This window comes from Sphaeramia orbicularis, chromosome 12, assembly GCF_902148855.1.
Source record: "Sphaeramia orbicularis chromosome 12, fSphaOr1.1, whole genome shotgun sequence".
NCBI classification, from domain to species: Eukaryota; Metazoa; Chordata; class Actinopteri; order Kurtiformes; family Apogonidae; genus Sphaeramia; species Sphaeramia orbicularis.
In genome coordinates, this window is record NC_043968.1 from 51,851,614 (window position 1) to 51,995,792 (window position 144,179).

The window sequence follows — 144,179 nt, forward strand, 5'->3', positions numbered from 1 at the left end:
TGCATGCTGTTCTAAGTGGAAAGGTTCTACAGTGTAATTAAGTGTCAGATTTAAAGAGGGGACTTGATTATCCTTTATATTCTCAGACTAATAATGTGCATGCAATCACATTCAGTGGCCTGGATCAATGAAACCCTTTGTTTTTGACAGGAAGGACAATCTGTACTGAACCACATGAAAAGGTTTTGGAGTACTTCTTCTCTTAAGTGTTCGACTCACAGGAGTAAAATAGTGTTTCCGCTTCAGTGTCGGCTAACAATATTCAGCCCCTTTCATGTGAAAACAAATGTTCCTTGAGAACAGTGCACGATATATAGCCTATTATTTGATACAGTGGCCAAGATGGTAGGTTGTGGGCAAAATGACAGACTGACATGATGGAAACACAAAGGCACCTTTTTTGAGTTTAGGCAGATTGTGACAAATTCTAGAAGTATAATCTCAGTGCAGATAGTGAACATGCTGTGTACATGAAGACATGGTACAACATGAATTATTCACAACAAACCTGAATGAAACCTGAGAACGTGGCATTGGCAGAAAACCTGAGAATGCAAAAAGACACCGGAGCCTATGGTAAAACTTTATGTTCAGGAATGATTATGATGCTAAATTAACCCATAAAGACCCAAACCACTGATCTACTGATCTAAAATGTTTAATAACTGTTGATCCCTTAATCCTATCAGTACATTTAAATAACTGGTGTAAAATGCAGTTTGTCATCTTTTCATGGTCATCAGGTATGACCCATTTGGATGTTCAAAGGCTCCGAAGTGAACGTGGAAACACCGTCATCTTCTACAACATTGATTCACCAGTAAAACCTATGGCCTTTCACACATTACAGTGGATGGAGACATTTGTTTTATGTTCAGTTATTGATATATTTTACTGAAAAAGTCACCTTTTCTTCAGTTTTCTCTGTTTCTGATATAATAACCTTCAACTTTAATCTGAGTTTTAATGAACATCTACATGATCAGTAAATTAAATATAGGAAAATACCTGATATAAACTTAAAAAATGCCAAATACTCAAGATAATATTTTAATAAATGGTGATAAATCACTTTAGAAAGGTTGGATAGAGAGAAAACTTCATTTGGGAACTGCCACAAAGGTTGTACTGGGTCATTATGGGTAACAGAAATATAATTGCACATCCAGTGTGCAATATTCTCATTTTAATCCCCTTGAAGCAGAATCCCAGAGCGTAACATTTAGGGGTATTTAGCGGAATCTAATTGCTGAAATGGAAGGCAATATTCATGATTATATTTTCATTAGTGTATAATCACCCATTAAGGAGAATTGTTTTCTTTTTGTTACCGTTTTTTGTACACTTTTTCTTTTTTCTATTTTTTAGCAGGCAGCTTCCAGTGTTATTGTCAAGTCAGACATAGGAACCATGATGGCACCCATTGGCTGTTTAGTGGTTCTGAACCATGGAGGTTGCATTTTAGCTGTTGCCACATTGTTTTTTTGGAATCAGAAGTGTCCATATTTGGGCAAAGGGATGGACCTATGGGATCAGAGTCATTTGCAAGGGGTGATGGGTGTGCTAATGTTAAAAGTTAGCTTTGTAACATGGTGAAATGATAAATATCTTCTAGCAATAGTATAAGTCTTTTTTTTTTTAAATTTATTTATTAATTAATTAATTTTTTTTTTTTTTTACACTTTTTAAATTTTAAACATTTTGGTTTTTCAAAACAAGACCATGAAAGTGAGGTCCAAGGATGACTATTATAACATTTTCATGCATACAACATCAAACCTTTATTTTTTAAGAAAAATTAGTAGTCACCATTTGTAAAGTCTGTCCATTTTCTCCAGCGCCTTTTCCCCAGATAACTAAGTCATTTAATAGGTTTGTTAGTAATGTATTAACCACAACCACAGCTGTGATGTAGTTTCATCACAGCTGTGGTTCACATCACAGCCTTACACAGCCTTCTATTTGCTGTGAAATATTATGATTAGAGCAGTAGTTTAAAAAAGGGTCTTCAGAATGCTAATTTTTGTGTCCAAGTAAAATAAATGAGACCAAATAGAAAGAAAAAAGTATTACTTTGAATTCTGTCGACATGCACCTAGTGATATTAGTCTTAAAGATACTTCCACATTGACTACACTTTGGAGCCAATGTGACTATTTTTGTGGCACTTTCTACATGAAATTCCCTCTACATTTAATTGTCTCTATTCATTTACGATAATATTATCCACTGCATTTTGCATTATTAATCAAAAAGCAGGTATTTTCCTAAATTTAATATGCCAACCATGTAGATGTTCACAAAAGTTCATTCAAAGTGTATATATCAAAGCAGAGAGAACTGGAGAAAAAGTAGCTCTTTCGACAAAATACATCTTTAACTGAACATCAAAACAAGTATCTACAGCCACTCTCTGAAATCCTAAAAATTCAGTATGAAAGATACGCACATGCTTGTACCCACCTGATATTTGTGATGAATCTGCTTTGTGCCCAGAGCTGATTTTTTACCAACACAAGTCTCCATTACTGAACTAGCACTTGTGTCCATCGCCTAGATTCATTATTATTCAGTTCAGTTTTATTTATGGAGCCCTATATCACAACAAGGTTGCCTCACAGGGCTTTATAGAACTAGTTGAATATAAAAATAAACAACAGTCAAACAAACAGTAGATGAAGGAAATGGATTAATGTCCTGGGCATCCCCCGTCCTTAGACCCTCCTTCTCGGCAAGGAAAAACTCCACAAACCCAGAGGGATAAGAGAAACCTGAGGGAGAGCCGCAGTGAAGGAGAGGTCCACTCCCATGGACGGACAGGACATCCATCAGTCCTGGTCCATCCATTATAACAGTCGCAATACATTGATTAGAGGACTCAGGTCATTTTTTTAATGCTAACAACGCTCCTTCCTGAGTTCTTCTTTGCCTCAGTCTGCAACATTAGATTGAAGTAGCTTAGAAAATTAGCTAATGTCAAAATATGACTGACTTCCAACTTAACATAAATCTCAACACAAACTTGGACTAACACACTAGCACACAGGTGTCAAACATGCGGCCTGGGGGCCAAAACCGGCCCGACGAAGGTTCCAATCCGGCCCCTGGGATGAATTTGTGAAATGCAAAAATTACACTGAAGATATTAACAATCAAGGATGTTAAAATCATTGTAGGTCAATTCAATCTAAAAATGATCAGACCAGTAAAATACTCTCATAACTAACCTATAGATAATGAAAACTGCAAATTTTTCTCTTTGTTTTACTGTAAAAAAACAAAACAAAAAAACAAACGTTTAGATTACACAAAAATGTTTACATTTAAAGACTAGCCTTTTACAAAAAAAGTAAATTACCTGAACAAACACGAACAACCTTAAATGTCTTAATAGAAGTATGTGGAATTTTGATAATATTCTGTCTGTTATTAAATGTTTTGTGTATTTATAGATCCATTGTGATCTGTAAGTTGTAATGTACATGTATAAATGATAATCTATGGTGCAATGTAGTAAAAATTGCACTTATTTTTCTCAAGAATTTTCAGGGTGTTTATATTAGTTCATGTTATGTTCAGGTACAGTTCGTAGATGTAAACATTTTCATTAAAAAATCTTACTTTTTTCACTCAAAAACACAGAGAAAACTTTGGAGTCGACATTATTCATAAGTTCTTATCCTGTATTTATATTATTTTACTGGTCCGGCTCCCTTTAGATCATATTAGGCTGAATATGGCCCCTGAACTAACATGAGTTTGACACACCTGCACTAGCATATTTGATTCTTCCATATTTGCCTATTGTACATTCTTCAACTAAGGATATGTATGGTCTCAACATCTCAAAGTGTATTTTTCATATAAATGTTTCTCATTGTGCACATATCAGCATTTTAGTGTTTAACTGCCAGAATATTTTGCTTTTCCTCCTTAAAATGGAAGTGGTTTATATGGTTTGGTTAGATATTAATAAATGATTTGTGCCATTTTTCATTATATCTTTGCAGACCTTTTCTGCATTAAACTCAGTTGCGGTATCTATATCTCTAACAGTACTGTCAATATATAAAACTTAGCAGTCCATAGTGTGATTTCTGAGAAACACAGTTTAAAAGTGCCATGAGGGGTTAAAATACTGAAACACTGATATGCACATATGCAGAAGAGTTTACATAAAATGCTAAAATCATGCGTATCTGTGATTTCCTTTCATTCTGGTGTCTGTAAACAAAGAACATTCACTTCATTTAAAGTAAGCCCAAAACTAAAACAAAAGAATATCTTAAAACTATAATTCAATACAAGTAGCCTCCTCCAAGCAGGGCTGCAGGATTACTAAATAATGCAGGATCTCTTTTTAATGGCCTTTAGCTGATATAGTGGTGTATATTCATGTGTATGTTTTCAGGAAAATTTGCCAAGAATGAAGGACGCATATTAAACTGTCAGCTTTTAGGGCCCATTTCACTCAGTGGATAGTCTTCTTTTTCTTTTTCTAAATGAATCCATTCTCTTATACATAAGCCATTACAAGCTGCCAACATGTCTTTTCTTTAACTTTAACCAAGTACTCTAAAATGTAAAATCATTTGAAATCATACATTGACTTTATAAGTATGCATTAGCCTCCTACATATTCTTACCTGTCTATAGCATAGAGATGTGATTAGTGGTTAAATTTATAACATGACAGCCACTGAATAAAGAGAGTCTTCTGTGTTTTATGCTCCTGCAGTGGAATCACCAAAGAAACAGAGCAAGTGTCATGAAATATAAAGAGAAAGATACAATTAGAGCTTATTGAACAGACTAATCAGGTGCCTTCAGAGCTGCAGATAAAAGGGAAAGTAATCCAGTGCTGAAAAAGCAGTGATTGCAGCACACAAAAATCCAACTCCAAAATCCATGGGAATCCTGTTTTCGAATTCAACCGGACTGTGAGTGGACTGTTAAGAGTGACAGACTGCTCTACTGAGACCATTACTACAATGAAAGAGGGGCTGATGCCATTGGTATTTGGTTTCCCAGCCTGTTTCTTCTTTGAGAAGCGTTCCAAGCTTGGCTTTGCTCCCTTTCACTGTTTGTCTTCATTTAAATCCCATTTCAGTCGAAAATGTTTTCAAGTATCGTTAAGCGGAAGTGAGAGGTGAGAGGAAGTGCGGATGTTGAAGTTCATTATTATTCTACGGTCTTTTCTTTTATTGTTTTAACCCATAAAGACCCAGCGCTGATTTTGTGGCAGTTCCCTAATGAATTTTTCTCTCCATTTAACCTTTCTTAAGTTATTTATTACTATTTATTATTATATTGTCCTCTATTTTTTGTTTTTTTTCAATGAAAATCAAATATTTTCCCATATTTAATTTCCTGATCATGTAGATGTTCTTAAAAGCTCAGATTAAAGTTGATTGTCATACTGTCAGAAACCGAGAAAAATGAAGAAAACGTGACTTTTTTAAAATTAAAATGTATCATTAACTGAAAATAAACCAAGCATCTCCATCCAATGTCATTTATCAAACTCCATGGGTTTTACTGCTGAATCAATGTTACGCTCTGGGATTCTGCTTCAAGGGGGTAAAATGAGAATATTGCACACTAGATGTGCAATTATATTTCTTTAACCCTTAAAGACCCAGTGCTACTTTTGTGGCAGATCCCAAATGTAGTTTTCTCTCTATTTAACCTTTCTTAAGTGATTCATTGCCATTTATTATAATTATATTATCCTCTGTAATTTGGATTTTTTTTAAGTGTATATCAGGTATTTTCCTTTATTTAATTCACTGATCAAGTAGATGTTCATAAAAACTCAGAGTAAAGTTGAAGGCTATCATATCAGAAACAGAAAACCAAGAAAAGTGATTTTTTTCAGCAAAGATGTTAATATCTGAATGTATATATGTATATACACGCATCATCATTTAATTTACTGATCACGCAGATGTTTATGAAAGCTCAGATTAATGTTGATTGTCATTTTATCAGAAACAGAAAAAAATGAAGAAAATTTGAGTTAAAAAAAAATCATACTTTTCTTTTTTTCTTTTGTTCAGACAAGGTATAGTTTTTAGATGAAAAAAAGAAAATTGTAATTACATTAAGAGAAGACAAAATGAACGTCATTAGCCTTAGCAATATATATCATTAACTGAGCAGAAAACTAGTGTCTCCATCCACTGTCATTAATCATACTCTATGGTTTTACAGATAAACCCAGTGGAAAAAAGGACTTTTTCAGGAAAATATAGCAATAACTGAACATAAAAAATGTCTCCATGTACAGTCATGTGTCAAACTATAATAGTTTCACCAGTGAATCAATGTTGTAGAGGATTTCCATGTTTCCATGTTCACTGCAGAGCCTCTGAACATTCAAATGGGTCATATCTGATGACCATGAAACTGCATTTTACACCAATTATTTACATGTATTGATAGGATTAATGGATCAACAGGTATTTAACATTTTAGATCAGTAGATGGTTTTGGTTGCTGGCTGTTTGGGTCTCTATGGGTTAATATAATTATAAAGGGAAATGCATAGAATGGTGTTAAAAAAAAAAAAAAGCACTGACCTACTTTTCTTTTTAAATGGTGTTATCTGTTAACAATCCAAGGCTACACATGATCAATTCAGTGAGGAATTCATCCCATTCGTCTTGTAATGTGCAGAGGTGACTACAGAAAGCGTCTCGCCAGCAGGCAGGTGAGAGGTCAGGTTTCCATGTGACATAACCTCACTGTCTGTTTCTTTTTCTATACCCTCCCACTGAGAAAAGAGGCCAGGCACCCCGAGACCCATGGGTCAGTATGCACTTACGTCTTCATTAATAATGCATGGCCTTCCATTTCAACCAGCTGGCTTTGGAACAACACAGTGGGATATGGTGCATACAGCCGTTCATACATTAACCATATACCCCGCCTTTCAGACAACACTGATGAGACTGACTCAGCTTTATGCCTTTCTCAGCTGTCACATCACATACATACAAATAATTTAATCTTGTTTTGGCTGATTTTTTTTTTTACCCAGTATATGCCACCACAAGGAGATCCATATAAGGACATTCTGACATACTGCATGAGTGCCTGCTTTTACCGTTCTCTTTGCATAGGAATATCAATGTGTTCTGCTCTGACACATCGCTGTAAAATCAACTTGTGATGCCAACCTGGAAGGAACCATGTATTAGATAATTTTTTTTCCCACATTTTGTTTCATTTTGTTACTGGTTCTGCTACTGTGAAAGCCTTTAATGCCAGGGATTAAATTTGCCAAGGATTCCCCATATGTCTAATAATAATTTTGGAGTTGACACACTTTAATGTAAAATTCTTGCCTGGAAACATTACAGTATTCCAAAATGATACTGGCATCGATGTAAAGTCCTGAATAAGTTTACGCAATATTATTCTTTACGGCTAAAATTTGCTGAGAGGTCTTATTTATGTCTTTGTGCATAAGAAATCAATCTAAGTGAATCCCCAAAGGAACTTTGTGTTGGTAAATGCAAGTTATGCAAATTTACAGGATTTCAGTTCTGTTGCAACATGTTGGTGGTCATATGAACTATGTTTTCAGCTCAAAAATGTCCAGTTTCATCACAATTAATGCTATATTTTCATGTCACAAATGGCCAAGTTATATTTTAACTGAATTTACCTGAAAAACAAATATTTTATTCTTTTAGATTCCCCAATTTTTCTTACAAGATTCTATCCTACATATCACATGTTTTATTTTTACAGGTTGCAATATGGAGTATGGTGCTGATCCATCCTGCTTATGTTACGCCAATACATACATTAAGAATGTCACACGTCACTTTTTAAATCAACAGTTTTCTAATAATAAGCATTTTTATAAAGAACTAACAATTCTATATTGTTATTTACTCTTTAGTATGATGATAAACTATACAATAAATAATTATGATACTAGTTTTTGCACAGGGATCATTTGTGGAAACGGTGACATGGCTGCTGAGCATCAGTATGATGGGATCTGTAACAACCATGTCACATCCGTCCACTGCCACATTTTGTGTTTTTGTTCAGCTGTTATTGTTTTAGATCCACAATACTAACATTTATGAATAACAGGAGAATTAGCAATAGTTAGTATATAAGTTTATTACTAATAAAGTACTGGTACTGACCAGGTCATCATGGGTAATGTCATGTCCGTCCACCAGCAAAAGTTTTCACATACACGTGCTATTCAAAATCCAATATTTCTGAAAATATAGCTTCCACTGTCTAATAATATCAGTAGTCTGTGCACAAATGTATTAGCATTATTTCAACACAGTTCTATGTATTTCTTACAACTTTTTTTTTTTTTTTTTTTTACAAAAATGGCCACTCATTTGACCCCCTAAGTAAATTTTAGCCATTTAGAAAAATAGATTCTGTATCATCCAGCACTGATTGTCCTCTCTTGTCCTCCTCTTCCTCACCTATACTTTATTAATTTAACTTTAAAGAATTTGATTTGACACCTTCCTTCAGTTTCTCTCTTATCTATATCAAAAGCTTAAATATAAATATATATGAACCTGACACCGAGCTTCTGTGTGGAGCTACAAAGCAGAGCAGTAGCATCACATCTGACAGAACCTCCTCAGTGATCGGTAATCACAGCCGTCACTCACATTTTTCAGTTTATTCAGATCAAATCCTTCACATCCCACCATTTCCCCATCACTTCAGGTGTGCCCCAGGGATCTGTACTGGGGCCCCTCCTCTTTATCATCTACCTCCTTCCCCTCGGCAATATTTTCCGTAAATACAATATCAACTTTCACTATTACACGGATGACACCCAGCTCTACCTCACCAGCAGTTCCGGATTGAATTTAAAATACTTCTATTGACATTCAAGGCCATCCATAACCTCGTCCCTCCATATCTGTCTGATCTCCTTCATGTTGCCACTCCCTCTCGTACCCTTAGATCTTCTTCCTCCATCCACCTCACTGTTCCCTCTGCCTGTCTCACCACAATGGGGAGCAGAGCATTCAGCCGCTCTGCTCCCCACCTCTGGAACTCCTTGCCACCGGATCTCAGAAACATCACTTCTCTCCCTCTTTTCAAACCCAAACTCAAAACCCATCTGTTTAGAACCGCTTTCTCTTTGTGAACGCAATTGCATTGTCCAATTTTTTAACCTGCCTTTTATTCTTTACTCTGTTTTATTGCTTGTTTTATACTCTCCTGTTTTACTGTACGGTGTCCTTGAGTGCTAAGAAAGGTGCCTATAAATAAAATGTATTATTATTATTATTATTATTATTATTATTATTTTTTAAGGCCTAATTTGCAAGAAAACTTACATCACAGTGTAGATTTTCTACATCCTCAAACACATAGAAAGAATAAATACAGGAGTTTTGCATCCCCCTCAGACCACTTGAATTACAATATGCTGAAAGGTAATTATGGATTTTTTTTGTCCAGCGAGGATAAAAACTCTGAATGACTACAATTTTAACATTAGCTACAGTTGGCATCAAGCAAATATGCTCTGATGTTGTTTCCTCTGCTTTAACTTGTCCCTCAGTTCACATTCCCTATAATGGTTTTGTCCTTCTACCTTATGATGGACAATAGAAACACATTCAGGATGTGACTAGTAATGAGGTGGTGACGTCTGCTTCCTACTTGAGTGGGTATTTTCTTTGTTCACTGGGTGAAAGCTAAGAAAAAGCAAGGTCATTCTAAAATAATGTGCATGTTGCATTTCAGAACATAGCAACCTATACAGTGATAATGGGATGTGAATTTACCCTCTAAGACCTAGACCTATTTTTGTGATAACTTGTTATTTAATTTCGTACCACATTTAACCTTTCCTAAGTGATTCTGCATTTTGTATTTTTCAGTGAAAAGAAAATATTTTCCTAAATGTAATATGCCAACCATGCTGATGGTCATTAAAAGTCAGACTAAATTCAAGGTGGTTACATCAAAACAGAAAAAAACCTGTGGAAAAATTTGCTCTTTCTGGAAAATATAGTGATGACTGAACATAAAAAGTGTCTCCATCCTGTCATTTTTCAAACTCCAATGATTTTACTGGTAAATCAATGATGCAGAAGATGACGGTGTTTCCACATTCACTACAGAGCCTCTAAACGTCATATCTGATGACAATGAAAGGCTGAAAAACTGCATTTTACCTGAATTATTCACATGTATTGATAGGATTAGTGGATCAGAAGTTATTAAATATTTTAGATTAGTAGATTCTTTTGGTTGCCCATGACTGTTTGGGTCTTAGAGGGTTTTAATGAGATTAAAAACAAAACAAAACAAAAAATCCCTGCATGGAGTGAAATTGATGAGATTACAAAACCATTTCAGGGGAAAGCTGAAAATGAAACCATTAAAACACATAATTTAGACAGATTTTAATTTATAGAGTGGATCGCCAGTAGCTTATAATAGTTCATCTTGACTACATGTATTGAATTTAATTGAAATTCATTAAAAAAAACACTCCACACCACACCATCTTTTCTATGTATGAGTCTGTGTGCCAATTCATCTGCAATATGCTGACATAAAGTCTGATTGGTTTAAATGTTGACAAGCTGGAACTGGAGGAAAAGTTGATTTACGGTTTAGAATAACTGGCCAAAAATAAAAAGTAGTCTTGGCCTCTGTGTAGCTGTGCTTGGCATTTTTTAATATTTGAGTCTTTCGCATTCCTTTGTGACTCCTCACTGCCAAACAAATAGTATAAAGAGCAGTTGAGTTAACTTACTCAAATTGCTTAAAGGTGCAGGGTGTAGGAGTTCAGGGAGTTTAGTGGGATGCAATTGCAGAAATGGAATATTTCATTCATAATTGTGTTTTCTTTTGCGTATAATCCTATGGAAATGGCAATCATGTTTTAGTTGTGTTAGAATGAACAGTTTGCTGACCGTGATGTACTTCCTCCTATTACTGCTACACTGATTGAATCAGAACCAGAGTCAATATTCTCATAAATAAATAACTAAATCACAAAATAATAAATAAAAATCCCAGAATGAATTAAATAATTACAGATTAAAGGCAAACTTTTCTGTTATTTAGAATATCACTGAATATCACACTCTGTACCTTAAATTTTTCTATACCATGAGGCTGTAAATGTAATGTAATTTTACTGTCATTTAACTTTTTAACCATTTTAACCTTTAACGTGACCCATTTAAGAATTACAATTACATTTGAGCGATGTTAAAGACAGAAAGTAATGATTCCTTTGAAATGAAGCCTAATATCTGCATTGTGGCCTTACACTCCTGTTATAAACCCCACCCAAAACCTCCACATAAAGGGCGGATGTTTAAAGGTTAAAGTCTAATTAAAGTCTTGAGACGCCAGGAGCTAAAAGTCAAAAGAATCCTCATAATACTTGAACAAATTATTTTCTTCCACATTACTTTTTTTTTTTTTTAAGTAATTCAATAACAGCTGTGTCCTTTCTAAGTGTGAGAGTGATGAACATATCTAGATTGTGACATTCTGTCCTTTGTTCCCTGAAAAAACGTGGGCGGTTTCTGATGAAAGTCACTCTGATGGTAATTGTCAAATCAAAACTAATTCAATAGTTTTCTGCATTCATCTGCCTTCAAAATGCTGAATGAAAGCGCTGGCACATTCAAACCTAAATATGGTCCATTAGGGATAGCAGCCATTAACATAAATATTGATTGCAGCAGGGCATGGTCCAAAAACAACAAATCATATAATAGGAGGATGATTGTCTATTAAGAATATTTTCTGTTTGGAATTTGAAGCTATTACTGTTGTATATGAAGTTAATAAATAAACATAAATGAAATATTTGAGAAAATCAGACCATGGTCATTCTTAACCCTCAAAGACCTAAACAGCACCTGCAATGAAAACCATCTACTGATCTGAAATGTTTAATAACATTTGTATCACTAATCCTATCAATGCATTTCAATATATCAGATAAAATGCGGTTTCTCAGCTTTTCATCATCATCATCACCATCATCATCATCATCATCATCATCATCACCATCATCATCATCATCATCATCATCATCATCATCATTAGGGCTGTGTATCGGCAAGAATCTGGTGATACAATACAAATCACAATACTAGGATCACAATACGATATATCACAATATATCATGATACTGTTAAAAAGGCAATTTTTTTGTTTGTTTCTTTTCTTTAAATGATTATTTTGTTGAAGAATTGAATTACAGCAGAAATCTGCACAAATACTAAACACATTTTTATTTGATCCCAACAGGATCTAATGCTATATTGTGATATTGAAATGTTCCTGTGTTCAAACTGAAATTCTGTTTTACAGACATTACAGTTTAAGATCCTGTTCAAATGTTAATATTCTATTAGCTCAGAACTAACATCAGTACAGTATTTTAGTTCAATCCCAACAAAGGAACAAAAATTGTTGAATAAAACAGTGTTAAATAATAATAAATAAAATGTAAACAAAAAAGAAAGACAAAAAACAAAAATGAACCTCCACAATATTTGCATTTGAATAAATACCTAAAAATATTGATACGGTACTTTTTAATATCGATACAGTATTGTGAAATGAAATATCGCGATATATTGCAGAACCGATATTTTCTTACCGCCCGAATCATCATCATCTTTCATCATCATCACATATGACCCATTTGGACGTTCACAAGCTCCATAGTCAACATGGAAACACTGTCATCTCCTGCAACATGGATTCACCACTAAAACCCACAGAGACAGTGTTTGTAAATGCTAGTTTTTACATTCAGTTAATATATTTTCCCCCAAAAGTCACTTTTTCTTCAGTTTTCATTGAATTTACTGAGCTTTTAGAAACATCTACAGGGTCAGCATATTAGCTTTAGGTAAAATACCTGCTTTTTACTGAAAAAAAAAAAAAAAAAATCAAGGATGTCCAAATAAATTTAGTTCAGCTCCATCTAAAGTGGGTCAGACTTGTAAAATACTATCATAATAAAGTATAAATAACAAAAATCACATATTTTTCTCTTTGTTTTAGTGTAAAAGAAGTAAAATTACACAAAAATGTTATCATTTACAGACTAGCTTTTTACAAAACAATGTGAAAAACCTGAGCAAATATGAACAACCTGTAGTGTCTTAAGAGATTTAAGAGTAATTATACCAATATTCTGTCTGTTATTAAATGTTTTGTGCATTTGTAGATCCACTGTGATCTGTACGTTGCAACGAACATGTAAAAATGAGAAGCTTAGGCCAAATAATGGCATAAGTTGTTAAAACTGCACTTTTTTTCTTAATAAATTTCATTTTGGTCATGGGTCATGTTTTTCCATATTTTTTTAAAAGATAGTTTGTAGATGTAGAAATTTTGATAATATAATCTTACTTTTTTCACTCTAAAACAAAGAAATTAGACATAAATTTTGGAATTGATATTATTTATGTATTATTATGTTGTTATTTTAATGATCCGGCCCACTGCAGGTCATATTGGGCTTTATGTGGCCCCTGAACTAACATGAGTTTGACACGCCTGGTATCAGTCTTCCTATTCCTTTTCGACCATGCAAAATTCAGACTTGCATGTACTTGAACATAGATTCTGTTCATTTAAATGTTATTTTGTTTTTGTCTTATTTTACTTTGTGTTGTGTTTACTTTGTGTTTTATTTTGTTTCTTTGCATGTTTGAAATAAATAAAATAAAATAAAATAAAACAAAACAAAATAAAAATAAAATAAAATAAAATAAAAACACTCTGGAAAAATATCTTGGCTAAGGTTCTCATAATTCATGCATGAAAGGGTTAAATGTTGTCTCTCCTTTACATGGTCAGTAAAGTAAATATAGGAAGATAGCAGAAAGCAGATGAGAAGAGGTTAAATGTAGAGGAAAAAGTCATCCTAAAAATTTTATTTTTTATTATTTTTTTTAAAATTTATTTTTATTTTATTTCGAACATGCAAAGAAAATAAGACAAAACAAAGCAAATTAAGACATAAACAAAATAACATTTAAATGGACAGAATCTATCTTCAAGCACATACAAGTCTGAATTTTGCATGGTCGAAAAGGAGTAGGAAGAAGTATAAACTACAAAGTATAAAAATATTCTAGTTCCTTAAGGGTTAACATCAGGATTATATGTATGTTCTTCTAACATCCCATCATTATATCCACTCTGTGCAGATGCAGATCCTCAATCACAAACTGCCTCTGCTGTCAACATATGTTATGACTGCAGGCTTCCCATGCGGTGAAATATACCCCCCAACCCCCCCAACACCCCCCAGTCAGAGTAAATCCACATACGATTCAGTCCTAAAGGCTGCACACACCCCTTCTCCCAAAAAAACAGAGCCCTGCTACGCTCTAAACTGTGTGAAATAACTGGCTGCTGAGGAAGCATCTTTCCTAACGTCATTATCTGGGAGCTGCGGGGACCTGCTGGATCTGACCAATCAACGCACTCCGGGTTCAAGACTGAGGAGCCCACAAGTTATTAACCTGAATGATCACAACTGGACTCACAGGAACCTGAGCAGTAAAAGGGGAAAGGGGAGGAGGTTTTTTTTTTTTTTTTCCTTCTTCATCATTTGCAATGCTGCTCGTAAATCTATGATTTAACTTCAGTGGCCGTCTGTGGGTCTACGCACACACACATACACACACATCCACACACACACACACACACACACACACATACACACACACACACACACACACACACACACACACACACACACACACACACACAAAACATCTCCTCTTGCTCCAACTGCAGGCTGCGTGTCTCCACAGATGCTGAGGGAGTAGGTCAGGAAGGAAGGAGGGTAGAAAAATAACAGGGAGAAAGGAAAAGACAGATTTCAGCACCGGAGCTGTCCACGGCTGTTGCATGAGAAGTGCGTGTTGTGCGTGACAGGGATAAGCGGTTTCCGACTGTCAAATATCAGCGTGGGACTGAGAGGAGAAGGAATACCAAACTGCTGCTGTGCCATTCATCTGCTGGAACGGCGGGGCTACGGACTGGAGAGTCAAAGGTACTTCATTTGTGCGAAGTGTTGCCATGCTGGACGGACGGCTTTGAACCACAAAAGGATAAAGTCCCAATAAGTGTCGGTGCGCATCAGTCTTTCACCCTTTAACGGTGAGTCTCCATCCTCCTGCTTAGATCAGCTCTTCCTAATCTTACATAACATTAGGAAAACTGCCGTGTGGGACGCTGCCCCCCCCCCCCCCATACACACACACATCCGTAGTTTGTTTTGTTGATGGTGCAAACATGTCGGACGGGACGCGTAAAGGTTGGATTTGCGGGGACGCCTCATTACAGATGCGTGGAGGAGAAGCGGATTTAGGTCAGCATCCACATGGGTGTGGATGCGCGCCGCTGTTCTATCAAACTACACGAGTACCTCTTGTGACTCTGAAGTATCTCCTTCAGAGCCAAAAAATTACGCACCACTCACTTCATGTGCGTCATAAAAATAATGTTTGTCAATCAGTTGTGGGAATGGGAGATTCTGTGTCTCTGCTGCAGACATAATGTAGTTATCTCTGTCTCCACCATCACTGTCCCATCAGGGGAGGGCTACTGTCCATTAACCTCTCCCATCAGTTTGTTTACAACCCTATTGTTGTTATCTTGTAGCCCCTATACCCTCCCAAATGAGCCTGTTGGTGTGTAACCTTGGAGTGAGTCCTATCCCTCAGTGTGTGACAGTGCTGACAGATTCCCTCAAGCCTGGGCTGCTTCACTGTTCCCTGCTATGTAGTTATATTGTCAGGGTCTTTCCGAGCGTTTGGCTGGCACAGACTCCCTGCCTGGCAGCGCCTGAATGCCAACGTGATGTCTCTAGTCTAACGATGCATTGAGATTTAAATTCCTCCTCCATTCAGGCTGATTTCCAACCCCTCATATATATGTGTCTGTGGAGCTTTGAGCATGTGCTTTTTATTTGAGCCATGATGTTGTTGAGCTCAGGTACAAGTGAGGATGAGGAGAAAAGGTGAAGTGGGAGAGTTGTTGTCTCATGCACATGCTGTAGCAGATATCCAGATGCAATGAACCGGATCAGTGCAAACCAGGGGGAGTAAGATAACCATCCCCATGCTGTAATTTGATTTATCCAGCACTGTGTGTCCAAGTGCACGTACATCTGCCTGTTTTAAATGGTTGTTAATGATTCCACTCACTAGATATTACAGAGCTCTGGGTGAACTCGTTAGTGTAATTAGTTCCAGGTCTTTGCCTCCCTGGTCCGTGGGTGAGATCTTCAGCTAAAGGGGGATTCATTCCCATGAAAAGGCTTGCTTTGTGGGGCTCCCATTTAAACCAACTCCCCCTCCTCTCTGAAGCAAGGATTGAAAAGGAGGGCTGGTTGGGATTCTAATCAGCACATACCAGTGACATCCAACAGCTTTGGGAAGAAAACCATACAGTTGGAGCGACACATGCATGAAAATATACAAGTAAAGTCAGTGCAACATTTTTCCTCTAATACATAAGAGAGTTTTAAGCATGTTGAATGGGTTTGGTTTGTTGACCGGGTTTTATAAAAAACAAAAAAAAAACAAAAACAAAAAACAAGGTGGAGCAATTAATATTGTTACTTTGCTGCATTGTCTGTCATTCTAGTTAAGGTCTGGGGAAAAGGAACATTTATTCTCAGAGATTTTTAAATCTGTTGTGACACTGAAACATTGGAATTAAATGGCTGATTAAGATCTATTTTTATACTGCATTAATTATACTGTTATCACAGAGTATAATTTGTCTCTGGGGTTTGTTTTTCCTAGTATTGGCAAATTATACAGAAAATGTTAACATTGTAGCTGTTTTGGATGTATTGCATCTATACATCTGAAATATGTGTAAGTATCTTTAATTTTCTGAACTCAAAGAAGAGTTTTAAAGCACATTAAATCATCTGGTTTCTTCACCTTTCCCTCAGGACCAATATGAGCCCTCAAAGAAACAATGATTTGATGGTGATCATTGACAGCTTTTATCCTGCTGACATATTTAGTCATAACAGCCAGCTTTACGGAAGCATTATAAAGACAGTATCACATCATGTCATGGCTAATTGCACAGTACGAGAACAGATTTTTCTTTGGGCACATCTGCTTTTAAGGTCATACATTGATTACAATTACCAAATATACACTAACTAAACTGCAATATTATTTGCATATATATATATATATATATATATATATATATATATATATATATATATATATATATATATATATATACACATACATATACAGCGTGGGGAAGCAAAAATTACAATATTTTGAGGCAGGGATTGAAAGACAGTGTATGACCAGTTAGTTTATTGAAAGTCATGAGAATTTATTTGCAACAAGAAAATTGACATAATAGAAAATGTTTTTATTCTATGTGTCCTCCTTCTTTCTCAATAACTGCCTTCACACGCTTCCTGAAACTTGCACAAGTGTTCCTCAAATATTCGGGTGACAACTTCTCCCATTCTTCTTTAATAGTATCTTCCAGACTTTCTCGAAATAGTTTTGCTCATAGTCATTCTCTTCTTTACATTATAAACAGTCTTTATGGACACTTCAACTATTTTTGAAATCTTCTTTGGTGTGACGAGTGCATTCAGCAAATCACACACTCTTTGACGTTTGCTTTCCTGATTACTCATATGGGCAAAAGTTTCTGAAAAAGTATGGATAATAGTGTTAGGTATGATTATGACATCAATATATGTTTGGTTTCCAAACAATTGACGTAGTGCCTGCTGAGAAAAAACAACTAAATGTTCATTGTAAATTTTGCTTCCCCACCCTGTGTGTGTGTGTGTGTGTGTGTGTGTATATATCTATATATATATATATGTATATATATATATATATATATATATATATATATATATATATATATATATATATATATATATATATATATATATGTATGTATGTAAAACACCTAATTGGCTGTTTGTGTGTCATAAGAACAAGAACAGATGTAAGGTTTTGATATTTTTTTATTATGACAATTCTATTCCTGTTTATCTTGTTTTTATTGGATGAGAGTTTTCAATCCCCAGCTCTGCTGTAGTTACTTTTTCATAAGGGTCACACCCACAAATGTCTCAGAAACACTGAAGAAAAAGGCTGAACTGTGACTTTCTTTCTCATGTTGGGCAACATTAAGAAAGTATTACACTCAGTTGCAAATGCTGACAATTTCTTTTCACTGTTTTCCTCCTTATAAGCACTTCTCATATGAATCTTGAGATATATGCAAACGCCAACTCCACTTGTAGAAAGAGCGATAATAAAAAGTCCCCATTGATTATCTGGCTTCCTTAAAGGGATTATTGAATAAATCAATTTACATACTGTATGTCTTCATCTGGGATTGTGGCTTAAGCGTTATCTGTTACAGTTGTAGAATTGATGTTTCTGTGGCTGAATTCTCTGTGCATTGTAGACTATGTTCACTAAAGTAATAAATGGCTGTTATGTCTGCTCTTCTAGATTTCAATAACTTCCCTCTGGTGACACTCAGACAGTAAAGGACTGAATATTAATACAGACCTTTAGGTGTCCTGGTTGGCCTCTAATATACTGCTGCTTACAGGAGAAAATGGATTCCAATTCACAGTTAAGATTAATTTCCTGCTTAAACGTAATGCACTTAGTTTGTGCCAACAGTATGAGTGGCAAAAATAAATCACACAGGACTGCTGTTTATCTAAGGGACTTACTCACAAAATGCCATGTGTGTCTAAGAATTTGGTAAATTTATCTGAACACCACACAAAGGTCTGTATTTTTATTTTATTTTGCTTGAGATGATTTGTGAATGTTGCATTGATGAGCGAATTGTGCACAGACTCCAAAAAGGATTAAAGAGAAAAGCAGAAGAATCACATAGATATGAAAAGCACTTTGTTGCCACCACCCCTCCAAAATTATCAATATTTAATTTACACCAAGATGTTCCTGAGAGCTTCATCACAGTCTGTTGCTGACGTGAATCAAAAGCTTGAATGCATATTGAACTTATAATGTTTGGACGCTCAAGCAAAAGCTACAGAAAGTGTCAACAGACAATAGGGAAACAATATGGATGATTCACTGCTCACCGTGCTCCTAAAACTGCCTCTTAGTTTGGAATAATAGAACTATATAAGAAAACATAAAAAATGAATGAAATGCTTATATACTTTATCGTCCTTGGAATGTATTTTCTCGTAGAGCTTTGAAGAATAGGAAGTGTAAGAGCTTCCTCAGCCTTATATGTCAAGTTCTACCCTTAGGAGCGGCCTTGTTTCTCTTCCTTTCGTCCACTGCTTTTTTTATCCAGGGGCATTTAAATCATTCAGAGGGGTCTGAGAAGCAGAGCAGAGCTTTGGAGGCAGCTGCTCCAGCAGGAGGAGAGTCAACATAATGCCTGTGGGATTCTTACCCTTTTTTCCTCAGCTTATTGCCCCTACATGTAATGTGAACAGCCGACTTTTCAGTGTATTCAGCATACTAAGGAAAATGTGCCATCCAGAGCATTTTATTTTCACAGCTACTTGTAAGAAATTGATTGCAACGATGTAAATGGTGTGTTGAGAACATGACTGCTAAAATAATGAAGACTTTGCTGAGTTCAGTGCTGCACATAAAGATTTAAAAAATGCTTTTACTGAAAAAATTTCCACCAATTAGGAATAACTTTTTTTTTTTTATTAAATTATTCCAGGATTCTGCAAAATGTTATATTTGATGGCATATAATGACAAATCAACTTAAATATGGTTGTGCCAATAATGTAGTGTCGAATTTTATCTAGAGTTTAAACTAAAACCAACTAAAACCTCATTTAAACAAAGTATATTATTTCTGCCACTAGGGGGAGAAGTGGTCAGATGAAATCTCACAGACTAGACAAGTCACATCTGAATCTTTGGTAACCACGTTAAAAGCTAACAATGTCAAGGGTGTAGTAACAAACCTAGTTGGTTAGGGTTATTTTAATCAAGGCTACTCTAAAAGGCATTGTATGATAACAAGATGAAGTAGCATGGGATCATGGGAGATGTAGTGTTGGCCACCAATGTTGTCATGTGTTAGGAAGTTATTTATTTAATTAAATAGTCAAGGATAACTCAGTTAATTATCTTTGTAGGGAAGTTCAGTCTCTGCATTTTACCAATCCAGATACACATGGCACATAGCATTAGCATTAGCGTTATCACTTAACACATTTGGAGCAATGAGCTGCTATTGTTGGCACTCAAGGAAAAGTGAAGTTAATGTCAACAGAAGTATAATTGTTACATAACATTACAAATTTCTCTGAATTTGACGGTTGTTAGAAAAAGTTATAATTCCAAGGCAAAATATGCAACATTTCTCAATTGGGTTTATAATGTGGCCTGTAGTCTTCGCTTAGCAAATGAGGAGGTGAGAGAAAAGGGAGAGCAAGCAATCAACTGAATGATGAGAGTGAGTCATTAAAGCCATGAAATAGAAAAACTGAACATCATTTTCTGATTCTGCCCAAGCTGTTTTAATAAAAAAACAAACAAACAAAAAAACAAATACAAACTAGAAAAGCACTCGGAGAGCGCAGACCTCCGCCAAGGCAGATCAGTGCCCCCCCCATCGCCACCAAAATTTTATCATTTTGTTCCTTGTGCCAGTATCAACATTTCCTGAAATTTTCATCCAAATCTGTCCATAACTTTTTGAGTTATCTTGCACACGGACAGACAGACAGACAAACCAATGCCGGCAAAAACATATCCTCCTTGGTCGGAGGTAAATATTCAAATCTGAATATATGGCTGAAACAAAACATTCCTCATTTTTATCTCACCAGCCAATAGGCCATGAGCTGTTGTGAAGGCATTATATCTGGCATCGTCTTCTTTGTCTTTGTCGTCATCTTCATTGTTGTCATCTTTGCTGTTGTCGTCTTCACCATTGTCGTCTTTGTCGTCGTCCTCTTTGTCGTCATTGTTAGCAATTTCTTCAAACATCTTCTCTGACTAAACTACCAGTCGGACTCATTTCATATTTTATACTTAGCTTCCTTGGGACAATGTCTACAAAGCTTGTCCATAGTTTTGGGAAATTTAGATTGAGTTTTTAACAAATTTCTAAAATAAAAAAAAATTGCCTTTACTTATTATGGACCATATTTTGATGAGTTATTACATGGAAATGGTTAGAGATATCCATATGGTTCCTATTGAGCACTGATAGGAAGTCATATATGGACTTTGATTTAATTAGTTGAGTTCTCCTCCAATGAAAGTACCACCCACCTCTATTAGGAAATTGATCTCCTGCATCCAGACCACTAGATCCTAACATAGCGGCAGAACCTGACAACCTCACAAACTCAACTACTTTTTGATTCCTGATAGACAAGCCCGGATTAACCATATGGGCAACTGGGCAATTGCCCAGGGGCCCACGACCTCTGAAGGGCCCTGGGTAGCTCGGGCATAACGACAATATCTGGTTATCTTTTGCTTATAAATGAAACTGTCCGCTGCCCGGAGCCATTGCACTGCACAGAAACCCTGCTCCTGCTGTCTGTGACCGTGAGTTGAGACCCTCTCCTCATTAGCCAGTCCAAAAAGCGAATCAGCAGTGACGCAAATCAACGTGCGTGCACTGAGTGGGATGTGAGACGTCAAGAACTACGCGACATACACGACGTACGCAAATCAAAACATTGCAAACATGGAGAAGCAGCTAAGTGGGAGCGCCAAACGAAAATTAAAAAAGGAGAGGGACATTAAAAAAGCTGAAAATTTAAAGAACATACCTAAAATAGGTAATTTCTTTACTGTGGCTAACATTGTTTATAGTATTTAGTATATGTAGTATTTAGTATTAAAATGTTTAACCCTTTCCTTGACATGCCTTGAATTGTGATGTGTTTTCTGTTTAAAAGTTAAACTGGGACCAAAATGTTTATTTTAGCAGATTATACTGCATTATATTTATTTTTTCCTTGTGGTGGCTCCATGAAAATGTTGAGATATGTTTATTGTTGAGAGAAAGCAGATTTCAAGATGTTTACATTGCACTTACTTTAACTCTCTTGTTGAATTCTGAGGTGACAAGGGGATTTCTGTTTAAAATTCATATCTGATTCTATCAGATTATGTTTGTGTTTTGTCTGTGGGCTTTTTCTGATGATTCAATACATTTGTGTCAGCAAAAAGTGTTCTTAAATAAATACTGGATACTTTGGAAATGGTTTCTTATTTATTTTTTGTGAAAATGGAGGACACTTCCCTCTCTTTCTAATGTAGTGGATCAATTTTAGATTATACTGATGCTAATGTGTTTTGTTTTCATATCATCATATGCAAGTGAGTTGCCTTGACAAGAGGCTATAGTGGTGCACTTGTAGTTCTACGAGCATTTACACATTTGTACATCAAAATGCATTTGATGATAGTTAGATATTGAAGTATGGGGTATATTTACATATATTCCTGGAACTTATTCTGTATTTTGCCAGATTATAGGGATCCTGGGGTTGTGATGATGGGGCCCTTGAATAGTGTTGCCCAGGGTACAATGAAGTGTTAATCTGGCCCTGCTGATAGAACATGCTGGTGAGATACAGGGCCAATGGTCCTATTTTTGTTATATGTTGCTGACACAATAGGCTAAAGGTTTGGGCATGTGTGCGTGCTTTGCTCAGAGTTTTGTTGTTTTTATGTTGTTCTGCCTACACATGCTGCATGATGTTTGATTGGCCGGAAATACAAACTCACTGCCTGAAGGTCGACGCCCAGAAATGTCATGAACACAGCAGAAGTAGAGATAAATAGAAAATACAGACAGAGGGCAGGGTTTCTGCTGTTAAATACACTAAGACTGACTGACAGAGGGTCAAAAGTGATGAAGGAGAAGGATTATCAGTATAAGAACCTGGAGTGTTTGTGATTAGGAAACTGTTATATATGTTACACTGTAAAAAATAATTAGGTGGCTCAACGTAAAAAACTGATGTAACAATTTCCATTAATCTTTTTAAGTTATTTGAACTTGGCCATAATAATTGCTTAAATGCCACAAGACTTCTCTAGTAAGGTAAACTCTATTACTTTAGTACAAACAACATGATTTGCTTTTTACTCAACAAGCTTAATTAAGTCGGACCATCATAATTTTAATTGTGTAAAAATTACTCCATTTGAAATGACTGACTTATTGTGTTACATTTATTCTACTCAAAAATGTCCATACAAATAGTTACTTTAATTTTTTGAATTGGCCTAACTTCAATTCTGTATATCAGAACAAATTCCACATAGAAATTCCAGTAGTATGATTGTACTGCTTATCATTTCTATTTGCATCTTATTTACTAGATCTGTCTACTTGTTATTATCTCAATTGAACGCATTACAATCTCCCCTTATCTATTGAGAATAGTACATAATATTTGTCTGAGTTTAAACTATTACATTGGACAAATTACGTAGAGATGTCACTAAACAGGAACCCCATCATTTGGGCTATGGCTCTTACTCATGGTGCAGTTCTTTAAAAATACAAAATTAACACAAAACACAAAAAGGCCAATAAACATTAGCATGCACACATTTACTCAAAATTAACACCAACACCACAACCCTGCTGAACTTCTGCACATAAAATAATGCATTTTCAACAATATACCCAATACCCACGATGCAATGCGGCAAACACACCACAGTATATACTACAATTTTAAATTAGAAAGGAGCAAAATGTGTATTATTCAGTCCTTGAATAATTAAAACTACTGTTGCAGAAACAAAGCTAAATTCTATCAAGCCTTAAAGTTTGGTAAAGTTCTGTGCAAAATCGTGTTTCTAACTTTTTTTTTTTCTGTGCTTCCCTCCATTTCTTGTGGTAGGCGTGGTCTGTCAGCAAAACATATCCAGGCGCGTCAGATTTGTACTCAGCTTTTAAAGGAAGCTTACAAGATTTTATAGCTGTACTAACTTAACCCTTTCATGCATAGTGGTCACTACAGTGGACAGTTACTCTACAGCTTTAATCATGTATATTCATGGGTTTTGTTGTTTTAGTTCCATATCAACCAACACAGTGGACACTTATGCATCATCTCATAAACTGCAATTCATACCATTATTGTAACTTTGCTGTTCTTGGTTGGTTCTTGAGTGGAAATCAATTGTTAATATTTATTTTTTGCATATTATCTCCATGAAGTGAGTAATAACTAGTATTAGAATATAAAAAATGTGAGAAAACATCAGATTAGCAGCATTAAACATGGTTTCATTTCACTGTTTTCATATCACTTTATGATATTGGGTTTTAAATACATGTTTCTTTGCTTCAAGAATAAAATTCATGGTGTAGCTGAGTGGACATTTTTGTAATTCCATGAAAAACAGGTTGATTTAAAGAAAAATTCAATCACATTGTGTTTTTTTTTTTTATGCCTAAAGAGGAGTAAAACACTCAGGAAAAAAAATCTTGATTAAGGTTCTAATAATTCATGCATGAAAGGGTTAATATACTAATATGTTAAGTTAAGGCAGAAATGTCTGTCCAAAATCAATATGTTATTAAGTTAAGACTGTTTTCCGTGTTTTTCATTTAGACCAACTTATTAAAATAACTTATCAACTGATTTAAATGTATACATGTAACAAACTTCATTTTTTAAGCAGAAAAAGCTCTTGATTTTAAGCTTAACTTACTAACCCCATGAATCATTTTTTAGAGTGTACCTTTAAGTACAAAAGCCAACAATGTATAAAACAGGCCTAGTCAGACATGAATATTAAAGCTTTTACATCTATGAGAGGATACATTCTCATTGTCAGATACACCATGGTCCGTACATCTACTCAGTTATTCCATTTACACATCATTCACTGCTCCCCACCTCAGCACTAAAATCTAATACTAAGTGTAAAATATGAACTACAGATATAATTCCAAGTGATACGTCTGCGCTAATTCTTTTGAATACACCCCAATACATGTCATGCCTGTCTTTGTTGTAGATAATGCTGTCACGGATAGAAAACTAATATATCACTAGTCTTTCTTCTAAGCATAAAGAGCTCCCAGGTGTCAAGCTGTGCGGATGTGCTGTCAGTTGAGCAGTTTGACAGGTTTGTGGTCAGAAGCTTTTGAATCTCAGACTTGCGAGGCAACCGACTGGCAGGTTATTCAGCGCAATCTAATAAAGTAAAGTATCAAAGCAAGACACTGACCCATTTGTGTCAGAATCAACTTGTATAAAGAGGGAAAAAAAAAACATAAGGCCCTTATTTAAAATTCATAAGTTAACCTGGAAATGACAAGGTCTTCTGTGTGCTCAGACGTTTCCTCTTTAACGGTGGCTTCACCTCCATCTCTGTTTGGAAAATGCAAATTGCAAAGCAGAGAAGTACATGTTTCCAACACATCCTGTCTTTATTTTCCCTTTAGCGTTCTATCATTTCCCAGCACATGTGTTACTGTACATGAGTGTAGATTGCCTTTACAATCTATAACTCACTTGTTTTGAGAAATGATTTGTGGCATGGAATTTATTAATAATGCAAGAAAGCAAGTGCTGTTGTTCCCTCTTTAATTTGTTCTTTGCAATACCCAGTTGTTTTGTGAGGAAGTAATTATTGTCCATTGAAACTGCCAACTTGCAAGTGCAAATTCAAGTTTCAACTCAGTTTGTACTTTCATATTCAAAGGTAGTGGTGCATTTTCCACTGAGTAAAGGCTTAATATCTTTGTCATTTATCTGACTTATAAAGAATATGCATATTATATTTGTGCAACTTACTGCTTGCATAGATTTGATGGAGTACACAGAAACCTTGAGGCTTGTTACAGCACTTAGCTTATTGTTATTTTTTTTCTTTCCCCTAGTGCTTATGAAGCCTATTCACTTTGCTGGCCATTAAAGAACAATTTGTTTATTGTTTATTATCTCATTTAAAAAGGCACGGTCCATTATCTGCACTGCATAGTAATTGAGGATCCAGCTGTGGTGGAGGCATTTAGACAATGTATCAAGCGTAGCATTATTTTAAGCCTTGCCTTCAAGCATGCAGAGGCTTTCATACTTGTTTTTTTGATGGTTACATATGAGGTGGAAGACTGTTTACAAGCTGTACTTGCAGGCATTCGTGGCATCTGAGGGCTGCTACTGTCTAATGTTTGAGCCAGAGCTGCTCTGAGCTCCAAGAGGAAGGTCATTTCAGTGGATAATTAAGTCCCCATAATAATCACTGTGCCAGCCTGTATTGTGATCACTGAGTTCTGTATTTACAGAACCATGTTTGAGCCATTTGGGAGGTGGTTTATCTGAGCTTTATCTGTGGGGAAGATGTTTTAATGATGTGCAGCATTCCAGTTCCTTTTATCAACTTCAAACATGAAAAATACTAACATGCCAATAAATCATGTTAGTATTTATTTATCATTGGAAATGTATACAGCTGAGAGACAAAAGTCAGAGTTTTAGCTTTGATTACGGGACACATTTGCCATGACATCGTCGATGGTGTTTATGCAGTGTAAATAATTGTCATATATATATATATATTTTTTTTTTTTTCCAGCATCATAACAGCAGAATGGTAGTCTGGCTGCCTTTTGGTGCTGAACAAATTTGCTTTGCCAAGGGAAACTTCATAAAGTATATGAGGCTCCCCTTGATATTCTACTGTCTTTTTTATGAGCTTTGTTGAACCACATTTTGATGACCTAACATGGGGGGGCGGACAAGGAAGAAGAAGGTGGCAAAGACCCTCACAAGAAATATCAACAATACAAACAATAACCATGGTGATGATTAGAATGGTACCAATAACTAAATGTCATATACTTTTATTTCTTTACATTCATTTTTTTTTGCCAAGATCTTGTATTGATGATGGGGAGTCGGACCACTGTGCAAAGTCTTCTCCATCACATCCCAAAGATTCTCAATGGGGTCTGGATTCAATGAAGAAAAAAAAATCATTTATTTATTAACTGGTTTATTTAACAGGGATATTGTGCATTATTTCACATTGCTGTAAATGCACCAGAGTTAGCCTCATGTATATTTTTCATATGCAGTCCCTGGACAGATGTTGAATTGTCACCCAAAAAAGTAGCACAAAGTTATAAACATACAATTTTTAAAACATTTTACTTAAATACCTAAACACAGACAAGCACAATACAAGTTTTGCAATAAAAAAATTAAAATTAATAACACATCAGACAAAGTAAGTAAAAATTATTAAAATACACTTGGCACTTATTAAAATATTATCCTATTAAAAGATACATCAGAGACAGGACTAAAACCACTGATGCTCAGACCTGGTCATTCAGTATATCCTCCTGAGACCCAGTAATGCATTTTTGTCCCTGTAGGGGACAAGAGTTTTACAGCTTTATTTATTAAAAAAAAAAAAAAAAAAAAAAGCTCTCCACTGCAAAGGACATTCCATAAAAAAAAAAAAAAAAATCTATCTGAAAAAACTGTTGCATCATGTTGTTTCCTATCAAAACAATTATTCAATGCAATAAATAAATAAATAAATAAAAAAAATAATAAAAGCCAAAACTTTTCTTTTCCTGGGTCTCAGGAGGATATTCAGGTTCAGCTGACCTCATTTATGTATGTGTCCCAAACATATACCATTGCTGAACCCCCACAGGCACAGGCTTGTACTGTTGGCACTAGGCATGATGGGTAATCACTTCATCCATCTCTGTTATGCTAAAGATGCTCCTTAGGTTTGAGCATCTTGAATAAAATCTATAACCACATGTGTAATCATTCGAGGAAGCAGTGACTATGATAAGTCAAACTGGCAGTGAATCCCATCCAGAAACTGCATGTTTTAACTAAAAAAGTAATATTTAGTGACTGTACAATAAATCATACAATATATTCCTTTATATTTGCTCCCACTGCTCCACTCATCATGTCCCTCATCACAAAACCAATTCAACCACATTAAAGAACCTTTCAGACTGAGTTCATGTGTGGTAATAGACAACCCACTGAGCTGATTGTTACTCCTGCAGTTAGGATAACAGTCAATCCAGTATCCTGCCAGCCTATTCCTATGGATTGTATTTAAATCATCCTGTAGTCTCAACATGCTGCTAACATCCATTACACCGCAGGAAGACATTATACCTACAAAGTTCAACCTTTGAAATGAGTTGCATGTCCTTAAAGAAGAAAATAAATGTACCTTGCCCTGGCTGTTGTGCAGGACTTTTCCAATATTATAATGCAGTAACAGGTTGTACCGAGCAGAAATGAGTTTTATTAATCGATGAAACTGCAATTTACCCAGAAACCAAGGGCAAACAATATTTCATGGACAAGGGAAAGGCTTTCAAAATGTCTGAAGAGAAAATGTGATCCTTCATCTTAGCCGTCTGCCATGTTTCATTTTAGATGTGAGCAGTCCTTTTATTACTACTGGCAAAAATAAGTGAATTTAGAATGATTAGTGTGATAGACTATGCTGTGTTGGTCTGCGCCAGACTAAAGGTGATCAGTGTGAAGGAAACAACATCATCTGAATGTGGTTAAAAAACGAAGTCACAGTCATGACAGAACAATTAATTCATTGAAAGATTAGATTACTGATTATTGTTAAATTGAGTTAAAATAATAGTATTAGTTCTGTACAAGGGAAATGTATGGTGCCATAGTGGCAAAGAGCAGCATTTAGGAAGCATGTTTTCCTACTTTGATGACATTTCATCGACCAAACCTTTTAGGTCATAGTATTTCAGCTTTAATATGAGATGAAAGCTCAAATATAGGGCTTCTGAAGTTCTGCCAAAGATGAAAAAGGGTTGGATTATAGCGATATGAACTGAATTTTTTTTTTTTACGCCTATGGGTCAGTTGATTTATGTGGCCACTGTCTCTCATGGCGAGTAAAACTAACGCCACGGGGCCTTTGACCGAAACATCTTGAAGTGACCTGATGGGATGAGAAATATTAAGAAAGTGAAAGTCAAAGAAAGTGGCAAAGTGATAAAAGCATGGAGTTCAATGCTGAAATTGCAGTGTTGTTTCCACATGGGTGTCTGTGTAAGTTCTCATTTGTCCAGGTCATTACTCATCCTTAGTACTTTTTGAAGTTCAGCTGGTCTGGTTTTATTCTTGAAAACATGTTATGTCCCATCAGACTTCATCAGCTCTATTTGCTGGTGGGGGAAAGCAGACTTATAAACATGTAGGAGGAGCGGTCCATGTTGTTTTTCACATATGTTAATAACTTGAAGTGTCAGCGTTGTAGAGGAGTGATCCTGAATTTCAGACTTGTTAATGGGTATAGTGTCAGATATTGTTTCAGATTCGCTGACATTCTTCATGGGTGAGTCATGATTATGAGCATTTAAGTTATTCTTTGATGTTATTATCTTTGCTAACTTTCACAGATTAGACTAAACCAGTGGTTCCCAACCTTTTTTGGCTCGTGACCCGATTTTAACATCACAAATTTCTGGCAACCCCAGACATTCAGAAGAGAGACTTTTTTTTGGCTAAAATTAATTTGTTTTTGATCATGTAATAGTTTGCTATACTATGTTGCAAATAAACATTAATTTTAGACAACATTTAGACTACATAATGTAAATTTTTATTAGTAAGTTTTAATTTTTATTTATTTATTTATTTTTTTATAAATTATTAGAAATTTCAGGCAACCCCAGACATTCAAAATGGAGACATTTTATTTGCTAAAGTTAATTTGTTTTTGATCGAGTAATAGTTTGCTATAATATGTTGCAAATAAACGTTAATTTTAAGCAACATTAAGGCTATATAATGTAAATTTTTATTAGTATGTTTTAATTTTTTATCAATTACTAGAAATTTAAGGCGACCCCCATCTGAATTCCAGGCGACCCCATATGGGGTCCCGACCCCAAGGTTGAAAATCACTGTTATATAGCCTAAATGTTGCCTAAAATTAACATTTATTTGCAACATATAGCAAACTATTACACGATCAAAAACAAATTAATTTTAGCAAATAAAATGTCTCCATTTTGAATGTCTGGAGTCGCCTGAAATTTCTAATAATTTATAAAAAAAACATTAAAAAAATAAAACTTACTAATAAAAATGTACATTTTATAGTCTAAATGTTGTCTAAAATTAACGTTTATTTGCCACATAGTGTATCAAACATGATTAAAAACAAATTAATTTAGCCAAAAAAAATGTCTCAGTTTTGAATGTCTGGGGTTGCCAGAAATTTGTGATGTTAAAATGGGGTCACGAGCCAAAAAAGGTTGGGAACCATTGCTATATAATGTAACTTTTTATTAGTAAGTTTTAATTTTTTATCAATTACTAGAAATTTCAGGCAACCCCATTTGAATTCCAGGTGACCCCACGTGGGGTCCGGACCCCAAGGTTGAAAAACACTGGACTAAACTGTAACAGTTCTGACCTTGTTTGCTCGATTCCAAACAAATCCTTAGTGCAGCTACAGAGAGCACAAACCCTACAGGAAATGGAGGTGATTTGTGGTTCTACTGTGGCTGTTTTCTGTCTAAAAACAGAGCTAAACTAACAGCGCTATAGTGTAAACTATCAGCTGAGTCAGCACGTGAACATTGTAAGACACAGAACGACTGTCAAAATAAGTAGCTATGAGTTTTAGTTTGAAGAAGAAACTTGATGATCTCATAATACAGATTTGTGTAAACAATGAGATTTATTCTTTATTCAGTGAGTGACACAGTCTGTGGATACATGCAGTTTATTTTGTTCCAGCCCTAGATTGCTGCTCGGACATATGTCTCCAATCCACCTGCAGCTGGAAATGACCCAGAGATCAACATGGTGTATTTATATATTCACCTACGTCATAGCCTAGGATTTAGTAGGTGCTTCCACTGCACAGCCTATCCATCAGACTTAATGTTGTACCCAAGGTTATTAGATCCATTTCACATGGCTTGCAATAAACATAAAAGAATGCTGAAATCTCACTGTCTGTTGGTACTTTAACACACTATATGTATTGAATCAGCCCCTACAGACCCCTACCTGCTCATGACGTGCTGTTTCATTTGACCTGACCTTTGACCTTCCTTTTGAAAGATGACCAAAACAGATATATTTAGCACAGGAATCAATTAATATTGCTTCGATTTTGTCTCAGCATGCATGGCACAATAAAACCGCAACTATGAAAATCTCGACTAGCTTTTGCGTCTGATTTGTTATGTCTGTACTGACATAATTTTACCATTCGTGGGTGTTTTTTGGGGTCGTTTAAATGTATGAAACCAGAGAAAGTGCTGGCTGCGTCAACGTCTGTGCGACATGAGCTCGGAGTCTTGTACAGTCTATAAAGCAGGAGTTTACCGTCGGCAACCCTAAGAACATAAGGTCTGGCAGGCTATTAGAGAGGAAGAGAGAGGGAATGACTCCCATTTCACTTCAAATAAATGCGATTAAATTTCACACAAGCACTTATGTGGAGCGTGGATGGATGGGATTGCGTTTCAGAGCAAAGACACATGTCCCATAAGTACCATGTAATCAACTTGAATCCGCATCAGGGTGTTTTTTTTTCAATAATGTTATTCACGGTTGCACCTCGCTTATATGAAAACGAATGTTTCAGATTGTACAGTGCAGGAGTGTTTTGACTTCACATGCTTAAGGAAAAAATAGAGCAATAGCCAAGAAAACAAATAACTTATTCCATTTGCATGCAATTTATCACAGTGTTATTATCGAAATCAAATTCTAACAAAAGCATTAGTGAATCTAAATAGCCAGTCAAAAGGGTATTATCTTCAATAGCTGCACAAAACCTATTTAAAATCAGCAGGTATGAGGGAAGTTAATTTTCCTCTCTTATCTTATCCGGAGTCATTTCATCTGGGATTGAAGAGAGGTAGCATCACATATGCACAGCTGATTGAACTCAGCAAGTAGAAGGGACGGATGTTGTTTATGAGTGTCCCAAAGTGACTTTTATAACCAAGAACACACACAGAAAGCTACTCTCTCACCACTGAGGCAGCTGAGTGTTTCCTTTTGCCTGCAGACAGAAAATTGTAATGCCAGCTTGTGACCGTCTGAGTTGAGGGACCCTCTGTATTAGTGCATATTTGCCACTTGAGTCGTGCAAACAAAAAGAAGGTACTGCATCCTCGCACAGACTGAGCTGAAAATAGAATGATGGAAGATGCACAAATGTTGAACCGGAGCAGACATGTCAGCAGGAAGTAAAGGGGTTAAGGGATATCATTGCTCGAGGAGATTTGCAGGGGACTCAGCAGAAACGCAGCAAAATCCAACGCGTAAAGAGAGTAAATATTTTGATAGGCTGCTGCTGTTTCTGGGAACTTCTCATGTTGTCTGTCATGGAGTTTTCAATTATTTCATAAAAATAGAAGTGTATTCTTACTAAATATTCAGATGTATGTGTATTTTAATTGTGCATGAAGCTGCAATCCATTTAGATTAGGCCTGTCACAGTTATTACATAATTACCTCCGCCAAGGAGGTTATGTTTTTGCTAGGGTTTGTTTGTTTGTCTGTCTGTCTGTCTGTTTGTCTGTCCGTTAGTGTGCAACATAACTCAAAAAGTTATGGACAGATTTGGATGAAATTTTCAGGGTTTGTTGGAAATGGGATAAGGAAGAAATGATTAAATTTTGGTGGTGATCGGGGGTGGGGGGGCCCATGGGGGGGCCCATTTCCAACAAACCCTGAAAATTTCATCAAAATCTGTCCATAACTTTTTGAGTTATGTTGCACACTAACGGACAGACTAACAGACAGACAGACAGACAGACAAACAAACCCTGGCAAAAACATAACCTCCTTGGCGTGGGGGGGCCCACGGGGGGGGGGGGGGGGGGGGGGGCACTGATCAGCCTTGGCGGAGGTCTGTGCTCTCCGAGTGCTTCTAGTTTCCTTTTTGCAATTATTTGAGCTGGCCGATATTCGTCTCCTTTGACCCGTGTTAAAACTCGAGGATGAAACTAACAAAAGAGTCGTATTTCAGTGCTGTTTCCACAGTTTGAGGTTTGACTGGTACTGTTTTAATGACGTCATTTTGTCTCATCTCATCTGGATGTCCTTAAATCTGATTGGTACTTATCATGATCTGTAATTGAATTTCAGTAACATCCTTTTTATATTTGAGCAATTGTTTGTGTCAGATCAGCCCTGTGCATTTTTTTCTAAAACCTAATAAGCAAAACAAAAATGTAAAATCGATGTATATATTCCAATGTTTATTGCCAAGACATAGTTCTTTTTCTTTGTCAGTATAGTTTATATTTGCATTAAATAACTGTTATGCTTATGCTAGGGTCATAAAATGAACAAAAACACATTTATAAGGTAAATTTCAATTTTTTGTTTGAGGTTAAATCTATAAGTAAAATCTAATTGTCATGACAGACGTATTTGGATTTGTTTTAACGTAAACTAATGATTTGATGCATATTTTTCAATCTTTTCAAACCCAGTTAGAAGCTGATTTATGTAAAAATTGGATTTATTGAGTATAAATGTATAAGACTGTTTACATCTATGTGAATATGTCTTATTCTTATTTGCCATCACATGCATCACATTGAACCTATTAGTTTGTTTTTATATGCAATGAAATAACCTATAAATCTTAATTTTAGGCTTTTTTCTTTTTTTTTTTTTTTTAATTGTATTTTTTGTGCTTATTTATTTAGTTACAGGACGGTGTGCATTGGCATTAGTTACAAGAACAAGATACATGCACCACATTTAGCAGAGAAGCTAATTTCCATCTGTTGTCCTGGACAAACGACTAACATAAACAAACATCACTTAGATTACGAAGTCATAATACACTGGAAGAAAACCGTTAAACATGACAGATACAGGAAAGTCTACTCAGATTGAATGGCCTCAGCCAAACACATAAAATGGGGCTTACATTCTAGAAATACACTAACTTCCTAGAACACGGGTGTCAAACTCATTTTGGTTCAGAGGCCATATTTAGCCCAATTTGATCTCAAGCGGGCCAGACCAGTAAAATAAGGACTTAATAACCTATAAATAATGACAAATCCAAGTTTTTCTTTTGGTTTTAGTACCAAAAAACCCCAATTAAATTATGAAAATATTTACATTTTACAAAAAAAGATGTGACTAACCTGAAAAAACAGAAATTTCATTTGAAAAATTAGTGCAATTTTAACAAAATTATACCTCGACTTATTATTTATACATGTACATTTACACACAATGTTACATAAACATTTGGTAACAGGCAGAATATTGTTAAAATTTTGAACAATTTCTACAATATTCCATCTCTTATTATTAACACAACTACAGATCACAGTGGATCCATAAATGCACAAAACATTTAGGAACAGGCAGAATATTGTTAAGTTGGGAGTATTTATAGGTTATTATGACCCACCTGAGATTGAATTGGTCTGAATGTGGAACCTGAACTAAAAGGATTGTTAATATCTTAGTGTAATTTTTGCATTTCACAAATTCATCCCAAGGGCCGGACTGGACCCTTTGGTGGGCTGGATTTGGCCCCCGGGCCGCATGTTTGACACCTGTGTCTTAGAGCAAGAATAAAATATAAAAGATAGAATGAGAAGGAGAGAAGAAGAGAAAGAGAAAGAAAGGATAAAAAGGGGAGCAAAAAGAATAAATAAATAAATAAATAAATAAATAAATAAATAGGCTAATTGTGCAATTGCAAACCAGACATAGAAAAGACAACACTGAAAACATTGTGCAGCTATCGCTATATACTGTTTTCAGCTGCTGCTTCAGTCATTTCAATAATGAGTTGTGCTTCAATTTAAGGATCTGGTTTGTTAAATGTGCTTGTTTCCTTTTCTCCATCTTTCCATAGCCATGGGAGTGCTTATGTCAAAGAAGCAGCAGGTGGAGAAGGTGCAAAAATGCAGCGCTGTCGTCTCTGCCTTCCAGGCGGGCATTAAGGATCGTGCCCCCACCACTGCCAAACCAACAGAAGTAGCTGAAGAAGACGACAAACCCGCAAAAACCTCAGCTGATACTGATGAGAAGAACACAGAGGAGACAGAACAGGGCGAAAAAGACAGTAGTGCAGGTCCTTCAACCTCCCAGCAGTCCTCAGCGCCGGCGAGGGACGACTGCAAGGTCAACCAAGAAGCATGGTCAAGGTTACGGGACGGAAAGGGGGTGGAACCTGAGGATCTGGACAAGAGCCATCAGCTCACACCGCCTGCTTTTGTGCGACCCAAGAGGGAGGCAGATGATGACCAGCCTGTGGAGGTGGAACTGGGGAAAAAAGAGCAGGTATGTGGTAGATCTTAAAAAGTCTTATTCAAAATTCATAGCAAGGGTGTTATTTGAATCAGAAACACATGAAATGCCTTTTACTTTGACAAAACATGCCCTATAAAACCAAGTCACAGGAGTAAAGAGATGTCTGTGAGATGTCAAAAATCTCCATGGCAACAGCAGGGAATTATCTCATTTCTTTATGAAAAGCTATTCATCTGGGCTCTAAAGGGACTTCTAAGCTTCATCTAAACCCCCCTGTTAAAGGTGAGAAAGTACATGTTTGGAGTCGTTCTCTGTAAGGCCATTTATTTCCACACTCGCTGTGCAATGTGTTGTTTGAGCACGAGGGCTCTTCACACATCATCTTGTGGGCGGACGGCTTTGGCTGACTCTGAGAGGTGACCATATCCAAGGCGACGCTGGCTAACAGGGGATGAAGTTCACAGGAGCACTGACAGCATCAGGTTTTCTGTTTCGCAAAGAGTAAACACTGCAGGGCAAACTTGTTGAGCTGTCAATGTCACATTTCAATGAGAGGCACAGAAATAAAGGTGTCTACCTGAAATAATAGCAATAGATATCCACTTGGAACATTTCAAAAGTTGGAACAGACTGAGGATGGCCAGAATCTCTAAGAGTGTAGTGAAACTGACAGCATGGCAAACCCACAATTATTATTTTCCACCTTGGTGGTGGACTGCACAATTAGCAGACACAGTATCACTTCTAAATGTCATGATGCTGATGCTTGGTTTTTTTCTTACCCTTAAGCCCAGTAGACAGAAATGACTCAATATATTTTACAAGACAGGCCACTGCGCTATTGGGTTTCAGATGAGGCTGCAGATGTACATTCATTAGAATACAAGTGAATTATTGAATAATAAAATATCAAATGTGTAATCTAGAATTACTTTAAATGCAACTAATGACACCATCTCCCTAAGATTTAGGTACTGTTGTAACTGTAGCATGAGTACCATCAAGCTCACAGACCGACTGGCCATGAGCTACTGTGAAGGCACTGTGTCCATGGTCGTCTTCGTTGTTGTCTTCGTTAGCAATTTCTTCAAACATCTTCTCTGATGAACCTATAGATTAGATTCATTTCAAATTTTATGTGTAGTTTCCTTGGGACACTGCAAAATTAATTAGCAGTTTTGAGAAATTTTGATTTTTGAATTTGTGACAAATTTCTAAAATTAGAAAAATTACCTTTACTTATAATGGGCCATATTTTGATAGCTTATATCATGGAAATTGTTAGAGATATCAATACAGTTCCTGTTGAGCACTGATAGGAACCCAGATAGCAAAGAGATACTGGGACAGATCTGGAACAGAATCGCACCCTGACTCGGCCCGAAACCGTTTGGCAGATCCGTCCCGGTGTCCAAATGCACATCGGGCCAAAACAGGTACTGCTCCACGAAACGGATCTTCTACAGAAACAGTCCAGCTCCGGCCCAGCTCCGTTCAATCACATCTAGAATATACACAAGAATCATGTTGGCCCAGATTCATATTACGATTCTGGTCCAGATCAGCATTACAACTTTGAAAGTCAGTCTTGGTTGTGTGATGGGAGACTGTTCTGGGCCGAATCCGTAAGCCAGCACAATTCCAGAACTGCTAGAGAGAGCTGAAAGACAAATCAGATGCAGATTTGGTCCAAAGTCAGAAAAGGGATGTGAGCTATAAACGGATGTAAAGGCTTTAATGCGGATCCGGCCCAAAGGTAATTGCTATCTGGGAAGTCATATATGGACTTTGATTTAATTAGTTGAGTTATCCTCCAGTGAAAGTACCACCCACTTCTATTGGGACATTGACCACAGGAGTCTAACATAGAAGCAGAATCTGACAACCTCACAAATTCAACTTGTTATTGATTCTTGATAGAACATGCTGGTGAGATACAGGAATATTGGGCCTATTTTTCCAATTTCACAAGGGAATGCATTTATGTTGTGTGTTCAAAGAGTCCTGAGATAGTAACTGCCCATATATTTTTGCAGACCTAAAATAGACTTAAAAGCAAAAACAAACAAGCAGTAAAGTCTGTGGGTGGGTGGATAATATTGATCATTCAATCTGATTGTACAACGAGCAGTGATGAGTAAAGTCCAAAAAGCTCAAAATCTTCTTGGTCGTCATCATGGATGCAATGAAGAGGATCAGAGCAAGGTTCTAATAGTTTTGGATTTTTCATTATAGTTTAGTTTTATTTAGTTTTGACTTTTTTTCTCCTCTAATTCATTTAGTTTTAGTTAGTTTTTAGAGCAGGTTGGCTAGTTTTTATAAGTTTTCATTTTGGTCTAAATGCTTAGTTTTAGTTTAGTTTTTTCATATCTTTTATCTTCTTCGCCGTCATATTCAAATAAATCCCAGACAGGACTCTGCTGCTTTTTCCCAACTTTAGTCTCCATGTTGCCAGGTAAAGTGGGGATGAGAAGACGACTCTAAATGACAAGTGACAGGAAGTGACGGACCGTGAAGTGCCGTATGGTGCCGCTAGCCAAAATTGCTTGAGGGAAATAAATCCATTTCGTATCAATCCTACATTGACAAAGATGAAAACGAAGGGGATTTTATCCATAATTTTTATATGTTTTAGTTAGTTTTGTAAACACACAATACAGTTTCAGTTAGTTATTGTTTTTTTCTTTAATTATAGTTTTTAGTTATTTCAGTTAAAGAAAATGTTTTTACGATTCTAGTTTTCATCATTTCGTTAGTTTTTGTTAATAATAACCTTGGATCAGAGTGAACGGGTCTAATGGAGAAAGTCTTTCTGGATGGAAAGTTCTATGGACAGATGTTAGCAAGGCAAGATGCAACACCAAGACCTGAAAATGAGCTCAGCAAAAAGCCCTCCTATAATTAACGTCATGCACTCATATAGTAAAGTCTTGTCAGCAACGCTACCACAGGATGAGTGTATCTCATGTCTAAGGGGAATATGTGACAATACCAAAGCTATAGTAGAGGCAGGGGGTTAAAAACAGAGCATATTCAACATCCATAATGATTAAAGATCATTCTGAGGTTGGATATGGGTTACACACATACAGGATCATCTGTTATTTGTAATAATTGCACAGGTCATCTATAAAGCTAAAATCACAAAATTACCTAGTCTCAGAGGTCCTGTGATACTGTCAATCAACATCACTGTAATTTGGTGGGATTTGTAACATTTATTTAGCCCACTGCACTGGTGGTGATAAATCAAAGTTTTAAAAGTGTTTTGCATAGAAATTAATGAGGCTCATGTCACAGTACAGCAGGGATGTTCACAGAGAGAGCAAACATTCAGAGAAGCGATATCTGAGGAGATGGATGAATGACATGCATAACAGCTACACTGAGGAACATTTTCCATCTTTCAACAGTTATTTGTCAGTGATGAACTTACCCTTGAATGATATTAGTAAATTTGAGTAAAAACAGACTGCTTAATCCTATATGAATGCAACACAACTCAAGTTCATTCTATTTTCTCATCATTTGCTTCGTCTAATCTCAACTCAACTCGGCTTTATTTTGACTTGGCCATAAATACAAATAAACAAATGAAACACATAAAAGAATGAATAAAAATGTTAGTTATTAAGTAAGTTATTATACATTGAAACAATAAAAGCCAACCTCTCAAACTGCGTTAAAAGCCAAAGAGAAGAAATATGTTTTAAGGGAGGATTTTAAAGCATATACTGCACTATAAGACCGGATAAGTAGAGTTCACTTAAAAAATTTGAGTAAACTGGTTGCCTTAAAAAATTTAAGTAATGAATAATGAAATCTGGAGTGTATAAAACTTACATGCTTGATTTGACTGGAATTGCTAGTTTGAGTACATCACACTAAATGCCAAGTTAACCCTCCGGTATCTGGGTGCGCCTTTTAGGCACACTTTGCACTTCGTGTTAAAAACGTCATATTATTTTTCACAATTTAAATAAGGTTAGAATTCAAAAGTTGTTCATTTTTGCATGATCTTTAAAATTCTGGCCACCAACTAAAATGTGCACATTGTAAACAAAAGAAAATTACAAGACTAGCATCTGTCTCCCAAGTGTGCCTAAAACGCACTATTTCTTCCATTTGATATGTATGATTAGGGCTGACCTTGATTCACAAACATAAAATCAAATTAGGGCAGAAAAATAAATCAATATATAATATTTAATAGTTTGATTTATAGGTGTGCCATTTTGGCACACTTGGTGACAGATGCTAGTATTTTTGAACATTTGACCTAGCGCCAAAAATAATCATGCAAATTAACCAATGTTGGAGTTAATCATTAACATATGCCAGGCTGCAAAAATCAAATAATATGTGATCCACTTTTTATGTAGTATATTGAAAAAAAATATTTTTTTGTGCTTTTTGCATCCAAAAAATTGGTTTGTTTACATTACAAACATGGCATTTAAAGGGTTAAAAAATGAGACAGTTATTGAGTATTTGGTATTTTTATTTTAAAAAATTTGAAAAAAGTGTAAAAGAATTAAAAACAAACTATGAAAATTTTTTTGACATTATTCCACAAGTGTGCTAAAAATGCACACTTGGTGCTTAGTAAGGGCCTTGTTGAGCGGGATACTGGAGGGTCAATTTATTTTAGAATTTGTTGAAATGTTGATGGCTTTGCTTTGTAGCATTTAAGTATGGAATTTAAGCATTTGTGAAACTCTATTAACAGTGTATTTTATAACCATTACAGAATGTCCTGAAACAAAGGAGCGACTTAGCTCATGGTGCAAGAAAATGAAATCAATAGAATTAATCATTCCACAAGAAAACAACTAACTAAAGGGTAAAACACACCATAACTCCGTTATCAAACAAGAACAACACTTCTTTTAAACTTAGAACACTGTAAATACATAAAACTATCCCAAATTACTTTGTCCCAATGCATGCTGGGAAACTTCCCCCAGATGCTCCTTCAACATGCCACCGCATAATCATTGTACTTGATACCATCAGTTCATCAGACTCAATTCCAAGTTGATTTAAATTAAAATCTTTTGCAATACACATTGTTTTGTATAATTATTCAACCTAATATATTGCAGTATGGATGGAGGTTAAGCAGGAAACTAGTTTAACATAATTTGCCAGGATAGGAAATGCTCCTAATTTTGGCAAAGCATTGAGACTATCATAATTCAAAATTAATGCTAGATGAACAGTAAAACCATTGTTCTTCGTATAGCTCTCACTCATGGTGCAGCTCTATAAAAATACAAAAACAAACACAAAAAGGTCAATAAACATTGCCATACACACATTAAGTCCGAATTAACACAAACACCACAACCCAGCTGAACCCCTGCACATAAAAATAACACATTTTCAACAACATGCCCAATACCCACAATGCAATGCGGAGATAAAAAGGTGTGGTCATGACTGAAACTTAGTGATTTAAATCCATTCAACTTAAACTTTTCGTACTTTCGACTATGTCTACAAATTGGTAGAATATACTTAACATTTTATAGTAATGGAATAAAACTTAAATCATTTAAGTACATTGTAGTTAAAGCATTTTAGTAAATACAAAGTCCTGGCTTACAGTGTGAGTGGGCAAAGGTAGGTCATTCCACAGTTTGGGGGCAGTGACTGGAAAAGCCTTGTCACCTCTCAGCTTCCTCTGTGTCGATGGGATGAGGAACAGTGAGTGATCTGCTGATCTGAGCGAGGGGGAAGGAACGTACGGCTGGAGCAGCTCAGAATGATACTGCGGTATTTAAAGGCAAATAAAATAATTTGAAAATCATTTTGGAAATGAACCAGGAGCCAGTGAATTGGTGCGAAAATTGGGGTGATATTGTCTAGTTTTTTGGCACCAGTTAAAAGTCGAGCAGCTTAACGAGAAGTGTAATCCAGCCTGTATAAATACAGAGAGTTGCATCAGGAAGGACATCTGGTGTAAAATGTCTGCCAAACTAACAATGCAGATCATCAACAATGCTTAATATGTGGTGTACAGAAGAGCAATACAGACATACAGCATCATCCTCTGAGCAATAATGTACATGTTTCATAATTTTATGTAAAAAAAAAATCTCAATTTAACCTCCTAAAATGAATCACTTGACCAAAAATAAAACTGGCGTCTGTTGTGTAGACCAATCATTTATCTGTAAAGCAGGTGTGTCAAACTCATGTTAGTTCAAGGGCCATACTCAGCCTAATATGATATAAAGTGGGCCGGACCAGTAAAATAATATAAATAATAGGATAATAACTTATGAATTATGTCGACTCCAAAGTTTTCTCTATGTTTTTGAGTGAAAAAAGTAAGATTCTGTAATGAAAATGTTTACATCTACAGCTGTACTTGAACATAACATGAACGAATATAAACACCCTGAAAATTCTTGAGAAAAATAAGTGCAATTTTTTGTAATATTGTACCAAAGTTTATCGTTTATACATGTGCATTACAACTTACAGATCACAATGGATCTACAAATACACAAAACATTTAATAACAGGCAGAATATTATCAAAACTCCACATACTTCTATTAAGACATTTAAGGTTGTTCATGTTTGTTCAGGTTATTTACTTTTTTTTTGTTGGTAAAAGGCTATTCTGTAAATCTAAACATTTTTGTATAATTTAACTGTTTTTTTTTTTTTTTTTTTTTTTTTTACAGTAAAACAAAGAGAAAAATTGGCAGTTTTCATTATTTATAGGTTATTATGGTAGTATTTTACTGGTCTGACCCACTTTAGATTAAATTGACCTAAACTCATTTTAACATCCTTGATTGTTAATATCTTCAGTGTAATTTTTCCATTTCACAAATTCATTCCTAGGGCCAGATTGGACCCTTCGTCGGGCCGGTTTTGGCCCCCGGGCCGCATGTTTGACACCTGTGCTGTAAAGTCTTGATTTACCTTTACGAACACTTCCTGTTCTGAACAGTCCTGACCTGCTGACAGTCTAGATCTCTTTGTCTTGGACTGTGAAGTATTCAAAAGGCTTAAATGGAGCTATCAGGTCAGACGAGGTGACGAGCTTGATCTATAAAACAAGCTGACTGGAGAAATTTGACAAGGTCTCATCTGTGATGTGTCTGCAGCCCTGAAGACGGAGCTGTGGGTCTGATGAAGAAATAAAATACAGCGACGGTTGAAAAAGACAATGTTTTTGTGTGGTTAACCAGTCAAGCATCCCACAGTCATTTTTCCTGACTTGACAGCTGAGTGCATCCTAGGTGATAGGAGTCTACAGGGAAAAAGAGACAAAGAGTGATACCGAACACATACCAGACAGCATGTCAATGGCAATGCTATTGTTGTTTTAATTGCCTATTATTTATCAAAAAGTGTAACAAGGTACATGATGCTGTGACACAATACCCCTCACACCTTCAAATTCATTATTTCTGACTTGATATATGCTAAAACATGCTACTGGATGAGAGAACACATGCTAATGCTTCTGGTCTCTAACATGGTCTTCTTGCCCCCCCTCAGCCACCAAGCGATGAGATGTGTGACGTGTGCGAGGTGTGGACGGCCGATGACTTGTACCCCTGCCGCATCTGCACTCGGGTCTTCCATGATGGCTGCCTGAGGGAGTTAGGATACCTGCGCGCTGAAGCCCTGCAGGAGATGAAAGATACTGCCCACACTGTTACCGGCTGGAGCTGCTACTATTGTGTAAGTTGGCAGTACAGACTTCACAGATGCAAGGTGTATGAAATATGAAAAGATTATACCGTGTAGTTTTCACTGCCAGTGTCTGATCTAGGGGGTAAAACCTGGATGACTATTTGAACACATCTCTCTTCTTTCTTTGTTGTTTTTTTTTTTTTATACTTTATTTTTTAACAAACAGACAGTAAAACAAAAAAGTAACGACATACGAAACAAGAGACGTCAACAAGCACAGACAGGGCAGTATCAAAACTTTAAGTACAACAATAAAAATGTGGGTCAATGAGTCACAATATTATCCCATCATAATAAGAGGGTTGAGTTAGTTTGTGTATTGTCCTGTTTCAGTCCTTGTCAGATCATTCACATATATTCTCATGTTGCATCCAATCATGTCCTGTAAACCTGCTGACATAATTACATCCATCATTTTCATAAACATTTGCGCACATTTTCTGGAATGCATATTTACACGTTGATAGTAAAACACACAGATGTTGATATATATGTGTATTTCTCATGAGAAAAACAAGGTGCTGTCCTATTCGGGCATCACATCTTATGGGATAGATGTCCATTTTAGCCAATAATTAGTAAATTTGTCCAAATTATGGTAAAAGGAGAAAGTTAGTTTTTCCATATTGTATATTTCTTTAATAATTCCAGTCATTCCTTGTTTGTTGGGGGTTCTTCGCTCAGCCATTTTCTTGTTATGGCTTTTTTACAGGCTGCCATCATTATATTAATCAGGTATTTGTCTCTAGAGTTGACTGTGGGCAGTTGATTTCCAAGATAAACTGTGCAGAAATCATGTTTAATCTCAAACCCCATTATTGTGTTAATCGTTTTCATCGTCCAGTAAGGCCTAATTTTTGGACAATCCCAGAAAATGTGAAAATGGTCTGCAAGGGCGTTCCCACATTTTCTCCAACAATTCCCATAACTCAGTAGACCCTTTTGCATTTGTTTTAATTTGGGCGAAATGAAAAATCTGACAATATTTTTCCAGGTGAATTCTTTCCAATGAATCTCTCTTCTTTCACTTCTTCTTTTGGATTGTTCACGTCACAGTTTTGTCTCTCGTGAGAATGTGCTGAATGCTTTTTGCAGTGGTCAGATATTTCTCTGCTTTTTCCCTTCATTGCAAGATTATTGCAGGGTTTCAGCAAATTCTTGAATCACTGATTGCAGACACCTTAGATCAGGGGTTTCAAACATAAGGCCCACGGGCCAAAAGTGGCCTGCCAAATGGTGGGATGGATTCGAATCAGAATTAGAATCAGCTTTATTGGCCAAGTATGTGAACACATACAAGGAATTTGGCTTCGGTTTTTACATTGCTCACGGCATACAGTTCTGACATGAACCCAGACAACATGTGGACCCAGACATAATATAGACAAACATTTGACTAGAGACAAAGACAACAATGGGTTGAGATTTACAGTGGATTTATCATGTAATATGTACAGAGTGCAAATTGGAGTTTGCATACAGTGAGTAGACGTGTGGATCTGGTCTATTAAAAATATATGTTTATGTATATATTATTTACAGTGGATTTTACATTGTAATATGTATAGAAAGTGCAAATTGAGATTTTTGTACAGTGAGTGGATATGTACAGGAATGCGGTCTGTAAAAATATATGTTTATGTATATATTATTGTAGTGCAAATAGAGGTTTTTTTAGTGCAAATTAGACAGTTTTGCAAAGTGCAAAAATTACACTGAAAATATTAATAGTCAAGGGTGTTCAGGGGCCACATACAACTTAATGTGATCTCAAGTAAACTAACAGCCTAGTACCCTATAAATAATGAAAACTCCAAATTTACTCCTTGGTTTAATGTGGAAAAAGTACAATTATATTATGAAAATATTTACATTTCCATACTATCCCGTCACAATAAAATGTGAATAACCTGAACAAATATGAACAAGCTGAAATATCTTAAGAAAAATAAGTGTAATTTTAACAATATTATGCATGTTACTAAATGTTTTTCTGCATTTGTAGATCCACTGGGACCTGTAAACGATGTTAATAATAAGCTGAGACATAAAATTGTTGAAACTGCACTTACTTTTTAATAGATATTTCAGGGTGTACATGGTTGCTCAGGTTATTCATATTTCTACAATGTAATTTAACTTTCACACTAAAACAAAAAAGCAAAAATTGGATTATTATTTATAGGTTATTACAGGGTGTATAAAAAACCCCCATACATTTTGAAAAATTACCTCCAGTTCCGCATTTGATAATTTTTGGAATTTTCTTTTATGGATGTTGGTAGGTAGGGGATTGGTGGATATTTGACCAAATTTACAGACCCAGGTTTTCATACATGAGTGAGTGGGGCAAATTGCGCAATCCAAGTTAAAACTGGTTTGCATGAAGTAGCGATGGGATTTAAATCCGATCAAAGGTCATGAAAGGGTTAACCCTAACCCTAACTTGGCCTGTCCATTTTCAGGCCTAAACAAGTTGAATTAACTTTGAAAGGCAGGAACAGTTGCCATGGGTAAAGAAATGAAATTGATATGGTGACCAAAGTGTTAATGCTATAACCTGGCAATTTTGGGAAAACAAGATGGATGCCCATTGTCCCCTCCCATGACCTTCGATTGGATTTAAATCCCACCGCTAATTTGCGCAAACCAGTTTTTCCTTGGATTGCGCAATTTTCCCCTGCTCACTCATGCATGAAAACCTGGGTCTGTAAATTTGGACAAATATCTGCCAATCCCCTACCTACCGACGTCCATAAAAGAAAATTCCAAAAATTATCAAATACAGAACTGGGGGTAATTTTTCAAAATGTATGGTCTTTTTTTTAATACACCCTGTATTTGCTGGTTTGGCCCACTTGAGAACACATTGGGCTGAATATGGCCCCTGAACTAAAATGAGTTTGACACCAGTGCCTTAGATCATATCCATGCTGTTTAACAAGTCCACTGTGTTGTAACTGCACAGAAACATCCACTGCCTGGACACATCAGGGTGAGAAGAGAAGCAGGTGAAATGATTACCCGTCATGCCTTATGCCTACACTACAACCTTGTTGCAGGTTATTTTCTAACTTGTCATTTGCTGTCATTCCCAGATGAAATGTGTTCAAAAATATGTAACCTTTCTGGAGGACACAAGAGTTTTCAGGATGTGGCCGAAAGAAATTGACATTAATATTGAGTCAGTAAAAAATTCAATTCCACTTTCATACACACACATAAATATGATTTTCAGAGCTTGTGAAAATCATATTGTGATTTATCACTTGCGATTTACAGGCGGTGAGGTTTCTAGCATCTCTCTTTGTTGAGCTGTTGTGCATTTGACAGCTGAACAAATAAAAAGCTACAAAAAACTGTGTGAAACTATTTCAACAAGGGATTTAACAATGTGAAGCAATACTCTTGTGAGTTGGAGGATTTTTAGCATTTTTAAAACAATAAAGCAAACAGCCAACTTCTCATCAGGAATTCAAGGTCGATGCCAACACTGATAACTCTCTAGTGATCATTGCCATGTGGAAAAAAAAAAAAAATAAAGTAAGAAAAAAAGATAATGCAATCTGTTTTAATTAAGGCAATAATCGTTGAAGAGCGCTTCTGTTGAAGGACTCTTCAGAGTGGAGTAGGGGCGTCGTTGTCTTTCCTCAGCCCTGAGAATCGAGTCCACTTGCCAAACTCGCACTGAGAGGGGAATGTTTTCACACAATCTGTGAAAGGACATTGAAGGTCCTCTGTCTTTGGCCAGCTCCTTCAGTATGTGTGAAAGGAGACAATTGTGATCAAAAACAAACAAATGTTTTATTCAAGTTGTGAACTCTGGTCCTACAATGGAAGAAGTCGGTCATTTTGTTAACACACATCAGTCAGCTGTTACAACCTCCCCCTTCTGTTGCATCTGACATTTAATTTCAAGCAGACACTAGAGGCTAGTGCAGACAGATGGACCCTGAAAGTGGATTTACAGTCAGCCTTCAAAGCACTTTGCTGCATACAGTATAAGGCTCAACGGTGGCCAATCAGATGTGGACAGCACCCTCTCTTGACAGCGGTGACTTTTTTTTGATGCCTGTTGCTAAGTCCTAGGGATACTGAAGCCTAACTCTAAATTAATTTCATGAAAACCTTGATTAAAACAGAACTGGTTCAACCCAGAAGTACCATGCTTTAATAGCTGAATATGCCCCCAATACAAAACATGCTTCCTGTATTAATAACAAGCTAACAAGCTCAACATCCAAGGGTGTATTTTTCTTTGCTTCACTAAATCTAACAAAAGCCATAAAGCATTTGCAGTTGTTATCAACATGTATGATCCTAAACAAACCTTATGAATTTAAGAAAACAGGCTAAAACACTGTCTATTTTAGAATATATTTAAGGCAGGGGTGTCAAGCTCATTTTGGTTCAGGGGCCATATTTAGCCCAATTTGATCTCAAGCGGGCCAGACCAGTAAAATAATGACTTAATAACCTACAAATAATGACAAATCCCAGTTTTTATTTTTGTTTTAGTACAAAAAAACCCCCAATTAAATTATGAAAATATTTACATTTTACAAAAAAGATGTGAATAACCTGAAAAAACAGACATTTCGTTTGAAGAATTAGTGCAATTTTAACAAAATTATGCCTCGACTTATTATTTATACATGTACATTACACACAATGTTACATAAGCATTTGGTAACAGGCAGAATATTGTTAAAATTTTGGAGTTTGGAACTAAAATTTGAACAATTTCTACAAAATTCCATCTCTTATTATTAACACAACTACAGATCACAGTGGATCTATAAATGCACCAAACATTTAGTAAGAGGCAGAATATTGTTAAAATTGCACATTTTGGGTTGTTCATCTTTGTTTTTATTTATGTATTTATTTGCATTTTATTGTGAAAGAATAGTTTTGTAAATGTTAATATTTTCACTGTGTAATGTTATTTTTTTAACTTCAAATTTTTCCATATAATTTTTCACAAAGAAAATTTATAGTTGTCATTATTTATGGGTTATTGTGTTGTTATTTTTACTGTAGATCACATTGGTCTGTATGTGGAACCTGAACCAAAATGATTTGGACAACCTTGACAGTTCAGCTTAATTTTTGCTCTTTCATCCTGCGGGCCGGAATGGAACCTTTGGCGGGCCAGATTTGGCCCCCGGCCGCATGTTTGACACCTGTGATTTAAGGTGATCCTGTGTGACTGTTAATAGGCTTATCATTAACACTGTTCCATTGTTAAGGCACAAGTACATCTGACTATAATTACAACCATTTGTTCCATTAAGTGAATGCGTTAAGTTTGACATTTTCTTCTTTGTTCCTTCTTTGAGCTGTAATCCAAGCATCTTGAGAATAGTGAAGAAGAAATATAAAAGCATAATTCAACCAGTAAGTGGGCTTTCTGTGAGATCCTCAGACTTTAGTTCTTTAATCAATGTCTTTTTTATTATTATGCAGGGTTATTCAAAAAGAATGAACCCATTTCATTATGCAGTATTTTAAAAAGGAAAAGCAATAGAAAACTCCAGCCAAGTCACAAGTATTCTACTGACAATCGACTTTTATTTCCTGTCTTACAAGTGTTCAATGTGTCCACCACCTGCAGCACGGACAACATCAATGCGATTAGAAAAATCCTCTCAGACGCGTATCAGCATATCACGATCCTCTGAGTTGATCACTGTTGTTATTCAATGTTTAAGGCAGCCATTCAAAACTTAGAAAACTCCTTTTTCAAATGGTCACTGACTCATTCCATGATGATGCTTGAGAACTGAAGCATGAAATCGGTTCATTCTTTTTGAATAACCCTGTACTGTCGCTATACAAAGGAAAGTCAAAGGGCATCAGTAAGCATTACATCTCGAACGCAACCTTTTCCTCAGCCAGTTCCATAAAGCATGTCTTAACAGTTATCCAGGTTTATTCAATCAGTCTAACCTGTCAGAATTAGTACATAATCATGATGTTGGAATCATTTGAAACTAGAAAAGCACTCGGAGAGCACAGACCTCTGCTAAGGCAGATCAGTGCCCCCTCCCCCGATCACCACCAAAATTTAATCATTTGTTCCTTGTGTCAGTATCAACATTTCCTGAAATTTTCATCCAAATCAGTCCATAACTTTTTGAGTTATCTTGCACACAGACAGGCAGACAAACCAATGCCGGCGAAAACATAACCTCCTTGGCGGAGGTAATAATCACAATTATTTTGCATAATACTTGTAACCCTCTACATTCACCTGTATGAGAACAGTTGAATGAAACTAACAAAAAACACATTATTATTATTATTATTATTATTATTATTATTATTATTATTATTATTATTATTTGATACATTATATTATTACATCTTATGATTATTTCATTACATTCATTTGACTAGTGCGCTTACTGAAACTTACTGAAAGCATCTTGTGTCCTATTATTCTTAAGCTTTGAGTTTAATGAGCATTGTTTTTTATTATTTAGGATTTTGGGATTAGGACATTTCAGTAATGGGAGGTATACCTGTCGTGTGTACAGGTCATACCTGTCAAGTTCAGTTTTTACTGACTAAAGTCAAAGATCGATATAAGTCATTTTATCTCACATCTGCTTCTTCTTCTTCCTCCTCTTCATCTTCTTATCCTTCATCATAATATGCATGTGGATGATTAAACCATTTGTAAATTGAATTTATTTATATACAGTCTAAGTGACCATTAATTGTCCAGTTTGGTTTGGTCTGGTTTGCTACTCCACCTTCCTCCCACCGTCCAAAGACATGCACCGTAACATATGGGGGGCCATTTGTAAAGTGGCTCATGCTAAAAATAACAACCATATTTCATCACATTTAGCTTCATTTAGCACATTTTTTCAGGTCACAACAATATTTGTCATCTTAGAAATATATGAAATAGTTAAATGCAAATGTCACATATAAAACTTAAATATTATATCTAAATGATAAATCTAAATAAAAATGTCAAATATAAATATAAATATAAATGTATAAAATGACATTGCCGGTGACAGGAAATACCAAAATAAAAGCTTGAGGCACTAGCACTGTGATGTCTGGGCTTCTATGCCTGCTTTCCCACGGGCCTGCACTCTTGGATTTAGATTTAACATTTAGATTTAACATATAACATTTATATTAGATTTAACATTTAGATTTAATATTTAACATTTACGTGTGACATTTAATATTTACATTTAAGTTTCTAAGATGACACATATTTTTCTAAATGTTCTAAAAGGTGACCTGAAAAAATTCACACCACTTTTTTTTTTTTTTTTTTACATGGTTTGAAGCTAAATGGCAAAATGTTACTGTTATTTTTAGCATGAGCCACTTTGCAAATGTCACCCCATAATAACAGGTTAAATGGTCAGGTGTGAACATATAAGTTAATTGTCTTTATATGTCAGCACTGCAATGAACTGCAGACACATCACCCTGTCTAGGACTAAGTGGTTCGGAGAATTAACCAATGAATGAATTCACCTTAATGGAAGTGAGTCAACTAACAACAAATCAGACCAGCCAAAATAAAAACTGCCGGCTTTAGGAAAACCTTTATACGGTCAGTTCAAGGTTCCAGTCAAGGTTATAATAGTTTTGGATTATTCATTATAGTTTAGTTTTATTTAGTTTTGACTTTTTTTCTCTAATTCAGTTAGTTTTAATTCGTTTTTAGAGCAGGTTTGCTAGTTTTTATTAGTTTTCATTATTTTCTAAATGCTTAGTTTTAGTTTAGTTTTAGTTTCTTTATATCTTTTATCTTCTTCACTGTCGTATTCAAATAAATCCCAGACAGGATCTGCTGCTTTCTCCCAACTTTAGTCTCCATCTTTCCAGGTAGAGTGGGGACCAGAAGACGACAAAACGACAAGTGACCACAAGTGACGGACCGTTAAATGTCATATGGTGCCAGCAGCTAAAATTGCTTGAGTGAAATAAATCGATTTTATATCAATCCAACACTGACAAAGACAAAAACGAAGGGAATTTTATCCAGAATTTTTATACGTTTTAGTTAGTTTGTAAACACACAATACAGTTTCAGTTAGTTATCGTTTTTTTTCTTTTAATTATAGTTTTATTTATCTCAGTTAACAAAAATGTTTTTACAATTCTAGTTTTCGTCATTTCGTTAGTTTTCGTTAACAATAATAACCTTGGTTCCAATCTACTTTAGCTCTGTAAAAGGACAACCACCACTGTGACACTGAAAATCAAGGGATAAACCTGATTTACTTTGCTAACACCTTCATGCTGCACCATAGACATACCAAGGTGTGAGGTTAACGCTGCATTTGTTGATTTCTGGGCCACATGGGGGGTATTGAGCAACAACAAAACACACCATCTGGCATACTGTGTTATCACTAAATAAGAAGGTTCTGCAAGATATTAGCAAACACTGGCATCCAGCAGATATGGGAAACACTGAGTTGTTTTTCTGCAAATATAATAAATGCATGACTAATAAACTCTCTGTTTTAAGTTCATGTTTGGTCTCTAGAAATGTTGCTTGGCTTTATGTGTACGGTTGCTGAAATTGTCTGTTTACTCTTCGGTGTTGTAAAGTTTACTTTCGGTTTTACACAACAATGCTGAAGAATCCCTTCTGCTGGTATCGAAAGAGGTTGAAGGTAACATAGAAATTACAAGGCTGGGTGATTAGTCTCTGTTACCTCTTTTACATTACATGTCCGCTGAGTTTAAAGCTGTTCGAGTAAACACCCAGTGCTGTCATTCTTCTAAACTGCAGTCTAAAATAACTACTTATGCAAGCTGCCAATGTAAGATAAGAATGCATTGTTATTATTGTACTTTTTTTTTTTTTCTCCTTAGGACCTTCTCTGTCCTCGAGGGAATATTTTCAAAACACTGTCAGTAGGTGTTTCTTGAATCCTGAAATCACCTTTGTTGAAACATGACATGAATATAAAACACGCTATTAGAATACTATAAGATTAATAGCGTCCACAGGAGAGGGCATTTTTCCTTGTTTTGCAGGTTTATGTTAGTGTTAGTAAGGGTAAACTCTGATAAGCCCTAATAACCTTACAGATTACAGATGCACGGAAACAATCTCTGGCATAGAGCAGGCCCAGCAGGCAACGTCCTGATAACAGCACGCTTAATTAAAATTCACGATCAATTTTCTGTTCTTGCTGATTTTCATCACAACTTGGAGAACGACAGGTACGTTCAGGAAAAAAAATAGGATGCTTCCTGTTGTTGTTGAGCTTTTAATTCTTTCATTTGGTATTTAAAGCTACATTTGCATGTTCAGAGAAGTTTATCGATCGCTAAAGCTGAAGGATAAGAAAGAGGATAATGCAAGGCACCATGAAAATGAAGCATCTTTATCACCTCCTACATCCTAGAAGAAATGATATATTATTGGAGGCGGAATGCATACATTTACTGAAATTATTACCTTCTAACTAAAGCCAGTTTCTCCACTGCATTTGGAACTTTTGTGAAGAACAGAATGCAACACTGTGGGAATATATAGTATTACATTTCTAGTATGTGCCACACAATAATAGTAATATGATATATTTGTATTTATGAATTATGCATCTCATCATCTATAAAACTGAGGAAGAACACACACTGTATTATATGAATTCATTTTATTAGGAAATGCCCTATTTTTTATTTTTTATTTTGTACCATACAGAGAGAGTATCATATATGCAGCTATCCAATATATGACTCTTATGTTCATTTTTACCATCCCCCAAGCAGGTATTGAGTTACTGAATTATAAAAATAGCCAGTAGTGGCATTTTTAGAGATGATTCAGCATTACTATTGTGGTGCCTCAGTACTACACTATTTCCTTCCAAATACTGTATGTTATTCTGACCTGGTTATTCTTAGTTGAAATATATCCACTAATGCTGCAGGAGGCAGTACAAAACTGTGAGAGAGTGAGCGACAGCTTGGAGGGGTTTTCAATGGTCCTTTCCCAGGGCTGGTCTACAGCCATAGCTCTCACTTAGCTTAAGCACTTTTGTACTTGGTTCTGCTGCGTTGAAATGGAATCAACCTTTAAAAAGGACACCGTGTCCCAGAATGTGTCCCTAAAGTTTTAGAGAGTGCAGGAGATAGAAACATCAGTGGTAACTGTTCCTTTTACAGTCTCACTACTACAAGGTGTTAACCCAGTAAACATATAGGATAGTATATTGATGGGTAGGTACTATGTAAATAAGTAATATGGAAAAACATCCACGATTATCCATCAACCTTGAAGAACTACTGCTGTATGTTGAATTAATGTGTAACAGAAGAAATGAAGATCAGATTCTCAATGATAGTTCTTAAATATTGGGGAAACACAGACAAAAACGAGTGCTAAATGCATTATCTGCCCCTAATGCAGTGTTTTTCAATACTGGGGTCAGGACCCCACGTGGGGTCACCTGAAATTCAAATGGGGTCACCTGAAATTTCTAGTAATTGATAAAAATTAAAAAATAAAATTACTAATAAAAAAATATATGGTGAGTTGAGAGAGACAATCCCAATCCATCAAAGAAATGACAAACTGTGAAGCTGAAACTGAAGCACTGTGGTACTGTTTATCTTTCAAATGTTCATTGTGGTCAGTTTCAGATGCTGCAGCTCTTTCATAATTCATAGTTTGAGTTCTTGTTTGTTCAGTATTAATTGTCAGCCTTGTAAATCCAAGCTGGACTGACTGTACATATCCTGACCAAGGAAAATAAAATTCTCACTTTGTGCAGTAATCTACACCTGGCTTTTCTGCCTCCGTCCACAATAATATACATTATATAGACTAAATGTCGTCTAAAATTAACGTTTGTGTGCAACATAGTATAGCAAACAATTTTAGTTTCAGCAACGAAAAAAAAATCTCCATTTGGAATGTCTGGGGTCGTCAGAAATTTGTGATGTTAAAATGGGGTGACGAGCCAAAAAAGGTTGGGAACCACTGAATTAATGTGTAACAGAAGAAATGAAAATCAGATTCTCAGTGATAGTTCTTAAATACTGGGGAAGCACAGACCAAAACTAGAAAAAGCACACGGAGAGTGCAGACCTCCGCCAAGGCAGATCAGTCGCCCCCCCCCCCCCCCCCCCCCCCCCCCCCCCGATCACCACCAAAATGTAATCATTTTTCCTTGTGTCAGTATCAACATTTCCTAAAATTTTCATCCATATCTGTCCATAACTTTTTGAGTTATCTTGCACACACACAGACAGACAGACAGACAGACAGACAAACAAACACCGGCAAAAACAAAACCTCCTTGGCAGAGGTAACGAGTGCTAAATGCATTATCTGCCCCTAATGTATATTGATAAAAACTCCCTCAGTTGCTCTAAGGAAAGACACTATAGCTAACATTAGCTATCTTATCAAATGACAAAATCACGTCTTAAACCAGTATTGGTGGTGTCTGTTTTACATGATTTACACTATTAAAGATAACATCAATAACTTATAACATATTATTGTATAACTATTAATACATACAGTATATGTCATAATAGGCAAGGCAAGGCAAGTTAATCTGTATAGCACATTTCATGTACAGGACAATTCAAAGTGCTTTACATAAAACATAAAAGCATCACAGGAGAGGCATAAAAATACATTAAAGATGAGAGAAAGTTAAAATATAAAAACATAAAAATTAAAATAGACGTTAAAATCATCAGCAATAATACAGAAATTTCCAATTGTTTCTTTTGAAATATCACTCTCATAACACTGAAAAATCAAATATACTTTAGCCTAAGTACAATGTATTCCATTCTGTGTGGTTTCACTGTTGATAATAATGGAATGGCTAACCCATGGCTAATTAGCTTAAACGTCTATCTCTTACATCACTGTTAGCCCATCATATCAGTTCCCTAATGTTGCAGAATGAAGAATCTAGTTGTGTCCAGCAGCAGAATGGATAGATGTCATAGCTGTGATTAATTATTGGGAGAGATTAGTTACATGTTTGATGATTTACAGATATAAAAATGCATGTGTGTTTGGTCCGTGGTTCAGTACATAACAGCCTAGAGCATAGAGCTACCTCACATTTCGTGGCGCCTCCAGTTTTTCTTTTCTTTTTTTTTTTTTTTGTTTGGTTTTCACAATACCTCTGCCAGGAGGTATTGTGATCACTTTGCTTTGTGTGTTTGTTTGTTTGTTTGTTTGCAACTTTATGGGAAACCACAACCATCTTTACCAAATTTTACCCACAGATAGGCTTAAGCCCTGGGACGAACGCATTACATTTTGGGCCAAGTAGGCCAAAGTTCAAGGTCACAGCAAGGTCACAAAATCTCAAATTTTCCATCATTGAGCAAATTTTCCATCACAGCAATTTTCGAAAATTCATAAAAAATTCAAAACGACTCCGATTAGCCTCCACTTTGATACACCTGTAGCTTATAACAATATCTTGTATCTGGCACAAAACTGTCCACATCCACTGTGGAATGTGGACTCTGTGGACATTTCAATTTAACATTGAAAATCCCATTTACCACACATTTTTCATTATAACTCAACAAATATTGATTGAAATTTAATATAATTTGACATACACATGACTGGTACCAAGCTTCAACTTTGTACGAAATATCGTTCCGCTCCATTCCTCTTCCATTACGCTCTGTTGGCTTTTGTTATTTTTTATGCACCATTTTCAAAAAAAATCATAAAAAATGCAATTTGTGAAATATTATGAAATTTGTTTTGCACATCCATAGTTTAAAAAGAAATAGTCGATCCACACATGCACACCGTTTGGGGTGCTTGGCGGAGGTTTGCATTCTCTGAACACTTGTTTTAGATTACATCTTATCAGGTGTGATTACAAGTTGAGATGTTAAATATCATCACAGAGGTCTGTCTGATTGTTATGGAACCAACAGTTTTTCCCAAATTGTTGTGCATTTAAGGAATTGTACCACCTCTCCCATAGACTTCCATCTAAACAGAAGAACCTCTGGTCTCCCTTCAAAAGCCCCAGGGCTGTGATGTAGTTACACCTGAAAATTGCATCTTTTATCAGAAAATCACTGTTGAAATACCATAAAATGATATGCCAAGGGCCAAAACCAGACAGGTGTAGCAACAGTTGCTACAAACAACCTAAACTGGTCACAACTACATTGTCAGTAGTTGAACTCATATTACTGCTGGGTCCGCTCAAACAAACGTGAACATCAACATGAAATAGTAAATTTGCTCACATCATTTACCAAGGGGGCTCATTTTTTAGCTAAAAATCTGTATTTTATGGAACTGTTATCCTTTTTTAAAATACCACTTGTAGAAAAAAGTTACCACCAGTTTTATTGATTGTACTTTTTACACCATAGCCATGACTCAGACATGAAAATATTGCTTGAATTTGATACTAAAATTATATCTAAAAATGTTTGCAATTTATTCAGTCTGTTGATTATATAGATGATCATTAATTTTCAAGAATTAGATTTTCATTATTTTGTGAATATTATTGATATTTATGAGCTTGAACGTTTGTGAGTTACTTTAAAAGGCCCTTGTTCACATGTCACCACAAAAATACCAATTTTTAATTTTCAAGTTACTTGTAATTCAGGTATTTGAGTGAAACTTTCAGAAAGTAATGATCTTTTGATGCATTTTGGGTGATGCATACAATAGTAAAGAGTCATCCATGTGTTACTATGGCAACCTTTCCGCGTGTTACCAAATTCTCATGTCAATAAAACAGACACTTTTCAATATTTTACTCCAAAATTTATTTTCAGCATAGTTGAACATAATATCTAAAAGGTTTTATCCTACTAGGTATCAATTTCTGTCGAGAATGGCATGTTTTGAATGTTTGCATAAAGCTTAAAAAATGTATGTCCATTTCAAGTCCACGTGTTACCGAGCAACAATTTGACATTTTTCATCCAAAATTTTATCTCCCCAAATTTTGTTATTCGTAATGTTAAGTGCTTATAAATACCTACTCAAATATGTATAATACATAAATATAAGTAACTCTGCTTACATGACAGACTGTTGAACATGAACTGTGTCCACGTGTTAGGACTTGATCGGACCCTGCTATAGTTTCTCTATGTTTACTTTTTTATTTAGTAAAACACTCTTTATTTGTGAGTCATCCAGGGTGTACCCCTAGGTAGCTGGGATAGGCTCCAGCACCCCCCCCCTCCACACACACACACACACACACACACACACACACACACACACACACACACACACACACACACACACACACACACACACACACCACACTGAAACTGACCCTCTGCCTTTAAACCATCACTAGCTGCAGATACAAGAACACCACACTCTGCGGATGAACAGCAGTGGGCTGCCATGAGAGGTGCCTGGGAGATTAAGTACATTTGCTCGAGGGCACATCAGCCAACAATTCCTCTGCTGGTCCAGGGAATCAAACCAGCGACCCTTAGGTCACAAGCTGCTTCTCCCAGCTGCCCCTGTGCCCCTACTTACCAGGCAATCTACCATAATTTCACACATATTTACTGGGTAAATACACAGTTATTACGAAACTGTAAAAAGCAATCCGGCCACAACAGTTATCCCAGTTTGAACTGTCATCAGGCGGTTTTCTTGACACATTAGTGACATCATGTAGGTGTGAATCACTGAGTACATGAATAAAGAGATGAATGAAACATATTTGTTTCTTCTTCTTCTTTGACGTTCCTGGTCCAAATGACTGATCAGCCACTTGCAACAGAGAGATTTTAACAGGCATTACCAGGTAGAAGGACGCATACAAACAGCTAATCTAAAAGTGGTGCTGACAGCAGGGAGGCAAGGTGATGGCAGTCACTGTGATCTTGATGACAGTTTAACAAAATGCAGCAGGACACCGTTCGGCACACACCGTTCAGCACTCCCAGAGGTCAAAGTAATCAGGCCATGTGGATGAATCCAACTCCCAAACACGAAAATAGAAGGGATACTAGGTAGATAGCTCAGAGTAAGATGTACTAGGGTATTTTCTTTATCAGATTTTCACCCTTCTAATCATTTATTATCACATAGGAATGTGTTTCCGTGTGTACGTTTATATCTACAGCTTGTGTTTGTGCATTTCCTTTTCGACTCCCTGAAGTGGCTGTTTCAAGTCTTGACAGGTTGTAATGATGATTAAAGATTATGTCAACAAAGTGTAAATAACTTAAGTCAATGATTGCAGAGGGATCATTAAAGTTTCATTTTGATACTTATCTTATAAATAACATGCATATATAAATAATCACTTCAGCGTCTCCTGTGGCGTCCCAGTTTGTCTACACCACATACTGGGAAAAGGCTTGGAGTAGAATTATTTCATAAATTAACATTAGATGCGGTGATATTTCATTGACGTCTCTTTAATTCGGGTATGATCTATTTATTCTGTGCTTTGTTACAGAAGCAGATGGATTAAGAATTGCACATTTGCATTAAAGAGGTATTCATTTTAGACCTAAATATAAAGTCACAGCAAGTTTTTATGTGTTTTGCTTCTTCTACTAATAATACATGCCCATCACATCACCCGAGAGTGGTTGCTAATATGGACTCACAATCCAATCCTTCTCATGCTATTGGCTAATTGCAGGAGGCTCATCTGGGACTGGCTACATGCAATTAGAGTACGCTCAGTTATTAAACACCATTAATGTGATGTACAACTTGACTGTAAAAAAAGGAACTGTGTGAGCACCATGTTTTATTAAGAGTAATCCATCATGTCATTGTTTCCTGCAGGACAACCTGAATCTCCTTCTAACAGAGGAAGAGATGTACAGTCTAATGGAGACCTTCAAGCAGTGCAAGATCATCCCAGGTGAGTTGCTAAATCAATAATGCACTTTGGTAAACTGGTGTTTGTGATGCTGTTTATTTCCATTTTATGTGCAATTAAACCTACATTTGCCAAACAATTCCATGCATACAGTTCATCTGCTAAAAAGCAACTTCACATTGCAACAGCATCAGTGGGAAAAATTCCATTATTAACTTTCAGTGTCAGTGCCTACACATTTTTAGCTCTCTAGCTACTTTTCAAATGTCCACGTCAATATTATCTACCTTCACTAGAAATTGCGAAATTTATATATTTAGATTTAGATTATATTTTATATCTAGATTTAGATAGAATTTAGATAATGTATATAATTTATAGATATACATACTTTGTATAGTCAATATAATACGTGTACCTTGTATAAGTGTGTGAACCCTTTCATCACAATACAATTCAGTCCATTTGTGGTCAGTATCTTTCCATTTGGAGTCATCCAGGGTTGTATAGTCTAGACAATATCAACCTCAAACAGACTTCCACATGATCATCAGCCATAGAGGAACACTATCTAGATAATATTCATGTGGCAAAAATGACTACTGTCCATTTTACTGTGATTTTAGTTCCCTGATGTTTCTCTTTGTCAGTGTCAGTGTTGTAGATTTTATGAACAGCTCTAAAGTGCTTCTCCACATGTACCATCTTTGGAATAACAGAGATAAGTAAATTGACATATCAGACAAGTGCACTTCGAATATGACACAGTGAAAAACTGTCCTCTGATTCTGCATGGAAGTAATGTGTTTTTTTGGTTTCTTACTTGTCCCAGCTCTCCTTCTCATTTTGAGAGCCCTTCTTTCTTAGATTCAAAGTGGGAGATTACCTAGGTCACTTAACTCAGTGGTGTTTTGCAGTAGCTCACATGTTTGACCTCTGTGTTGGAAGAGATTTCAGATGAGACACCCTGTATGACAACCAAGTGGCAAATGCCATAGAGAGGGTAGATGACAGAATAACACTGAAACAGTTTTTTTAATGCCACCTGCTGTACCTTTGCAATCTCCTGATTGAGTGTGATCCTGCGTTTTAGCATATTTGAATTCAAGTGGTGAAGAAACAAGACTTAAGCAACCTTTGGACTATGTTTTTGAGCATTAGTGTACCATCTTACGTCTTTGGTTTGTCACCAAAGTAAGGATGCAGCTCCCATACCTCTGGGTGGTCCTAACCCGGATCTGGTATAAGGCTGAATGCATGTACACAGTGAGTTGATACACTTTCAGTTTCACTGTGTAACTGCAATGACAGTAAAACCTTCCTTATCCAAATGCAAATTGACTTCCCAGATAAGTCAATTGTATACACCCTTCAAGAATCACTGCTGTTGTTGTTTTTTCATTGAATTATTCAGCCTCAGATGAGGCTGAAAACCCTTAACAACCATCAACACTTCCAAAGGCATTCACTTCTACACCATCAGAAGGTGGTCTTGCCTTTGAGTCACCAGAAGTTAATTATATCTGGAAGACTGCTCTGTGACTAATTAGGTCTGATGTGATGAATTGTTTCTTGCCTCCGTAGAGTCATGCCTGGTGTCAGATGAGCTGCTGCAGTACCGCCACTTTGTATCCAAGCAGCAGTTTGATAAAGACCTGACTGATGAGCAAGAAGAGGAAGTCCTGGCCCAGTTCACAGCGCTCGATCCTGAGAAGAAGGGTCATATTGAGTGGTCTGACTTTCTCTACTTTGAGTCTCTGGCGATGTTGAGAAAGTTTCGCACAGAGGTTAATAAGAAAATGTTGACTTTTTTTTTTTTTACTGATACTAGTTCCATTCAAATATATCACCAATTTGGCAAAGTTCACTAAATAACATTTTAATGATTATTTCTTCACAGTCTTCAGTGAGATAAACAGTAGTATCATCAGTCAAACTTAAGATGTAATTGAACAATGTGTGAAATTGAAACACTACCTGTATTATGAAGTAGTTTATTGTAGTTTCTGAGAATTAAAATAAGAATAAATGCTTGGTTTCTATGATGTGACAGTCTAGGCTCATACAGCTAATATTATATCAGCTACTGTTAGCAAGTGAACTAACTGCAACTACAGACAGAGGTTAAATAATCCTGTGCCCATTTTGTTTTAAAAAGCTATAATATTTGGGATTTTGAGGAAACATTCTTGACCATACCTACAGAATCTACCTCCAAATCTCCTTTGTTGTAAGCTATTGTTTTGCCTTAACCAGTCAATTTGGCTCTTATAAAAACTAGGGAAAAAGTGCAATTGTAGGTTACATTTTATTGCTACTAAAAGGAAAAATTATATTATTTTATTTGACTATTTTAAAAATTGTTTCAAACCTGACAAAACTGACAAAAAGTTTTCAGTATTATTTTCAGAATCTGCCTCCAATGTATTAAGTCTCATTTGATTTTTTATTGGTGGTAGGTAAAGCAAGCAACATTTTTATTTATAAAGTATGTTTCATTCCAAATGGTGCGACGTGAGGTGCACAAAATGTGAAGTAACCAAAAACTAAAGAAAAACATGAATTAATCTAAAGATATGTAATGAAAGAAACAAAACAGTGGGTTATAGTTATAAAATAGTAATTAGTAAAAGGATGAAAGATGACATAAATAAAAGCATATAAAATAAAATAAAAGCCATGTATTAATTAAAGCTGCAAGCAGCATTGGGCGGGACCTCACACCAGGCGTTCTGCCTCCCGTGCATTCCACCTCCCGCGTGTTCCGCCTCCCGTGACCGTCGACACCTCCGCTCCACTCACACCTCTCCGTCCCGACACCAGCCTCCTCCATTTTGCATCCGTCCATTTACTCTATCTTTTGGTGCTATTCAGAAGCCAATATGACAAACGGCCTCAGACCAGTTTTAATTTGAGGGTTTTACTTTGAAAGGCAGTTTGCCAACTTACTGTTGGAGATAGCTCATGGCGTCCTTACATTTTTTGTAGTGCTCGATGTAATGGACATTTTGGTGTTGGTTTCATGTCTCTCGGACATTCCTGCTAGCCGCTATGGCGGTTTCCATGTTTTTTGACATAGGTGGCACTAGAGAGCCGATTTTGGCACCTACAGGGTTAATTTTTGCATTTTATCAAATTTTTCGCCAGACCTGATATACGTGCCAAATTTGGTGAGTTTTTGAGCATGTTTAGGGGGTCAAAATCCAGTTCAAAGTGGCACGGAATAATAATAATAATGAAAAATGAACGAAAAACAATAGGGGCCTTGCCCTCTGCCCTCTCGGCTTGGTCCCTAAATATATATTAGATATGTAAAATTAAATGGAAGATTATGTGAAACTAGTAAAGGGATCAAAGCATAAAGGATTTTTCTTTTATTTCATTTAATAATCTTAAAGTTAAAATAGCAGAATTAGACTTTTCAAATGTGTCGGTAAAATGGAGACTTGGGGGATATTCCTTCTCCTGGTTGTAAAAACAGACATACAATATTTTAGGATTTTTTCATTTTTTCTAAAAAAATGTTATGCACAAATTAAAAAATACACATTCTGGTCGAAGCAATAGTAATACTAATAATATATTGCAAATAAAACTCCATTATTATTTAAAAAATATCCTGTCAGTTCGCTGGTTTCTTCTTAACCACTATGGTGATGACATGCATTTAAAAATTCCTCTTTACATGTTAACTAAAGGTACATTTAAGCATTAAAGAAACAGCTCTCTATATAAGAGACTCTTGCAGAATTTGGCAAAAATTCCCTTTCCTCTGCCAGCCAAAACACACTCTAATCAACCTCAGAATGCTGTAGAAACATGGGTCACAGAATACATTATGCTGAGGTTACTTTGATAAAATACCTCAGGGGCAAATGCAACCAAGGTTTTGGCTGCCATCCACCTTCTAAATGATTCATTTTTACAGTCTGTTGATCACCTCAGAACCAGTCACATCTTCTGTTTTTTTTTTTTTTTTCAGCTTTGGGGATTACAGTTGCAATTTGTGGACTGTGTTGAGTGTGTGGTAGCCAGAGGTAAAGAGGTGCCTGCAGATTATGTCAGGCAGTGTTAATATGATTGAGAATGATTAAGGCCATTGAACTCAGCCCTAAAAATACCTCTGCAAGGGCTGCAAATTACAGTAATCGAAATAATAAAAGGAAAATTGAGTTATTAGGCACTACATTCAGGCCACCTACTCACAGCGACTGATTTTTTTTTTTTTTTTCTTCCCCCCTAGAACTCATTGGTGCGTCTGTTGACCGCCAAGGAGAGAGACAATGCACGGTCAGTGTTTGTGGGTCTGGACTTGGACAAAGATGGTGTGATTACAAGAGCAGAGTGCCGTCAAGCCCAGCAGTCCTGGTTCCACAAGGTTAACAAAGACTCACAATCCTGCAATGTGAGGTGAGTTCAGTATCAGAGCTAAATCAGAAAAGACCAAAACTGTTCATCATGTCTCATCAGTAACACGTCGACAACACAGTTTAGTGTTACATAATATTTTTGTATCAGTCAAACCAGTAGAGGGCTGTGGTCCCACCCCTTCTGTTTGTACCCCATGGGACCTTATTGTGGGGAAGAATTATTTTTATTGTAGAAAATGGTGAGAGACAAGCAAGTTTTTTGAGCCCCTTTAAATTATGCATCATTTACACATATGTTTGTCAGTTTAACCTATAAAGACCCGGCACTACTTTTGTGTCAGTTCCCAAATGAAATTTTCTCTGTATCTAACCTTTTCTTAAGGGATTTCTCACCATTTATTATAATATTATCCTCTGTATTTTGGATTTTATGAGGATAAATCATGTATTTTCCTATATTTAATTCACTGATCATGTAGATGTTAGTAAAAGCTCAGATTAAAGTTGAGGGTTATTAAATCAAAACAGAGAAAACTGCAGAAAAAGTGACTTTTTCAGTCAAATCTATCATTAACTGAACATAAACCAAGTGTGTCCATCCACTGTCATTGATGAAACTCCATGGGTTTTACTAGTGAATCAATGTTGTGGAATATGACGGTGTTTCCACTGTCACTACGGAGCCTCTGAATGTCCAAATGGGTCATATCTGATGACCATTTTATACCAATTATTTACATGTATTGATTGGAATATTGGATCAACAGGTATTAAACAGTTTAGATCAGTGGATGGTTTTAGTCGATTATGGATGTTTTGGTCTTTATGGGTTAAAAGATAATTTTACATTGTCAAGAAAGTCACTGTTTGTGGTAAAACTATTTATCTTTCCAACAAAAATGTGTAAATAGATGAAACACCAGAAAGTCACAGAGGTGATATCATTATAGCATATTTTTTTTCTTTCTGGCTTTTAACTCAGTGTGAGAGGTTGGCTGTTATTGTTTTAATGTACAGGGGGTCCCATAAGTCTCCATACATAGGAAAGATAAACGTTACTTGACATAAACCATTTTTATTTATATAATATGCTCTACATGACTGCCATTTTGTCGGGAACAAATTGATCCAAAACCCTTCCTGTTTTTTTGAACTTGACATTAAGTTTTGCCACAGTGTCGTGTGTGATACTCGTCCCATGTTTTCTGTTAAATGTGCTTGCAACCATACGACTGCTTGCTGAACCGGCCATCAGGATGATTTCAGTTCGTTGCTCTTTATTCAAATGCATTCTTTGGGTTATCTGAAATATAAAGAAATACATGTTAGAACCATATATGTATGGAATGTATTATGTCTCCTATGTATGGAGACTTATGGGACACCCTATATAATTGCTTTAATTTTTTTATTCATTCTTTAATGTGTTTCATTTGCTTTATTTAGTTTTTATGTTTGTGTACAGCCCTTTGGCTAACTGTGTTGTTTTTAAATTGCTGTTTAAATACAGTTGAGTAGAGAGTTGAGTAAGTGTCTTTTTCCGTGATCTGTTCATAGCTGATGAAGACGTGTCTGCAGTTTCAACATGACCAGAGTTGGAATGGTTTTCACATCTGTACTCCTTTGACCCTTTCATGCATGAATTATGAGAACCTTGATGGGTCAAAACACAGGAATGTCCAGTCAGAGAGCGAACTTTAAATGATTGCCATTCCAACATTTATTTCAATATAAAGTAGCTCCTTGTTTTGGATAATCCCTTATGGTCCAACTAAAGCAAAAATGAATTTAAAAGTAAAAATGTGGGTCAAATTGTCTCAAAAACAGTGTTTCTCAAACTGTGGGGCGGGCCCCCCCACGGGCCCCCCCGAGGGGGGCACGAAGGCTTTCCAAGGGGGGCATAGGATCATTCCTTGGTGTTTTGTTTTTTTTTTCTTCAGGTTAGAACATGTGGCAGGTGGAACTAATGTTTTAGCGTTGGAGCACCCTGGACTCATTTTAGGGACGTACAACAAACAAATCTACTGCCATAGTGATCTGTCACAAGACTAGACCAAGAGTTTAGGTTTGGACAATGGACAAGGATTGGACTGGAAAAGAAAAATGTGCAATGTTTCTGGTTTTGCACAGTTTGTACAGATTGCACTTTAATGTTCTGAAATGTGCAACGGAAACAGGCTCATTACAGCCACTGATATTGTTAAAATGTTCATCTTTGTTACCAAAATTTGTTTGTTGTTCTACAAAAAAAATTACCTTATTGTCATAGTTGTAAGATAATTACACATTTCCTATTTTTAATTGGAAAAATAATGTCTCAGGGTGCAGTTTTGTTGAGGTCATTTATATAGTTCAATCAAAAATCGAAGTTATTTTTACTTTGCACAACAAATTATTCAAGGAAAAGTAAAAAGTGTTCTAACGATACTGATGTTTCTTTCAATAAAAGTTATAATTTCACCACAGGTACAATGTTGTTTGGGTTGAGGGGGGCTTGGAGATTTTTTGTGCTCCAAAGGGGGGCCCAACAGAAAATATTGAGAACCACTGCTCTAAAATTCAGAGAGATTTTTAATATTGTGTTTTGACCCTAATCAAGTTATTGAGTGTTTTTTTTCCTCTTCAGGCATGAAGAAAACAATGTGATTGAAAATTTTTTTATGAACCTATTTTTCATGGAGTTGCAAAAATATCCACTCAGCTTGACATCATGCATTTAATTTTTGAAGCAAAGAAACATGTATTTACTGATATACTGAGTGAAAACTATGAAATAATTTTTTTAAAAAATGCTGCTAATCTGGTATTTCGTCACATTTTAACATACTCTATATTAGTTATTATTCGCTTTATGGAGATAATGTGCAAAAAAAACCTTTTTGTTTAAGAAAAATGGTTAATTACAGTCTATTAACAATAACAAGCAACTGATTTACACTCAAACATGTTAGTGCAGATCAGATTTATCAAGAACAGCAAAGTTACAGTGATGGTATGAATTGCAATGTATGGGATGATGCATAGGTGTCCACTGTGTTGGCTGATATGGAACTAAAACAATAAAATCCATGAATATACAAGAGAACAGCTGGAGAATAGCTGTCCACTGTAGTGACCACTGTGTGAAAGGGTTAATACTTACTTTTTTCCTGTAGACAGAGGTAAAATGTGCCAAGGCAGTGGCGGTTCTGGTTTTGTCCATGTGTATCACAGGCATGTGAGATGCAGTCTATTGAGGTGTTTAACTCAAAACTAAATGTTTCTTTACTATCTTTGCCATAAACTGTGACTTTCCTGGCTCAGAAGATTATCTTTTAAACTGACAGACATCATACTGTATGTGTAAATGGTGGTACAACTCCAACAGGATACAGAATTATTTGTCTCTCCCAGTTGCCCACGTACATACAGTGCTTCTTCATAAGTTAGTTCCTGGAGACACAACACAAAGGACTGGACTTCTACTCTATTAGTCATCGAACAGAGAAAGTGATAGAGACAGACTCTGTTCACTGAGTACTGGATTTATTCTAAAGATACAAAATGCCAAGGTAGAAGGTGTTTGTGTCACATTTTTTCTTTAACATAAAACATTTGTCTCTTTGTTGTTTGCTCTTACATCCAGAGAAGTTCAGACCCTGGTAAAAGAAAGGAAAAAGGAACAATTTCTTAAGAAACCATGATTAAGTAACCCATCACACAGACTCACACACACACACACACACACACACACACACATACAAACTACCCATTTTTAACTTGCAAAAAAATAAAACATCATATTGAGACACTTCTATCTAGATCACAGGTGTCAAACATGCGGCTCGGGGGCCAAATCTGGCCCGCCAAAGGTTAGGAGGAGGTAAGGAGTGCAAAATTTAACCTGAACAGTCCAGGTTGTCCAAATCATTTTAGTTCAGGTTCCACATACAGACCAATGTGATCTACAGTAAAAATAATAACACAATAACCCAGAAATAATGACAACTACAAATTTTCTTTGTGAAAAATTATGTGGAAAAAATTTAAGTGAAAAAAAAAAAAACCATTACACTGTGAAAATATTTACATTTACAAAACTATTCTTTCACAATAAAATGCAAATAAATACATAAATAAAAACAAAGATGAATAACCCGAAATGTGCAATTTTAACAATTTTCTGCCTGTTACTAAATATTTGGTGCATTTATGGATCCACTGTGATCTGTAGTTGTGCTAATAATAAGAGATGGAATATTGTAGAAATTGTTCAAATTTTAGTTCCAAACTCCAAAATTTTAACAATATTCTGCCTGTTACCAAATGTTTACGTATCACTGTATGTAAATGTACATGTATAAATAATAAGTCGAGGCATAATATTGTTAAAATATCACTAATTTTTCCAATGAAATTTCTGTTTTTTCAGGTTATTCACATCTTTTTTTGGTAAAATGTAAATATTTTCATAGTTTAATTGGGTTTTTTTTTGTCCTAAAACAAAAAGAAAACTTGGATTTGTCATTATTTATAGGTTATTAAGTCATTATTTTACTGGTCCTACCTGCTTGAGATCAAACTGGGCTAAATATGGCCCCTGAACTAAAATGAGTTTAGATGAAAGTATTTATACAAGTGTGCCAAAACTTTGGGACATCTGAGTCTCATCTGAATGTAAAATCCAGCTGGGGAATAGAAAACCTTAAGCTTTGTTGGCCAGAGAGAGAGAAAGACAAAGGTGAAGACAAAGTTGTTGTTTTTTTTTTTTTTACTTATGACATTTGTTTCTTAACAGCATCCATTGCCATTACTTTGCAGATGATGCACAGCTTTACTTCTAGTCCAACACAACAAATGATAAAACCCTTTGATCCTTTCATCTGTCTTTGCAGCATTAGTACTTTCTGGAATGAAGAGTATTAGTCTAATGGAACAGAATGAGATCTTACCATGAGATAAGTCCAGGTTATATGTGAATAATAATTCTATTTTCTGCAAGAGCCCATTAGAATATGCTATAAAATGGACTTTATATGCCATAAACTATTATATTTTATATAATTTCTGGATTTTAAAACAGCGCTCATGACATTATCTCCACTGAACAAGATCATGACAGTATTATTCCAGAACTGATCTAAAATGACTTCAGCTTCTACACAAGAATTGTACCACTCCGTTCTTACAGGGTTGTGTCCACGTCTTGTTTGACATACCACAACCACTTACTGTGTGATTATCAAGACCACAGGTGTCAAAGATGTGGCCTGCGGGCCAAAACTGGCTCACCAAACAGTCCAGTCCAGCCCCTGGGATGAATTTGTAAAATGCAAAAAATACACTAAGATATTAACAATCAATGGTGTTAAAATCATTTTAGGTCAATTCAATCTAAAGTGGATCAGACCAGGAAAATACTATCATAATAACCTATAAATAATGAAAACTGCACATATTCCTCTTTGTTTTAGGGTAAAAAAAAAAGTAAAATTACACAAAAATGGTTATATTTACAGACTGGCCTTTTACAAGAAGGTCTGAAATGTGGAATTTTATCAATATTCTGCCTGTTTTTAAATGTTTTGTGTATTTGTTGATCCACTGTGATCTGTACATTGTGATGCACACGTATAAAAGATAAATTAAGGTGTAAAATTGTTAACATTGCACTTATTTTTCGTAAGAATTTTCAGGTTCATATTTGTTCATGTTATGTTCAAGTAAAGTTCGTAGGTGTAAACATTTTCATGACAGAATTTTACTTTTTTCACTCAAAAACATACAGAAAACTTTGGAGTTGACATTATTTATCAGTTCTTATTCTATTATTTGTATTATTTTACTGGTGCGGCCCAGTTTATATTATATTAAGCTGAATGTGGCCCCTGAACTAAAATGAGTTTGACACCCCTGATCAAGACAGACATGTGAGGTCTTCCCTGGGCTGAGCTGGAAACTCAAACAAACGCAGTTTAGATGCATTTTGAGCTGTAGTTGCAAACTTTGTGTGTTTTTTACTCTTTATCTCCTCATTATTTTACACTGCAGCACTGATACTAAAAATACGACTGGGCACTGAAACAAGGCTGAGATATTACGATGGTGTTTCTCTGTTGTTCTGTTGCACATTTTCAGAGAAAGGAATCTCTGGAATGGAAGCCACAAACATAGCACACATCTGTTTTGAAAAATTAAAAAGTTCTCTTTTGAAGCCTGTGATTAACACTGTTCTCCCGTTATTAAATTATACTAAAATTAAGTCTTGATGGAAATAAGTTATGATAGACAATTAAATTTACTTAGGCATCAGTTTATATAATTATATCAGTTTATTTTTTGTTTGATTACTTTTTCTTTATGCTAGTTCCACCTCATTAAGGCACTAAAGCAATGTTTTCATTCAGTAATGTACAATATTCTGTGCTGCCATTCAGATGTCTTTAGCAGGCACTCAGGCTTTGTTCAGACTGCAGCCAAATCAGATTTGTCTCTCAAATCAGATCTTTAAGACAGACTGTCCGCACTGTTATTTACAAGTGATCAGATCAGATTTGTGTGTCCAGACATCACCGACCTAGCTCTGTGGGTTGCCGTGGTCATGACGTAGGCGTGACAAACATCGTGACAGCTTTTAATGGCTTTCCGGGTTCGGCTGTACAGAAGCCTCCCAGCAAAGTACGAGCAGACGTCACCGTTCATTTCATGGATTGTCATCGCCCATGTCGTTCTCTTTGTCGTGACCGTGACAAGCAACATGGATGCTTCTCAGCACTTATGTCACTCCGGATTTGATGCAAAAAGAAACTTTGAAATCTAATTTGAGTGTCCGGATCGAGACACATCTGTTAGTTTACTGTCCATAAATCAATTTGGACAGATATACCATAAAACTAATTTGGGCTGGCAGTCCCAACATGGCGTTAGCTTCCGGCTGCTTTGAATCCCTGCTATTAATAAAATGCCGGGTATTGAGTGAACAAAGCTTGGATTGAAATTTCTTTTGAAATGCAGATGAGACAAACAGAAAATGCATTTTAGGTGACTACATGAACAGACACAACATCATAAATCTGTTATTAAAAAGACAACATATTCCATAGATCTTACCTGCAGCTGACATTCTGCCTTTTCATTGAGACTATATCAAAGCAAAGAGTACATTTTAGATGTATTTTACAATATATAACGCAATCCACTGCAACACTACAACAACGTAAAGGCTTCCAAAATTACCTAGTGGATAAAACAACATCGTCAGACAAAAACCTTGGCAGAAATCAAACATTATCTTTTTTCCCAAAGTGGATAGCTAATGTGTGATGTTTCTGATTGAAGTATGCTATAAAGCATCACACCAAAGACTAAATGGGACATTTTAGAGCGTATCATTACCTGTTAGTTCTATTTAGAGGTTCTGACAAACTCTGAAGAGGTTGGTATGTGTTTGCATACATTTTAACCCTCCGGTATCCCGTCCAGCAAGGCCCTTACTAAGCACCAAGTGTGCCTTTTTGGCACACTTGTGGAATAATGTCAAAAAAAATTTCATACAGTTTTTCTTTTAATTCTTTTACACTTTGTTCTATTTCATCAACTTGAGCCATAAATAAAAATACCAAATACTCAATAATTGTCACATTTATTAACCCTTTAAATGCCGCATTTGTAATGTAAACAAACCATTTTTTTGGATGCAAAAAACACAAAAAATAAATATTTTTGAATATACTACATAAAAAGTGGATCACATATTATTTGATTTTTGCAGCCTGGCACATGTCAATGATTAATGCCAACACTGGTTAATTTGCATTATTATTTTTGGTGCTAGGTCAAATGTTCAAAAATACTAGCATCTGTCACCAAGTTTGCAAAAAAAGGCACACTTATAAATCAAACTTTTAAATATATATTGATTTATTTTTCTGCTCTAATTTGATTTTATTTTTGTAAACCAAGGTCAGCCCTAATCAGACATGTAAAATGGAAGAAATAGTGTGTCTTAGGCACACTTGGGAGACAGATGCTAGTCTTGTAATTTTCTTTTGTTTACAGTGTGCAAATTTTAGTTGGTGGCCAGAATTTTAAAGATTATGCAAAAATGAACAACTTTTGAATTCTAACCATATTTAAATTGTGAAAAATAATATGAAGTTTTTTAACACGAAGTGCAAAGTGTGCCTAAAAGGTGCACCAGGATACCGGAGGGTTAACAGGGTTGTTTAGCATTTTTAGCTTAAGTAGCTGTATCACAATGTAAAAATACACCAATAAAGGACAGTTACTCATTGATTTTGTAACATATAAGCAAATAATCTGTTTGTTAACCCTATAATGCCAAATGTATCATATTTGATACATGAATTTTGAGGCCCTCTACATGATCAGTGTGATATTTTTTTTCTTTAAAATCCTGATGTATACAATTAGATACATGCAAAAGATGGTTAATCCACCAGGGGAGAGGAATTCATTCACCAGAGGCCTTTCCAGTGACACTACAAGACTGTCATTAATGAGGAAAGAGGCAGAGCTTTGCCAATTTCGAAAAGGAATTACCAATTTGTTACACACGTTTGTGTTATATTATGTTTTTGGTTGTTCAAAAATAGCAAGATTTGATCACTGAGACCTGATGTATCAAATATGATACAAAATTAAAAATCATACATTGAAATTGATATTTAAAAAAGTTGTTTTTTTTTTTTTTTGGTTATTCAGAAGGACCAATAAAGGCTCCAGTTTCAAGCAACTGGAATTTTCTGTCAATGATTTAATGGTTCAGGCTTTACAGGGTTAAGTTATCTTTATTACACTATAGATGTTAAAAATGGTTTAAGTGACATAAACTGGAGCATCGTTTTCTTCTGGAATACGATGGAAGAATATGGTCTTAGACACAGTACCTAAATGCACTTTATTAACCAAATTTATAGCACTGATCTGTGTGTGTGTGTGTGTGCGTGCATATGCCTGAAAGTGCTTTTAACCTTCTGCATTGTCACATCTCCTGTGTGCTGTACCATTCCATCCCTTTCACCTACTCTGTCTGACATGCGGCATTCCCCACAGACTCATGGGACTCTGCTCCTCTATGAATTGTGGGTGAGTGTGACTCAGCACTGCATGGCTCGTCTCTCTTTCCTCACTGCAACAGTCTCGACTTTATTTGAGATGTAAACCTCATGCCATGAAAAAAGCCCCCCCCCCCCCCCCCTAAAAAAAAAAGAGAAACTCTGATCTGAAGCTCTTTACAAACATACAGTAATCAAGGAAGCATGCAACCCTGAATGGAGTTTAATGAGCAGACTATGAACCTTTCATATGATTAGGGATGTAATACTGAGGCATGGATAAGATGCAGGCTGGCGTCTAATTACAGGGATCAAAAGAAAGCCATTTGTTCTCTTTAGGGCTTCGCTTTAAAAGCCTTACTTATCTATGTAAGAGGACACTGTGGACCAAAAGGGTGTGAGTGCACACTCTGCACTTAAGGTCCATGCATTTACTAAAAAAACTTGCAGTCTCATTCAGGCTTTTAAATAGCACATATATATATCAAATGAATCAGAAAACTCTGCTCTTTTGCATCAAAGACTTCCCAGTTCAGCTGTCTGAAGCCATCAGTCATTATGTTTTCTGCAAAGAGCCTCCAGATTCATAATTTATGTGCAAAAGGTGTAGATGATTTTATTTTTCCAGTAAAAGGTAATGTCATTTTGTCTTTCTTTGTGTTCTATGTATCCCCATCATGCTCAACATTAAACAGAAAATCTATTTACATTAAGTGGTGCCACAAATTATAGAGCAAGGAACTTCCCTCATGAACTGGTAAAATGTATTTAAATCCAAGTCTGCTATGAGTTCAACCCTTTCATGCATGAATTATGAGAATTTTAATCAAGATGTTTGTTTTTTTTCCTGAGTGTTTTTATTCTTCTTTAGGCATGAAAAAAACAATGTGATTGAAATTTTTTTATGAACCTATTTTTCATGGAGTTACAAAGATGTCCACTCAGCTGGACACCATGCGTTTTATTTATTTATTTATTTTTTTTAATATTTAACCTTTATTTAACCAGGTAAGTTACTTGAGAACTGATTCTCATTTACAATAACAACCTGGCCAAGAGGGAGCACCCAAACAGAATGAGTAGCAGCACAGGTTATATGTAAAAACAACAGAACAGATAAAAAAAAAAAAAAATTTTGAAGCAAAGAAACATGAATTTACTGTCATATTGTGTGAAAACTATGAAATAAAAACATTTTTAATGCTCCTGATCTGATGTTTTCTCACATTTTAACATACAATAATACTAGTTATTACTCACTCAGATAATATGCAACAAAAAAACTACTTTTTGTTAAAAAAAACAACAAAAAAAACAGAAAAAACCTGTTAATTACAGCCTAATAACAATTAGCAATTGATTTACACTCAAATATGTTACTGCAGATCAGGTTTATCAAGGACAGGAAAGTTACAGTAATGGTATGAATTGCAGTGTATGCAGTGGATGACATATAAGCGTCCACTGTGTTGGCTGATATGGAACTAAAACAACAAAACCCATGAATAAACAAGAGAACAGCTGGAGAATAACTGTCCACTGGAGTGACCACTTTGCATGAAAGGGTTAAAGGGGTCATATTTAATATTTCTGCTTTCAAATATTTTTAAAAAGCTACTATTTACCACAAGGAGATCCATAGTTCTGTCAAAAACACTAATGTTTGGCATTATAAAGATATGAACTGGGGCTGGGGGATTTATGTGACCGCTAGAGGAAGTAATGAGTTACTCTGAGTGATAAAAACTAGAAGCACTGTTGTTTTCTCCACAGTTCTAAATGAAAGGAATAGAGTTTGATGTTGAAGTTGCAGTGTTTCTTCTACTCGCAAGAGTTTGATTTTGAGTCTTATGAAGGTATAAAGTTATTATGTGATGTTATTATCTTTGTGAAGTAGCCGTTTGTTCAGACTAAACTGTGACAATTCTGACCTTGTTTGGAGAATTCCAAACAGATCTTTAGAGCAACTATTGACAACACAAACCAACAGAAAACAGATTTGTAGTTTTACCGCGGCTGTTTTCTGTCAAAAAAAAAAGAGCTAACAGAGCTATGATGTATACTAATTTTAGATGAGACAATTATAAGGCACAGTGGTATTTTGAGTAACTGTCACTGTAAGCGACTATGATTTTTAGTTTGAAGGGAAAAACTTGACGATACCTATAATAATAATCTAGATGTGTCTAAACAATGAGTCGGTAACGCTTTATAATAAGTACACACTATGAATTCGTCAAGCATTAACAAATACTGAATTCATCATTTATAAAGCGTATTTCTGACATGAATGCTCATTAGTATATGGTTTATAAGCACAGTTAAAAATGTTTTACTCATTATTAAACCATATACTAATCAAGGTTATTATCGTTAACGAAAACTAACGAAATGACGAAAACTAGAATTGTAAAAACATTTTCGTTAACTGAAATAAATAAAAACTATAATTAAAAGAAAAGAACGATAACTAACTGAAACTGTATTGTGTGCTTACAAAACTGACTAAAACAGATAAAAATTATGGATAAAATTTCCTTCATTTTTGTCTTTGTCAATGTCGGATTGATATGAAAGCGATTTATTTCGCTCTAGCAATTTTAGCTGCTGGCACCATATGATATTTAACGCTCCGTCACTTGTCGTTTACAGTTGTCTTCTGGTCCCCACTCTACCTGGAAACATGGAGACTAAAGTTGGGAGAAAGCAGCAGAGTCCTGTATGGGATTTATTTGAATACGATGGAGAAGAAGAGAAAAGATATGAAAAAACTAAAACTAGGCTTTTAGAAAAAAAACCAAACTAATTAAAACTTGCAAACCTGCTCTAAAAACTAATTAAAACTAACTGAATTAGAGGGAAAAAAAGTCAAAACTAAATAAAAATAAACTATAATGAAAAATCCAAAACTATTATAACCTTGATACTAATGAGCATTCATGTCAGAAATATGCTTTATAAATGATGAATTCAGTATTTATTAATGCGTAACTAATGCTTCATAGTGTGTACTTATAAAGTGTTATCAATGAGTCTTATACTTTATTCAGTGAGTGATACAGTCTGTGGATGCATAGTGTTGACTCACTGGTTGTTCTGGTTCCAGACTTCCCCCTTTCTGCAGAGGGTTTGGAATATCAATACCACAGAGAACCCTTTTAAGTCATTGATGGTCAGGTGTTAACTGGTGCACATAGTTTAAGAAGTTTATGGATCAGTGATTAATCATGAAAAACTGCAAAACTACCGTAAACCATCAGGAGATTTTTTTGCTCCTCTGTCAAGTGTTAAGTCATGCTGTATATTTCTGTCACTATTCTTGTTTTTCCTTCCAGTATAAGCCATGTGGGCCCTATATGTGAGAGCAGCCCGGCCAGTTCTGGCAGTGATAGGAGCAAGACTGACGACAACAGGTTTGTCCTTTGTTACATCTATATTTTGTGCATTTACTTCAAATATGGTTGTGTGGATTAAATATAGTGAGTCCTAAAAGTGAGTAGACCCTTTGCACTTTAGAAATGATTTCACTCTAACTTCCCAAGTTGTTGTATTAGAGCAGGGGTGTCAAACTCATTTTAGTTCCAGGGTCACATTAAGCCCAAATTGATCTCTAGTGGGCCGGACCAGTAAAACAATAGCATAATAACCTGTAAATAATGACGACTCCAAATTTTTCTCTTTGTTTTATTGCAATCAAAATTAAATTATAAAAATATGTACATTTGCAAACTATCCAAATAAAAATGATGTGAATAACCTGAAAAAAAAAAAACAGAAATTTCTTGAGAAAAATAACTGCAATTTTAACAATATTACACCTCAACTTACCATTTATACATGCATATTACGCATTGGATCTACAAAAGGCACAAAATATTTAATAACAGGAAGAATAATGTTAAAACTTCACTTTCAAAATTTCAGGTTTTTCCCATTTTATTATTAAAGGATATGTTAAAATGTTAATATTTTCATCATTTACTGTAAGTTTTTACACTAAAACAAAGAGAAAAATTTGGAGTTGTCATTACTAATTTATAGATGTAATGCAATATTATGTTTTTCACATTAAACTAAGAAAATTTGGAGTCATTATTTATAGGTTATTATGGTATTATTTTAGTTGAGATCACATTGATCTGTATGCGGAACCTGAACAAAAACGACTTCGACATCCTTGATTGTTAATATCTTAAGTGTAATTTTTGCACTTTGTAAATTCATCCCGCAGGCCGGATTGGACCCTTTTGAGGGCCGCATTTGGCCCCCGGGCCGCATGTTTGACACACCTGTATTAGAGCCACTAGCCTTAAATTTACTATCCAGACTCTGATTTATTCACCTGCTGCTCCACAAAACAAAGACAGTTGAGTTTGCTGAAAAAACAAACCCTCACAGCACCCTCGCTTAGAATTATTCAGCTCTTCAACTAAGTTTTCACATGCAAGCTAGCGTCTTCTCCTTTAAAGTGTTTCTGTTCAAAGGGGAAATCTATAATTCCATCAATGATTTGGAGTTCTCCACCACCAGCAGCCCTCATGTAGCCCCAGATCATGATGAACCACCACCACAGTGTTTGACTTGTCTCTGTTCTGTTCATCAGGTTGTGGGCAAACATACTGTGCCTCCTCAGATCAAACAGGAGGATCTTAGTGTCATCAGACCATGAGATGTGCCGCCAGACATACTGGCAGCATGTCATGAAACAAACATGAGCTTGATTAGGTCTGATGGGGTCCAGTAGACATGGGCTGCATGAGTGCTACAGGTGCTGGAAGGCTGAAGTGTTGTAATGGAATTATGGATTTCCACAATGTACTGAACGATTTTGAAGGAGAACATGGTGTACTTTATGTGACAGCTTGATTAAAGAATTGTGTTTTAGCACAACAATGACCCATAGCATCACTTCAAGTATCCTGGTCTGGTCCCAGTCCATCACCAGTTGGGGGCATCCCAAAGGACAAGTGTCAGGTGTCGAACATCAGCCCTCACAGAAGAGTGGATGAATATCTTATGCCGCGTTTCCACTGCGTGGTATCAGCTCGACTCGACTCGACTTGGCTCAGTCTTTTTGCGTTTCAGTTACGAAAAAGGACCTGGAATCTGGTACCCGCTACTAGTTTTTTTGGTCTCACTTCCGCTGAGGTTCCAAGCGATACTAAACCGTGACGTATAACACTGCAGACTACTGATTGGTCAGACAGTTTTCTCTGTGTCCCGCCGTTTTACAAAAAACAGAAGTGGACAGTAAATATAGCGGTACATTAATCCACATGATAACAGCCCAAAACTACACCATGGTCGGTCGGGGAGATTCAGTCTTTGGTGGCCGACGTAAAAATTCAGACGAGACAACACGCAACGAGCGAGTTTTCAGCAACTCTCTGAGCAGACGACACGGAAATAATGCGCCGCATCGCTATGATGTCCAGGTACTGTAAAGTAGGTAGTATCCAGTAATGGAAATGGTCTCCAGGAATACCGAGTCGAGCTGAGCCGAGCCGAGTCGAGCTGGTTCCACGTAGTGGAAACGTGGCATTAGCAAAGACATTTGTGCCCAGTAGGGTCAAGATTCTTCTCCAAAACTATGGCATTTGCAGAAAATATTGACACCAGTGTAGATTCTTGTGCCATAGGGATGATTTCACTTTCGTTAATTCAAATTTAAATTTAAATTTAAATTCAAATTTATTTTGTGAAATAACCCTTCTTGTTTCCCTTTTTATCAGAGTACTTTATTAATCCCAGGTGGAAATGATTGTGTTTGTGTTACAGTTGCTCCATTCAACTATAATTAAAAGTAGCAGGAAAGAAATTATCAATACAACAAAAAAAAAGAAAAAAAGAAAGCTCTAAATATACAAACATAAATATATTTATAGAGTAGGGGTGTCAAACATATGGCCTGCCAAAGAGTCCAATCTGACTCATTGGAGGCCTTTGTGAAAAATTACAAAATCACAAAAATTACACTTAAAATATTAACAATCATTTTAGTTCAGGTTCCATGTACAGACCAATTCAATCTCAGGTGGGTCAGATCAGTAAAATACTATCATAATAACTTATAAATAATGATGACTCGAAATTTTTGTCTTTGTAAATATAATTTTCCTGTATATACACTAAAACAATCATTTCACAAAAAAAACAAAACATGAATAACCTGAACAAATATGCACAACCTGAAATGTCTAGTAATTTTAACAATATTCTGCCTGTTACTAAAGGTTTATGTATGAATAAATGAATGAATGAATGAATGTTTTTATTATTGTGTCTTGCATAAAAAACATGCCCAGCCCTTACATGGGCTTATAAGACACCAAAAATACACATTATTTGTATTTTTATTCCACTGTGATTTGTAAGTTGTATTGAACATGTGTAAATGATAACCTGAAGCATAATATTGTTAAAATTGTATTTATTTTTCTTTTAAAAATATTATATAAATATTATTATTTTACTGGTCCAGCCCACTTCAGACCAAATTTGGCTGAATGTGACCCCTGAACTAAAATGAGTTTGACACCCATGCTATAGAGTATATGTATATATACCAAATATACATATTAAAACACTCTATTGAGACACAATTAAAACAGTAATTTGTACAAGATGTACTAGACGGTATATATCAATATGATAATTATAGAAATATACAGAAAAAAGTGTGCAAAAATATTGTTTGTAATTATATTTATGAGGTTATAAGGTGGAGTTAAACAGTCTGATGGCCACAGGCAGATTTCCTGTGTGGTTCAGTGGTGCGTTTGGGTGGTATCAGTCTAACACTGAACATGCTCCTGTGACTGACCAGCACATCATGGAGTGGGTGAGTGGAATTGTCCAACATTGTCTTGGACATTCGCCTTAAATCAGAGGAATGTCCACTATATAACACATTTCAGGCAAGCACTTCTGATAGAACAACTTGGAAACTTACAGTAAAGTGCAGTACAATGCTTAACTGACCTAACTTTAAATCCATTAAAAAAATTGTTTGTCCCAGGGGCTAAACAAAATACTTCATCCTCCCTCTAATTGGCCTACTAGTGTAACACAGCACAGCATCTTCTGTGTATTAATCAGTATGGTGCAAACTCATTACTCATCATTGATTATAATTGGTACCTTGTGTAATGTAGTTTTTATGCAAAACTGGTTTGTTTGGTTGTGCCACAATATCATCATGTTGTGAGTTACATTATTATTTGTTATGTTTTTATGTGTGAGGGATTTATATATTATTCTGTTCACTTTTAGGAGTTACTATATTGAAATCACGTCAGCTCTCTAGCAAATTAATGTCAGAAGAGTTCATGCAAACCCTTCATGCCCTCTGGCTTTACAGACCTGTTACACTTGACTAGGCAGAGAAATGCAGTAATATTTACATAAATATTCCCCACTTGACTGGCATACATTTGTCTGTTTTGACCATGGAGTGTTCCATATGCAGACAAAAAGAGTATGATGAATTCAGAGGTGCAATATACAACACAGATGCCTGCAGTGTGAGGGGTGACAGTCTCCTTTGTCCTTCTGGTTTTGTCATTGGAGCAAATGAACTTCAACCTGTTTTCTACAGCTACCTTTGCAGTCCCAGGAGCTAAAAGGTGTCTTTGAAAATTCTCTTTATTTAAGTTTTTTGACAACTTTACAAACAGTTAAAAAAAAAAAAAAACAGTTGGTAAAATTTAAATTACAAAGATGCTACAAGACTGGTTTTTGTAATATATACTTGTGCAATATAACTTCACTAGCACACTGAGGTAGTACAGTATGTTTGCACAGTAACTTGTATTGTATAATGAAATACAACACATAAGTATGTGAGTCAAGAATATTATTTCTTTACAATCAAAGTGAAAAGGAAGACAAGCAGAGAAAGCAAAACAAAACAAAAACTGACAGGTCCATGTTTAAGTCTAAATCATACTGCACTCCCAAAAGTTCCAGTGGCTTCCTCCATTTCTGCAGGAAAATATGAGTTGTTTTGTTAATATAGTGTTCTAGTTTTACTAGGATCACACCTTCTGAGATCAGTGATTTCCACATAGGAATGGAAGGGGGGGTCTTCTCCAACCCATTTTACCATTATGGCTTTCCTTGCTTGCATTAAAAGTGACTAGGTCACATCCTCATTTTCTTTTAGAAAAGCAGGGACCTTCCCTAGCAGACATAAAAATGGGTTTACTGCTACCTGCTGACTTATTGCTGTACTAATACTTAAGCATACTGCCTTCCAGAACAGCTGAATATTTTCCCATTCCTACAAACAGTGCCACCTAGTACCTACACAAAATTAACATTTGGGGCAGTTTGCTGAAGTTCCTGTTTCATAACCTTATAACTTTAATTGCAAAGAAAAATAGGTACCCAGACCGATTAGCCCCCTGAATGTTGATAAAATTCTATCGAAGATGCTTGCTCATAGACTAGAGAATGTGGTGACCTCAGCTGTAGAGACAGATCAGACAGGATTTATAAATGGTCGCAAATTTTTATCACGATACAAGACGCCTTCTTCGTATTATTCATCACCTTAATTTTGACCAAACATCTGGTGCTATTGTTTCTATGGATGCTGAAAAGGCATTAGAATAGATGGAACTGAGTGGGAACATATGTTTGAAGTTCTGAAGAGATTCGGTTTTGAACATGGTTTCGTGAGCTGGAATAGACTGTTATGTAAGGACCCCTCAGCTTCAGGTCTGACAAATGGTCTCTTGTCTGCTTCATTTAAAGTGAAAAGAGGCAAGGAAGCCCGCTATCTCCCTTTTTTTTCACCCTCGCTATAGAGCCATTAGCGTTTGCTATCAGGCAAAACCCAGATATTCAAAGAGTAACAATATTAAGTATTTAGGCATTAATATTTCCTCCAGGCTGTCAGAGTTGTTTAACCTCAACTATACTCCTCTGCTGAAAACCATAGAAGATGATTTTAAACGATGGACCAAGTTACCACTTACTCTCACTGGACGCATTGCAACTGTTAAAATGAAAACCCTCCCACAAATTAATTACCTATTTTCATTACTCCCCATTACTCCCACAGACAACTGGTTTCAAACATTAAACTCTTTAACAACTCAGTTCTACTGGAAAAATAAAAAATCAAGGATCTCACTTTCAACATTACAGAACTCAAAACCACAGGGCGGCCTTGAAGCACCAAACTTTCTGTATTACTTCCTGTCAAATCAATTACAATATTTACTCAAATGGATCCATAAAGATAAGCACAGTATAGCATGGTTACAGATAGAACAGAATCATTGTAAAACTACCTCACTCTCAGACCTCCCATTTCTACCACAGTCAATCAAGAAACAGGACTACTACAACAACATCACAATCTCCTCAACTCTGACAGCCTGGTGGAAAGCCCACAAAATCACTAAATCATCACTGGCACCATGTAGGCTCACCCCAATTTGGCACAACCCAGACTTCCAGCTGTACAACACTCCTGTTTACTTTCCATCATGGCAACACAAAGGCATCACTCACCTCCACCACTTATTTGAAAATAACCAGTTCATATCATTTAATACATTTATCCAGAAGTACGGGGTTGGAAGAGACCAATTCCTCCAATACCAACAATTAAAATCCATCATTAAATCTAAAATCAACATATCTAACAACATATTACAGTCTTCTTATTTAAGTGAAGAAATCTTTAAAATTACAACCCCCAAAAAAATAATTTCAAAAATGTATAAACTTTTTTCATTGTCAGAAACCTCCATAACACTCCCAACCACCAAATGGGAAAAGGACTTGGCTTTACCTCCCAACCCTGATTTCTGGATACAAATCAATAAAAACATCTTTTCCATGACCACCAATACAAATTTACAACTCATACAATATAAAACCATTCACAGAATACACATCACTCAGGGGAAAATGTTTAAAATGGGGCTGATTAGCACAGATATCTGCTCACAGTGCACCCTGGGTCACACAGATGATTATCTTCACGCCACCTGGTCTTGCCAGCCAGTTCTTTCATTTGGATAACAGTCACAGAAACACTCTCGTGTATCTTGGGCTGCAGAATCCCAGCATCCCCAACGCTCTGTTTGCTGGGGGACTTGACACACATTACAATTCCAACTAAACACAATAACCCATTACTAATTTCTCTGACCATCGCCAAGAAAATCATTTTTCAAAACTGGAAATCAAAACACTCCTGCCATATCACCCACTGGACAAATTTACTCTCAGAACACATATCAATAGAAAAAATAACAGCCTACAAAACAAACAGTATATCAGCCTTTGAGGAAACATGGAACCCCTTCACAAATTATCTAAAGTCCACCCAGAACTCGTACCAAAGCAGTAACCAAAACCACAGCCATGTACAGGACCACATATCAGACCACATCCAACCCATAACAAACATTTTTTAATTGACATCATCCACATTAACTTCATTCTCTCTCTCTACCTCCATATACAGACAAACCACAATCCCTGTTCCCCTTCATTCCCACCTACTCTTCTTTCTCCCCCTTTCTCTCCCCTCCCCTCTTTCTCTCTTCAACCAAGCCCCACCCCCCCTTGCCTTTTTCCTTTTTTTTGGATTAGAAAGTAATATTTTTATTGTTATCATTATCATCATGTTAACATTATTATTATCATATTGCTATTTACATTTCTGATCTTTTTCATTGTAATATGACGTTGTTTGTCAATACTCTGTCATTGTTGTTGTTTTTTGTTTGTTTATTTGTTTGAGTTTCCTTTTGTTTATGTGTTGTTGTTTTTCTGTCCACATTGTCTTGTTAACTATCACCAATAAAAAAAAAAAATAATAATAAAAAAAAAAAAAAAAAAAAAAAAAAAAAAGAGTAACAATTGGCACGAAACAACATAAAGTTTTATTGTACGCTGATGATATTCTTTTGACATTAACAAATCCCACTAAATCATTAGAAGCTCTAGCTAAATGTATTAGAGAATTTAGCTTAATATCTGGGTACAAAGTCAATTTTGACAAATCAGAAATAATGATTCTGTACAACAGCATAAGAACTGCACCAGTCTATATTCAGCCTTTTTGCTGGTCTCCATTGGGTTCAGTCACTTAGGAATTAAAGTCACCCCCAAATCAATCAGTTATAAATCCTTTGGTAAAAAGTCTCAAAGAAATGTTAACAAGATGGAACAGTCTCCCTGTATCATTTCTTGGCAGAATTAATTTGATCAAGACAACAGTCCTTCCTAAAATATTAGATACCACATCTATGCTATTTGCGAATTTAAATTCCTCAGATTTAAAATGATCAGTAAAACAATGTTAGATTTTATTTGGAATGTCAGGAAACCTACGGTCAAATTAGCAACACTACAGCTTCCCAAAGACCAAGGTGGGTGGGGCCTTCCAAATAAACACGGTGTATCAGAAAAAAGTAGATTCTCAGAAAAAACATGAAACCAAAATGCGAAGACATTTTGAAAATCTGATCATATGTGTTTATTGACCATGTAATTCCCCCTTGACTGACACCAGTGTCCTGGGTCAGTTTTCATGCTTCAGTGAACAACACTAATTTGAATTTTGCAAAATAAAACTCTTTTGCGCATGGAGGTGTAAGGGTTAATATGAGATCTGTCCATTGGTTTTTTACTTGCATGCATAAAACAGGTAAAAAGGTTTGAGTTTATCATGCCAAATGCAAGGTGTTAATGCTTTTAGTGAGGATTCTTTAAGCTTGTATTGAACTGAGCATTTGAAATTTTAAGCATTTCAGTCTGCATACATAATTCATTGCATCATCTGGGTGTTCCCTCTTGGTAGTTTCATTTGTTAGAAACAGACCAATAACCACGGGTAATTTTGGCCTCAAAATCGCAGAATTCATGGGTATTGTTTATTCATTTACCTTCATTTAACCAGGAAAACCTCATTGAGATTAAACATCTCTTTTCCAAGAGTATCCTGGCTAGGATGGGCAGCAGTACATTAAATAGTTACAGACGCAAACTTTCATACAAAAAAACAAACAAACAAACAAGTTTTCAATACATGAAAAAACACAAAATCAGCTCAAACCTTCCAAAGTCAACTTTGCTACAAGTGCCCACGAGATGAAGATAAAGTGCGTCAGACAAAACATCTGCAGCCAGATGTCTCTGTCTCTAAGTCATATAACATCCTCTTGAAAGTGTCCAGCGAAACCAGATCTTTAAGTTTCGGGTCTTTTTATAGTTCGTTCCAGGTGAATGGAGCCGCAAATCTGAAGGCCTTTTTTGCCTGTTCAGTTCTAACTTTAGGAACAGACCAAACGAAAAGATCCTGAGAACGAAGATTATAAGTGTCTGTGGTTCTCCAACTGATGTAGGTCAGAAGGTATGATGGGAGCAGACCTAAGATAGGCTTATAAATTAAAACACGCCAGTGACTAAGTCTGCGAGCTGACAAAGAAGACCATCCAACACGAGCATAAAGCAAACAATGATGAGTGAGAGATTTAAAATTGGTGATGAACCTCAGAGCTCCATGATACACAGTGTTCAGTGACTGTAAGCTGTGGAAGGAGGCATGTATGTGCAAGACATCACCGTAAACTAACACAGACAGAAATGTAGCTGAAACCAGTCTCCTTCTTGATTTGAAAGAGAGACAAAAGATATAAATTTGTTCACATTCTGTGCATTGGCCTTCCTGTTCATCTGGATGCCCATGTGGCTTGGTAGAAGATGGTCAGACCTCAGTACACACCCCAGCAGCGAGCTTTCACGGTCACTGAATATCATCAAAGTAAAAGTGCCCTCATTGTCCTAGAGAGGTTCTGCCGAGAATCTGCAACAGGTATAAAGAGTTACAGTAAAAGGTTTCTTTAAATTACTGTCTGCATTTCCACTGTGGTCTTGAGTCCTAGATCTGTGGGAAAGCATGATGAAACCTGTACAGATGCAGCTGTTTAAAAAAATATGGCTGAAAAAACATTTAATACAGCACAGTCTGGCCAATAGGAAATGTTCTTTTATTCAAGCTGTAGTCCAGAAGTACCTAAATTATAGCCCAAAGCAAGGGCTGTTAGTGCTAAAATAAAGTCCCTGGAACTAAATATAGACCCAGGCCTGTGCAGTGTTGCCATTATATTTGGGGTCTTGTGCAGTGTGATTCCTCCAGAGTTTCCTGGCAAAAATCACTACAACCAGATAATGCAGATTTGGTTAATTTCCTATTTGATACATTTTTATAAACTTTTAGACTTTTCTTCATACCACTATAAGAGATTATTTGGCATCTAGTACAGTCTCACTTGAGGAAGCAACTACTGGGAACCAGAATTGGAGAGGGAGTTACACAAGAAAGACATATAAAGTGGAATACTCATTAGAAGAACATGCTTTGACAGAGCTCTGACAAATGCAATTCCATAATTACATTTGCAAAGCAGCATGAAGCAAATGAAGCAGAACAAAGGCCTGGTATTAATACCACATTTTCCTGCGTGGCTGATGTGTTGAGTTATACGCTGGTTTATGCTGTGCAGAATAATATTCTATTAGAATAGTGTGTGAGTAATATTCAAGGGCTGTAGTTGCATCTTTAGTAGAAATACAGTGAGAGCTATGTGGGCTGTGATGAGTATTTACAGCTGCCGGCCACAAAGTGTGGAATATTTATGAAGGAAAATAATAATAATAAGCTGTCTTTCTATTCAACAGGCCAGTGACCTGGGCAGACTTTTTAAAAGAGAGTGCCATCTATATTTTGGCTGCCCGGCCCAATAGTTCTGCCACGCATATCCGTATGCCTCTATAGTCGAGGATGGACCGCTCCACCCCTGCAGAAGGAGAGAGAGGGAGATCGAGGATGTACCCAAGTCCACAGATGAGAGGAGGAAGACAGACATGATGACACCACGGCGAATGCAGCGAGCGAACTGGATAAAGCACCAAGAGACAGCAGATCAAGCAATTGACAGAGTCTCTCCTCCTCTGCATCACCTCAACACCACACACTGACAACACACATGCTGACTGACATAGTGACGAAGTGACAGCGGTTGTCACGGGTCCCAACTCTGAAACCTGACAGCCTCCAACATGTGAGAGATAGGACGAGGAAGACAATCACCCACACAAGACTAGGCAGTCGGTTAGGAAGACTTTTGAAACTCTGAGTGTAGTTAACGTGCACACATTTTGAAAACAATCCAAGGACGCTTACACTCTGATCGAAATGAAAAATATTAAACGTCCATTTGTCCTGTTCCATACTGTAATGCATTTCTCCATGTGTGTGTGACAGGCTACTTCTCTTTAAAGTATGTGTTCCTTTGGCTCTCATCATATTCTAATAATAGTCAATGTTACTGTAATGGGTTTGTGTTGTTTGCCATCCGAAACTTTAATCACGTCACAGAGGCACATACACATTCATTATTGGCACAGTTTGACAAGTGGATAGCCTTCTGAGAGGAGATTAATCCTGCAGCTGCCATTCTCAGAACATATAACAAACAGGAATGAAAGCTATCTACGTATAATATTATATGAGAACTACTATACATGCCAGTATAAATTATTATGCATTACAAAAGCTGTATTTATTCCTGTATCCTCTGACATATTCTCTCTTTCCCCCACTCTTTCATTCTGTTTTTTCTCAAGTACTAACTGTGAAAAAGGATGTTAATGAAAGCTAACCCAGTAAGTGATGTGTATATACTGCCAATATAGTATTTTTTTTTTTGTTGTTTTTTCCAGTCATGGTCTCAGAGCTGCACTTTGACAAGGTGAAAACATCTGCCTCCTTGTTCTAGTGTTATTATTTGCACTGTGGAAATGAGATGTACATGAGCTACTGAGTGACCTAGTATCTAATGAAATGCTGACCGGCAATGGGAGACCTGGTGCAAACATTTGCTTACATCCTTTGTTAATATGCATAAGCACTGTTAAAATGTATAGAAAATGTGATGGGAAACCTGTAATGTTGAAGGATATACAGCTATTAAACTGCACATTAAACTGGCCCTAGAATCACTGCAAATATACTGTAATGAGTAGAACTTCATATAGTGTACCATGTAATTTGCCAGGTCCTCTTAGTGAGTAAAATATGGTAATGACAGTGGAGTCTTGTTAGACTGAAAGATGTGTCACAGCGCTGAAATAAATGCATGGCATTTACTCTCCTTCTTGAGAATCCTGGGTGTGTGTCTTTTCTCACTGATAAGCATACAAAAGCCAAACACAAACTAAATCAATTTTTTTTAAAAAGCCCGAGGGCTGGGTGTTGAATGAAAAACTAAAACTGGAAAGAATGAAGACTTTCTCAAGTGGTATCATGATTTTATTGACTTTTAATTATAACCTGGATATTACAGAATATAAATAAATAAAATAAAAACACTGATATTCGTATGTCTTGATTACACTGATATACACTGATATACATTTTTTTAAAATTATGTACTTCAGAGATAATAAATGCAAAATCTTACTTTGATTAAATTAAATAAATTGGAAACATGACAGAAGTACTGGTTTGCTGAAGATTTCAAGATATATAATGAAGTATTTTACATTCTGTATATACATAGGTTTACATACATTTATACAACACATTTACAAATCCCACACTAGAAGGAGTTTGATTGATTCTAATGTGCAGACTGTGTCAAAGTGAAGTGAAGTAGAGCAGGTTGCTCAGAGGCAAATATAAATTTTGAGTACAGCCCATTTTTTCATTAAGTCATAGGGCCTGATTTACTAAGACTGCAAATAACTGGTGCAAATTTGCTTACTCATGCTAAAAAGATATTGATTTACATGTCATGGGTGATCAACTAAGATTGCCTTCACAAATGACAACAGCTGCAAAGTCTTGCAGACTGCCCTATTTAAATGAGGATTTCATGTGCACTACTGGTTGTCGTCATGGAGACAGTATGCTTGTAAAAACTGCTCTGGGACACACCAGCACTAATGGTAACAGTGACTGGAATGATCCAGACGCAAGGAAATGTAACGTTATAAGGAGTTTTATCATAGAAGCTGTTGCATGACTCCTCCTTGTGACTGGCCCCAAATCATCCCCTAGTTCATGTAGAACTTTTAGAATCTCATGAGTGGGTCTCGGCACCGGATTCATTTTAGAGTTGGGGGGGCTGTGGGGGTTGTTGGATTGAATGACTGTCAGGCGCATATACTTTTGTCACACTGTAGCCTAATGTTGGTGCATATTTTTAATCACAATCATCAGATCAAGTGGAAAAGTAGCCTTTGCTACAAGAGCCCGTAAAGTGTGTGTGTGTGTGTGTGTGTGTGTGTGTGTGTGTGTGTGTGTGTGGGTGGGGTGGGGGGGTGGCAGCATATGTAACGGGTCCCAGAGGGCTGAGGGCCACAATAACAATTACTGTTTGGTCCTGATGTGGACCGGATCTGAATGGAATAAAACAAACGGAGCAATGAGGAAACGTCACTTGCAGTTCTTCTTTCCAGAATGCATCAGAGGACATGGGGGAGGGTGGCGGTGCTTCGCTATAGTACCCCAGAGGAAACTGGGCTAGAAGAATAGTTCCTACCTCATAGCTCCTACTGTAAACCCCTGTTATCCACACTGCCAGTGCCATAACAATTCACGGCATCATTACCGGACAAGGTTAAGCATTCCACTTCACAGCAAAATGTAAACATTAATAAAATGAAAGTAATAAAATAAAATATAGACTTTAAAAAAAAAACACAAAATGGGGTCACATTATTTTAGATGTGCCACACATACGTCTCAATTATTTTTTTCTTCCATCATTCCAAAAATGTTGATATGAGCAGAACAGATTGGTTCACTGCATTGCCTTTAGTTGTTCCTATGCCGCTTCTTCGCCACAACAACTGCAGCCAGTTCTGTGCAGATCCGTGTCAGTTAAAATCTGCCTTTCAGTGCTAAATATAGATGCAAAATCAGCCACCACAATCATTTTCAGGTTTGGTAAATCACATTGCGCGAGCTAAATAAATATTTGCATTTACTCCTCCCAATAATTTTGCACGTCCTGGCAGAAACACCTATTTTACATATTCATCAAGGCAAACACTCTAAATGGGTTGCACAAGCTATTTTGCCCATTTGAGAGATGCAACCCTTGTTGCATCCTGTTAGTAGATGAGCTTCAATGTGGTTTTGCGTGTGCAGTCAAGTTTATGCACCTTTTTACACACACAAACCTTTAGTAAATCAGGCCCATAGACTTTCACTTTTTGAGCCAATATTGTGCCTTGACAACTATAGCCAGCTGGTACTTGTGACTTAATTTTTCTTCTCTAATAATGCAAATTTAGTTAAGTTTCTCTACTTTGGAAATATTTTACTCATAGGCTCATGACCCATACACTGATTTACTCAGGACACAGAGAAATCATATAATTTCTACAAAAATCAAACACCTCATTCTGCAAACTGTTTGAGAAAAACCCTGTATTTGACTGCAGCTGTTGAATATGTGGCCAATTTGGTTTGTGGCAAGCTCAGTGCAGTTAAAAGCCAACACTGAGTTACAGGTTTGGCAGTAAAAGGAGGCAAAAATGTTGATTTTCTGTTACCTTAGGTCTGTACAGGTAGTTGGCAGCAGACAGAAACTGGGATGATTCGTATACATGCAGTATGTAATCTGGCTCACAGGGTGTAAGTATGACATTGGACAGCTATTTAGGTCATTCTCCTCCCATCCTCTATCCTCCTTTGTTACAGCTCTCCAAAGTCACCCTTGCTATGTGAAACAGTAATAACAACCTCTCAGATACAACTAGAGCTTTAACAAAACTCTTTTTCTGTACTGTTTTCTTTGGCTTTGATTTAGTCATTTTAATGCTATCACTCGCTTTATCACTCACAAATTTCCAAAACATCTTTTCCGATGCAGTACTAAAAAAAGTGCTGTGGCTGAGTGCCATTTTTTTTTAAAGAAATACCCAAAAATCAAAAGCCAATCATGAGGGAGAGGTTTTGTTTTCCTATTCCAGGTTGATAGTGCATTGAGCCAGACCTATCTCCAGTACTGGCATGGAGATAGGTCTGGCAAGCATTAACAGACAGGTCTGAACAAAACTACTTTACCAGACCAGCAAGGATGATTCCAGTCCTCATAACCAGGACAAGCATTACCAGCTTGTGAAGTTCCAAACAAAAAAAAATTAGATATTAAAAAAAGTCTATGCACACATCATCAGATAAGACCCTTAAATCAGGATTTTGTGCAACTAAGGGTCTGCTTGGGTTCTCTCTGGATACCTCGGTGTCCTCCCACCATCCAAAAACATGTACCTTAACCCTTTCATGCATGAATTATGAGAATCTTATTCAAGATTTTTTTTTTTTCCTGAGTGTTTTTATTCCTCTTTATGCATAAAAAAACAATGTGGTTGAAATTTTTTCTATGAACCTATTTTTCATGGAGTTACAAAAATGTCCATTCAGCTGGACGCCATGTGTTTAATTCTTGAAGTAAAAAAATATGCATTTACTGACTGAAACCATGAAATAATTTTTTAAAATGCTGCTAATCTGATATTTTCTTACATTTTTAACATACTATAATACTAGTTATTACTCACTAAGATAATATGCAACAAAAAAAAAAGTTTTTGTTTAAAAAAAAATTACAGTCTAATAACAATTAGCAATTTATTTACACTCAAATATGTTTCTGCAGATCAGGTTTATCGAAAACAGGAAAGTTACAGTAATGGTATGAATTACAGTGTGAGGGATGGTGCATAAGTGTCCAAACACAGTATTCGAAATCTCTCTGACAGGACATTTTAGACACAATTTGACAGATTAGTGTTGTTAAATGACCCACAGCTTTACTTTTAAAATCATTTTTGCTTTAGTTAGATCATAAGGGATTATCCAAAAAAAGGAGCTACTTTATGTTGAAATAAATGTTGGAATGGCAATCAATTAAAGTTCGCTCTGTGACGAGACATTACCGTGTTTTGACCAATAAGTGTCCACTGTGTTGGCTGATATGCAAGTAAAGCAACAAAATCCAAGAACATACTGAAGAACAGTTATAGAATAGCAGTCCACTGTAGTGACCATTATGCATGAAACGGTTAATCTGTTAATTGGTCAATTTAAAAATCCACCATGGGAGTAAATGGATGTTTGTTCAGGACTGTGATAAATTGGCAACATGTCCAGGGTGTCCATCTGTTGATAACCAGGATGGGCTCTAGCACCACTGTGGCCTTGTTGGAGATTAAGCAGTTTGGAAAATAAATGAAATAAATGAAAGTCATTGTTTACTGAGTGACTGTGTATTAACTGACTGAATGTAAAGTGTTACTTTCTTAATAGCTGTTTCAGTTATACTTTAGCATGGGCCTTTTAGTTTGAGCTCTCATTAGAGTCATTTTCTTCTTGTACTTCAAACACTACTTGCCGTTTTTCCACTGGCAAGTGAATATTAATTAAACCACTTAGAAAGGATGAAATTTTCCATCTTATGAATAACACATTAACTAAAATATTTTTCACTCATTTAAAATCAAAAGGATGCATCCTGTTTGTCAAAACCAACCTGTTTATTCCAACTGAGGTCAGAGGTCTTCTTTTGTAAGAGCGGTCAGTGATGACAGGGGCATAAACGAATGCAAATGCAGTTTATCAAACAGGGAACAGTTGCCAAGGACGCCAAAAAAAAGAAGAAGAAAAACATTTAGAGCCCAGAAGAAATGCAGACTAACAATATTTAGCCTAACAAAGGTTTCCTTCTGCACACGATTGACTAAGCATGAAAAAAACTGTGGGAAACCAAATGTAATTCCAGTGATTAAACAAAGAGCTTTACCTGAAATCTTAAACACCCAGGAAGTGTCAAACGTACAATGTTAAGAGGGTCACACGGTAACACAGGAACAGTCAGGAGAGGCAATTATTGGGGCTGAGAGTCTGCTCAGGCATACATAAAAAGGACAGACTCCTGTGCATGAGGATCATGGTCAGTGGACTTTACACCTACCTGCGATTATATCCAGAGGACTGTCTGTTATACTGCAGAACAGGTCACCTTCTCATCAACAGGCACTGGAAGAGGAGTCTGACACAAACTTTGGTATGCAGTGCGGTTTGCCTCTAAGGTTCAGCATCCTTTAAAACCGGAGTGAGAAAAACATGGTCAACTTATAGTCGACTTGCTGTCATTTTACAGCATTGTTACAAACTCTCCACTGCCCCGAAGCTTGTATTATTTTGTATTTTCCAGCAGAGGGAAGAACCAATTCCAGTAAGCAGCATCCTCTAAAAGGTTAAACTGAAGGTCAAATAGTGGGACAGAGAAAGCCTTTGGCAATATACAGAATATAAAGGAATTAAACACACTGCAAAAAAATAGGAAACAGACATAAAAGTATGTATTTGAAGAGTGTGTGTGGGAGAGAAATCATTTAGATGAGCAGGTTATGTAATTGTTTCATAACAGATTCAATGATACCATTCATGACCAAGTTAATTGCTACATAAAACGCTGAGTCAAAGGTAAAACATAAGCTCTGAATTATCCCAAAGGTTAATAGCCTGAGCTAATGAAAAGGATTGTTAAGGGATGTTTTGGGCTTATTTTGGCCTTGGTAGATTTTGCAGCATTTAAAAGATTAAACAGGTTTAATAAAGTGCTGAAAGACAAAACAAACTACAATCGTATTCCTTTCAATACAACACTACAGATTAAATAATTGCTCTTGTAACAAATAAATCATAAAAAGGGGCATGTATTTGACAAATTCTAAGTCAGTATTTTTCTTTCTGTTGTAAAGATCACGTTCTACATATATAATGTAATACCTAGTGTAATTTTACGTCTATTGTTTTGCAGATATTGTATTTAATACCTTACAAAGACACTTAAAGTGAAATCTAACCTTGCATAATGCACTGAAGTTTTACCATCTATTTACCAAGGATATTGATCTTTCTAAAGGAACTCGGAGTCCTAATGTTTTGGACAATTGAGTTTTGCAGATGAATGTAAGTGATCTGCATTGCTGTGCATGGTTCAGTATGATGGACGGAGTCAGTGGAGCCGTCCAGTCTGAAAAACTGTTCCGGTTAATTTAAACTCCTAGTGGGCTGTAACGTATCTTGGTAGACGGCCAGTTTACTTATTTACCTGCTTTCCACCGAGCAGACTGAGATAAGTTTTACAGGCAAAAATAAAGTGACTTTGAAACTTTTAGATTCTTGCTGTAAAACATGTCCTTTTTGATAGATCTACCTTAGTTACTTACAAGATTCACTCTCGGGTACACACATATTAGCAGACTCATGGTTAAACATTTTCACTTCACTTTTGGTCACAGTTTTTAATACAGTAAGTAGCACGCTGGGGGGAATTTACTGTCTGACAACTACTTGAGAATAAAATATCATCTGATCATTTCTGAAAAATGTGGATATATAATTGCAAAAAGATGTTAAATCGCAGTAGTTTTGACTTTGGCATGTTTTTCTGAGGGAATGGAACGGAGCGAGAAACTCAGAAACAACCATATTATTAAACTTATAAACCAAGATTTATGCAACACTGTCCTTTCAACACCACCAGGTCATAGAATGAATGAATGATTGATTGATTTCGGGCACATAAAAAACACCATACAACCACCAAAAAAAGCAAATTCCCAAAGCAAATTAGCAACATAAGACAACCAAAAAACTAATTTATTCTAGTAGGCTATACAAAAGAAATACTGTTTGTCAGTGACACATGCGAACAGGAGTGGGAAGAAGTAAACACTTATTTAATCCCATCCCTTTATTACAAACAATATGGCAATCAGGTAAAGTCTTAGAGGAGGGTTAATGTTAGGTTTACATTTGAATCAGTTATGATGAACTTACATAGTTTAGGTTGTATTTCAACCACGTGTTAAACTGATTGTAATTGATTTTAAGTCATTTTAAGTGTTCACCATTATTCTTGAATTCTCTCAGCCTGAATTCATTTCAGGTTGAGACCCTGACACTGACTCAATTCATTTCATTTCATTTATTTGGATCTCCATTAGCTCTGGCTGAGGCCATTGCTATTCTTCCTGGAGTCCACACCCAACACATTTGTCTTTACACTGCAATACACAAATTACCAAAAACACCCCCACACAAAATTAAACAACACCAACAACAACTAAAAACCATTCATCACAATTACAAAACAAAAACAACATACATGTTATACAGGACCTAGTTCAATTAACAGTACCTCCCAAAAAGTAGTTTTTAACATACTTTGTAAATGGTCAGATCTATTTCACAGTTATATATCAATGTAATGTCAATCAACTAAACATTATCAGACACAGAGCATGGTTTTGCAAGTAAATACTCTTTCAGAAATTCTTTAAATCTGTATTTGTTATATTCTTGAATGATTCATCCTGGCAGAACATTCCATATCACCATAGCTCTATACATCACAGTACTTTTCATTTTATTTGGTAACACTTTCTTTAGAGTAAATCTACCTCCTGCAGCATGCCTTGTGTTATATACAGTAGATGTTCAGAGGAACTGAAGGACAGATGTTTATGTAATACCTTTGGCAGTTTAGTCATTGATATTTTCCAATTAAAAACAAGTAATAAGACAATACATTTGTTCTTTTTTTTGTCACTTAAGTTTTTATTGAAATTTTTACACATATGTGACAAAACAATAAAAAACAAACAAACCAACATTGCTTGGATACATATACCTATTTCAGCACATTTTTTTTCCAGTCTGTCCATCATTCTTCGCTCTGTAAACAGTCCATTTATTCCACTTTTTGTCCATTTGTGCTTCCTGTAGTCACAGTCTATGAGTCACCCTTCCCATTGTATATATTCCATCAATGATTGCCATTCACTGGTCCTGTGTTGGTGGTTCTGTCCTTCCCCAGTTCCTTGTAATAGCTTTCCTGCAAGCCACTAAAAGTATCTTAACCAAGTATATGCCGTTTCCCACTACATTTCCATCAGATAAGTTACAAAAATACAGAACATCACAGCACATTGGAATCTCATACCCCATTATTAATACATTTGTTCTTTACCTTTAACCAAGCAAGACAATTATACATTTTATTGACATTTGTTCTATATGGACAACGAAGTAAACACTGTGCTGCCTTATTCTGAACAGTTTGCAATTTCTTTATATATGCTGTGGTAGCACATGACCAAACCTCTAAGCAATAATCCAAGTGTGATAAAGCCAGACATTTAATGACAATTCCCTTTACATTGGAAGGTAAAATATCAGAGCACCTTCTTATAGCCGAAAGACGTCAGCCCATTTTATGTATTAATTTGTCAATGTGTTCATTACTTTACATTACTTTGCTATGTACTTCACTGAAGTAACTAATGAACATCCTTTACCAAGAGGCAAGGACCTCAGATCCAAAATGACACCTGTGACGTATCTATAAGTTGAAATAATGCCAACAGCCACTGGTGTTGCCTTTTAAATCATATATCATATAGCCCTGGCATAGACTTACACTGAACTTCTGTTTAAAAATATGAAGCCAATATATTTTTTCCAGCAGTCATTCCAGTCTCATTCATTTTATTTGGAACTTCTAATAAATGATCTTGTGGACCATCATTAAATTATCCCTCCATTAATTAGATCTCAGGTCAAATGGACGCTTTGACACCTACTGAGTTGGACTTTTGAAGTTTTGGTTTATTTAATGACACACATTTTTCCTAACAGACAGCTCCCTAGTTATGGCTAACAAGTTCCACTAACTACGCTGCAAAATGACTTTGTTAATTAGTGCTCTGTAAAGTTTATAGTTTTACCTGAACAGTAGGCTTGTGTTTAGCATGAGCTCACCTCTGACCCCTCAGCCTCTTATAGTTCAATCCTAACATGCGACTTGGCCAACACAACGGTGGACAAATCACAACTACTGGCACTTCGGAAACAAGGTGTGACAACATGGTTCCACTATTTATACTCAGTCTATGAAGAAACTACAAGCTGTTCCTGTTAAAATGATGTCTAGGCTTCTCACTGGTTTTAACAGATGACCTCACATCAACCCAGTCCTGGCTTCACTTCATTGGCTTCCTGTGGGTTTTAGAATTGATTTTAAGATTTTACTGATCACTTTTAAAGCTCGAATGGGCCTGGCCCCTAGCTATATAATGGACATGCTAGTCAATTATGAGCCAGTACACATCCTTAGATCCTCAGGGCTCCTGGCTGTTCCAAGGTCGAGGTTTAAATCGAAAGATGACCGCACCTTCTCCATCAGGGCCCCCCGACTTTGGAACGGCCTGCCTGAGAAGTAAGGCTTGTGGAATCAGTGTTATCTTTTAAATAACCTCTTAAAATGCATCTTTGAAGACTTGCCTTTATGTGATGTTGTCTATTTTTAATGTTTTTATTGTTGAATATTTAATTTTACCCTGTTTTGGTTATTCATTTATATTGACATACATGATGTTGTTTTATTCCATTTCTTCATTTTGCATTGATCTGACAGCATCATGTTATATTTCTGCCCTCTCCACTACAGTACATTCAAAGTTAGTCATGATTTCATGTTTGCTGTTCTTATCTTTTTTATTGTGTTGTGTTGTTTTCTATGTTTTTATTCTGCTGTTATGCACTTTTGCTTTGTCTGTCAAAGCACTTGTAAACTCAGTTTTTAAAGGTGCTATATAAATAAAATTATTATTAATACTTTTATTTTAAGATTAATTCTAACTCTAAATCAGTGAACATTAATGAAAAAGTGCAGACATCAAAATTCAGATTCAGATTAAGAATACTTTAATAATCCCAGAGGAAACTGTGTGTTACATTTACAGTTAAAAGGACAACACTATTAGTAGTAGTATACAGACTATTTAACCCATAAAGACCCAGTGTTATTTTTCTGGCAGTTCCCAAATGAGAACTTCTCTTCATTTCACCTTTCTTAAGTGATTTTTCAGCATTTATTATAATATTATCCTATTTATTTTGCATTTTTCATTGTAAATCATGTATTTTCCTGTATTTAATTTCCCATATTTAATTTAGATGTTCATGAAAACTCACAGTAAATTCAAAGGTTATTGTATCAAAACAGAGAAAACTGAAAAAAAGTGACTTCCTCAGAAAAGATATCAATAACTGAACGTAACACAAGTGTGTCCACCGACTGTCATTGATCCAACTCCATGGGTTTTACTGGTGAATCAATGTTGTAGAAGATGACGGTGTTTGCATGTTCACTACGGAGCCTCTGAATGTCCAAATGGGTCATATCTGATGACCATGAAAAGATGACAAACAGCATTTTACACTAATTATTGACAAGTACAGATATGATTAGTGAATCAACAGGTATCAAACATTTTAGATCAGTAGATGCTTTTGGTTGCCAGTGGATGTTTGAGTCTTTATGGGTTAAACTAAACCACTGTTTTTTCTTCACCATAGGGCACCTTTTTGCCAAATCCTAAAACCAAACGGGAGTAGTAATGTCACCTGTGTTACTTCACTGCCATTCAATAACATCGTTTTACAGAACATACAATGACACTATTCATTACATGACTGGGTTAGGAATAAGTATCTGAACTGTGATAGCATCCCTGGCCATTCTGTGCAATGATGCAATATGTATTCTGTTCAAATGCCAGTGCTTTAATCAAGTACGTTTCCATTTAGCATTTTCTCAAATGAGTGCACAAGTGTTTGAAGTGTGTGTCATGCATGGATGTGAACCCCTGAGAGTATCAAGGCAGTAAGTGTGATTTTTTTGAGTCATCGCCCTCCCCATGTGTAAACTGGAGGAGCTTAGGATAAAGGTTATCTGGCTTGTTATACAGAGAGTGTATCAGGGCAGCTGCCGACTGAGGTGCTGAGCTGTGGCTGGCTGCTGCTGCAGCTACCGCTGTGTGATGGCTTCACTCAGCAGGGAAATGAGTAATGGTAAACAAGAGTGACAGTCAGGTCAGAGCTCTGGGGAAGCAGTGCCAGAACACAGCCATAGTAAAATGTCAGCACATCAGTCACTTCATCAGGAAGATCATTAACATATTTCATATCTGAACTGAAATGAGATGTTTAAGGGGAGTGTGGGGGTGCTTTCAGTTTGATATTTAACTTTGATCTTCAGGGATTTCAAGCACAATCCTACCAACAAGAACATTCAGGTGCTGAAATCAGAATGCAGTTAATGGCTAAAACACTCACTCTAGAGCACAGGTGTCAAACATGCAGCCCGTGGGCCAAAACCGGCCCTCCAAAGGGTCCAATCCGGCCCGCGGCATGCAAAAAATTACACTGAAGATATTAACAGTCAAGGGTGTTGAACTGGTTTTAGCCTAATGTTATCTAAAGTAAAATAATAGTCTATTAACCCTTACAATAAAATGTGAACAACCTGAAAATTAAGAACAATTTTAACAATATTCTGTCTGTTACTAAATGTTTTGTGGCTTTGTAGATCCTATTTGTAAGTTGTGTTAATAAATTGATACATAATATTGTTGACATTCTTATTTTAATTACACATTCCAAACTTCAAAATTTCAACAATATTATGTTTGTGTAACATTCTGTGTAATGCACATGTACAAGTGATAAGTTGAATATTGAATATTGTTAAAATTTAGCTTATTTTTCTTAAGAAATTAATTTTTTTTCTGATTATTCACATCTTTTGTGAAAGATAGTTTGTAAATGTAAATATTTTCATAATTTAATGTTTTTTATTACACAAAAAAATGAAGAGAAAAACTTGGAGTTGTCATTATTTATAGGTTTTTATGCTATTATTTTAATGGTTTGGCCCGCTTGAGATTGAATTGGGCTGAATGTGGCCCCTGAACTAAAATGAGTTTGACACTCCTGCTCTAGAGAATTATCAAGTTGTCTTACATTTTTAATATGAAGAGAAAATAAAAAAAAAAAAAAAAAATCCCTGTATGTGGACAAAAGACCCATCTCCTGTTGTGGATGAAACAGTTTTAGCACAGTATTTTGTTAATTTTTAAGCTAGATGCACAAAGATGTAATTATTTCCAGATACACTTGACATTCGCTCTGCCAGTGTCAAGGGTCACAAAGATCAGTGCAGTTGTTATGCTGGTCACACGCAGAGTTCATGCAAGGTTCAGTTCTCTGAGCTAATAGCCAGTGTACCTCCGAGCTCCCCATTAGATGCATAGTTAAATGTTAGAGTGTTAGTCTGAACTGTGTGAGAGGACAGTATGGTGACCATACTGTATATAATTAATGGATGGAGGAACTATGATGTCACTTTTTGGTTACTGAACTGCTGCTTTGAAGCCAGTAGTTTGTGACTGTTGCCATGTTGGTTTTTGGAGCCAGAACTGAACATATTTAGACAAAATGGGGTGGAGCTCTGGGACCCTGACGATCATGAATGATTTAATCCTGAATGCGACCTTACTGACTTAGTAAAACTGTAAAATGTATCAAGCATTGCATAACAATATCACTGTAGAGTCATTTGTTAGTGTTACTCCTTAACCACTTATATCATTGAGCGATCTGTCAGGAAAAAAAAAAGCATTTTATCGAATTAAATGAAGCTGTGAAACTTCTCTTTCACCTGACGTCTTATTAAAGGTGCGATAATAAGATGGATCACCAGGTCACTTAGTCCAGATAAAACAAATGAGACCAGAGTGACTTACGGAAAAAGAATACTATCTTAGTATTACTAGAAAGAAGATAAATGTAAGTCTATGGGAGCGCCAACCCTGGTTGAACTTTAAGATGCCTGAAGATGAGCTTGATTTTGGATCTGAGGCCCATGCCTCTTGTTAGTACATGTTAACCAGTTCTGTCAGGGAAGTAAACAGCAAAGATGAGTGAATGTCAGTGGTTCCAACTGCAATAATCCAGGCTCAGAGAACTCAGCAGTAATGGTGAACTGTATGTGGAGCCCTGAGTAATTTATGTTACCTTTAATGAACACTGTACACCCCCCATTGTTGTTTATTATTATTTCTGATTATTTACAGTAGCAACTTATATTTTAGGCATATTTTTGGTCACTCTGATGCAGTTTGATTGAGGCATTGTGGTCGCGGTGGTCCCTGGGGGGCCGGAGAGGTCAGTTAGGAAGTGGAACACCTGTTGCTAACCGCTAAGTGTCTGAAGTGTGTATATGTATCTGTTTCACTGAACAGAAAGAAAGTAAAATTAATTTTAAACCAACTCATGCACTCCTGGAACTCAATTTGTGTCCATGTACAGACTGATCCCATGAAATTGCGTTGTATGTCACACCAGTTCTTATGCTTATACGCATTTTCATCCATTTGCGTGTTATTCAACGCCATTTGATTATGTGTCAATTTATGTCAAGATCTCCGGTTTACATATCCGTAACCGCTAACCCTAACTGCTAATTGCGTGGTATTTGACATGGCATAAACATACATACGAAAGCTTATAATGTGTACAGATAGCACACCAGTTAAAAGGGGTGTGTATGGAGTGTATATTTACACAATTCATGATATCACGTTGCCATGTAGATCCGTTAAAATGACTTGAAAGCATCATAAAGCAGTGTTTACCTTAGATATCCAACAATACATCTATGGAAATATTAGCATGTTTGGCAAATCATGCAATAAAGAAAAAACCCACCCATAACTGAAGTGTGTTTCACAATAAAATTATTGTTAAGAAATAGCAAAGAGTAAATAAATCATGTCCACTGAAACTACACTATAGGGCTTTTAATTTAATTTGATGCTTGTATTAATGTGGCTTCATTATCTATTTTTCGATGCTGTTTATTTCATTCTCCAGCTATTGGCAGGAAAGTGTTAATAGCTTCCAGATATTCACCAATTCAGCGTACGAAGCAAATCTTCCGAAAGATTGATGGGTGAGTTGTTCTTCTGTCTCCACACATTTGATTGAAAACAATACCCTGTTTACCTTCCAGCCACAGTGTCAGAGATCAGAATTTTAATTACATTGGATGGAGTTCAATAATATTAGGTTTTGAAGTATATAATGTGAACCAATATCAACGTTTTCCCCGCGTCAGTTTGGGGCCTTACTGATGCCAAATGATTTTCAAACACATCAAAACAAAAATCTAAGCAACATGACATACCAGCCAACTCCACCATCTCTCCAACTCCGATCCATTTTTAGATCCACCTCCGCAAGCATAAGCATCACATCCCACCTCCATCAGCCAGGCCAACTTCTTTCTTGGAGCCCACTCAGTCTCTGCAGCTGACGTGAGCCAATTACAGCCGTCTGGTTCCAGGACAGCGGTCTAACATTCCTGGCTCTTGTTTTAAACCTTATTCGATGAAACGCTGAAGCTCTTTGTATAATCTATGCATGGCACGCACCTATCACCCTCTAAGCCTACACAAAAACAAGCCCGTATACAATGTTAAGTTGCTCTCTTCTTGCTGACACATTTCATAGTGGGATTTTTTCTAACCATAATACAGACAAGACACCAACAAGACATAACAGCTGGAAACAAAAGGATTGTCTGTGCCTGAACATCCGAGTACTAAGATGAACTGTGACCACGGTCGTGATTTTGGGTTATTTCTACTGTGATACTGTGGATAATAAGGTTTTGACATAGAAATTCTTATATTTTTAAAATGGTTCAGTGAAATCTAACCTCCCCTTACATCTCAGCTGGACATTTTTATATTTAGCTCCTCATTATTTGCCAAACTCTCCAGCATTCACCCCCCCACCCCTCCCAAGTCTCTGGAGGATGTTTGAGTGCTGTTTGGGAGTGAGCATCATTAGTCCTATCAAATGTGTGTCAAGGTTTGAGGAAAAGAGAGCCAGTGTCAAAAACCAGAGAGGGAAAACAATGATGAAAGGGCGCTCTGAGCATCAGCCGCAACTTTGGATTATTCTGCAAACTGAAGAGACTGTAAGGTATTGTAACAGAACGCATCGAACTATACCACATGATGAAAAAGAACTAATGACAATGAAAAGAAAATTAACCTGCAGGCTGACATGCTATAATTAGAGCTGCTAACAGAGAATATTAGCATTTTTCCTTTTAAACTGTCTTTTCTTGTGGCAGATTTTTTAAAACTCAAACACTTCTGTAAAATAAGACACATTATATAGCTTGTGTGTGGCATTTTCAAAGTGAACTTAACAGCCAACAGCACAGAAACAGCATTGATTTAATTAACTTAATTACATGTGTGATTTTGATCAATCAAGTTAAAAATCTAAGGGGATTAATAAGCATCTGCTTGGTCTCAGTCCTATAGTCCATGACATTTAATGCATTGCAGAACTCAGAGGAAACAAACAGTGCAAAGGTGGCCTTATTAAGCATTGTTACAGCTGCTGAACCTTCAAAGGTCAAAGGTCACCTCAAGACCTTTTGTGTGAAAGACATGTTGATTGCACCGACTCTGCACATGGTATAAAGCTGCAGAAAATGACAGGCTGTGTGCCAGAAATAGCATAAAGCTACTGCTATTTGTTTTCTTTTTTCATCATATCACACTAAAAATAGCTGAAGATACTGTCACAAGGATGATAAAAGGACTGTGAAGGATCCAATCCAATCATGAAATGTTAAGAACTGTGCAACTTTGAGGTAATACTTCAACATGAGTGTTTTCATTGTAAGCAACTTTATTTTACATTATATCAGAGGCAAATATTGTACTTTTTACTCAGCTCCAGTTGTCTCACAGGTTTTGTTGCACAACCTTTCATATTACGCTTAATTTCATTCCTGTGTGATGAAACCATGTGCCTCCCAAATGTGTTGATTTTGATTGTTTGTGAGAAACTGAAGGATTAAATGTTCCTGTGTGAGTTGGGAAAATTCTCCATCTTTTTAAGACAAATAGACTTTTAAAATCCTCTAAGATTAGCCGGAGACTGCATTGTCACAAAGCCGAAAATAGGGTTGCTTTTTTTTTTAGCTAAAAAATGTTGACGTTTAGAGATATGTGGCTTTCATGGGACATAAACGCTACAAATGAAAGATGCTACCCAACTGTATATATTACAACTTTAAATAAGTATGGTAGTAAACTGCACCATACATATTAATACAGCAGTAACGTGAAGAAACAAACATTAGATATATGAATAAAAAGACACGGCTCATTATGCTACACAATGACTAGTTTTACTTTTCATGCTTTTTGTTGATAATAGTAGAACTAGTTTCATGTTACTAAAGTAAGGTTTTAAATGTAGGGTTTTAATAAGTGTTGGATTATGTTAGTAGTCAGCTATCTTTACAAAGATTATAAAAACTTCTTCCAGCACAGATTAAATATAAGGTTGTATTTTCTATTTGCATTTTACTGTGGAGAATCAGTAAATCTTAGATGAGTATTTATATACAACTTACACATACAAATAGGCCTATACAACTTGTGGCAACATCTTCACATAACCAACTTTTCTATTGTTCCTTTATACATAAAAACAAATACACATAGTTCATTAACACTGAAAACAAATACACATAGTTCATTAACACTGATTTTTGTCCATGAAATATCATTTTTAGAACCTAATTAACCCTTTCATGCATGAATTATGACAGCCTTAATCAAGATTTTTTTTTTTCCTGAGTGTTTTTATTCCTCTTTGGGCATTAAAAAACAATGTAATTGAAATGTTTTTATGAACCTATTTCTCATGGAGTCACAAAAATGTCCACTCAGCTGGACACCATCCATTTAATTTTTGAAGCAAAGAAACAAATATTTACTGTCATATTGTGTGAAAACTATAAAATATTTTTTTAATGCTCCTAATCTGAGTTTTCTCACATTTTAACATACTATAATACTAGCTATTACTCACTCAGATAATATGAAAAAAAAAAAAAAATGTTTTAAAAGAAACTGTTCATTACAGTCTAATTGATTTACACTCAAATGTGTTCCTGCAGATCAGGTTTATCAGGTTTATGATTTGCAGTGTCCACTGTGTTGGTAGATATGCAAGTAAAACAACAAAATCCATGAATATACAAGAGAACAGCTGGAGAATAGCTGTCCACTGGAGTGACCAGTATGCATGAACGGGTTAAAATAACTATTAAATCTTAGCAAATCGTTAACAAGTCTGAAAGAAACATACCAGAAACACATTAACAAGGGTGAAAAAGGAAAAGATGTTCCAAGATACTGAAAATATTAAATCTGACCTTGACCCATTCCGCCATCTAGTGTTCAAAAAATAAAATTACAATTCGTTGCTTTTTCTGAATGCTCATTTAGAGAAGAATTTAAAATATAATTATATAAAAATACGGTATCCAAATAAATATAATAGATAAATATTATCAAATATATATATATATAGGATATTTATATAGACAGTACATTGTGCTGTTTACCGATTGTCTTTTTTTACAGTGTCTTGTCGTTTTTTTCTGAGCTACCACGCATGCGTACACCAGAGGAGACTGTTATGTTTAGAGCTACCAATGTTTGTTTTTTAGGCTGGAAGAGCTAGCATCCTGACGACCTGTCAACACTTCCAAGGTAAAGAACACAATGACTGACGACTAAATGTGTAAAAGCATCTGCTAAAGCATAGCTGCTTCTAGCACTGTTGTGTTTTTTGGGTCGTTCCATAGCGTTTTTATCAAACCAGCGACATTAAAGAGTGATGCTAGCAGATACCTAGCTTAAGTTACAGAGTAACGTTACCTACTACGCAGGAAACCGCTAGGTAGTATAAGCTAAACATAAAGTATCTGTCATATAGTCAGTCCAGCCGAATAAAGCTGTGTTATACAGGAAAATCTATAGCTTTGTCTAGAAGGTAACTGTGCTAACAGTTAATATTGGCCTCGAGGAGGTAGAAATGTTAGGACTTCTACTAACATTTGGTTGCTTTGTTGTCATTTTTGACTTAACCTATATTAGAAGTTAGTTAACACCTATAACCTGTAACCTATGTTAGAAGTTAGTTAATACCGTCTGTAACAAATCATCAGTGTAAATGATCGTTATCTTCACAACATATGTATAATAATTATCGTGTAACTTGCATATTATATCAAGTTTGTTGCATCATCTAGCATTGCTGGTGGTAAACCCTAAATTATCTACATGTATAGATTCATATAGCAAGAAAACAATGTTAAAACGTGACACATGAGTTATATAATTTTTGTAATGGTTAGCTTGTTGCCCTTAAGAGTCGTTTCTGTCTGAATATCCTGCTTTCAACATGCTGCCCCCTCTGTATGGAATGTCCTGCAAAACAACCTAAATCTATCTGAACTTGTTACTATAGGAGAATTCAAAGCTATTTTAACCCTTTCATGCATAGTGGTCACTACAGTGGACAGTTATTCTACAGCTGTTCTCTTGTAAATTCATGGATTTTGTTGTTTGAGTTCCATACCAGCCGACACAGTGGACGCTCATGCATCATCAAAAATAATAATAATTCATACCATTACTGTAACTTTGCTGTTCTTGATAATCCTGATCTGCAGTAACATGTGTTAAATCAATTGCTAATTGTTATTAATAATAATAATAATAATAATAATAATAATAATAATAATAATAATAATAAACTTTATTTGTATAGCACCTTTCATACAGAAATTGTAGCCCAAAGTGCTTCACATTGATTGAAAAAAATACAATATTAAAATACATTAAGATTTGATTAGAAATACAATGAAATAAAAATAGATATAAAAACAGCGCACATTAAAATATTTGATTATGCATAGAATTTTTGAAGTGCAAGAAATAAGATGAAATTTGAGAGAAATACAATAAAATAAAAATAAAAGCAGCGCACATTAAAATATTTGATTATGCATAGAATTTTTGAAGTGCAAGAAATAAGATAAATAGATAGACTGTAATTATTATATAATATTATATAATAATAATTATATAATATGTAATTATTATAATTAGACTGTAATTAACAGTTTTCTTAATCAAAATTTTTTTTTTTTTTTTTTTTTTTTTTTGCATATTGTCTGCATGAAGTTAGCCCTTTCATGCATGAATTATGAGAACCTTAACTCTTTCATGGATGAGAACCTTGGTCAATTTTTTTTTTTTTTCTTGAGTGATTTTATTTCTCTTTAGGCATGAAAAAACCAATGCAATTGAAAAATTTTTATGAACCTATTTTTCATGGAGTTACAAAAAGTCCACTCAGCTGGACACTATGCGTTAAATTTTTGAAGCAAAGAAGCATGTATTTAAAACGCAATATCAGAAAGTGATATACTGTGTGAAAACTGACATAAAAACATTTTAATGCAACTAATCTGATGTTTTCTCACATTTTAGCATACTCTAATTCTAGTTATTACTAACTTTGTAGGGATAATATGCAAAAAAAAAAAAAGTGTTTAAGAAAACTGTTAATTACAGCTTAATAACAAGTAGCAATTGATTTGCGCTCGAACATGTTACTGCACATCAGGCTTATCAAGAACAGCAAAGCTACACTAATGGTATATGAATTGCAGTGTATGAGATGATGCATGAGCGTTCACTGTGTTGGCTGATATGGAACTAAAACAACAAAACCCATGAACATACAAGAGAACAGCTGTAGAATAGCTCTCCACCATAGTGACCACTATGCATGAAAAGGTTAGTAATAACTAGTATTAGAGTTATGTTAAAATGTGAGAAAACATCAGATTAGCTGCATGAAAAATGCTTTTATTTCATAGTTTTCACACAGTATGTCACTTTCTGATGATTGGTTTTAAATACATGTTTTGTTTTGCTTCAGAAATTAAATGCATGGTGTCCAGCTGAGTGGACATTTTTGTAACTCCATGAAAAATAGGTTAATAAAAAAATTTAAATCGCATTGTTTTTTTCATGCCTGAAGAGGAATAAAAACATTCAGGAAAAAAATTCAACTAAGGTTCTCATAGTTCATAATTCAAGGGTTAAAGGAGCGTGAAATCAATGAGCTTGGTCAATGTAACTGTTTTTAAATGTGCACAAATGATTGTTTTGTCACTATCGATTGGAAGTTTTGTATTATGTGTTGATAATGTCATGTCTTGTCAGAAACTGTGTGTTATGCAGCTATTCTTGGCCAGGTCACTGTTGAAAAAGAAATTTGCATTCTCAATGAGGCTTTTTTTTTACCTGTTTAAATAAAGGATATATAAACAGTGATGTAGATGTGTCAAATGAGTGGTGCCTAACAAAAACTTATACTGATAAAATGTCTTTAAACAAATACTATGAACCTGCCCAGTTTATCGTTATCAGTTTATCGTTTCCCATTAGCGTTATCACAGTAATAGAATGTCTTAAAATTTCTATTGGTTGATGATAAGTCTGAGAGTCACCAGCTTGCTTCACAATAAGCTTGGTTTAAGAATTGCTAATGTGAATGTCTGGCGCAAATCTCTGTTTTGAGGTTTATGTTAATAAAGTTGGCCTATCTCTCTCTCTTCAATTAAGGAAATGTTCCATAATCAGATTATTCCTGAACAGCTTGGATCAGTCAGAGCTCCCTGCACTGACTCCAACTTGTGCAGAATGCAACTCAGAATGCGACTCAAATTTTATCAGGCTCTGAGAAATTCAATCATATTACCCTTGTGCTTGCCAACTTATACTTCTCTCTGACATATTTTGTGTTGAATGTAAAGCTTTACTTGTCATGTTTAAACCTTTAAATGGCCTTGCTCAAAACTGCATAAAAGATTTACGGACTCCCCTGTGCTTGGACGTTCCCTGAGATCAGTGGGCGCAGTTCTGCAGCTTGTTCTTAGATCCCAGTTTTGGGCTGTCGCACACTGCCCGCTGAAATCAGAGGCTACATCATTAGTCTCTTTTAGGTCTTGTCTTAAAGCCATCCTTATAGAAAGGTGTTTATGAATTCTTAAATATATCTTTTCAAAGTTACTGAGTTTCATGATTCAACTCCTGCCGTTAAACTTTTATCCCTGTTTGTAATACTGGTTGACAAGTGCTATATAAATATCATCACTTTAATCTTTTTTTCCTGTTCATTCTGGAGCTCAAACACAGCCAAGCATTGAAGCACCTATGGTCGCCTTTAACTGGACAGACTGTATGGCAATTGACCTTTTGCACGTAAGTTTGAGCTCCTTTTTCACAATGCACTGTGGTTAAACTATAACTTTTCATTATCATAAAAATATTTTATATTTTAGTTTCACATGATTGTCAAATGTAGGGAAATAAATAAACTCCACTTGCAGAATGATACATGAAGGGAATGATATGGTGCTTTTCTGTTTGCATTACATTTATCAGTTTCAAATACATGCTTATCCATACTTTTGTTTTTATTAGAAGTTTTAATTCCATGTACTTATGCATACCTCCACATTGGGAAAAAAATCAGCCCACACTAACTTGAAATGCCCCTAGAATAAGTAATCCAAAACCTCACTGTTGTAAAATCCTGCATAGAGAATGTGTACATAGTTTATTGAATACAGACCAGTGACTACCTAGAAGTGGAATTTTTCAAAACTATAAAATCAGCACAAGGATGTGCATGTCCTTAATCACTTTTGTGTCATTCAGTGAAAATAGAGTCATGTTATGTTAAGATCATTTGAACCTAATGCAACCACATTCAGTCCAGTTCCAAACTGCATTGTTCATAGCTGGCAAGAAAAAAGGTAACTTGCTTGTTCAATTAGGTCCATTAAATCTCTTGTTTTCATATTTGACACAAGTATATTGTTGTCGCTGTCAGGGTTTTCACCTACCATCATAACACCTTTTTTCATAGCACCTAAACTGAAAGAAATTAGAAAAGTGATACTCAGGTTCTCTTTTGCATCTAATTATCATTTAATCTCACACTAATTTGCAGTTCAGATACCTTCACTACTGAATACGTGTTGAATCAAGACTGTGATGCCTGTCTTTATCATGTTTTATTCATTGTTGTTGATGGAGAGGCACCTGCTCATTGATATTGACTTCGTAAATTAGATAAACATTAATGTTTTCATTTGATTTACTTTCATTGGCAGTAAAAGCGACCATACATTTAGTTTGCACATCCTCCACCTTCATTTTCAGTATGCTATATTACTGACATAGATGATAATAGACTGTATGTTTCCTGTTTATTACTGTGTTTTTTTAAAAAAATTTATTCATTACATCTATTTGTTGTTGTGTGACATAAATAAACCGAAACCTAAAAAACTATTTTTCACATTTGCCTATTCTCCTGTAAGATTCATTTCATTTTTGTGTGATGTTGTTCACTGTTTGCTCTCTGGTTTCAAATCTCTCCTCGCAGTAACTCTATATCAGCCTTCACCAAGACACAGCCATGGGGAATACAAGCAGTGAGAGGGCTGCCATGGGCCCGGGGGATAAGGCTCAACGGAGGGACAGCCGAGGAATCAAGGAGGGAGAGAGGCCCAAGATCCTCATGGACAGCCCTGAGGATGCAGATATATTTCATGGTGAAGACATGAAAGTAAGTTGTGCTATTGTCTCACACACTGATTTTCTGTTGCCAGCAGAATTACAACAGTATTCAGTCCACACAGATTTTTTTAAACCCCTTTGGAATACATGAGATAAACTGGCAAATGACTAAATGTTTTTTATGTGTGTGTTTTAGGCTCCTTTAGAGAAAGAGGAGTTCCTTGCATGGCAGCAAGACTTGGAAGCAGATGACAAAGCTCCCACTCTAGACCGACCTACCGTCTTTCGCTGGACTGGAGACGGCAAGGAGGTTTATCTCTCTGGATCCTTTAACAACTGGGCCAACAAAATTCCCCTGATTAGAAGGTAAATGAGTTCCCTGCGCCTTATACGATGGAATATATTTAAACCTCTTATGTATTTTGAGGTTTTGTCAGCAATTATCCTTAATTCATCATTGTGTAATGTTTTGAATATATCAATAAATATAGCTCTTTAATAATGTATTTTGCCATTTATATATCTGCGCTGGAAAAAAAATTATTGTTTATTCTACTGATAGCATTTTTCCTCAATTCTCAGTAAAAATATTACTTGCAGAAAAAGAGAACTGCTGAAAATAAAAGAAAATTAGGTGTATCAGACCTTGAAGAAGACAAGTTCATATAAATTTTTAAACATCACAAGACTAATACTTTAATGATTCATAAATCAGTGTTTGGTAGAGTAACCCTAACTTTAAATCCCATTTTTATTATGTATCTTGGCATGCTCTCCACCTGTCTGTCACTTTGCTGTTGGCTGCTTTTTGCCACTTTTGGCTCAAAAGTATACATAGCTTGGCTTTGTTTGGTGGCTTGTGACCAGCCCTCTTCCTCTTGATCATGTTCCAGAGGTTTTCACTGAGGTTCAGGTCGAAAAACTTAGAGTGGTCGCTCAGAATAGTATCCAATATTTGAGTGACTCTTTCTAATGTCTAAAAGCGAGACTGTCGACATACTGTACATACAGTTGAATAACCATGTATAAACAGCTTCATGTTTCATTTATCTTTGTATAAAATGTGCTCTGTTTTCTGTTTAAAGTCAGAACACTTTTGTGGCCATCGTTGATCTACCTGAGGGAGAACATCAATACAAGTTTTACGTGGATGGCCAGTGGACCCATGACCCAGCTGAGGTCAGTCATCATACAACAGAAACTGAAGGGGGAAAACTGAAGTTAAAGATGTCAGTATTTTCAGCAAATGCTACTCCCTAAATCATGTTTTTAGGGAACATGAGATTATGACCTTGTAGTCTGACAGGGCCATCCATAAACACAAATGTAGATCTTGTTATGGCTGTAGTTTGGGATTTCAGGCAAATTCCTAAACTTCACAGTGCAACAGTGTTTTGATTTGTAGCCATGTAAGCCTTTAATCATAACTCTGATCAACACATAAAACTACTATACAGTATTTCTCTACATATGCAACATGTTGTAAAGAGAAATTTTCTATGTGAATGTTACATACAGTATGATTCTCTAAGACTTTGGATTTTTTGGGCTTATTGAGGTTGATTCTTCATTAACAGTTTTTATTTTATCATCATATAGTCATTCATGTCATTTTAGCTCTTTCTCCAGTAATGATTGGATAGTCTGTCAATTACAATTCTTGGCCAATGACAAATTTAAGATACCTACAGCATCTAAAATACACTACACAAATGGAGCACGTCATTTAAATACCATGACTTGGTGATGTTTCTAGTCTTTATAATTGTTATTTTTCTGTTGTTCTCCAAAGTAACTATTGTCACTTAAAGGAGTGATATTTTACTTTTTTAAATGGAATTATGCATTTTAAACATTTCCCTGTGGTCTACATAAACTGTAAATGCAATGATTGGGTCTGAATTCTTCATAAATTAAACTCCACAGGTTCATCTTCAACCATATTTGTGAGTAATGACACTAGAAAGGTTGTTTTGAGTGCTGGCCCTTTAAATGCAAATGAGCCACTTCATGTCCCACCCCCTGCAGGTTGTTGCCCATGCTGCTCTGTCCCATTCAGCCATTTGTGTTCATTAATACAACCAACAAGTGAACATTTTAGGTAATCGGCTCAAGTTTGGATATATTTTCAGTTTTTACTACAGATGCTGCTGATAAACAATTACGGCGTACTCGGAGAAATGTTCGTCGGAAGTCTTGACCTTATATATGTAAATGTCATGATGTAATTAATTATAAAACATAACAAATTAAGCAGGAATTGAAATGGGTTGTAGAAATCCACTTGGTTTTTGCCGGAATTAATATAAAGATAGCTTTGCAGCACCTGGAGGGTTCAAATTCAACATTTTTGAACTGTTAGGGTCCAAATACACAAATAAATGTACCAAAGACTAATAAAAGTGTTAAATTTAAAAAATAGGTGCTTAAGTGCTTCAATAGACCAAACAAATCAAAACAGACAACAGAATTTAAATGCTAGAAGGTGTTAAACTTTAATTTTCATTACAGAATAGTAGTAGGCTTTGATGTGAGATGTTAATATGTCCTGCCTTAGTAACATGCACAAAAATCAGACTGTTAAAACAAGTTCTTTCTGCTGTTTAAAGAAAAGAAGTCCTATGACTTTGTTGCATTAGTTCTGAATATTATATTTTGGTAAAAACGTTATGTATTTAATGTTACTGCAGTATCTTCATGACCCACCAGGAGGCTGCAGACTACACTAATAATAACGACTTCAGACAGTTTCAGACAGTCTAGCAGTTCAACCTACATCATCTCTTCTATTGTCTGAATTATATACTTAGAAATATATATATATATATATTACAAAAAAAAAGAAGCTCTTAACCATACTCAAAATTCTCCTGTATTTGTATGATTTGGATATTAATTTGATGTGTCAATACTTGTTTTTTCAGCCAGTTATAACCAGCCAGCTTGGCACAGTCAACAATATCATCCAGGTGAAGAAAACTGACTTTGAGGTGTTTGACGCCCTAATGGTGGACTCTCAGAAATGCTCTGATATGTCTGGTAAGTGCCGATAATGCTTTTGTATATGTCCACCATTTTGAGCCAAAGGTACAGACTGCATTTTTGGAGCTGTATAGAAAAACGAAGAGAAACAAAAATCCCATGCATTGACTGGTTTGTCCTGGTCACACTGTTTAGGTTCTATAAGAAAAGGATGCAACTACAAACAGAAATCTGTAAATCCATTATAGAATGTTGGCATATGTTGAAAGTTACCAGTAATTCTCATATCTGTCGCCATGTCCGCCACAACTGAGTGCATTTGTGATATGTCTACCTTTTTTGTATGTTTTTCTTTTCTATCTGATGTTGATGTGTGTTTGTGTGACAATTTTATATACAGTCATGTGGAAACAAATCTCCCTTCTGGGATGAATAAAGTCTAAGTCTAGTCTAATGTGTGCACAATAGGGTTGGGAATCTTAGTTGCAAGGCCGATACGACACGCATCTCAATACAGCATCTCAGATCCGATATATTAAAGATATGTGTATGCCATCTCACAATGCGATGCGATACAATTCACACCTAAATCATGATACTACAGAGCAATTAAGCACATTCTGATTGAACACATTTATTCTGGTTAAAAAAAAAAAAAATATGCTGTGCAATTCAATGAGCTTGATTATTTATCAAATAAGACCATGACTTTTTATAAAGTGGCTTTAGTTCCATTTCAGAACACGTGCCTCACATTCAGTCAGGTGAAAAAGTTCAGACTTTGTTTCCAAAGTCATTTCTCTGCATGTTTCTAACATTCAACTTCTTGCTCCATCGCCGAATCAATTTGTAATGAAATGTATTTGTAAAGTAGGTAAAACAGAAAAAGGTTCTGTCACTTTAAGAGACACCTGCGCAAGGTATTCTGGGATGCGCTGTTGGATATGTTGTATGTATATGTTGGATATGCATGTCACTGTTTAAGGAAGTATCTCCGGTTTGTACGGTAGTGTTCAGTACAGTTGATACAGTAAGAAGTACATGTTCAGAAACCACATGTGGTCACCTTCTTTCTTAGTCTGTCAGATTCAGATACAGACATTAACAGTATTCATCTGCGGCGCTTATGCCACAGTCCATCCACGGAGCTCAGACTGTTAGTGTGCAGTGTACACATCCGCGAATCCGCAGCGCACATTAATGTGGGTCTGAAGGAAAGAAAGACTTTACCCAAATAAATAGTAACACTTTTAAATGCAAGTAAAAATATATTCTATTGAACGGATCGAATTTTATTGATACAAACATTCAATTACCAATGCATCGCAATATCATTCCAAACTTTTCATTCACTCACAGCTTCTCTAGCGGTGCACTCAGATCGTGCACGCGCATGTTGGCATATCGATGCGTATCAGATAATGTTCCCATCCCTAGTGTACATTGTGCTATGTGTTTTTTCTAGATCTCTCCAGCTCTCCTCCTGGACCATATCATCAGGATGCCTATGTTCCCAAACAGGAGGAGAAGTTTAAATCTCCACCGATACTCCCTCCTCATCTGCTCCAGGTCATCCTCAACAAGGACACTGGAATTTCTGTAAGTTGCTCATGTCTAAATAAGGGAAAAACAAAATAAAACAATGGTTATTATACGTACATGTGTACAAGCCTCTATTTATTTTTCTTCTTGTATCCAGTGTGATCCTGCATTACTCCCAGAGCCCAATCACGTTATGCTCAACCACCTCTACGCTCTGTCCATTAAGGTAAGGCCTCTAGTGGAATGAACTAAAACAAAGATGTGCTGTTCAGACTGGGGAGTGTTGTGTCAGCAGCACGTTGTAGATGAGATACAGAGAAACCTGTATCATGACTATCTTTGCTAGCATCTTTAATAGGAACATCAACAACCACACAAGCATCAGCTGCACAGTGGTAACATTGGGTCAAAGCTCAAGGGATGTGCGTCTTTTTCAGGCTGGAAAAACAACCCAAAATCACATGACATTATATGCACAAAGGGTACTGTCAGATCAGAACAATGAAACAGGTGCAGAGAACATACTCATACCCTTCATGTAGCTGCTGCTGTTTGGTTGTTTTCTCCCAAAAAAGCCTTCACACTGGAAAAAAAATCAACATCTTACCAAGGGTATTTTTCACATTTCTAGTCAAAATATCTCATCACATTTAAAATAAGACATAATCACCTAAAGAGTAACTTTTCATTGAGATATAACAATTTATTTTTAGACAATAGATCTTGAAAATCTTACTTCAAGAAATCTTACCAAGATAATTTTCACTTGTTCCATTGGCAGATTTTTTTTTTGCCTAATTCAAGATTTTTTTTTTGCTTAATTCAAGCAAAAAGATCTCCCAATGGAACAAGTGAAAATTATCTTGGTAAGAATTCTTGTAATAATATTTTCAAGATCAATTGTCTAAAAATAAGTTCTTATATCTCACTGAAAAGTTCCTCTTTAGGTGATTATATTTTATTTAAGTGTGATGAGATATTTTGACTAGAAATGAGAAAAATACACTTGGTAAGATTTAATTTTTTTCCAGTGCAAGTGGTTCACTCATGAATGGCTGCTAATGCTAAGCAGCCTTGGCAAGAATTCAAGCAGCTTTGAGTTCTTAAATATTAATCTCTTTGTGACTCTGTTTGAAAATAAGAACAAAATGTAGGAGTCTTACACAGATTGTTGTTGGGGATTAGTAAACTGAGCCGGTCGCTGAGATTAGTGGGTGCCCTTTCCACTAACCTGTATAGTTTATGGTGCAGTTCTGTGCCGACACTGTACACAGATATTAGTTTTCCCACAAAACTGTACAAATAACTCATATACATTGTATTCTTTTATTAGTTTCATAAGTAAAAATGTGGGGTTTTTTGTTTTTTATCTGCCACAGGATGGAGTGATGGTGCTCAGCGCAACACATCGTTACAAGAAGAAGTACGTCACCACCTTATTATATAAACCCATCTGAGTCCAGCCTGCGTTTAGAATTCCCTCCCACTGTTTAACTGTACACTGAGTGTACAAAATATTTATTCCACCTTTTTTTTTTCTTTTAGCCATAAAGTAGAGACAAAGTAAACCCAGAATTATCGCTGATTTTACTTTTTCCATCCACCTTCTTTCTTGAGGAAGCAACTGTCAAAGAGGTGTAGGGAACAGACTACAAGTAAAATTAAGACCGACAGGCTTTAGTTAAAAATGTAAAGCTATTACGTGTTCATTACAGAAGTGGTAACGAGATAAGATGACTACATTGGACAGACACGTGGAGTAAAACTCAGAACGTATGAATCATTTCAAAGGATGCCCATATAAATGTGCTTTAAATAGAGGGATCTGAATGCCCTTGTCTGACAACTTGTATCATGTGTCCAGTTTTCAAAAGGAAAGCTGACTCTTCTACGAGATCCTCATAGTAAGCCGAGACGAGAGATTATGTTTTGTACACTCATTGTACTGTGTATGTAGTTATTATCACTCAGTCACTCCAGTTCTACATAATCTGCCTTGATTTGTTCAGTGAATGCCCTCTGTAGCTTTCAACAACAGTATCTTTGCTCAATAAACATAGAGAGGAAATAACAATGAGGCATGTCTGCAGTAAAACACAGACATAAATGCAATGAAAAGGGCTAGTGATGCTGGGAAAATAGGATTGAAAAGCCGCAGGTACACGTAGGCGCTATTGGCTTTCCCACGGTTTGGAAGATGACACGGGGACAATCGAGAATGTGAATGTTTGAGTTAAAGACAGAAAAAAAATGCACTGCTGTAGTTCACTGATGTTATATTTTTAGCTGTTTACCTTAGTTTATTTAGTATGATTGCACTGCACACAGTAGATATTTGTTTTTTATCACTTGAAGTATTCATTACATTATCTTTTTTATGTTGGTGATTTGTTTGCGTGCAGTGTTGTGGTCAAGATCAGTTCAGACTTGGACAACTAAACACAACTAAAACAATCTAGAGTTAGATAAGTCACAATGTGTCTTTTCTTATTACATGACATATCAGGAAAAGCTAAACATAAATCCTCCTACATCAAGTGTTTGTGCCATGAAATGTTAGCAGCCTAGTTCATGCTTGAGTCAAGGACATAAAAAGATATTTCAAATATGTAAATATAAGATGACAATGGAAGGGTAGGATACTATGTGAAGGATTACATGACCAAAACAATCTGGAAGAACCCCAACATGGATGAAGGGACCAACACAGAATCATGTGACAGACTGCTACTGTTACTGAAGATTAGTACAACTTTGTCTGTGCTGTTTTATTGATCTGTTTATATGACTAGAATGTATTTTGAGTTGAAGGTATGGACTTTCATCATTGAATACATTGTTTAATTATAAAATTTATCATTTTGAACGTGTTAGTTTTGTTAACTTAAACCATTGAGGTTGTTATGTTTATTTAATTTTGTTTTATGTTAAAAAGCAGTTCAATAACTGTCCTGCAAATGTGACACAAAACACTGAAATTCATGTAATGTGAAATCCAGTAGAGACTGAGTCCACTCCGCTAAGGTCTGATTAGCATTCAACAGTACATGTTAAGGTTCTAGACTTGAATGAAAAATATCAGGTTTGAAGATTTTTGTTGATGTTGACGCTGAAAATCAAACAAAAATGCTGATGTTACATGTTTTTGATTTCAGATATATTTCTATTAAAGGAAAAGTTACAAATGTATGTGGAGTGTATTTGTACATTTTGACAGTACTTGAGAAATTATTTTAGAAAATGCAGTAAAATAGATTTCTGGTCATCAACGATTAGCTTGTTTGGACAGTGGGGACACTTAGATGAACAGTACTGAGGGCTGACATTGGACAGTTAAGATCCACTCATGGAATAATGGCTTCCACCCTATTAGGGATGTAACGATATGAAAATTTCATATCACGGTTATCATTATCGTGATGTTATTGAAATTGTGCTCAAAATGGTCCAAAAGTACTAACACACACACACTGAAATAATTTAACCAAGTTGTATTTAGAAAAAATAAAATAATAGGTACAATGGACTTTCTGTTGGCAGAAACATTCAAATATTAACCCTTAGTGGTCTGAGCCTGTTTTGGCCATTTTTCAGTACTTTTGATTTTGTCTTTACATACTATATAAACAGGTGTTTACTATACCCATGTTTGGGATCTGTTTTTCAGCACTTCATTTATATCAGTTGCCTATTATTTTTTTCACTTTAACCTGCTATAAAACCATAAAAGGCCAGAAAACACAAAAAAACATAAAATCCATTTTGAAAAATGTATATACTTTATTGCATAAATAACACAAAAATGCTTAATGAACCTTTTCAGAGACTTTAAAAGTGAATATTGGTTCCAAATATTAGGTATAGAAAATCAAAATTGTATTAAATTAAAACTATACTCAAATATTTGACATAAAAGCATAGCTTTACATAGGGTTTTTTCCCCTAAAAGTGCAATAATCAAACACAGTTATCATGATAATTAGAATTTACACGGTAATACTGTCTGCAATTTTTCCGCAGTTTATCATTATACCGGTAATCGTTACATCCCTACACCCTATGATGTAACATTTTGTAGAAAAGATGGTACCACCCATTTGAAAGCTCAGTCAAAGAGTTGTATTTCAGGACAATAACATCCCACTGCCTTTCTGGAGGTGGGGCCCGACATGTCACCTCATCTTAAACTAATCCAGCACTTGTCCGGCCTGAAACAAAAGGCGAAAAGGACAGAGTTTACTTGAATATAAAATGGTGCTGAAAAATGGATAATCTATCCTTGATATGTATAGCAATTTTGTGTAGGAATTTAGGGTCGATTGAGGGATGGAGTAATGGGGTGGGAGATTATAAATTAAACTTCATCCTGCTCCTTTTCGAATGTTGGACTTTCTTTTATATAATTCTTTTGTTGTTTGGTTTTAATGCAAATTTGAAATAAATAAACAAACTAACAAAGGTGAAGGAACATCAGGTGGTACATCAGGTAGCTTAGAGAGGAAATCCCAGAAGAGCTGAAGAACATGACCTTCGTGAACTTGGTGTTCTGAAAAACTGAGATTTTTTTTTAACCTTGTCTTGTTCAGAAATATGTCCTCCACTATAAGTACTGGTGCCCCGAGCTGCTTAACCATTTTGATCTAAGAGGCTTTTGAGCTTTAGATCAATTCCCTCTATTGGTTAGATTAAATTATTTTATTACTGTACGGATATTACCTGATGGGAGAACAGGACAAGGTTATACACAAGCAAACACTGATGAAACAGAAACAAACAGGTAACAATAAAACAGTAACCAAACAAGATTCTAAGTGACTGTGAGGATGTAATGACTTGTGACTCACTGTTTTCTGAAAATATACGTGTACAAGTTGTATTTTTGGTCTGTGGACCAGCAGTTTTATATGTATAAACAAATCACTCACTGTCCACTCTTTCATTACAGCACACATTCGACATGGCTTCGTCTAAGCCTCACGGGTAGTCATCAGGTAGTCATCTGATGTAACTTTTTAGACACATGGCATCGCTGAACCTAGATCTGACCATCACTTAGGAACAGGGTCGATCTGGACTCATCAGACCATGTGACCTTTGGATCAAACTGATGGTTGTTATAGAAATGAAAAGCTACTGACTGCATCAGTTCAAGAATTTAAAGAAACAGTTTAAGAACTGAGCATCTATCTATCTATCTATCTATCTATCTATCTATCTATCTATCTATCTATCTATCTATCTATCTATCTATCTATCTATCTATCTATCTATCTATCCATCTATCCATCCATCCATCCATCCATCCATCCATCCAATTTCATTTTCACAGATTGTGTACACACAGGTATGAAAATAACACCTCACATACATTGGTACATAACGAAGAACAGCATTAAAAACAAAACAGCATTCACTTCAAACACAAAGTAACAGATCATGGCAATATTGTTTTGTTTTCGAGACAGTGCACCTCCCACACAATGCAAAATATAGTGGCATTTCAAAAATCTGTCCCTTAAAAAAGTTATAAAAATGACAAATTCCATGAATTAATGACAGATTGGGTATTGCTGAAAAGTACCAGAACACTTCACACTGAAGTACATGCGGTCCCCTATTTGACAGCTGACCCACAAACATAAAAAGTCTGTCAAACCTTCTAGCATCATGTTGGGGAATAATTTTGACATGATGGACGCCTCCTTGTTAAAAAGTTGAGATTAAAATGTCCATATTGGTATAGGCTGTGTGTTCCACCAATAATATAACTATGATTTTCTGTGTAATGACAGAATATTAAATATTCATTTGTTGTTTTTGTAAATGTATGTATTATGGATGGATCCGAGGTCTCTGCTTAATGAAAAGAGAGCCTGACCTTAGATTGAGATGAACTCTGTGACCGACCACTGGAATCACAGGATAAATCCTCTGCTAGATCTGACCCTGTTGGCTCCTAGTGCTCTGTTGTAACCTGTAGTTGTTATATGTGCATTTTCATATACATTATTCATCAAATTCTGGCTCTAGCAGTTGTGTTTCAACTGAACCCCTGAATATGCAAAGTGTGTGTGTCCTGTTCTGAAACACGATCGTGTGTCTGATGCCTGATAGCAGGGCTGTGTTGGACTCAGCTGACTTTGGCTGCTATTGTGGACTTAGGGAGTGGGGGGGGGGGCAGGACCACTTGAACAGGACAGGTGAAGATTTGAATTAGCAGTGGTGGGCCATCAGGGCCTGCAAGGCCTTCTCTGCTGGCTTAAAAAAAATACCTGAATCACAGACTGATGTTAATTATATTTTGTCCATGAATACTTATTAAATAATTCCAAATGGTCTGTCTGCTTCCTTTCATAGCTTTTCCTATGTTTGTGCTGCTTCCAGACACATATTTTCATAGTAAAGCATTTAACCAATCACATTTCAGCTGTCATTTGTTGCCAGGCAGGGTCAAAGTCAAAGAAGTCTGCCTGGAGGCCTTCACAAGCAGTTCTGCAGGCCCTCTAGCGAAATTTAAGTCTCTGCTGTTCTTTAACAGAAAACTAGCAGTACAGACTGGAAACCAGTGGCATACGCAGCACGAGCGTTGAACACCACAGAGCAGTGCTATGCACAAATCAAGAAAGAAGCGCTGGCCACAACATGGGCTTGTGAGAGATTCGCAGAGTTTCTGATCGGAAATGACTTTCACATTCAAACCAACCACAAACCTCTAGTCCCACTGCTAGGCTCAAGAAACCTGGACGAACTGCCTCCACGTATCCAACGTCTGAAAATGCGTCTCATGTGATTTTCATTCACTATACCACACGTGGCCGGCAAAGAGATCGCAACAGCCGATGTACTGTCAAGAGCACCAGTGGCATGTTCAGAGGAGTGACTGCGCGAGGGGGAGATCGACCTCTACGCTGACACCATCGTTGCCAGCCTCCCTGCAACTGAAAAGAGACTCAAGGAAATACAGACTCACCAGGACAAGGATGAAGTACTGCACCAGCTCAAGCAGTTTTGTGCAGATGGTTGGCCGGGCAAGTTTTCAGTGGAAAAGTCTTTTCAACCATACTTACCCTTTGCAGGTGAACTGACTGTACAGAATGGTTTGTTGTTACAAGGCTGTAGGCTTGTCATACCAAAAACACTCAGGGGTGATATACTGAACAAACTTCACGAGGGCCACTTAGGCATAACAAAGTGCAGAGAGCGTGCTAAACAATCTGTATGGTGGCCAGGTTTTAGCAAAGAACTAACACAACTCATTGAAAACTGTGACACATGTGCCTGTGAGCAAGTTCACAACAAAGAGACTATGTTAGGAACTGAGTTTCCCTCCAGACCATGGTGTACAGTAGGTGTAGATCTGTTTCAGTTTGGTAAAAACCAGTATCTCACTATTGTAGACTATTTCTCGAGGTTTTTTGAGGTAGCCAAACTCTCATGTACAACTTCAGAAGTTGTTATTGAACACTGTAAGTCTATTTTTGCTAGACACGGTATACCTGAGGCAGTGCGCTCAGATAATGGTCCACCATTTGCGTCTGAAGCATTCCAAAAGTTTGCACAAATGTGGGGTTTTACACGTCACATCCAGTCCACACTTCCCACAGAGTAATGGGGAGGTGGAGCGTGTGATATGGACTATCAAAAGTTTACTAAAGAAGTCCAGTGATCCCTACTTAGCATTAAGGGCTTACCATGCCTCACCTTTAGCCAATGGTTATAGTCCTACAGAACTGCTCATGGGGCGTAAGATACGTACTACTGTTCCTCACATTCCTTCTCAGCTCGATCCAAGGGGAGCTCACTTTGGAAAGGTGAAGAAGAGAGAACGGAGTTACAGACAAAAACAAAAACTGAACTACAACAAACGACACAGAACTCATAACATGCCCAGTTTGTTTCCTGGAGACCATGTGTGGGTCAAGGACATGCAGCAGAGAGGAACTGTGGTGTCCACGGCAGACACACCCAGATCCTACATCATGGAAACACCAAGCGGCAACCTCCGGAGAAACAGGTACCACCTCTCATGCACACCTGTAGCTCCTGAGCTGCACATTACCATCCCGGATACTTCTGAAAACAACCCTGCTGAAATTGTGAATGGACCAGTCTCACCTGTAGTACTCAATGACTCCAACCAGCAGACACTGGAGTCTGAGAGATGCTATCCTGCTCCAGTCAGAAAAACACCAGAGTACCTAAAAGACTATGTTACTTGAGTTGAAATGATTTTGGGGCAGAATAATCCTCATGTTCAGTTTAGGGTTTGGGTAGTCTACCCCTTTCCCTCGTTCATGCCAAATTTTACTAAAGATGTCAGTCTTGTTAATGGTGGACATCAGGTAAAGAAAAAAAAAGGTTTGTGTTTAATATAAGAACAGAAATGAAAAAAAAAAGAAGAGTTAAACAGTTATTAGCTCTTGTTTGCAGAGTTTACTAATTGGAATGTGCATATACAAACAATCCAACTATAAAATGTATGTGATTAGACACTACTCTTGCATTTTAGCAAATGCATTTCTACTCTGATTTGCTCCTGTAAACAAAGGGGGATGTAGTGATAGGCTGGGTAGAAACCTTTGCCCTGGTATGTTCCTGGGGGGAAGACAATAAAACGTTCTGTGCTTGACTTGAACATGGCTGGGCTCCGTCTCTGTCTCAAAGGTTACTATGTACCTATGAAACATTAGAACACCGTCAAGCACCTGTTCGCGCTCAGTCGACAGTGAAGGAGAAGAGAGCAAGGAGTCCAATCACGGCTGTTGATATGGCTTTCGCAATATATTATTTTAAGGATGCCACTGTGGAGGTTGGCAAAATTGACTGGATGTCAAGCGATAACCAGAAAGAAATATCTTGTGAAAACATTAATGAGTGCCCCAGTCTGGACAGTGATGCTGGGTGGATACCTGTGAAGGTTTTAAATGCTTGGTGGTAAGTTAGCTTAACATCACATCGACCTTATGCTATATTTTAGCTAGCATTTACCCCTTGTCACATTACTAACGTTAGCTTGGTGGGGCTAACGTTAGCTTGATGGGGCTAACGTTAGCCTAAGTCAATGTTAACCAAGGGTCCCACTTTGCTACCGTGCTTATTTGTGGCGCTGTAAAATCCTTGCTGCCACACCATACATTTGATTCAAAAAATCATCACCATCACATGAGACTTATTATACATATGTATAATATATAATAGGTCTACTGTTTTCAATAAGAGCTCGTGCGCTCTATGCCGCTATGCAATTTTTCCCGCCCAAGAATTATGGGCATGCATCAAATCAGCAACTGCATGTTTACTACTTAATAAATGAGAGGAAATTAATATTTTCATTGAGGCATTTAACTTTTTTCTCTAGCCAGTGTAACAATATATCCTGTGACCCATATGTGGACTGGACTCTGACCTAGAGTTTGGGAATGACTGACCAAATTTAACTTAACATTGTTAGCAGAATTCATCAGTCAGTATATCAGGGTTGTGGGGATGGCTGAACTTTTCTAGTGTGTGTGTTTGAGTGGAAGTATACCTGTGCTTGCGCTAGGAATATGAAAGATACAGCCACTGTGGCTACATTAGTAGAAATGAGTGTAGCCACAAAAAGCCACAGCCAGTCTGGGTCCCTGCAGCGGGGCACGTAGCGGACCACGGCAACGAGCATAGCTCCCCTGGGAAATTTTGGGAAAAATGAAGTCTTTTTCCTGCATTCTGGTGCATTTTGAGCTTAAAAATGTTCAATCTGGCTTTAGTTTCATACAAAAACAATCATAAAAAGTTAACTTAAGTCAACATTTTCATCTAAACTATTTTTATTTCTAATCTAATGTATAACAAAACAATAAATGATAGACTTATAAATACAATTATTCTGTCCACTGATGTTCACGAGATTCAATATGAGATTCATTATAAAATAAATTTACCAGTGGAATGAACGTTTCTCAATTAATCCACGAGGGGGCACCGCTCTTGATTAACCCTACTGGACAAATACCACAAAGAAGAGTAAAGTTTTTTGAGAAGAAGAAGAAGTAAGTCAGTAATAAGAAACATGGAGACGACAGAGGTAACACTAATGTGATACTAATATTGCAGCGTTTTCTCTGGTAAGGTTTAAAAGCTTAGCTTCAGCAGGTAGAGAAAAGAGAAATGAGCCAGAAGTTTCGTTTTCACTTCCGCTGGCGGCGGTCCACACTGCTCCGTACTCCCGCTGGTATTCTCTGTCTGGCTACGCATCCGCCAGCACCTGGAAAACAGATGGAATGTACGCAGAGGACGGACAGAATGCTGCGTCCGTATCTGTCTTTGTCTTACTGCAAGTAACGTTACTTGCAGTCAGCGTTACTTTTATCACCGTCATTTATTTTGAAAAATCTCCACACTGCTGACATTACTCCTGCACAGTGTACCTGCTGCACTTAACTGTGAATGTCACGCTGCCTAAGTGGTAAAATACCTTTGCCACTGTGGCTACACGGGTTGAAAACAACTTTGTCAACCAGGAAAATGCATCGTCAGTGGCAATGTGGCGATAGGCTAGTGCAAGCCTAGTGTGCATTGTGTAACTTTCCCAACTAAGTTTTCATGTACTCAGTGTACCAAATATTTATACCACATAAACAACTACACTGACCTGTGCAAGAGGAGGGAGGAAGTTATAAAGGGAGAAGACATCTGGAAAACAAGTCTGAAGAGGAAGCTAAAGCCTAACAGCAGGTGGATGGAGAATGTAGAAGACAATCACAGACCGTCAAAACAGGTCAATAAATCGGTTGTATGTAGGAGAATTGACTTGAGAATAGAAAAGCATACAGTGTGTAACCTGCATGCTTCTTTTCATCTGCGTTGTGTGGTTTACCGGTTGTGTCCCACGGGATGAAAGAAGGAGGCGGCGCAGCTCTCACATATGGCGGTTTTATTCTGAACATACAGAACAAAGGTTTGTAGTGGGTTAGTCACGGCAGGCAGCGGCTCGGCCTCTGCTACAAAAGAGTTAGCACAATTAGCTTAGCATATCACAACGTCACTGAAACGTATGATCCAGTAACATCAACTACAACAAATTTACTTAAAAGCGATCATTACGCAATATTATATGTGCTGAAATAGCTCTTCTCCAATTACAGTTGGAATTTATGATTAATAAACTTTGTTCCTGTAGTGGACCGAGCATATACACCTACCCCTGAGCATCCCTCATCGGATGACTGACTTCCGTTTCCGCCAGCTAGAAGAAGGAGCCCCCGAATGACCACCCATACAATTGATATGTGGAGGGCAAGTGGAAGCAGAACTCTGTTACAAGTGCAATACTGAAGTGACATTTAATTTTTTCTTATACATATATATATATATATATATATATATATATATATATATATATATATATATATATATATATATATATATATATACACGTATACCTTATACATGTCAAAATGAAAATTAAAACCTTTTTTCTTTATTCTTCCAACAACTTTTTAATCATTCATCAAAAACAGTTAGGAATGGTCTGTAAGAATGAAACTAATTAATTTGTCTCACATTTAAAGGTAATTAAGTAAGTAAAGTAATCTGCATAAGTATGTTTTTAACTTGCATTACTTAATTTACTGTATACTGTAGATGGCTTGAGTTTGATTCTGACCTCATGCCGTTTGCTTGATGTTTTTCCCTCTCCCTCCTCCACCTCCCGTTTGTCTTAATTGTCTCTGTCAGTAAGATGGAGAATAAAGTTATACCACTTTATTCTTATAAGTAATCAATATTTCATTTTATCACATTGATGCATATCTTTGCTATTAAACTGTAAACGGTGATGGGGTAGTTACTTAAAATAAGTAATTAGTTACAAGTTACTTGTTTAAGTTGTAATGAAATTACTAGTTACTGTATTTGAAATGTAACTTCACTACTTATTACTTTACTTTTCAGTTTCGAAATTAATAGATGCTCAAATTTACCATGTATACTAGGGATGCTCCGATACCGATACGAGTATTGGGCATCGGCTCTGATACTCTGTGTGTGTATTCGTACTTGTAAAAGATATCCGATACAACTGCACCGATACCACTTACGGCTGTGTGGCATTCACAGTTCAGTGCAGCAGGTACGAGGAGGAGGAATAATGTGTAGGGTTTGTGAAGAGTGTGGAAATTTAACCAAATAAATGATGGTGATAAAAGTAACGCTGACTGCAAGTAACGTTAAAAACACAGACAGATATGGACGGAGCATTCTGTCCGTCCTCTGCGTATATTCCATCTGTTTTCCAGGTGCTGGCGGATGCGTACCCAGAATGAGAATACCAGCGGGAGTACGGAGCAGTGCGGACCGCCGCCAGTGGAAGTGAAAACCAAACTTATCACTCATTTCTCTTTTTCCTACAAGCTTTTAAACCTTACCAACGAAAACACTGCAATATTAGTATTACATTAGTGTTGCCTCTGTCGTCTCCTGTCTTCTTCTTCTTCTCAAATAACTTTACTCTTCTTTGTGGTATTTGTCCTGTATAGTTAATTAAGAGCGCCCCCCCCCGGTTGATTAATTGAGAAACACTCATTCCAACACATTAAATGTCAGTAGCAGCACTTTGTTCCAGTCAGACTAATGACAACGACAATAAAGCACATTTACAAAAGGAACTAAGGACTGGAGTGGGATTATTAAGGACGAGTATCGGTACTCGGCATTGGCAAGTACTCAAATGTAAGTACTCGTACTCGGTCTGGAAAAAGGTGGTATTGGTGCATCCCTAATGTATACATAAACACAATGACCCTAGAGTCATTCTAATTTAAATTTTGAATCAGAACTTAATCTTTCAACATAATGTATGCTGTATAAAGTTATTTCATACTAAATACAACAAATAAAATAAATAATTCATACAATTATTAAAGGGGTCCTATTTTGCTAAAACCACTTCTATTAGTCTTTGGTACATTTAAGTGTATTTTGACCTTAATAGTTCAAAAAGTTTGAATTTGAACCCTCCGGGTGCTGCAAAGCTATCTTTATATTCATTACGTTCCTTCAGTCCAGTAATGTAATTTAGTTATGGTATCTTTGGTGTAATGCTTAAACTTACTTCGTTACCCATAAAAGTAATGAAATTACAGTAATCTCTTACCCCCAACACTGACTATAAACTAATTTTGGCAGCAAAAGACCAAAAAGTCAACCAGTCCCACCAAAGAGGCTGCAGAAAAAATGATCAAGAGCCCGAAGAAGGATCTGATGACTCAACGACTAGCATTAGAGGTTAATCATTTGAATATTTACAGAGGCTGTAGACTTTCATCTTGTTCGATTGTAAATGTTTGCCTTGTGTTTATCAATCATGTTGTGTATGACCCAATATAATTTTGTGTGTTTGTTTATTCTGTGTGTTGTAGTCAACTATATGGCGACTGCTCAGATGAGGACATACAGCCCAGGAACTGGAGCACATTACAAGTACAAATGAAGAAATTAAAATCAGGGAACAAGAGGCTTAAAGAAAACAACGAACAGATAGTAGATGCAATGAAAGGTAACTTTACGAATTTAGGGGGAAAAAAATAGTTAAAACAGTCTGTTCACGAGGAGACGAGATTAACTAACTGCATAACAAATAGTTTCATAAAACCATGTACATGTTTTATATTCATCTTACTTAAACTTGCACAAGCCCTTATTTTATTGTATGGTATTTGAAACTTTTCTTAACTGGCAGTCGCGAGGCTTTGAGTTGTATTTTTTATTTTTTTTAAAAATAATTATTTATGTCTTTATTCTCATAACAGAGCTTCCAGCAGGTGTGAAGCAGTTAAAAGACATAGTTGGGCAATTTTCCTTGATCTTACGCCATGCATCAGCCAAATCAACACATTCACAATCAGTGCAGTTGCCGGTTTCTGTGCATGCCTCTCCTCAAGTGGACTCTGATGAAATGGTAATGCTTAGGATTGTACTGCACTGGTATAGTTTTGATTTGCCAGCACATTACTTGTGTAGAAGTGTGAACTGTTCCGCACCGAGTAACAAAAATGAATGGCCAATGGCAAATTAACCCATCACTCAGTTTAGGCCATAGGCCAGGATGGTCCCATGTGCCCCCCCCCCCCCCACACACACACACACACATCCTATAAACTTGATATAATTGGATTCCTTGGGATGTCTAAATTACAAATATAACTGGCAACTTTAAAAAACAGGGACTCACTGTGATATATCAACAGTTTTATTGACCTACCGTAAAACATACAAAATGGCTAAACAGAAAATCTGTAATTTTACCATTTGATACAAAACTCATTAAATCCTCTTTTTTTTTTTTTTTTTTAGATAATTGAACATATAAAGCACAAAATAAAAACTAATTGTATGCCAAATCATTTACTTGTTAAATAATGCATCAATAACACAAGATGCATCAATCATCTGTCACATTTTACTTAAGGTATTTATATAAATTTTAAGTTCCTTTGAATTTACTTAAGGTATTTAAGTTCCTTCCTTTTTGAATAAACATACCTGAAAATGTCAGATTGAGGAATTGAAAGACTTTCTGTTCTTGTTCCAGAATGAATTGCTGACAGACTTGATATATAACACCATGGACCAGCCTCCACAAAAACGTATACGTGACAGTGATGGTGCATGGTCAAAGCTCTCCTGTATTGTTCATGTCCCAGGCCTGCAGTACTCAGACATACAAAGTTTATCTGCCAGTAGGGATCCTGAAAAAAGTTCCAAAAATTGAAGGAAGTCAAAGTACTTCGGTTAGGACAACCTCCTGGATCAAGCTACCGAATGAAGGACACATGTGACTTGATTCCTGATCAACTTGATGAAACTCATGGCTTCCATTGGGAGTGCTTCAAAAGGTTCATAGGAAACCTTGATCGACTGAAGCCACTTCCAGAACTTCAAAGGAACTTAAAATGTATATAAATACCTTAAGTAAAATGTGACACTGTCCCTCTGCTGAAATTAAAACTCAATGTCAGGGTGGTAACATCTGACTTGGAGCATCAAGTACTGAAGTATTTTTGAGAAACAAAAATTCATATCAGTCCTTAGACACAAACATTTCTTGTCTTGATCAGTCACAAAATATCACTGCAAATAAAAGATATCAATGGATAACATAGATGAAGAGCAACACTAAACTGTTTTAGATTACTCATTGGACATATTGAGACATATTAAACATTTCATATGGGTGAAAATTCTGGCAGAAGAAATGTTCATATCACAAGTTCTGGCCTGTTAACACCCAAAGCATGTGACATTTTAGTTTCATGTCAAGTTATATTACAGAAGATAATTATGCAATCTTCAGTATTCATTTCTCCATTTTATCCATGACTCATTGAAACATATGGTATCTTTGCCAATATCTGTCCAACTGGATTACTTTTTGCAGGAGATGGAAGCTAAGACACTGAGCTTTCTTGTTTATATATTTTAGCCAAATGTATGGAGAATTGTGAAGAACAAACATTTACTGAGGTCATGATCATGTATTGTGATACTGGTGTTTATTGTTTATACCATGCCATACTTTACTCTAGTATAGCTCTAGACACAATAAGGATAGGTGCATTATTTAAAAACTAAATGATTTGGCATACAATTAGTTTTTATTTTGTGCTTTATATGTTCAATTATCTAAAAAAAAAAAAAGAGGATTTAATGAGTTTTTGTATCAAATGGTAAAATTACAGATTTTCCGTTTAGCCATTTTGAATGTTTTACGGTAGGTCAATAAAATTGTTGATATGTCACAGTGAGTTCCTGTTTTTTTTTACTGTTACCAGTTATATTTGTAATCTAGACATCCCAAGGAATCCAATGATACCACATTTATAGGACTGTGGGGGGGCACTAGGAACCATCCTGGCCCGTGGCCTAATAGTTGTGCAGGTGTCCCTTGTGCCAGGCTCTGATGTTAAAGTCCGAAGACACAAGCTTCTCTCTCTGCGAACTTCAAATCCATCAGTTTACATCAGAGACCTTGCTGTCCTTGTCTATGGCAGGGAAACACTGTGTTGCTCAAGTTTGACTGGGAGACAGTCAGGAGCACACAAAAATGTGGAATCAAAAAAACAACTTGATGGTACAAAACTTTATGCTATTCTTGGTAAGTGTATTTAATTATTTTTTCATTCTAAGATAAATTCCCACACACAGCCTCTAGTTTTGTGTTTTTTAAAAAAATATATAAATTAGAATTATGTTGTACAGTGGAGGTAAAAGTGACTGTTTGAATCGCTGTCATTCATTTGAAATCGGAAATTATGTGTACAATCAGTTGCACTGATCACGCAGGAAATCCAGATCATTGGTGTATGGGAAATTATAATAACTGCTGTGAACACGTTATAACCTTCCGCACTGATGACAAAGTTTAACATAAAAATTAAGTGATTAAGTGGAGATATTTTATGCTGAAAATGTCAAAGCTGTACTGTAACATAATGTTTCCGGCTAGTATATAACACCATCACCTGGGAACAGAAGGGGAGGTTGTGCCTTGCTTTTGATCGTCATTCATATTAACTTGGTGACACTAATCTTGGGTAGCCACCTTGAAACTGTGCTGACTACGTAGATGTCCACATTTTAGCATCATCAGTAAAGCCTTGTCTCCTGTTATTATTACCACTTTGTGTTCCTTTGAAGTCAGATCATTTGTAATGCATATGAAGCAATTTCATTTTCTTTTTTTCAGACAACCAATATCCAACTTAAGTCTTAATCCTTTCCTACATACCTTTGATATATTACATTTTGGTTTTGGCCCCAAAGTAGTTTATATTTTTACATGTTTGACTTAAATTGCAGCTGTGGATAGAATTTTTTTTAATGTTTTCTTTGTTTTTGTGTGTATGTGTTTATCTCACAGGTCACGCTCAAGCAAAGTTTCCTGGCATAAACGTCCAAGATATCAGAAGAATTATCAGAAAGAAATGTAACAACGAGAGCTACAAACAAGCATCTACAAAGAAAACCCTGAAGATTCCAAGAATTGCACTATTTTCACCCCAGGTCTGTTCCAGTGGACTTGTTCTTTACACAGCATTTCATAAGTTCACATTTTAAAAACAGTGTGAATTGTTAAATACTACTGGAACTGTTTTAATCGGTGAAACAAATTAAATACTGAAATAATCTATTTTGTCACCTTTCTTCAGCATTTTCATTAAAAGTGGGTATTACTATTGAAATAATAGCATACCAAAAAGGTAACTGTAAGTATGCTTTAAAGTGTACTTTCATAAACTAAAAAAGGAACTAGAAGTTTATTATCAGTAAACTAATAGTATACCTACAAGTTTACCTTAAGTATACTTTAAAGTGTACTTTCATAAACTTAAATCGGGCCAATTTAGTCCCAAGAAGTTTACTTTTAAGTACACTGCTAGTATATTTGTATCGGTATACTTGGTACATAAATGTATACTTGGAGACGTATACTTAAATAAACTTAAGTATACTTAATAACATGTACTTGAGGTATACTTCTTTTTGGTAAGGGTAGGTATGAAATGCACAGGCCACCACTGTGAATTAGGAAGGGACTTGAATGAAAATGTTGAACATGAAGTTTCTCTTGATATTAATCTGTCAAATCACTCTGACGAATCACACTTCATCTTTGATATTTCAGATAATAACAGGTGGACGTTGTGTACCAGAACACACTTTGGACCAAAACCACCAACAAATCGAACTATTATCCACAGACTGTTAAGTATAAAGCTCATTGTTCACTCACATAAATCTGGCAGTTTATTAGTATAAAGGGATTCAGTTCATATCTGTATTATCCAATACATTGGCATCTTTGGCTGAACTTCAGAATTCTTTATTCTAAACAATGTAATGATAATTTTAAGCCATTAAAAAAAAAAGAAAGAATTGAGTATAAATACTATATAAAACCCCTTTAAATGTATTTTTATCTATTTATTTATTAGGGACAGTGCATATTAATGAACATCTACAACAATTGCAGCTGTAAATATGCCAGATTGTAGTAGCAGTATTTCCAGTTTAAATGTATGTTGGGTTTGCTATTTTCACAGCACATGGGAAATTATTTTACAAAATTCAGAGTAATAATATGTCAGTAATTTACATGTGTCACTAATGTGTAAAGCACCAGCGTTAAACTCTCTGTAGATGCTATTTTGGGGCTTTTAATTACGTAATACTCAACCCTTCCAACAAGTAGAACATCAAACATAAGACTCCAACTTATCTCCAGTGATCTCCTGCCATGTTGCACCATGTGCAGAAAGATGTGGAAAATCCCACACTTTAATATCAATATTTTTAGGATTGGGGGGGGGGGTGCACACGAGGGACCATCCTGGCCCATGGCCTATTCTATTCTATTCTATTCTATTCTATTCTATTCTATTCTATTCTATTCTATTCTATTCTATTCTATTCTATTCTATTCTATTCTATTCTATTCATGTGAAAGGTGATGATACTTCCTCTATACATTCATTGCACTGTTTCCACATACATGCACTATTTACATATATTCAGATTCAGATGACATTATTAAACTCAACAGGGGTAATATATTTGTAGTTTATTCAGCACTCAGAAAACAAAAACAAGCAAGCAAAGTAGAAAAAAAACCTCACAGGGTATGGATGCAGTGATTGTAACAGATGCAGTGAGTCTCATTTCTTAAACAACCATAAGTTTTTAGAAACTATAAAGATTGGACTGTGTTTCAGTAGATTAAGGTCATGTGGTCTGATGAGTCCAGACTGACTATGTCCCAGAATGACACATATTATGTAACAAATGCAAAATATGGTACAAACTAGACCACTCTAAAAATGTTGACCCATGCCTCGTAATGGGCTAGAATATCTAAATTAATCTCCTTTTTATGACATATTTTTTATGTATTTATATCCAGATTAAAAGAAAACATAATAAGATTTAAAATGATTAAGCATGTAAGTCTGAATCACTAGAGGGACACAGTACTACAGCTGTATCACTGTATAGGAAGTTTTAACACTACTTTGAACTTTGACCTTTAGACCCAAAATATTAATGTGTGACCAGGTTTAGTCATGGTCAACATTACTGCTAAATTTGTCCATCTTAGCTGTATTTGTTAAAGAGACTCTGTGAGTAATACAAAATCATGGGACTTAGTTACTTTAAAATGAGTAAAATCATGTCATCAGTAAGATAGACAGAAGATAAAGGATTTCAGAACATGAACGAATGAATGTTTAATTCTGTGTAATATTTGTTAAAGCTCTCTTTATCCTACTTCATAAATGTTCCTTTTATTGAGTACTAATTCACCTGGTCTAAGGGACTTGACTTTTCATATATTCTGCTGATGGGAAGCTAAAGGATAGACTGTTGTGTAGCGAAGGGGTGGGATTAAATAAATTATACTTCCTCCCACTCCTTTTCGAATGCACAAATGAAGTCACGTATATGTTTAAGTTTTTTTTTTTGTTTTCTTTTGTTTTCTTCCATGACTTCTTACTACCTGTTTTATTTCTAAGGACTAAGTAAGATTACTTTGTCTTGTTGCACATTCAAAATAAACTAAACCAAAAAAAAAACAAAAACAAAAACCTGGTCTCATTTTTTTTACATTAAACACAAATACATGGATACTTAACATGCTGTACACACTGTGTGGCTGCTGAACTATACTTCCTACATTCTTGGATGTATACTGACAGTCAGTAGAAACTCTGAGGTAGAAATGTCTGCATATTTCTACTTGTAGGGGGGTTGTAATTATTCATTGTGGATTTATTGATGACTTAGTTGAGATAATGATGAGTTGTCATGTTGTCACGGTTCATTGCACATGGGTTGGTCTCTTTGCAAAAGTGGACCAAATACACATTGAGCAATACTCAGTGGGTATCTGCACAATTTGAGGATTGGTTTTGAAGGCCTATAGAAAGGCGTAAAAAAGGCCACCATTGTTAGTCCAGTGAACGGCATCATGCCACGTCTATCACGTGAACAACGTCTCCAGGCACTGGGTATGGTGGAGGCCGGTTTGAGCTACAGTGATATAGCCAGGCATATGGGCTGTTCCCAACCCACAATCAGAAATCTGGTTGAACGTCACAACATGACAGGCTCTGTTGATGATAGACCACGTCCAGGACGAGAGAGAGTGACAACTCCCGACCAGGACCACTACTGTTGTGACTTTGTGTTTGGCAGGTGTCATTTCCTTTTGTTAGGTTTTTTGTTTTGAAATTATTCTTGAAACTTTAGATTTTTGTTTCTGTATGCCAATATCCTAAACAAATGATTCATATGAAAAAATTCCAGTTTAGGGTTTCAAAATAAAAATTATGTCGAAAAATATGGCCTCAAAGTTTTCATTAACTATGAGTGTATTTTGAGCGTGTTTTCTCTTAATTTAACCTGATATAATGTCAGTATTATTATAAACTTCTCCTCCCACATTGGGCCTCCAACTGCAAGGCTGAGAAACTTTAGCAAAGCCAGAACATCAAAGTCAGATGACAAGAGTCAGGGTTCATGTGAGAGTGTGGGAGTTGTTACGTGCTTGGCCATATGCTGTGTTTTTACTGGTTGCAGTATAAATATGTGGTTGGGCTGGATCCAAGTGAGAGCCGTTACCTGTTTTGCCACAGGCTGTTTTTATACTGGTTCCAGTCATTAGTAATTGGACTGGATCCAAGTTCTCTGCTTGATAAAAAGAGAGGTCTGATCCCTGAGTGAGAGACACTCTGCAACCAACCACAGGAGTCACATGATGAATCCTCTGCGAGCTCTGTTCTTTGTGGCTTTGAGCCTTTCTGTTGGTAAGTCAAACCTGACAAAAGCTTTTAACCTACATGTGCATTTTCACCAACAGTCATGATAACATTCTGATTGTCATGTTTCAGCTCAGTCCTTGGATTACAAAGCACTGAATCAGTTTAGACGAATGATCCTGTGTCTGATGCCTGATGTCTGGCCTGGACTTGACTATGCTGACTATGGCTGCTATTGTGGACTGGGAGGTTCTGGAACGCCTGTAGATGATCTGGATAGGTCAGGATTCAGACGCTATGTCAAAAACTGACATGACATTTAAAGATCCTGGTTCAGTGGGTTGAAAATGATTAAAATCTCCAACTTGCAGGTGCTGCCAAGTGCATGACCAGTGTTACAGTGATGCAATGCAGCACCCAGATTGCTGGCCCATCATTGATAACCCTTACACTGAGTTCTATGACTACAGCTGTGATGAACAAAACAAGAAGGTGACCTGTGGTGGTGAGTACAACACAACTAAACATCCTATACAGTAGTTCAAATCTACACTGTTATGCATTTATCAGTACAGATTTGTCTAGAGCACAGGTGTCAAACATACAGCCTGTGGGCCAAAACCAGCCCCCTAAAGGATGAAAAATCTGGCCCATGGATGATTTAGTGAAATGCAAAATGATACTGGAGATAGTAACAATCATTTTAGTTCAGGGGTCACATACAGACCAATATGATCTGAAGTGGGTCAGACCAGTAAAATACTATCATAATAACCTATAAATAATGACAGCTCCAAATGATTCTCTTTGTTTCAGTGTAAAAAAGCTAAATTACATGACAATGTTTTCATTTACAAACTATCCTTTCATAAAATATGTGAATAACCTGAACAACTAGAAAAGCACTCAGAGAGTGCAGACCTCCGCCAAGGTAGATCAGCCCCCCCAATCACCACCAAAATGTCATCATTTGTTCCTTGAGCCAGTATCAACATTTTCTTAAAATTTCATCAACACTCCCTCCCATCACCACCTAAATTTTATTATTTGTTCCTTGTGTGAGTATCAACATTACTTGAAAATTTCATCAAAATCCTTTCATAACTTTTAGGTTATTTTTGAGTTATCTTGCTAACAGACAGACAAACAAAAAATCCATCCCTCCCCTGTCCCCCCCCGATCATCACCAAAATGTCATCATTTGTTCCTTGAGCTTGTATCAACATTTCTTGAAAATTTCATCAACCCCCCCCATCACCACCTAAATTTTATCATTTGTTCCTTGTGTGAGTATCAACATTACTTAAAAACTTCATCAAAATCCTTCCATAAATTTTTAGGTTATTTTTGAGTTATCTTGTTAACAGACAGACAGACAGACAAACAACCCCCCCCCCATCACCACCAAAATGTCATCATTTGTTCCTTGAGCCAGTATCAACATTTCCTGAAAATTTCATGAAAGTCCGCCCTTAAATTTTTGAGTTATCTAAACAGACAAACAAACAAGCAAACAAACAAACAGACAAACCCCAATGAAAACATAACCTCCGTCGTTCCTTGGTGGAGGTAAATATGAACAACCTGAAATGTCTTAAGAGAAGTAAGTGTAATTTTAACAATATTCTACCTTTTACTAAATGTTTTATGTATTTGTTGACCCACTGTGATCTGTAAGTTGTAAAGCACATGTGTACTTGAAAAGCCGAGATATAATATTGTTAAAATTGCAATTATTTTTCTTAAGACATTTCAGGTTGTTTATATTATTCACATTTTTAAGGAAGCTTTGTAGATGTAAATATTTTTACAATGTAGTTTTACTTTTCTCACTGTAATTATTTCATTGGTTGGGCCCACTTCAGATCATATTGCGCTGTATGTGGCCCCTGAACTCAAATGAGTTTGACACCCCTGGTCTAGAGCTTAAATTCAACCCAACTTCTACTCACTAATTATTGAATACTTTAAAAATGTTCCTGTCCTTTGACATCTTTGTGGTTCCTTCTCAGACCAAAACACTGAATGTGAAATGTTCATCTGTGAGTGCGACAGGAAGGCCGCGGAGTGTTTCGCTGTATCACCTTGGAACCCCGACCATGAGCATTTGCCTAGTGACAGGTGCGAGTAAGACCAGCAAATGTACAGAAGTCTACAGCTTTATCCTCAGTTTGAAACACGCATCTTTTACAATTCAAAGGCAATAACTTTTAGGGAATTTCACCAATGGCCTTAGTCCTTCCGAAAATCATCTCATAAATCTTATAGGTAAACATCATGCAATGCGTTAGGAAATGATCCACACTGTGACATGCATATTTTCCTTCTGCTGTTCAATCTCTCTTTCTAAATCTGTAATCATGACACTTTGCCACAATGAATGAAAATAGTTCTGTATGTCATTTTACCTCTGGCCATTTTGCTTTTGTCCGTAAAGAACTTTGAATAAATCCTGTGTATCCTAGCTGAATATATAAATGTACTTCATGTACTTGTACTTGCTGATCAGTCAAATAATAAAATATGGTAATAGTACCGCAATCTGTGGATGTCCAGACTGCCTATTTTCTTTTTGTCTGATAAAACTTAACAGAGGTTTGACTCATATCACAGTTAAATGTATGAGGGTCAGTGGAGGGAAAAGTCCACTCTCTGTGCAATTGCATGGGTGTACCCAAAGGGTCAGTTTTAGGACCACTACAATTTTGTATGTTTATCAATATTCTACCTGAAATGTGTCCAGTGGATAGCTGTCAAATGTACATCGATGCTGTAGACATTTATACATCTGCAAGAACAACCACTGATAAACTTAGCCGTATCGGAAGACAACCCACAAGCTAGAAAGAGCAGTGCTAGGCTTGTTAAACAGATAATTGTATTTAACAATTGTAGTCCTGGTTAACTTTTGTGCAGTAGTAGGCAGCTCAAACAGAGCGGGACATGGTGAGAAGAAGTCTTTCTACAGGACCCCCTCTTTTTGAACTAACCAGGGAGAAAAATATAAGGAACTCAGTGCCCACAGACAGAGTACTGAGTATGGTAGTAGACCTACGGTCACCTGTTGGCTGGATGTTACTAGTGATGGTGAGATGAAGCCTCATGAGGCATCAAACCACTTGAGCCAATTGGTTCGAGAAAGGGTTTATTTCTCGAAGCTTCATGTGCACACAAACCCACCTACTGGCCAGGTGTGTGATCACAGGCAGCTGCGTCTGAACCATAGAATGTGTGATGCATTAAATTTTTGGGTCTGTTATGGCTCTTGGGAATGACTATGAATGAAAAAAAATGTATGACCAAATAATTTCTCTACATAAATTATCACATATGTGTATAATAAAATATTTTTGAATGTATTCTCTGTGTGTAAATTTCCTCCAAATGGTAGTATCATATGTGGGAGGTTGTGTAATGTTTTTGTTTTTTTTGCCACTTTAGGAAAATGGCATGAACTTTAACAGGCAGAGGACAATGAAAGTGCTTGTGGAACTTGGACAATGATGTACAGGACAGGGGAGATTTTATTCATTTTTATTCAGAAATATCAGTTTCTCAACTGTTTTTGGTTTGAAGTGATTTCTTTTTCTTTTTTTTTTGACACAACCTCTCCAGCCTTTGAAAACACCCTTTCACATGGTACAGAAGATGCACAAATACACAAGAACAAGATTATATAAATTTGGGTACAGTAATTTTTTGTCTCTCCCAGTACTCCAGATAAGCAAACCTTATGTGTCTGAAATAATGTTAGATTTAGTTTACCTTATTAGGAGTTATCAGACTAAAATGTTCCCACACAGGGAAATCCTCCTCTTCTTCTTAGCTGGCTCCATCCTCTTACTCATCCTTCTCTTCTCACTCTCCTAAATCTTCAAATGATCTCTCTCTCTCTCTCTAAACTCTTCAAACTATCTCCAAACTATATAAACACTATCCAAACTCTAGTTTCCAAACTATCCAACTCTGTTCAAACTCTGCACTGACTGGAACTCTATCAAAAACCCACATTTTGAACAGAGCCTGAGGGGTTTATTCTGCTGTCAAACCTGAATCAGATAGAACCAACTCTGAACCACTTCGTGAAGCAGTCACGTGGTACAGCCAGGCAGCGAGGCTTCGGACGTCATCATTTTCGGCTCCTCCCCTAAATGAAGCAAGACTCGATACGTGCTTCACGGAAACGCCCCCTCCATTATTCGACACACGCTTCGAAGCCTCGGCACATCCCGTAACATCACTAGATATTACATATAACCATTAAAAGTGGTGAACGACAGGGATGCAACGATACAGGTTATGTTCGGTATGTATTGCGGTCAGAGCCAGATTAACACTTCGTTGTACCCTGGGCAACAATATTCAAGGGCCCCATCATCACAACCCCAGGATCCCTATAATCTGGCAAAATACAGAATAAGTTCCAGGAACATATGTAAACATACCCCATACTCCAATATCTAACTATTATCAATTGCATTTTGATGTACAAATGTGTAAATGCTCGTAGAACTATAAGTGCACCACTATAGCCTCTTGTCACTTGCATATGATGATATGAAAACAAAACACATCATCATCATCAGTATAATCTAAAATTGATCCACTACATTAGAAAGAGAGGGAAGTGTCCTCCATTTTCACAAAAAATAAATAAACCATTTCCAAAGTATCCAGTATTTATTTAAGAACACTTTTTGCCAACACAAATGTATTGAATCGTCAGAAAAAGCCCACAGACAAAACACAAACATAATCTGATAGAATCAGATATGAATTTTAAACAGAAATCCCCTTGTCACCTCAGAATTCAACAAGAGTTAAAGTAAGTGCAATATAAACATCTTGAAATCTGCTTTCTCTCAACAATAAACATATCTCAACATTTTCATGGAGCCACCACAAGGAAAAAATAAATATAATGCAGTATAATCTGCTAAAATAAACATTTTGGTCCCAGTTTAAGTTTTAAACAGAAAACACATCACAATTCAAGGCATGTCAAGGCAAGGGTTAAACATTTTAATACTAAATACTACATATACTAAATACAATAAACCAGTGCCGGCTGCTTGTCTTTTAGACAGGGGAAGCTCACTGTCGGCTTACATTAAAAAAAAAAAAAAAAAAAAAAAAAAAAAAAGAAGAAGAATTAAGAAAATGCTCAGTAACCTTATCGTACCAAGTAGGCGTCTTTTTCAGGGACTGGACCAGTGTCCTCTCAATATCCAGTAGACCTAGGCTGCTTAGATTGCCTTGGCTCATTGTGTTTTGGGTGTCAGACTTCAGCCTTTTTAAACAACAGATGCTCCTTTCACTCCGACCTAGCCGACAGTTTTACTGATTTAACTATCTACAAAACGATATTAAACTCGAACAAGAAATGATTAAATTATGGAACTGAAACAAGAAAACGTGGAAATTATGTTAAATTGAAACAAGGAAGTACAATGAATGTGTTTTATTTACAGTGCAAAAAATGAACGAGTAATTTCGTAGTACTTTCTCTCTTGATTTCACAGCAGAATGCGCGATGTTATTAAAGTGAACTGTGTCAGTGAAGGAGTAGATCTGAAAACAGCTGTCAGTCAAACGGGATTCAGCCTTTCGACCGATCCTCCAATCAGCACGTGGGATTCTGGCATAGCCCGTTCGAGCTCCGCCCACAGCTCCATTCACCCGCAGAGACACCCGGTGTCCGGGGGCGGGACAACATCGTGGCATTTATCCAATTACCGTCCAGTTTTGACGCAATGAAAAAAACTGTTCCATTCAGTCCCATTGAAGCCCAGAGACGCCCGCAGTGTACGGACAAATGCACTGAGCAGAGATGGAGGAGAAAACAGCGCAACGGGAATGTATGAGAAGTGAACAGCATCGCGTCCGTTGATTTGTGATAAAGCTGATTTGAACGAACTCATCTTTGAGATGAACGTGTTCGAACACATTTGTAGTCAATAAAATGTCAACACAACCGTACATATTTAACCATTTAATTTTCATAATTTTAGGGGAAGCCGGGCTTCCCTTGTTGTCTATGAGAAATCGCCACTGCTATAAACATCTGGAAAACCGTCAATTTCTCTCAAAGAAATACTTATCTGACCAATACTAAACTTCCCACTTAGCTGCTTCACTATGTTTGCAATGTTTGATTCGCGTACGTCGCGTATGTCGCGTAGTTCTTGACGTCTCACATCCCACTCAGTGCACGCACGTTGATTTGCGTCACCGCTGATTCGCTTTTTGGACTGACCAATGAGGAGAAGGTCTCAGCTCACGGTCACAGACAGCAGGAGCAGGGTTTCTGTGCAGTGCAATGGCTCCAGGCAGCGGTCAGTTTCATTTATAAGCAAAAGATAACCAGATATTTTCGTTATGCCCGAGCTACCCAGGGCCCTTCAGAGGTCGCGGGCCCCTGGGCAATTGCCCAGTTGCCCATATGGTTAATCCGGGCTTGATTGCGGTTCTTGGTTTGGGTGCGAGGGCCAGCTGGGGCCTGATGTGGAGCCCAAGCTATGCAGTGAGCCCCGGGGTTCAAACAGGGCTAGGTGTGGCGCACAGCTCCGGCCAGTGTACAGTGTTCTGGCTCGACAGGACACTAGCACCAGCCGGCCTCTGCGTCCGGACAGTGCCATGAACAGGTTACCGTAGGCCTACTTTGTGTACACTGTAAAAAGGATACTGTGAAATGTACAGTAAGTTGATGTATTACATTCTACAGCATACTTACTGTATATTAAATTACAGTACCTGTAAAATACTGTAATTGTCATTACAGTACCAATCACAGTACTGTAATTGCTATTACAGTACTGTAATATGGTGATGTATTTTGTATCACAGCAAATAGTGGACTACTGTGAAATTGGAATTTTGGGTATTTTATTGAATACTCCAAAACAAAAACAAGCACTCAACTTTTTGTTTTAAAATGATGAAGCGAAAAAAGACATGTAGATATGTGATATGCACATAAATTTTAGACTTACATTTCTCATGGAACCAATAAAAGCCGTTCTTGCTTTTCTATCTTTTGCATGGAGAGTAAAAATAAAGAACTGCTGTTTGAGGTGATAGTTTGGATTTTCTGAAGTAATACAAGTGAGAAAATGTTATGGCAAAGGAATGGGCTGTCTGATGGCGATGTAAAAAGTGGGAATATCCTTTATTTAGCGTACTCTTGAACCAATATTGAATATTTAGGTGGGCTTTGTTTTAGGTGGTTAAAATTCGCTTTGAGCTGAAAAGAAAGGTTGAAAATACAGCTGAAAAAGTTGAAAGTGTGGCTTGTGTAAGATTTCTACAATTTTACAATTTCATTTAGCAGACGCTTTTGTCCAAAGCAACATACAACATAAGCAAGAATTTCGACTGGAGGGAAAAACCCTTAGTAAGTGCAAAATGTGCTTCAAGTTTGATTGGCTGCAGGCGCTGCCATCACGTTCTAGAAGAAGTGCTGATTTCTCCATAAGAAACCATTAAAAATTTTTGGCATAAAAAGCTGAATATGTAAAAAAATTGAAAAATATAAATACAAGCACTAATGTCCTGAAGAAGCTGAACATTTTAAAGTTTGAATGGTGAAAATCTGTGAAAATCGGATACATTATTTTGAGTAGTATTTTACTTGTGGAGTAGGTGGTCACATAACAAATACTTGCTCCCATCCCTAGTGAAGAATATTCAGAACAAATACATGCTCACCTCTGGATAAATTCCAGTGATGTGGCTGCCTCCTCTGGTTATTCAATGTTGAGCACGTAGTATGACCCAAAGAGGGCAGCTAAAAAAAAAATCTCGCTCAAAATTACTGCGTTTTGATTTACAGTAAAATATATTTTACTGTAGAATTCACCCGCCAATTAATTTTGCCCATGATGCTTTGCAGATCTACAGCAACATACTGTATACAGGTTCTACAGTAAGCATTTCCTCGTTGTACAGTAATAGTGCTGTGAAAACTACAGAAACTTGTTACAGTGTAATGGTGGTGATATGAAGACAGGTGAAAAAAGATGTGCTTTTATGTATCTAAAATAATGATAGTTTTGGTACGCAATATATCTGAAAAATTTAAATGTTATTAATTTTAGGTGTTCCTGCTCCCACTCAGCATGTGTCTTTGTCAAACCCATCAGTCACAGCCAGTTTCTCAGCATACTATTGCCTTTCACCAGGGTTCAGAGTTTAAAAATAGTCTACCGTATATAAACAATAAACTGTCACTTATAACCCATTTAAAATATCTTATCACTGATAAAGCAGCTGCTTAACACACACTCTGTCACTTTCCTGCCTCTGCTCTTGTCTTCCAATATGGCGGCATATCTGTTTACTTCCGGTATTGATGACATAAGCGGCAAGGGTCTAATGCACTCTGTATTAAAGTGGCTCTAGTCCTCTAACCTGACGCTGCTGAAAGAATATGTGTTTCAGAGCAGCACAGTGTTTTATGCACTCCATGATCTTCACAAGACTCATCACAAAGTTATTGTAAAACAGACAATAAAAACTGTACAAAAAAACTACAGCAATGACATCATTGTCTCATCTAAGAGAAACAATATATTCAGGTTCACAAGTTTTATAAATTATTCAAACCTAAATCCGTACATGGTCATGCTCCTTCTTTACTAAATGAATTTGTTAGACGATACCAGCAGCTGAACAGAGTCAGTACATGAGTCTCTGGTAAATGGGAACTGTTGCATTGCAAGGTCAGCCTTTTCTGTTCAAGAAACTGTGGAAATGCTGAATAACTGAGCTGGAAATACAACACAGTTTTAATGTTTGATAATGTGATACATTATGGCTGAAAGAGAAACAACACTAGTCTCACGTGATAATCTCTTATAGATGGTGGTGTTTTAGGGTTTTATTCCCTGTATTTTCATGTATTTAATTTTCTTTCTTTCTTTCTTTCTTCTTTCTTTCTTTCTTTCTTTTCTTTCTTTCTTTCTTTCTTTCTTTCTTTCTTTCTTTCTTTCTTTCTTTCTTTCTTTCTTTCTTTCTTCCTTCCTTCCTTCCTTCCTTCCTTCCTTCCTTCCTTCCTTCCTTTGATAGAGCACTTCCCACTACAATCACTGTACCTTTTACATTACAT

The 144,179-nt window shown here is 36.2% G+C and overlaps 3 protein-coding genes across 5 annotated transcripts; all 3 read left to right on the forward strand.

Moving 5' to 3' along the window:
• The first annotated feature begins 14,458 nt into the window (after positions 1–14,458).
• Positions 14,459–87,559, forward strand: phf24 (PHD finger protein 24). 3 transcript variants are annotated; one of them, XM_030148976.1, is made up of 10 exons: positions 14,459–14,590; positions 14,826–15,174; positions 34,931–35,358; positions 42,852–43,037; positions 58,846–58,924; positions 60,467–60,669; positions 63,126–63,292; positions 72,307–72,339; positions 75,644–75,721; positions 86,016–87,559. In XM_030148976.1, the coding sequence occupies exons 3-10, from the start codon at positions 34,933–34,935 to the stop codon at positions 86,110–86,112; spliced, it is 1,269 nt and encodes a 422-aa protein (XP_030004836.1). In that variant the 5' UTR covers positions 14,459–14,590; positions 14,826–15,174; positions 34,931–34,932; the 3' UTR covers positions 86,113–87,559. The 3 variants fall into 3 exon arrangements, with proteins under 3 accessions (XP_030004836.1, XP_030004835.1, XP_030004837.1); XM_030148975.1 differs by having other exon boundaries at positions 14,477–14,590; positions 14,809–15,174; XM_030148977.1 differs by lacking the exons at positions 14,459–14,590; positions 72,307–72,339 and having other exon boundaries at positions 14,618–15,174.
• Positions 87,560–104,806: 17,247 nt separating this feature from the next.
• Positions 104,807–117,467, forward strand: prkab1a (protein kinase, AMP-activated, beta 1 non-catalytic subunit, a). The gene is made up of 9 exons (XM_030148978.1): positions 104,807–104,858; positions 108,352–108,428; positions 109,621–109,803; positions 109,951–110,120; positions 110,840–110,933; positions 112,679–112,793; positions 114,202–114,335; positions 114,436–114,504; positions 115,658–117,467. Exons 3-9 carry the CDS (start codon positions 109,654–109,656, stop codon positions 115,733–115,735), a joined length of 810 nt encoding a protein of 269 aa, XP_030004838.1. The 5' UTR covers positions 104,807–104,858; positions 108,352–108,428; positions 109,621–109,653; the 3' UTR covers positions 115,736–117,467.
• A 17,546-nt stretch (positions 117,468–135,013) lies between these two features.
• LOC115430190 (phospholipase A2-like) lies at positions 135,014–137,701 on the forward strand. Its single transcript, XM_030150101.1, has 4 exons — positions 135,014–135,121; positions 135,206–135,353; positions 135,445–135,578; positions 137,086–137,701. Exons 1-4 carry the CDS (start codon positions 135,070–135,072, stop codon positions 137,202–137,204), a joined length of 453 nt encoding a protein of 150 aa, XP_030005961.1. The 5' UTR covers positions 135,014–135,069; the 3' UTR covers positions 137,205–137,701.
• Positions 137,702–144,179: the final 6,478 nt, after the last annotated feature.

Coding starts and splice junctions, on each gene's coding strand:
- phf24 (XM_030148976.1), top strand. CDS start 34,933: ATGGGAGTGCTTATGTCAAAGAAGCAGCAGGTGGAGAAGGTGCAAAAA. Junction 35,359..42,851: donor AACTGGGGAAAAAAGAGCAG/GTATGTGGTAGA, acceptor GCCCCCCCTCAG/CCACCAAGCGATGAGATGTG. Junction 72,340..75,643: donor TGCTCCTCTATGAATTGTGG/GTGAGTGTGACT, acceptor TTTTCCTTCCAG/TATAAGCCATGTGGGCCCTA.
- prkab1a (XM_030148978.1), top strand. CDS start 109,654: ATGGGGAATACAAGCAGTGAGAGGGCTGCCATGGGCCCGGGGGATAAG. Junction 109,804..109,950: donor TTCATGGTGAAGACATGAAA/GTAAGTTGTGCT, acceptor TGTGTGTTTTAG/GCTCCTTTAGAGAAAGAGGA. Junction 112,794..114,201: donor GAAATGCTCTGATATGTCTG/GTAAGTGCCGAT, acceptor TGTTTTTTCTAG/ATCTCTCCAGCTCTCCTCCT.
- LOC115430190 (XM_030150101.1), top strand. CDS start 135,070: ATGATGAATCCTCTGCGAGCTCTGTTCTTTGTGGCTTTGAGCCTTTCT. Junction 135,122..135,205: donor GGCTTTGAGCCTTTCTGTTG/GTAAGTCAAACC, acceptor GTCATGTTTCAG/CTCAGTCCTTGGATTACAAA. Junction 135,579..137,085: donor CAAGAAGGTGACCTGTGGTG/GTGAGTACAACA, acceptor GTTCCTTCTCAG/ACCAAAACACTGAATGTGAA.